This window comes from Mustela erminea, chromosome 1 (genome assembly GCF_009829155.1).
Source record: "Mustela erminea isolate mMusErm1 chromosome 1, mMusErm1.Pri, whole genome shotgun sequence".
NCBI classification, from domain to species: Eukaryota; Metazoa; Chordata; class Mammalia; order Carnivora; family Mustelidae; genus Mustela; species Mustela erminea.
Genome location: NC_045614.1, coordinates 62,185,107 through 62,329,285, shown reverse-complemented (window position 1 = coordinate 62,329,285; position 144,179 = coordinate 62,185,107). Strand labels below are relative to the sequence as shown.

Genomic DNA, 144,179 nt, shown 5'->3' with positions numbered 1-144,179 from the left:
CTCGGGAATGCAACCTTTAGCCAGTCAACATGGAGTTACCTGGTCAGCGCTAGTGAGGAATTTGCCAAGTAGAGCCTTTCTGTTCCCCTTAGGAAATTGATCTTGCCCGAAGCAGTGCATTCTTTGCTAATAATTTCCATTTCCGGTGCCCCTTCTTGCCTTTAAAAACCTTTCTGGTGGAGGAAGTGGGGTGGTGGCAGGATAGGGTAGTGGAGATCCTTTCCATTTGTGAGATGGGATGCCGCTGTACTCATGAACTGTTGAATAAAGCCAATTAGATCTTTAAAATGATTCAGTTGAACTTTTGTCCTTTAAAATCAGTCTTGGGGTCTGACCCCTGAGCCATGGAATCTGCTGCCAACCCCAGCGACTGTTGAACTGAGCTGAACTGTGGGACACCCAGCTAGTGTTGGAGGCTTGCCTTTTGGACATGAGGGGGCCCCCCAACACACCCATGCCCAGTTGTTGGAATCGGAAGCTCAGGACACTCTTAGTATATTAAAGGAAGAGAAGAATTTTCCAGAAAGCAACATATTTTGAGAAGATTTCTTCTGCCCCAGACAACAAAGAATTATTTGGTGATGCAGACCCATTTTACTTCCTTTTACCCAAACTTCTCTACCTGTGCTTCAGCCTAGGGACTTTCCTGTCCCTAGTAAAGACGCCCCTGAAAGTCTTCTCCCCAGTAAGTTACAACTGCCCCCTGTGTCTTATAGGTATATGTCTTGTGTTCATTTCCCTTAGAAGTTCTTTCCGTGCTTCTTGACAAAAGCGTGTCCATGCCTATTCTGGCACACCTCACAGTGCTAGGTACACAGTGCATCAAGAAGGAAACCTGTGCTGCTGGGACTTCCTCCCAGGAAGGACCCATGACTTACCTGGGACCTGGCACCAGCTTGGCACCATGCTTGTCTAGAGAGGCACCAAGCTAACACTTAAAAGGAATTGTTCTTTTTAATCCATCAACTATTTGCCATGAATGCATTTATCTCATTCTCTTGAATACAAATTATGGTCTTAGCCTGCTGTAGCAACAATCCCTTATCTGTAAAAGGGCTTTAAGCTTACATTTCACTTTTGCATACCGAAACCTGATAATGTCTGGTGGGGCAAATGGTCCTCATTTTATGTTATGTGGGGAAACTGGGCTGAGAGTGGTTGAGAAGCTTTAGGAGCAGCACCCAGCCATGCAGTATGAAGACAAGGAGGAGAACTCAAAGTCTCCTGCTCCAAGGCTCTTGGCAACACAGATAGCCCTGATGTGACTCTTGCCTCCTTTGATTACTACTCCTGGGGCAAGCCAACTCTTTTCAGGCAGTAACTGTCCCCTGGAATCATAGCAGTGGTCAGATGAGTGGAAGGGAGAGAATCATTGCCAAGCTCTTGGTTCCTCTGCTTTCCCTGCTCCTCTGAGCTCCTGTCATCCATCTCTGTGCCTGTGGTGTGCCCTGGACACAGGTTGTGTGGGCAAGGGGGAGCCTGGGGCAAGGGTGCTCTGTGGAGTCTGTCCTCCTTGTCAGAACTCCAGGCACCAGGAAAGGCGAGCAGCTTGGTTTCCATGGCAACCTGCCCACCCGGTCCCTGCAGCTGCAGCCCCTCTCCAGCCCTTGAGGCGAGGGCTGTGGGTGGCCCAGGCAAGCCCTGTGCCCACATCAGCCCCCACTGGGTTCAGGCCCCAGGCAGGCTGTTCATTCTGAGCTGGAGCTTTGCCTGACATGGTTCCCATGGGGACGGCTCTGGGCACATGCTGCCTGTGGTCAGATCCCCAGATCAAAACTGCCTTGCAGTTCAAGCAGCTCCTGCTCAGGGCCTTCGGAAGAAAGACCGAGTTTCAGGTACCCTTGTCCCCCAAACAGGTAGGTAGACTTAAGAAGATGGCACAATGGGGCTTTCTCTGCCATGCATGGGGCATTCCCCCATGCCAGGACCTAGGGGCACCAAGGTGGCAGTGGCATAGTCCCCACCCTTAAGAAGGAAGGACAATGGCCCATGGGGCTGGTGGGTACAATGCATTTTGGCCCGGCAACAGTGGAACTAGGAACAAAGAGACAGGAGGCACTGATCAGCTCTGGGGAAGTTTCAGAGGAGAAGCAGTAGGCATTCCAAGCACAGAAAGAATATGCTCCGTGGGGTAACAAAGTTTGTGTGCTGTAGAAAGAGGGGAAGGTGGAGGTGGGGCTGGAGGAATGTGCAGGCCTCCCCTGTGGAAGGCTGCAGAGGTTGGGTTGAGTCCTGTGGTAAAAGAGGAGTCATTCCACACAGGAAAGCAGCGTGTCTGGTCTCTCGCATCTGGGTCTCTGGGTTTCTTGATGCGAAAATACCAGAAGGATAGGAAGGGTGGGGAAAGATGCAATAGGATGGTTTAGAACAGTGGTGCTCAGACCTCAGTGTGCATTAGCGTCACCTGGAGAGCTTGTTAAAACAGATTCCCGACCCACGCAGTGATCCTGTCTCCAGACATCAGAGAGGGGGCTGGGTGAGGGTCCCCATTCCTAAAAAGTACAGCAGATGCTGATGCTGCAGATCCTGACTCTACTGTGAGGAACACAGGTGTGGTGGCCTCTATGGGGTCCTGCTAACTCTGCCCTCTCAGCTTCCTAAAACTCTGCACTGAACTTCCCCAGCAGCTTCTCTCTCCCTAAGGATGGCCACTGCTGCCTCAGGCAGGGGAGAAGGGGCCCCTGTTGCTTCAGAAGTCATGATTGAGAGTGGCTGCTATTGAGTAGATGCTTTTGATGCCAACTTACAGATAGTAAGCCTGGAGTTCAGAGAGGTGATCCCAGAGTTTACATAGCCTGCAAGTGTTGGAGCCAATATTAAATCCTGGAGCTTAGCTGAGACCTGAGGGCATAAGGCATAGACACTACAGGGACTCATCTGAAACCTACCATGACCTAGAATGCCCACTGCACTCAGGAAGGATATAAAAAGACATTTGTTCGAGAGGCCTGGGGCTCTGTAGGTATGAGATTCATTGAACCACTTCCCACCCCAAACTCTTGAGACAGGAAGGTCACCAGAATGAAAAAGGAACTCTACACAGTGGTCAAGGGGTCATCTGGAAAGAGATGGAGTGATACCATGGCTTTTCCTCCTTGTGGTTCCAACTTACCAAGACACAAATAGATCAGGTATAATAAACATCATGGAACAGTGCATGAACAGGCAGCACTAGGGAAGAAAGACATTCTTACAGAAAACAGAATGGGGCTTGCAGAGTTATATGACTTTGAATACTAAAAGAGATGTGATTTTTATTTTCTACCTCAAGCTCCTTGTTAGAATAGGACTGAATGAGGGTGGTGCAGGAGAGCGGCACTATTACTCACATTATCTTTGAAATAGATTCACATTTGTTTAAATGACAATTGTTTTAGAGTCATAATTGATATGCATTTTCATAACTTCAAAGTGAGAGAAAAAAAAATGTTGGAAGAAAAGTTGCCTAAATCAGCAGTGGCAGAGAGACCCGAAGGTGCCGTGGTGAGCCGATAGCATCTCATTGGACAGAGTGCCATTCAAAGGGAAATGCATTGCCTGGTGTGGGTTCAGGAGAAGTTGGCCAAAGAGATATTTAGAAGAAGAGAAAACAGATAAGTTTGGATCTCAACTATCTTAGCCCTTGACTGGAGGAAAAATTCAGAAATGGGCTGGAAGGAGCAGGGTGCACTCTAAGAGCTATGCCATGCCCAGGAGAATCAGGAGCTTGGAATACAACCTCATCTAAATGGACAAAGGAAATATGGAATGGCTGTTAATGGAGATCTCAATCCAAGACGAAATAGGAGTCTAAGGAGCATTTCAATATGATATATATTTAATTGAAATGAACTACATATCTTAAATCAAAATGATGTTAGCAATTCCACGCAGAACAGGAATTGCTCTGTGACCTTTATTTTCTCCCTCTTGAATGCTTATTTTGGGCGAGAACGCTTAGCTCAAGTATTGGCTGAATGAAGGATTGATTAAATGAATGAATGAAGTTGAAATCGTCGGAGGTTCTTGAAAATGAACAATAATAATGCAGTTAATTTCCTGTGCTTTCCAAGTTTTCTACGGTGAAAAGATACTAGCTTGATCATTAGAATAAGGTCAGAATTGGGGATGGGAGGCTGGTCAAGAGCCTTTTCTCTCAGGTAAGAGATTCCTGAGGGGGAGGGGTCTGCCCTCCCAGGCCCTTCTCTCCCATGAACCAACACGGGGTGAAAGATGAACGCAGACACTGGGCAGCAAGACTGGGGCAGTGAAACAGCTGGGCCTGAATCTCTGTGTGTCAGGAGTTGTGTGCAGAATTGGCATTTCAGGGGAGGACACTCAGATGGCCCATCCCTCAGTAAGCCCACAGTTTGGGCTGTGGAGGTTCATGCACTGGGCACATGTAATTCTAAAACAATCTGTGCTTGGGGCCACTAAAGAGGGTAGTGCCGTCTGAGGCTGAAGAAGGACGCCTAGCAGGTGGGTAGAGACTTTGTGTACTCAGAAGCTACTATTAATGCAAAAGAGAAGTGTGCGTCCTGGCCCATGACTTCTTTCTCTGGTCAGAAAAGACTAGAACATGGTAAACCATTTTAGGTCTCCCAAGGCACTCCCAAGGCACTTCCTGGCACTCAGAGCAGAAACTTCATCTGAGCATTTCACTGGAGGTGGGTCAGGGTGGGCTGGAGCCTACCTGGAAGGGGCAGGGCTCCTCCAGACAGAGAGGGTGGACAGGCAGGATGGGCGCAGAGCAGAGGGAGACCCAACAGTGTTCAAGCAGAGCGTGGCCAAGTGGCAGTGGCAGGAGAATCCCATCCAGAAGCCCCTGTCAACCTTAGGAATTGCTTTGGGTGATCCTAAATGCATAGTCCAGAGCCCCATTTCTAGAGATATTTTCTTTTCCTTTCTTTTTCCTTTTTTGTCCCTTTCTGGGATCATCTGGAAGTGATCCCAGAAATTTCTCCCTTTCTCTTTCTTTTCTTTTCTTTGTAGGTTTGGAGTAGATTCCAAGAATCTGCATTTTCCCCAAGTACTCTGGATGATTCTGGAGCAGGATGTGGATATTATATCTCGGGTAGTGTATTAGTATGGGCTGTCATAAAATACCATAGACCAGGTGGCTTAAACAACAACAGAAATGTATTTTCTTGTAGTTCTGGAGGCTGGTAGGTCCCAGATTACGTCAGGCAGGGTTGAGCTGCTGGTGAGACCTCTCTTCCTGGCTTGTCCTCTGCCACCTTGTCACAGTGTCTTCACACGGCCTTTCCGCTCTACACCTTTCCGCTCTGGTGCCCTTTGCTCTTCTTATAAAGATCCAGTCCTATCAGGTGAGGGCCCCATCCTTATGACCTCATTTAACTTTAATTATCTTCTTAATTACCTTCTATCTCTAAACACAGTCACATGGGAAGTCAGAGTTTCAGACTATGAATCGGGGGGTGGGGTAGGGCACGATTTGGTCCATAGCAGATGCCACTCCATAGAATAGTGGGGCCTGACTACCTGGTAGAGGGCGGTGGAGGACACTCAGTGACAGGGGCTAAGACTCTGGCGAAGGATCTTGTGCAAGCGAGAGACTGATGCCAAGGCTTCCTGTCTCAGATCACCGGAGAAACTGTGTGCAGCAAGCAGGGTTCTTAGTGCGCCACAATGCTTGGGACAAGTAATGCTACATTAATTTAGTTTTCTAGAATTTTCTAGGATTAAATGCCTTGTGAGTTCCCATCCATCCAGGAAATGAGAACCCCATCTCAGTCATCCCTGGGGCTCTTCCTCTCTCTCTACATCCTCCTAGGGCAGAGTGAAGTTCTCCAGGTCTCCTTACAATGTCTGAAACACCTGGGGAATGTGCTCCAGCCTTGGTGACACACCTGTCACAGCAGCCATGCTTATCATCTAAACCTGTATGGTCTCTCAGAGGTGGTAGGTGGTTGCTTGGTGCCCTGCCTGTTGGGACATCTTTTGCCAGGGCTGAGGCACCCAGGGCTTGGAATGCAGCTTCCCTGTGGTATCATGGCTAGTTTGCTCTGGTTCTGCCATCTTTCCTGGACACCAGCACTACTCCTAGCTCAAAACTTCTTCCTACGGGGCGCCTGGGTGGCTCAATGGGTTAAAACCTCTGCTTCCGGCTCAGGTCATGGTCTTGGGGTCCTGAGGTAAAGCCCTGCATCAGGCTCTCTCTGCTCAGCAGGGAGCCTGCTTTCCCCCCTCTGTCTCTGCCTGCTACTCTGCCTACTTGTGACCTCTCCCTTTCTCTGTCAAATAAATAAATAAAATATTAAAAAAAAACAAAAACAAAAAAAACCTTCTCTCTAGCCAAAGTGAATTAAAAGGCCCAAAGTGTTGAGTTTCTGGCAGGCAAGAAAATCCTCTTCCTAGTTCCAAGCAATGCCCACTTCATCCCTAGACCCAGGCAGTGGGTGTACCGCCCTATGCCTTCCTGCTGTGGGAGAGGCCCAGCAGGCCTGAGATGGAGCAAAGCAGATCCTCCTTTTGGGATCAGGCGGGGAAGAACAGGGGAAAGCTGATATCTTGGTACCCTGCAGTGTTTAATGGCCCATCCCTAGCAGATTCCTTGGAGAGTTCAGGGTGTCTGGAATCTGGAGCACAATATGCAGATCAACCAGGCCTGGAAGACAGGGAAGATCAGGGGGTACATCTCCTGTCTGAAAAGTAATGTGACCAAAAGAGATCCACAAGAATGTCTCTCCAAGAGTGAGCACATCATAGAACCTCAGTGCCCAGAAAGGACTGAGAGCTCACCTCATCAGTCTCCTCATTTTGCAAATGAGGAACAGAGATCCAAAGAAGGGAAGGGACCTGCCTAAGTTCCAGGGAAGGAGCAGATCCCTGAGACCACCTTCACTCTGGCCCGGCTCTTCTTCTCATCTGCTGTGGGCCTGATTCCCCTGCTCCAGCTTAGTCTTACAATTTACATAGTTCTGCTAACCATAACATTGCCAGGGACTTCATCAGAAAACACGTCGTACTTCTAGAAATCCTAGGGACACATGCATTCATGCCCGTGCAGGCGCACATATAACACGCACTCACATACACATACACTCCATGCTCCAAGGTAGTCCCCGTTAGCACAAGAACACTTGTTTTTCCAGAACATGGGCAAAACACCCAGCTCAGAGCTCTGGCAGGCAGCTAGGGGAGAGAGCTTTCACATTTGCTCCCCACGCTAATGAAGTGCGGAGCTTGCAGCCAGATTTCACCCAGCTCAGAATGGGAAGGGGTGTCTGTAAAAGGACATCCACCAGACCACAGAGTGGGGGGAGAAGATCCAGAGACTCCCTTTGAGGAGTGCAGAACCCACTATGTTTGGCTGAGAGTCCATGAGCCATCAGGGAAGTGGGGAGCCCCTTACTGCCTTTGAGATCCTGATCTGGGCATGCTGCCACGGTGGCAGGGTGGGAAGGGGGCCTGGGTGCATCTCCACATTCCTTAATCAGCACTGACCCTCTGCAGCAAGCTGTTCTGACTACAAAGGAAGGTGAGAGCAAGGGAGAACCACACTAACACTATAGCAATGCCGTGCGCTGACCCTTGCTGGTGCTTATTAAAGGCCTCATACAGATCATCTCAGTTCAGTCCCAGAATGCGTGTGGACAAGGTGGGGTAGCAGCAGATGAAGAGAGGGGCTAGATGAGTGCCTTTGGGAAGGCTGGATTTCCAGGGCTTGCTGCGGGATCAAGTGGAGCACAAGGGAGAGGGAGGATCCAAAGCCCCTCTGATAAAATATGCTAAGTGAGTTCTGGGTCTTCCCCCTGAACTTGGCCCTGAACTCTTCAGCCACTACCTGGCAGTGACCCCTGGTAGAGAAAGCAAGTGCGTCCATGTCCTTCCAGTCACAGCTCTGCAGCAAGCGTGGAAAGGGAGCAAGCAAAGGGCACTGTTCTCAGGACCCCCACCCGTCCAATTCTGGCCCCTTCTCCTGATATCCACTGGCTTCTTTCTGACCAGCTGCTGCCAGGAGAGGCCGCCTGTGGGAGGCGGGAGACAGAAGGAGGCAGCTCTCAGAGAAGAGGGGAAGAAAGGCTCACCCCATCCGGTTGTTTCTCTGGAGGATAGCTCGTGTTAGTCAGACAGACCTAGGAGACTCAGACGTCAGAGGCAGCCGCTGCCTTCGCTGCCTTGCAGAGCATAAACTCCCTTAGTGGTGTCAGTGTCCGTTTGTCATAATCACTTAGGCAGCTCCCCCTCTTTGTGCTCCCCCAGAACTCTGTTCCAGCACCAGGACCCTACTCCAGTTCTCCATGGCCAGCCCGCAGGGAAGCAGCCGGTCGGGCTGGCAGGCAGACCCTTCAGACAGAGAGGAGTAGAGAAGGAGATCCGAGTGGGTCCACACTCCGCAGAGGGAGGATGGACACAGACCAACCTCCTCACCTACAAGACAGTAGCCTGAGAGCCTAGAGGTTTCATCTTTCCCATTTTAATGCCACTCACTCAACCTGGCTGAGTTAGGGGCAAATTTTTCCAAGTCACAAAGAGAGAGTTCAGGCAGGATAACTAAGGTGGCCACTTCCTTGAAGATCTCTGCACTGTCGGGGCAGTGGAGAAACCCATTTAGAACTCACCCTTCAGAGTCCCAAGGGACCGCTGGCTACAGAATTCTGGGAGTCTGGAGGCTTGGGGGACCAGGTGCCAGGATACAGGCTCCCCCAGGGGGTCACGTCTTGGGCAGCATCTGAATGATTTCTTAACAATCCAAGACGTACAACAATTCTCTTCAAGGCATTAGATTGGGAATTCCTTGAGGGAAACGGGACTACCCTTTTGTCACCTTTGTACCCCCATTCTGACTCTTTAAAATCTAACAAATATACATGCAATAAATATAATATGTAGTAATAATAATAAAAATTGAGCCGTGCCCATCTAAGGAACACAAATATCTCATTAAGTAGGTGTGGTCATTATCAGCCCCAATTTTTAGATGATTGCAGCCTCAAAGAGATTGTAGAATGGATCCGAGCTCACACGAGCTATTTGGCCCGTGGATATGAGACCCAAGTGGCCTCCATGGTCTGTCATGTTTGGGGCCCAGAGAAAACAGAGTCCTTGCAATGAGGATGGCGTAGGGTTGGGGTAAGACTGCACTCGTAGACCCAGTGGCACCCTCTCTATCTCCCACCACCTACATTTAACCATTTGTGGTCATTTTATTTTTTATTTTTTAAAAATATTTTATTTATTCATTTGGCAGAGAGAGATCACAAGTAGGCAGAGCAGCAGGCTGAGTGAGAGGGGGAAGCAGGCTCCCTGCTAAGCAGGGAGCCTAATGCGGGGCTCAATCTCAGGACCCTGAGATCATGACCTGAGCTGAAGGCAGAGGCTTAACCCACTGAGCCATCCAGGTGCCCTTAAGTTTTTGTTTTAATTCCAGTTTCGTTAGCAGTGCTCATCATAATAAGTGCGCTCCTTAGACCCCATCACAGACTTCCCTTGTCCCCCAGGTTCCCTTCTCCGCTGACCATCAGTTTGTTCTCTATAATTAAGAGTATGTTTCTTGATTTGTCTCTATTTTTTTTTCCTTTGCTTGTTGGTTTTGTTTCTTAAATTCCACATATGAGTGAGATCATATGGCATTTGTCCCATTCTGACTGGCATTTTGCTTAGCGCTATGCTCTCCATCTCCATCCATGTCGTTGCAAATGGCAAGGTTTCATTATTTTTTATGGCTGAGTAATACTCTGCTGTATGTATTTTCTTTATCCATTCATTTTCTTTATCCATTCATCTATCAATGGACACTTGAGCCGCTTCCATATCTTGCTATTGTAAATAATGCTGCTCTAAACAGAGGGATGTGTGTACCTCTTTGAATTAGGGTTCTTGTATTCTTTGGGTAACTACCTAGTAGTGCAATTGCTGGATCATAAAGTTCTATTTTTAACTTCTTGAGGAAACTCCCTACTATTTTCCACAGTGGTTACACCAGTTTGCTTTCCCACCAACAGTACATGAGGGTTCCTTTTTTCTCCACATTCTTGATAACACTTGTTGTTTCTTGTGGTTTTGACTTTAGCCATTCTGACAGGTGTGAGGTGGTATCTCATTATAGTTTGGATTTGTGTTTCCCTGATTATGAGTGATGTTGAGCATCCTTTAATGTACCTGTAGACCATCTGGATTTTTTTTTTTTTTTGAGAAGTGTCTGTTCATGTCTTCTGACCATTTTGTTTTTTAAAAGATTTTATTTATTTTATTTGACAGAGAGAGAGATCACAAGTAGGCAGAGAGGCAGCCAGAGACAGAGGGGGAAGCAGGCTCCCCGCCGAGCAGAGGACCCGATGCGGGGCTCGATCCCAGGACACTGAGATCATGACCTTAGCTGAAGGCAGTGGCTTAATCCACTGAGCCACCCAGGCGCCCCCTGACCATTTTTTAATTGCAGTATTTGCTTTTTGGGCAAACTTTTATAAGCTCTTTGTATATTTTAGATATCAACCCCTTGTCAGATATGTCATTTGCAATTATCTTCTCCCATTCTGTAGGTTGCCTTTTAGTTTTGTTGGTTATTTCCTTCACTGCAGGAGCTTTTTATTTTGATGTAGCCCCAATAGTTTATTTTTGCTTTTGTTTCCCTTGCCTCAGGATCTGGTCATTTTAAATCCAATTTAAACTCCATTATTTTGTTCTGGGAATGGAATACATAGGAAATGTTGTATTACCCTTCAAGGCTGATGACAGAACCATTGTATCAGTTAGAAAATTCCCACAATTGCTTGAAGCAGAGATTCACTAAAGAGTGGCTTGAAGAATGTGTGGATCTTTTTCTCTATTGTAATGTGATGGGCAGAAGTAGGTGATTCTGAGCCAGCACAGCAGATGCATGAGTCCACTGGGCCTCACATTTTTTGCATCTTTCTGCTCTACCATCCTTAGGGTTCCATTCTTTAGCATGCCTCAAGGTCACAAGATGGCTATTAGAGCCACACCATCACATCTGTATTCCAGGCAGGAAGAAGGAGGAAGTGGAAGAGGATAAAAAAATTACATATCAACTGAGTTAACCCCCCCCCGCCCTTAAAGGAGGTTTTCTAAAAGCTTCATCCAATATTGGTCACTTATACCTCAGTGACCAGAACTTAGTGCAAGTCCACTCTTAGCTTAAGTGTGGGTTGGAACTGGATTTGTTTTAAGGTGGGCAGTTTGGTGCCACTAATGAGATCTGATTTCTTTGACTAAGAAAAGGAGAGAGTGGACATTGGGTGAGCCCCTTACACCATTGGCTATAACTTTGCCTTGGCCTGATTCAGGTCACAATGGTCAAGGACAGCCATCAGAAGCATTTTTATAGAGATTAAACTTTAAGTGACTTGACCATCAGAAACATTGAGATGAGCGTGGCTAGTTCTAAACTCTTTCTAGCAGCATCCTCAATAGCATAGGCTGTCTGTGGCTTGGCCTCAGGTAGGAAAGTACCTATGTATGGGGGAAGAATATGTTTGGGGGGCACCTGGGTGGCTCAGTTAGTTAAGCATCTGCCTTCGGCTAAGGTCATGATCCTGGAGTACCAAAATTGAGCCCTGCATCAGGCTCCCAGCTCATCAGAGTCTGCTTCTCCCTCTGCTCCTCCTACACCCTCATGTTCTCTCCCCCGCCCCAAGTAAATATATAAAAATCTTTTAAAAAAGAAAAAAAATGCGTTTGGTTTGGCTATGTCCTGTCTGCTATGAGTCTCAGGGGAGCACCTCATAGCAGCACCTCATAGAATATGGTACTGCCATTGTCCAGGACTGCACTACTAAATGGGGTCTAAGAACCAACAGCATTGGCACCACCAAGAGCTTGCCAGAAATGAAAATTCTCAGCCCCATGCCAGGCCTAATGGCCAGAATCTGCATTTTAACAAGGTTCCAGGTGATCCAGGTACATATTTAAGCTTAAGAAGCACTTCTCTGAAGAGCTGTTTGTCTCCTAAGGGAGGCCAGGTGACCAGAGACAAGTCAGCTCGCCCAGGACACTTCCTCAAGCCTAGTTAACTATCTTGAGAGAGTCACTCTCCCCACTTCCTCAAGTCTAGTTAACTATCTTGAGAGAGCTCAGTCCTCCTGCCTGTTTTAACAGCAGCACACGTCAGACCTTTGCTCTGTGAGGCGTGGTCTTGTACAAAGAACATCACCTTCGCTATTAAGAATGCAGAATCTCTGGTCCACCCCAAAGTGGGTCATCCGCATTTTGGGCTGAGCACAGATTAACACCCTCTGAAAGCTCAGTGACCAGCAGATCACAGGGTCAGGGAGTGTAGAGAGCCCCACCACTGGTACTGTAGATAGATGCCTAGGCTAGGTCAGGAGCAGGATCAGCTGGGGGTTCCTCATCTGGCACTTCTCCTCTGGAGCTAGATGGGTACCTGGAGATTGTGGCAGGAGCTACAGGTAGGGCTCTGGAGATGGCTCTGAACCATGACTCCCTCTTCCCTTTCTCTCCTCCAGGGTAGGTGGGCACAGCAGAGGGGCATGGGTGTGCAGTGTGTACACCACTGAGTCAATGTCACTGGCTTTCAGCAGCAGAAGGAAGTGGAGCCTACCTTGCCAGTCTTCTTGCCACTCAACACTTGGTTATTAAAAAGACTCCTTTAGGGCTGTTTGGTGTTTGGGACTAAATAAAGCTGTGCTCCCACTCCAATTGAGCTTATAATGGAGTCTAATTTTATAAAGAAGCCGATTAATGGCTTTGTAAATATAAAAGAAAGGATCCCTGCTTTTTTTCTTGACCAGAAGGCCCCAGAAGTTAGTCCTATAAAAATGTCAAATCTTGCTTTAAAGAATGGCAGGACTTCTCCGAGGAGAATAACAGGAAATGACTCACAGAGGGCACCCCGAGGCAGCTCCACTCTACAAAGGGGCCCCCTGCGCAGTAATGTGAGGCTGCTGGCAGCTGCAGGAAGAAGGTGCCCTGCCCGCCCACGGGTGTGTGTGTGTGTGTGTGTGTGTGTGTGTGTCCATGCCCATGCTGTCTTCTGTAGGCTGTGTCTGTCTGTGGTGCCTGGGAACTGCTGGCATGCTGGTCCACAGAGACAGAGCAGCATGTGAGGCTGACAGCCCCCACACACAGCATTTGGTGGTTCAAGAAAACTCACCTAGAAATAATGCTGTAATAACCACATCAAGCTGCCAGCCCACACTCTTACCTGTAGTAGACTCTCTTTGGCTGTCACCTTGATCCTATTTGATGAGCAGGTGGAGACAGGGAGATGACTCTCCTGGTTTCTTGTGGACTAACTCAGACCTGAATCTTCTCTTCTGTCATCTACCCCTCCCTCATTATTCTTTCTCACCCTTGTCCTATTCCTGCCTCAACCCCCAGGCTTGCCTTGTCCAACGTCCTCAGTGAGGACCACAGCTCCACCCCAAATTTCTGGGTCTCAGGTGGTGGATGGAAAGGAAGATATTCAGATGGAACATGCTGGTACAACCACAGCATTGTTAAGATATTGAATTTGGGGGTCCCTGGGTGGCTCAGTGGGTTAAAGCCTCTGCCTTTGGCTCAGGTCATGATCCCAGGTCCTGGGATCGAGCCCTGCATTGGGCTCTCTGCACAGTGGGGAGCCTGCTTCCCCCCTCTCTCTCTGCCTGCCTCTCTGCCTACTTGTGATCTCTGCCTGTCAAATAAATAAATAAATAAAATCTAAAACAAAAAATTTAAAAAAAAGATACTGAATTTTTTCCATGCCAGTTGTTAAGTGGCTACTGGCTTGAGCCTCTCTATTATCCAGAAAGCAGAATCCACCTCAGATGGTTCAGGAAACATATTAGAGCAACCATTTATGGAGGTATGGATGCTTTTGTATTAGTTATCTACTGCTGTGTAACAAATTACCCCAACATTTTGCAGCTTAAGCCAATGAACATTCATGATCTCACAGAGTCTCTGAAGGATGAGAACCTGGGAGTGGCTTAGCTGGGAGGTTCTGGCTCACGGTGTCCCATGAGAGGGCAGTCAAGCTGTTTGCAAGGCCTACGTCATGTCAACACTTGCCTGGGGCTGCAGGGCCCATGGCTAGGCTCCCTCATGGGACTGTCTGTCGCCAAGCCATAGTTCCTTGCTGGCTATTAGTTAGACCATGTGGGCCTCTCCATGGAGTTCCTCATGACCTGGTGGCCTACCACCCCCCGAATGAGTGACTGAAAGAGTGCAAGTCAGAGGGTACCCAAGACAGAAGGCTATAGTCCTTCATGGTCTATTCCGCAAAGAGGCATAACATTACTTCTGCTTATCCCATTGCCCATACAGCACACACATAGCACAGGGTGGGTGGGGGGTACCCAAGGCAATGAGTCCCAGAAGGGAAAGGTCCCTGGGGCCATCCTGGAGGCTGGGTCTGCAGGCATTAAGGATGTTGAAGCACTCAGAGCCCCTCAATGGCAGGAAGCTTTTCTACCCTCAGACCCAAAGGGGTAAAGGGGAGCTAGACCTGTGGAAGAGCCAGCAGGACACAGCCACTGCTGGCAACATAGCCTGGAGCAAGCAGGAAGCAGGGGAAATAGCCTGACTTCTTCCTCTCCCTTCTCTTCGATCTCCTTCAGGTACCTTTGATGAAGTGAACCCAGCTGGAAATCAGGTGGCAAGTGAGTCCAACTGATGCATCCTGAAAGGACAAAAGAAGGATGGCAGAGAGTGATCTAAGGTTAGCATGTGGATAAATGAATTCTAATCATCACCCCCCAAGTGTTTTCTGGCCACCCCCTCTGCCCCAGCCTCTTCCCTGTGACCCCCAACCCCAGTTATGTCCTGTGATCCAAGGGTAATCAAGGGTTATGCTGGTCATACCTCTAATGCCTACACTCACTGCCTGTACACTGGCCATTCTCAAGGACCCTCTAGGACTTCATGACATCCATTCTGTCTGGTCAGTGCCCAAGTCTTACTGGTGTAAATATTTTGAATACTGCCTCTGATTAGAAAAAACAGCAAAGGAAATAACTGGAACCAAAGCAGAGAATGATGGCCCAAGGAGAGTTCAATAAGGGAGTTCTGGCTAGAGGAGGGGGAGCCTCCGGTTCATAACTGTCCCACATTTCTGAAGCAGCTTCAACCCAGAGCAGAATCAGGCTGTCGAATCCCATGGGGAAGGGCTCCCCCGGCTCAAAGGAGCTGCTTTAAACACATGGAGTGAATCTCTCAGAACCACCAGGGCATTTTACCCATTGTGGGGCCCCAGAGATGTGATGGGAGAGCAGAAAAAGCTTCTGCTTCTGGACAGAGCCTCCTCCACACTATGTCCGAGCTGTTCCCTGCAGAGTGATGGCATGTGTAGAGTGTAAGGATAGGAATCTTCTAAGGCATCTTGAAGTTAGGCAGAGAGGTTTTCTGAGGTGGAGCCCAGAGCTTCTTTGGAAGGGAACAAGAAGGGGAGGGTATTCCAGTGCAGAGGATGAAGGGGAAGAGGATTTGGGGGTCAGGAACCACCAGGATTACGCAAAGGCCAGCTGAGGGATGGCAGGGCACACACAGGAAGTAATGAGTGGGTAGATGAGAGGTAAATTCCTCATCATGGTCTGCACAGGAAGAACCAGGCCCTGGGGCCTGCCTGAGAGTAGCCCGTGCCTGAAACCAGCTGTGGCACACCTGGGGCCAGCTGATGAGATGTCTGGTATGGCACAGGGAGTTGAATGCCATAGAGGAAAGGTGGCCAGGTCACTGTAACCTGGGCTGTGCTTCGCATACATCTCTGCATGTTAGTTGTAATGTGTTTATCCTCGAAAAGAACAGAAACCCATCCAGAATTTCTCCCCCTTTCCCAACACTTCTGTTTTGTGGCATTTCTGCCCCTCACCATTCCCTTCCCGATCTCTAACCAGATGTGTCTTCCCGTTCTTCTCTGCTTACCCAGCGATGGGGGACTGTGAGAATGACCAGGTGACCACACGCCTCAGAGAGCATCCAAGGCAGCCCTTCATTTTTACTCACATCCAAGTTAGGCCCACAAAGTTACTTGCTCAAGTTTACGTAGCGATTCGGCGGCAAAGCAGAGGTTGGCACCCTGCTGTATTGTGAGGAAGGGCAGGGAGGTTTTCTCAGCATCGTGTAGAGGGAGCGGGAAAGCAGCTGCAGGCCCCAGTGGCTCTGAGAAAAGGCTGCCGTGGGGCTCATCAGAGCATTCTTAAGTGTAATTGACTTTTAGGCATTAAATTTTTACCGGAATGATCTCACAAGGTCTTTAGGGAGAAGGAAAGTGCCTGGCATTTCCTGCCTCTTGGGGCAGCGTCTGGGGTGCAAAAAAGCTCATGCCCAGGGCTGCAGTATGGAGCCATCCCCTGGGAGGGAGAAAAGGGGTGAGGACCCAGGAGAGAATGCAGACCAGGATACAGAGTTCAGTGGCCAACTGGTTCTCATTAACTCCAGGGGCAGAAGGGACGATGGAGCTAACTGTCCACCCAACAGCCCTCCAGCAGTCGTGCCTGTGCAATGGGTGCCTACTGCAAGGGTAGGGGAGAAGAAACAGGTAACTCGGTTTCTGCTCGTGGGGAGAATCCCTCCCTCCCCAACCATGCTCACCCACCATTTCTTCCCTAAACCTGTCCCACCATCAGTCATGGACCTTGGGTTGGATCACTACCAATCTCAGCATAATGACCTTTTCTGATCTACACACAGTAATGACCAGTTGGTCAAGATGATGTCCGGAAGTTTTTTGAGCTTTGTCATTCCTTAACGAGGGGTTATCCCTGCTCTTATCCCAAGAGCTTCTTTCCAGGTATTGAGACAGCCGCTCCTTCCCCCCAGTCAGGGTGTCACTTCTGATGGGCGGGTGCCAAGGCTTAGAAGCCACCGCTGGAAGAGCAGCAGCCACTCCCTTCAGGCTTTAGTGCTAAAATAAAGATCCAGAGGTGTATGGAGATTTATTTCCACTTAGATTCAAAAAACTCAAGAGCTGTGGTTTTTTTTTTTTTAAACAGACTTATTGACATATCATTGACATACCAGGAATTGCATTTTTAGAGTGTACAATTTGATAAATTTGATATGTATTATTCACTTATAAAACCATCACCACAATCAAGATAGTGAACATATCTATGATCCCCCAAAAGTTTCCTCATGCGCCTTTATCCACCCTTTTACCAACTTCCTTCCCCCAGTCCCAGGTCGCTACTGATTTACTTTCTGTCACCACTGTTCAGTTTCCATTTCTTAGAGTTTTATATAAATGGACACATACAGTGCATATCTGCTTTTATCCCATTTCTTTTGCCTAGAATAATCCTTGCAGCATCATTCATGTCCTCACATGTATAAATAGTTCACTCCTTTGTATCGAGTAGTACAGCCTTGGATGGATGTACCATAATTTATTTATCCATTCACCTGTGAATGGACATTTGACTTTCCCCATTCCTTTCTCTTTTCATTTTTCTAATAAATGTGAGGTGGTATCTCACTGAGATTTTAATTTGCATTTGCCTATTGACTAATGACGCTGAATATCTTTTCAGGTTCTTCCTTATCCATCCTTCAAAATCACTCACACATTTTTCTTTTAGATTGCTTTTCTTCTTCTTATTGAGTTGCAAGAATCCTTTGCATATTCTAGGTGCAAGTCATTTGTCTGGTGTATGGTTTTCAGGGAACTTCTCCCAGTCTGTGGCTTGCCTTTTCATTTTCTTTTTTTAAAAATAAGTTTCTTCATAACATTTTTTTTGCCTTTTTATTTTCCTAACAGTGTCTTTTAAGAACAAATGTGTTTAAGTCTGAAGTCCAGAAATATTATATCCAGCAAAACTGTTCTTCAGAAATGAAGGAGAGATAAAGGCATAAACAAAAGTTAGAGGAGTTCATCCCTAGACCTGCCGTAAGAAATGCTAAATGGAGTTCTCAGGTTGAAATAGAGGAATGCTTAGGGCCAACAGGAAAACATTTGAAAGTATAAAATTCACTGGTAAAGATACATATATAGTCAAATTCAGAACAGCCTAACACTAACAGTGGTGCATATATCACTTTTATTTCTAGTATAAAAGTTAAAAGTCTGCAGCAGCTTTCTGTCTAAAGGTCCTGTTCCTATGCTTTAATAAAATCACCTTTTTTACACCAAAAAAAAAGTTAAAACTCAGTAGTATTAAAAATAATGTAGCTATACTGGGGCGCCTGGGTGCCTCAGTGGGTTAAAGCCTCTGCCTTTGGCTCACGTCATGATCCCAGGGTCCTGGGATCCAGCCCCATGTCGGGCTCTCTGCTCGGTGGGGAGCCTGCTTCCTCCTCTCTCTCTGCCTGCCTCTCCGCCTACCTGTGATCTCTGTCAAAAAAAAAAAAAAATCTTTAAAAAGTAATGTAGCTATACTATTGGGTATTTACCCCAAAGATAACAAATGTAGTGATCTGAAGGGGCACCTGCACCCCAATGTTTACAGCAGCAATGTTCACAATAGTCAAACGATGGAAAGAGCCCAGATGACCACTGACAGATGAACAGATAAAGAAGATGTGAGATATATATATATATTAGTCAGCCTTCAAAAAAAAAAAAAAGAAAGAAAGAAAGAAAGAAAAAGAAATCTTGCCATTTGTGATGCCATGGCTGAAAATAGAGGGTATTATGTTAAGCAAAATAAGTCAATCAGGGAAAGACAATTATCATATGATCTCACTGACATGTAGAATTTGAGAAATAAAACAGAGGTTCTTAGGAGAAGAGAGGAAAAAATAAAACGAGATGAAACCAGAGAGGGAGGGATGCCTGGGAGGCTCAATCAGTTAAACATCTGCCTTTAGCTCAGGTTAGGATCCCAGGGTCCTGGGATTGAGTCCCTCATCAGGCTCCTTGCTCAGGAGGAGCCTGCTTCTCCCTCTGCCTGCACACCCCCTGCTTGTGTTCTCTCTCTTTCTCTGACAAATAAATAAATTAAAGAAAAAATAAAAAGAAAGAAAGAAACCAGAGAGGGAGACAAACCATAAGAGGCTCTTAATCATAGGAAACAAACGGAGGGCTGCTGGAGGGGATAGGGTGGAGGATGGGGTAACTGGGTGATGGGCATTGGGGAGGGCACGTGATGTAATGAGGACGGGGTATTATATAAGATGATGAATCACAGACCTGTGCCCTTGAAACAAATAATACATTATATGTTAATTAATTGAATTAAAATTTTTAAAATGTTTAAAAAATGTATAAAATGTTTAAAAAAACAAAAACAAACAATATATTGGATGTATACTCAGATACAGTGAGTCAGAGATTAGTGTGGTATTTGTCATTTATTTTATTATAATGAACAATTTAATAAGCATCTTTTTAAAAATGTGAATAGGATATCATTTGGAATGGTAATGGAATACCATGTAGCCATGAAAAAGAAGGAAATCTTGCCATTTGTGACAACATGGAAGAAACTGGGGGGCATTATGCTAACTGAAATAAGCCAGACACAGAAAGACAAATATCTCATGACCTCACATATATGAAATCTAAAATAAGTCCAACTCATAATTATCCTTAGGTCACAAATAACTACTACCCCACATAAACTAAGCTTCAGAGTTGATATTAATAGAAATTATTCCAAAATTATCCTTAGAATATGTGCAACTCATAGAACCAGGAAGTAGAAAGGTGGTTGGTTACCAGGAGCGGGGCACGTGGGGGAGTGAGGGAAACAGATGGTATATAAAGGGATAAGATGAATAAGTTCTAGGAATTGAATGTACAGCAAGGTGACTATAGCTAATAATACTGTATTATATACTACAAATTTGCTAAGAAAGTAGATCTTATATTTTTCTCAGCATGCCAAAAAAAAGGAGGGGGGATGAAGGTATTGGATGTGCAAATTACCTTGATTGTGTTAATCATTTCATCATGTATACATAGATCAAATCATCGTGTTGTACACCTTAAATATATACAATTTTTATACCTCAGTAAAGCTGGGGGGGAAACAGAGTACGCATCCTCATTGTGATTTGGATCCAGAAGAGATTTTTAATATAGAAAGGGCTTAGAGGAGGTGAAGGCCCATGAAGTAGCAACCGCTCAGCAGACACAGTGGTCTCGTCGGACCGTACGCTCCTTCTGGGTGGTTTAGGGTGGGGGACTGACAGAGACTATGGCAGACTAAATCTGCAGGGCCCCCTTACGTCTCATGTCACCTCTCATGTCACCACTATTACATTAGCACACTTGAAGCCTGCCTTAATAGCTGTACCTATATTGTCCGAAAAGAGGGGAGATTCTGCTCCTGCCCTCTGCTAGAAGGGACCCGTGTTCTACTCTCTTTCTACCAGCTGTGAGAGGACTTTGCCTGGAGAAGGGAGAGAATGATAAAAGGATGGAAACTAGGTCAAAATAGTAGGGAACTGAATACACTGGCAGAACTGAGGATGCAGAATTTGCAGAGGGATGCCCCATCTGCATCTCCCCATGTAGTGGATGTTTCCACAGTGGAAGAACTTCGGAAACATGCAGCATCTCCAGAGGAGAGGAGATGGATGGTGAGACGGTCACAGAACGTCACCAGGGGAACTAGGTGTCCTCTTTCAACGGCAGTCACACTAGCCTCTGGTGTCTGGCCAGTGGGGTGTCGTGGTTGATAGCTTGAGCTCTGTGTCCAGACTGCTTGGGTTTGAACTAGCCTCTCACTTCCTCTACATGCCTCGTTCTCAACAGAGCAATGAAGATTAAAAATAGTTTATGTCTAATAAAGCTGTCGTGCAGATTAAGGGGGGTAGTCCTGCTCAAGTGGCAGCCGAGTCCAGAGTAAGTGCTCAATAAATGTTAGCACCTGTTTTCTCACTGCCTTTATGATTACTCCTTGTGCAGCAATGGACAGGATTGCCCAAAGAATGACCCTGGAGCTTCTCTCTGGGTTGCCAGGCAACAAGCTATCTGGGACCGGTGGCTCCCCCTCCTTGAGCAGGAGGAGATGTACAGGATTTCAACTTTCCCAAGGGCACTGAGCACTAGTAGCTGACATTCCAATTCAGCTCCCCAGAACAGCTGGCTCCTACGCCTGGGTTGTTTATAAGGCAAATTCTCATGCTTGCTCAATAAAAAGGCAGAAGATCCGCTCTCTAGTGGGATCCTTCCCTAGAACACAACTACACCGTGTCCTGGCTCCTTGCTGCTTCTTGGTGGAAGGGACGAAAAGGTGGGACCATGTCACTTATCTTGCTGGCTGTGAGTTTCTCATGAAGTCTGCTCCATGCCCAAACTACATGTCACGGTGTGTACCTTCACCTACCCCCCACACCCTTCCCTGAACTGTCTCTTCTCCTCATCTTTACTCTCTGAAAGCATGCCCCCAGGAGGAGTCCTCACCTTCTAGATCTGGGTATGCTACACTCCCCCATAATTTCATCTGTTCCTGCTGTTTCAAATGTCATCCCTGTACTGAGGACTCCTGTTCATGTCGTATCCTCAAGTTCTTGGCTGGATACTGTCACTTGGACCTGGCATCTTAAACCTTCAAAGTGTTCCAAACTGAATTTTAAAATTTTCCTCTGCTATAACCATGGAAACAAATAAACTCTTGCCCTCCTATACTCATTAACTTGGTAACTTGTACTGCTATCTACCTTGTCATCCCGACAAAAATCCCAAGGCTTCCTCAGACCCTTCTGCCATGGCACAAACATCCTAGGGTCACACTTCATTGTCCCTGCCTCTCTCCTCACTCAGTGCCTCTTACCCTCTAGGACCAGTATTCTGCTCTCTTTCCAGCGCATTGCACCCTGCATATTCTGTCTGATTAACTTTTCTCCCCCTTTCAAATACCTTCGATGCCTCCCTATTACCTAAATATATAACTTCTCACTCTGGCATTTAAGGCTCTCCATAAAACAGCCCATTTCTAAGATTCTGTTGGGACTGCTCCACTAACTGTACTTTTAAGTCCCAGTTTGGAGAGCGGGTACCTCTTTACACTTTCTCCACTCTCTCCTTATACTCTTTACACTCTGCCATCCCCTCTACTTCAAACCTCTCAAACAACCCCTCTCCCAGTCACAATCCTGCACATCTACCTCTCTCATCTCAGGTATCCCACTTTCTTCCATGAAGCCTTCCCAGGAGCCTGCCTAAGTGATACTCAGAGCAGAGGGGTATCCCCAGTTTACTGTACTTGTTATATTGCATTGTGTTATCATCACACGAATGCTTATCTAATACTCTTCCCAATCAGCATATATGCTCTTAGGCTAAGGGCCATAGATTGTAAGGGGTTTATACAGCATGGGACTGCACCAGCCCTCAGGAACATGTCTGTTGATTGAATTAAGCAGTGGCTGATTTGCCTGGAAATAAGACTCTGAAGATAAGACATCTGGTTTCTTGTGCCTGTAGCGCTGTTTGTCCTGGACATTCAGTGTGGCCCCAGGAGGATGGAGTTCAGACTATCATCTCTGAGTCTTGCGGGGACCTGGGTCCTCGCACATTGAGAGCTTTCTCAGGGGAGGGAGATTTCTCACACCCATCCATGATTTAGGTAATTCACCACTTCCCGCCTTGACTTTCCTCCCTTAGCCCTCTGACTCTTTGAGGACCAGGCTCACACACAGATGCTGTACAGTACTCAGAAAAGAGCATGTTGAGCATTTGCTGCCATCTAGTGAAGGAAGTGTGGCTCAGTTTCTTGCTAAAGCTAAGAGGATCCTGTGCTCTCCCTGAGAGCTGGCTTTGGGAGCCCAGTCTCAGCAAAAAAGCAAAAAGGGACCATCTGGGGATGCACAGGTGTGTATGGGAGAGACAAAGCTTCTGCACAGAACAAGACCGTATCCTTCCAGAGCCTCCCCTGCCTCCAGCTGGAAGGTATCCCTATTGGAATGATGGCCAGCCGCTTTGCTTAGAAAACTTGGTAGGCATCTGTAAAACATCCAGTGTTCATAATCAGAGGCATCTTTTAGGGAACTCATCAGTCTAACAAAATGCCTCAGGTGGAACTGGTCATGACTTTGGAACTGGTCATTTTTACAACGCCCTTGCAGCCCTGCTGGAGAGCCCCGATGGCCCTGTCTCAAAGGTTTCTTGGCTCTGGGACCACCCATTCCTCTTCCCCAGCATGGCACAAAGGCTCAGGTTCTACCAGGTGAGTGACCGCATGTTCACTGGGTTACTGTGAGGTACAACTAAGATTATTCATGACAAATGCTCAGCCAGTGCCCAAGGCACAGCAACCACTAAGTAAAAATTAGGTATTGAATATGATTAGATAATGACAGTATTGTTATTTTGCCAATGCTCCGGAGCATAAGGCTGCCTACAAAACTCATAAAAATTCAAATCCTGGACTGGACATGAATACACACTGAAAATAACCACCGGTTCAGTGCACCAGAGCACCCAGTGCTGGGCAAAAAGGAGCAGGTCAAAGGCTCCGAGGCTCAGAGCTCAGACGTTGGGCTCCTGATGGCATGCAGCCCCTCCAGCCTATCCGCGGGACTGGTTCGCACAGAGTTTTCCTCCACACTACAATTATCATGATGTAGGTTCTCCACCCCCAGTGCAGCCTCTTGCCAGGCCTGATGTCTTCTTTGGTCTCTGGGAATCTCCAGTTTTTAGGGAAGTCCTAGGTCTTTTGATAGGCCTGGGTTGTTCTCTGGACTGCATTTCACGCAGACATTCAGCCAGAATTGAAAGGGTCATCAAGCTAAGGTCGCTGGCTAACCAGTACATTCTCTGGCTCTCCAACCACAAGGTCCAGGTGTAGCTAAGAAGGTGCTCTCTCAGTCCAAGGTGGCCACCACAGATCTTTTAAGTGAGGCTTTCTTACTGGTTCCAGCCCATGGTGGGCTGGAACCAGCTAGGGCCAGCTCACAAGAACTAACTGGGCATCTCTTCCCAACTTCACATTCAGGAATATCATGGTGGTAGCCTGAACTCAGTCCTGATGGAAGTATTCACCATAGAAATCGATGCATGTTACAAATCGTGGCACTTTTTTTTTTTTTTTTTTTCTGGAGAGCCAGTTGTTACACACTTATCCCCATATGATGGGCTCCCATCTTAATTCCAAAGCAAAGCATCACTTTTGAATGGCTACTTATGCAGCCACCAAAGAAGATTTTTTGAAAGAAAGGTACTGTCTGAATGAAATACATCTGAATGAATGAACCATCTGAATGAAAATATAAACTGAAAGTCTCATTTATTTATTTTTTTCCAAATGTATATAATGGAGATTTTAGCTGGTGAAAGGGTGATAAATGACAAGCCAAGATCATGCCTTTTGTTTGAAATACACCCAAAATACTAATGTTGGTAAAAATATCTGTAAGAAGCTATTTATTTATTAGCAAGTTTTGAATTTTTACTCAGCATGCAAGAGAGTTACATGTGATAAGCCACATATGTGCATTGGGGAAAACATTGAGCAAAGGTATTAAACAATGTACCTAGAAACAATATGGAAAAACACTATTTAAATTTTTAACAAGTTTTTTTGTTTCTTATTCTTTTTTTTTTTTTTTTTAATGTAACTTAAACTGTGTTTCAATCCTAACATTGTTGTGTCCTCTACAGCCCTTCTGGTGTCTTTCTCCTTGCGAAAACAGTACCAGTGATTCATAGTGAGGCAGCCTTATTTTCTAACCCTGTAAGATCTGTTTGAAATAAACACTTGAAATACCATTTCTTTTAGGCAGAAAAAAATGGGATGGTCAGTTTGGGGAATCGACTGCTTATTCACACACTGAGCTGTGGACCTCTGGAGCTCAGACGCCAGAGGCCAGGTGATGAGGCTGTGAGGTAGGAGTGGAAGTAGGGGCTTAGTCATAGTGGACCTTGCCCTCAGCCCCAGAGGCGGACAGGTCTCCATTGCAGAGTGTGTGGAGTTGTGAACAGGGCCTGTCTCCCAAGGCACTCATGGACATCCTCAGCCTGTATTTTCGAAAGGCCTTTTGAATAATAGCAGCACATCTTTCCTCTTCCTTCCTCTTGGTGGTGGTGACTATGGGTTCATATAACTTCTTGGAAGGGTTGGCTTCCATGAACTTCTCCTCCATCATCACTTTCATGCTGTCCAGGCCATCGGAGTCACCAAGTACCCTAGTGGTGAATGCGAAGAGTATATCCAGGCAGTGGAGACGATCTCCACTCACCATGGGCAAGTCCATCATGAGAAACTGAAATTTATTGGGCTTTGCCACCCGTAAAGGCTCAGGAAGGGCATCAGCAAAGTCAGAAAGGGCAGAATATTTGATGAACTGTGTTGCTTCTGGGTCAAACTTTTCCCAGACTTCATAGAATATCTCAAAGTCATCTTCACCCAAAGGGTCCTCACTTTCTTCAGTGGCTATGTTGAAGTTCTCTAAAATCACAGCAATGTACATGTTGACAACAATGAGAAAGGAGATGATGATGTAACTAACAAAGTAGGTGATGGCTATGGCATGGAAGTAACGGTTGTCTAAGCTGGGGTTTCCTGAATCCTTTGATTGCAGCATGGGCTTCAGGAGAGCATCCCAGCCTGCTGAGGTGGTGATCTGGAAGAGACACAGTATGCTGCCAACAAAAGTTTTAAAGTTGAATATGTCATCAATTCCATGTTCCTCCTTCACTCTGCAAAAATAGCTCATGCCAAAAATGGCATAAATAAACATAACCAGAAAAAGTAGAAGGCCAATGTTGAACAGAGAAGGAAGAGACATCATCAGAGCGAAAAGGAGAGTCCTAATTCCTCGTGCGGCGCGAACAAGTCTCAGGATCCGACCAATCCGAGCCAAGCGGACAATCCTGAAGAGTGTTGGAGGGAAAGGAATGTGCTGCTGGTCCTCCAAGGCAGAAATCATTGCACCTTAGGAGAAGGAGATAGAGCAATTAATTTCCAGTAGGCACCCTGCTTTCAGATCCAGCCTGTCTCTCCTGTCTTGAACTCTTACTGGGATCAATTTTTAATCAGTACTTTGTAATTTATATGCTGCACAAATTAAGAAATTTCTTTAACAATATCAGGGCAAATGTCTATCTGTGCCTTAACTTAGAAAATAATTTCCAAGCACCATACAACTTTAGATGGGACTTCAGATAAAATAAGATGTCTATCATATTGGAGACACCCAAGGAAAGGAAAGAAAATGCCATTTATGAAAGGCTATTTTGTGACCTATCTCATACACTTGAAGTGTGTTATCTGTGTTGGGTGTTGAAAGTCACTGATGGGATAACAAATGTAATAGTTTTCCATATTTACTGGATACAAAGAATGGAAAGCAGATAAACTAACTATATAGTCCTTCAGGTTAATGGAAGGAGAAACTTCTGACACTGATTGATGGTTGGCTTGAGCCTGAGCTGTCAGTGGAAATCGTGGAATGTCTAACCCCAAAACTCCTTAAAAAGGGAGGTTTTTATTTGTATAGGGGAATTTGAACACAGCTTGCTATAGACAAGGACAGGGCAGGGCTGGAGGGAGATGGTGTTTTGGGGATGCTCAACTCTATGTGGAAGCTGCCGCAGAGCTCTCATATTTGTCAATATGCTCATCCTGAGAAAGGAATCCTGAGGTCCACTCAGAAGGCTTAAGGGACTAAGTTGGAGATACTTTCCTTATTGTTGTAGACACCTCCAAAAATAGGATCTCGAGCAGAGGTTTCTGCAAACAGCTAAATATTTGGCCTAAAATGTCATCCTGTTCTCTCATTGCCTATTCTGTAAGCAAATGATAAAAGATTTGAAACAATTCACATTTTGTCCCAAATATTATAGAATGGCTGGAATATGTTTGTCTTGTGTAGACATGGCCTTGCTCTTCCTCTGGGTGGGGGTGGGGGGGTCCTCAAAGGCATTACGGGAGATGGGCAGCCAGAATTGTTGGCTATCACCTAACGACTAAGAGAACTAATTCACAACTGTGCCCATGAAGTCAAATTCACATGTTAATTGGGCAGCCAACAGTAGTGAGGTGTGGAATTTATTCAGTTCCAACTTAACAACACTTGGAGGAGGTCCACCCTTTAAGGCTACCTCCTTCACTAGTATTTCTTTGACTAATGGAACCCACAGTAATCTATTTGTTATCTGAGCTCAGTTTTTCTGTGTACCATGGGATTTGGTGTGCAGTTAATTTCTCTTTTTCTGACTCTTTAAGTACTTAAAACATAAACTCAATACTTTAATACTTAATAGTTAAACTACATTGTTAACTCCTAGAGAAGGATTCACTTTGACTCACACTCATTTTGTATTTCTCTAAAAAGCTTAGTAAAGAGCTTGGGAAAGTGTAGAGGCTTCGTGTTGGGTGGCAGATCTACTGGCAAAGGCATATAAAATGCTGCCTACATTAGTGAGTAGGACTTGGCTCAAGGTTTGGATTTTCCTCATCCACTGGAGCAAAATACTATACAGTGCTCTGCTGTGTAACTGCAATTGCCTAGCAGTTGTTCAAAGGACAGAAACAAGAAATATTTCCACAACCTGCATGATGGCTGGCACTGCCTGGAAGGAGTTCAGTAAGTGGTAGAATAAATGAGTTGCTCTCTGCATATTGGAGGAAGGGGTTCTTCAAGTTCTCAGAGGGCTGTGCCAGAGTCACTCTGCCATCATTTTCTGAGCTTAATACTGCTGTCAGTTTCACCACGACTTGAAATTATAATTGACTGATAAAGTTTAACAATCTGTTTCACTGGAGGTGTGTGGAAGGATCTATTGCTAAACTTTATCTACATCAAATTCATGGCTTAGGAACCAGAACAGACTATGAGCTGTACCATTTTCTTGTTCTTGGAAACATCTGCATTGCTGCTGTAGTGATAGGAACAAAATATTTTGATCTCACATATCTGTTTAACACATCCTTTCTGAAATAGTACAAAAGCTTCCACTTGTGAAATCAGTTTTCATTGTCTCCATTGCTTTTTTTTTTTTCTTCCATTGCTTTTTGAACTATAAGAATGGCCCCTGAGTGGTTGCACACAATTATTTAAAAAAAAAAAAAAACACAAAAAACTGCAAAACCCAAGGTGTGAACTCTCATGGCTTAGCCATGAAGAATTTAATTTCAAAGTTGGAGTATGTGAGTGTGTGTGTTATAAAAACGTAAATGGAAACAATCCTTTTTTTCTCTATTCTTCTTCCACAAATCTTATAGTTAATCCTGCCTATGTTAAGAAAAATATAGTGATTACGGAGTAAGACTGGTTGGTGAATGGGGTCCAAGCAGTTGAGACAAGCATAGTTCATGCTGTGGTTTAAGTTAACATGGGATACAGAATAAAAAGCAAGCACTGCTTGTCCTCATGACACACTCTTGAAGCACAGTCTAGGCTGGGCCATGGAGGTCCTGCATAAGAGGTGAGAGAATGCCTAGCAGTGTCACAGGGGTGCAATAACTGTGATCTGATAGCCGCATGGATTCTGAACTAAGGAAAACCATGGGAACTAAGCATCAAATCCTTAAGACTAAAGACATTCATGAGAGCTTATAGTTGCACAGGAAAGGTAGAACTCTGACTCAGTTATGGATATCCCAGATATCCCCATAGACACTTTAAGGTCATCTTAATTTTGTCCATTGAATAAATGGATCCACACAGTTATTTAACTCTCTGTTTCAGTTATGTAAACAGTCAAAGGAATGAAAATTGCTCTGTATCTCCTAGCAACTTCCCAGTAGAGAATGGCAGCAGTACACCTGTCTTTTTTTTTTTTTTTTTTCCTGAAACCACATTAAACCTAATTTGTTGCTTTGTGGATAGTTTGGACATACTTCCAAATGCTAAGATTTACTTCTAGCTCTCAGATTAAAGCCCCTCAGGCTTCTGATATTACTTACTAACAATAGAAAGAACCACGATCACACAATCAAATAAATTCCAGCCAATGGTGAAGTAGTATTGCCTCAAAGCAAAGATTTTGACGAGACACTCAATTGTAAAGATGACCACAAAGGCCAGGTTGAGACGTTCAAGGATGACTTTCGTGGCCATGGACTGGTCATCTGATTCAGCCATCATGCAAAGCATGTTGAGCAAAATGAGGATGATGATGATGATGTCAAAGACCTGGCTTGTGACTACATCAAACACGAGACCCTGGCATTTATTCTGAGAGGGAAAAGAAAACAAGAATCTTAGATCATTTTGCATTGTCAGAATGAAATCACATACATAAAAAAGGCACATACAACAGAATTTGTCCTCTCTTACAATTGAAGCAGTTTCTTGAAAAATGCATACCCTTTTTAAACAACAAGAAATTCTTGTATTTACATTTTCATTTAAATTCAGTTACGTAAGTGTTTTGAAGTTGTAGGCTTATAGCTTTAATTCCATTTTAAAAGAAAAAAATGTTTGGTAATGACATAACTTTGATATGATGGATGATGTTTTGCTGAAATAAAACAACTCGAGTTGGATTTAATAATAAAAAGATGAACTTCGGTTTCTATATTTCATCTGTTTCTTTATTTGAGCTTCAATAATATTAATGCTGAGAATTCCTACTCATGTAATTATGTTGGACAAAATGGAATTAACATCCCCAAGCCTCCATTTGTTAATTCAGAATAATGAGGCCTAAGTATACTTAACCAAAACTCTGTATTCAAGCAGTTCTTAAATGCCAATTTTCTAAATCCTGTTCACTTGAAAATAATGCTAGATAAATGGGACTGTGATGTAATGATTACTAAAAACAGAAAAATTGATTATTTCATGTTATTATTGATGGTGAACTTACATATTGGTTGGTACATAGATAGTCATACTGCTCACAAAGTAAGTATATGCTAATTGCTCTGGTACAGGCCCTAGCTCAAGTTCGCATGCCTAATCTACCATGTACAGTGAAATGACTCAGCCGTCTCACTGTATTTTCTATAATTTAACAGCTATGAAGCACTACTTCACTTACTTAGTGGAAAATTATTCTTAAACACAAACTCAGACACTAATATTGTATGGCATTCTTGACTATTAATTGATTGTTTTACAATATACGTATACATTAAGGTATTTTATATTATATTATCCTCTAATCAAAATAATCATATACAGTAGTCTATTTAGAAAATGCCTAAACTCCTGAGAATCACTTTTAGAATGCCAGCTATCTGTAACGGTAATTGGGAGAAAGATGATGTTGGTTTGTGGTGATAATAGTGGAGAGAGATGTAAACATTTAGATTTAAAAGCTAATATGGAAGTAGATGCGGAAGTCAGAGACTGAGTGGAGGTGACTATGGGAAAATGATGGCCTGAGGCTACAGTTTCTGGCTAGTAGAGCCTTTTAAGAGAACAGAGAATGAGGCATTTCAGAGGAACACGATTAAGATCTGCCCTGAGAACACTGAGTTCGAGAGGCCAGTGGGGAATCCGAGGGCCTTGGGCAGGTAAAGGTAAAGGTGCAGAGCTGGAATGCAGATGTGGAGTTCAATGGCACCAATACCGACATGAATTAAAACCATGAGAAAGGACGGTATCAGTAAGTGAGAGCAAAAGCAATGAGAGAGGGCAGGGACAGCACTGGAGGGCTACTACATTGAAGTTCGTGTTTTTCAAATTTTGTTCCACAATCATTAAAACTTTTATCGAGGAATCTGGAGAAGAAACTTGCAAGTCAATTGCATTTGCTGTGTGAGAATGCATCTAGGAAGTCAGAAAGGACCTGAAGAAAAGATACTTTTAAGGGTGCTTTCCAGGAAATCACAGTGAGTGGCAAGAATAACAGTGAGGGAGAGTAAGCCTAGGCCTGATAGTTTAATATTTAGAAAAACAGAGGAGATCAAGAATACAAGTTCCCTAAACTGACAGATATCAAAAAAACATTGGGTATCACTTTAGAATGTACAGTGAGCAATGAATCTTGGAACACTACATCAAAAACTAGTGATATACTGCATGGTGACTAACATAACATAATATAAAAAATAACATTACGTAACAAATAGCAGGGAGGACATGGGGAGTTAGAGAGGAGAAGGGAGTTGGGGGAAATTGGAAGGGGAGCTGAACCATGAGAGACTATGGACTCTGAAAAACAATCTGAGGGTTTTGAAGAAGTGGGGGGGTGGGAGGTTGGGGGAACCAGGTAGTGGGTATTAGAGAGGGCACGGATTGCATGGAGCACTGGGTGTGGTGCAAAATAATGAATACTGTTATGCTGAAAATAAATAAAAGAAAAAAAATTACATAATAAAAATGTAAATAAATGAAAATGTAAATGTAAAATATAAATGTAAAAATGTAAAAAAAAAAAAAGAGAATGTACAGTGAATTCTACCCAGTATCATTTTTAAATCAGTAATGAAGCCCCCCCTGTGGATGGTTCAGAAAGAATCAGAAATGGTTCCAGATCCCTTCCTCTACTGTTAAAAATAAAATACATCACTGCTCAGGTTAGAACAGCTAGATTCCCTCTGTCCCCATGTAACTGCTATTCATTTTTTCCAAAGGTCAAAAATCATATTTAGATTTTAGAGATTTAAAAACGTCTGTGGGGAGCTAAAGTTGTGAGTTAAGGGCTAACAGCTGATTTAAAAGTCTTAAACTGAGGGACATCTGGAATATGTGTTTATCTCATGCAACACTGCTCCCTGGAATATAGAAGTTAAGGTAAATGTGATGCATTAACTGGGGAGATGATACCTGCTTGTTGGAATTCCTCCTTGTGAAGCCCTGACTAGTAAGCTGTAGCTACACAGGGAGGGCTACAGCATGACACCTATTCCCGGATGAACCACATAATGAACATGCCGGAAGACATAGTTAAAGCATGGAGTTGGAGGCTTGCTTCGAGTAATGTAGTCTTTGCCCACATGAAGCTCATCCCTTGCAGCTTAGCATGCTCAGGGCGGGGGAGAGACCTAGAAGCTGCAGCTATGTCATTGCAACTTCTCTTTGGCTATGTGCTGCCTTGCTTGGTTCATATTATGAAATAAATGGGTAAATATGTGGGAGCCTATTGTGTCTCATGATTCTCTTAGTTAATTTCAAATCTAGGACCAACTGGTATTGAGTCAGTGGTTGCACAGCATGCACATGTAAATAAAAATTCTTTGTCTTTTTTGTTGGCTCAAATTCAAATAAGAGCTCTCCAAATATAGTTGCATAATTAACCTCTTGGTAAAAAATTCTTCATTGTTTAAATTCTAAACACTTTGTCCTAACATTCCCAGATATTTTTACTGCAACACAAATATTCAGTCCTAGTGGGATGGACTCTGTGTGTACCCTAAAACATACTCTTTCATTCAACTAATAATTACTGAGAATACACTGTAGGCTCTTTTCTGAGTTTTGGGAATAGCAGTAGATTAAACATACCTTTGATAATTTGGGGTCTCATGTTCAAATGAAAAATCTCTAAATCCTATACATGCTTTGGATATCAAGCTCCTCTTCCATACTGCTATCCCGAACTTCCCCACTGACCCTTCCTGCCTTGAAAACCTTCAAAATTACCTGTTAGAGTTACCAACTATGCCTAGTGTATTACTTTATAATCTGATGTGATCAAGTTCTAGCTCTTCAATTAGACCACAACACGAAGCAGCTTTGGAGCACTTGATAAGCAAGATTCATTGAGAGTAAGGGTCAGCCAACTATATCCTGTAGGCCAGATCTGGCCCACTACTGGTTTTTTGTATAATTTGTGAGTTCAGAATGGGTTTTACATTTTTTAATGTCTGGGAAAAAACTCAAAAGGAAAATAAAATTTTGACATGTGAAAATTAAAGAAATCCAAGTTTAGTGACTATAAATCAAGTTGCACTAGAACACAACCATGCACATTTGTTCTGTACTATCTATGGCTGCTTGTGTTACATGGCAGAGCTGAACAGTGGCAGCAGAGACCATGTGGCCTGCAAAGCCTGCAATGTTTACTATCTGACCCTTTTTTTGGGTCAACTCCTGATATAGAACTTTTATCATAAATACTGGTGAAGTGGAAGCCAGTATGCATGACTTAAGACTTCACACCAGAAAAGTTGGTAAAAGATATTATAAATACATTTTAAATTGGTCAATATTTTGTCAAAACTATAATGAGATATTACCTCACACCTGTCAGAATGGCTAAAATCAACAACCTAAGAAACAGCGGGTGTGGGTGAGGATGTGGAGAAAAAGGACCACTCATGTACTGTTGGTGGGAATGCAAACTGGTGGAAAACAGTATGGAGTTTCCTCAAAAACTCAAAAATAGAACTACCTTAAGATCCAACAGTCACACTACTGGGTATTTACCCAAATAATACAAAAATACTAATCCAGAGGGATATATTCACTGCGATATATACATCAACATTATCTACAATAGCCAAGTTATGGAAAAGGCCCAAGTGTCCATCAACTGATGAATGGGTACAGAAGCTGTGGTAGTTATAAGATGGAATATTATTTAACCATAAAAAGAATGATATTTTGCCATTTGCAATGATGTGGATGGAGCTAGAGAGAATAATGTTAAGTGAAATAAGTCAGAGAAAGGCAATTGGCATATGATTTCACTCATATAGGGAATTTAAGAAACAAAACAAATGAACAAAGGGGGTGGAGAGAGAGGCAAACCAAGAGATAGACCTTAACTATAGAGAACTGATGGTTACCAGAAGGGAGGTGGTTGGGGGAGGATTGAGGAGTGCACCTGTCATGATGAGTACGGGGTTATGTATGGAAGTGCTGAATGAATTACTACATTATACACCTGAAACTAATATTCTACTGTATGTTAACTATATTGTAGGACTTTAAAAATAAGAAAAAAATTTAGTTAAAACAAACTAGTAAGTTTACATCATTACAATGAGTATATACTAAGCACCTATTGTATGCTCACCAGAAAGCAAATGAAAGGTGTTGCTCAAGTTCTTGCTATTGAATTCAAATGTCTAATTTTCCTAAGGACTTGAGCCAGACATCAGAGTGTCTGGGTCTTTGTTGATTTCTTAGATAGTGTCTATAAATTTAAAGAATAAAGAACAGCACTGCAAACATCTGAGCTCAAGACCACTTAATGGATCTATGTATTTAGAATGAATCAATTGCTCTCACCAGAGGTCTTGGAATGGGCTTTTGAGGTTTTTTGGATCCTAATTTTTTCATTGCATTATAGTATTTCTTCTGTTCTTCTGTCATAAAAATGTCTTCGCCTCCTAAGTATATGGAGAAGATGAGAGCTAATTATTATTAAAAGTTTTTTTGGAAACAAGATCTGAACTTTCAGAAGTAGTTTCAAAGTTATATTACATTCTATCAACAACTCCTAAAATTCCAATTGGAAGCAAAGAGACTGGACTCTCTATAGGAGGGCTGAAATAAGATTTAAATTAAAGAAAAGAGAAAAAATGTAACTTTTATCAGCTATATATTAGTTTTTAGAATATGAACAAAGATTACACACTCTTTGCAAACACCCACTATACCTTTAAAAAACTATATTTTAGGTTGCATAAATCAAATCACAATGCAAGAAAAATAGATATTAGTAACAAAAATTTAAACAAAAATCTGACCAAATGGCAATTAAAATTCTCCTAAATAAATGAATTAAAGCCTATATCTTTTAATAAAATTTCATAAAATTTTCCAGACCCACTCTTATGGGAAAAAAAAAAAACAAAACCTAGAGAGCTTTAAATGTTTTCATTATTGAACAAGAACAAAGATATATGAACAAGAATTTTCATTTCTGAAAATTTTAGGAGGAAGTAAAATATCTAGAAATGCTGGGTAAATTAGAACAGAATTCTTTTAAAATGTACAGCTAAACTTGCACAAAAGTAAGGAAGATCCCGAGGGTCTGAAAATCAACAGTGATCAAAGAGTAGTAAATTATCCTGAAGCCACTGTTGGCCTAAGAGCATTTGCTAATCTCTGTGAAAACTAGAATCTTGGGCCTTAATAACTACAACGGAGTCATGAGGAAAAGTCTGTGGGCTTATGCCAAGGTCCCACATGAATCTGAGACTCCTTCTTAAGTGCTGTCAATGAAAGGGTGAAGAAGAAAACAGAATCGGTCAATAGGCAGTGGAAGACAGGAAGGAAACTGTCTTAGTCTGGCCTATGGGTAAAAACCCAGTCTTTCCTGACAATCTGTGAACCCAGGCCTGCCTTGATAACAGTGTGGGGTTTGAATTTTCACCACTACCATTTAGACCAAAAATATTCAGCCCTAGGACAGACAGTCTTTTCAACAATGGTGCTGGGAAACTGGATATCCACATGCAAAAGAATAAAGTTAAATTCTTACTTAACATCATACACAAAAAAAAATAGCTCAAAATACATGAAAGACATAAAGGTAAGCTCTAAAACAATAAAACTCAGAAGAAAACATAGAGCAAAAATTCACAACACTAGATCTGGCAATGATCTCTTTCATATAACACCAAAGGCATAGATAACAAAAGAAAAAATAGATAAATTGGACTTCATGAAAATTTTTAAATTATGTGCATCAAAAGATACTATCAATGAAGTAAAAAGGCAATCCACAGAATGGGGAAACATATCTATATATCATATATCTGATAAGCGATTAATCAGAATATATGGAAAACTCTTAAAATTTAACAACAACAAAAAACCCAAACAGCCAGTGTCAGAGAAATTACTACCTGTTCTCTTCTGGAATGTTTATGGTTTCAGGTTTCACACTTAGGTCTTAAATCCATTTTTAGTTTATTTTTGTATATGGTGTTAGAAAATGGTTCAGTTTCATTCTTTTACATGCAGTTATCTAGTTTTCCCAGAACCATTTATTGAAGACACTGTTCTTTACCCATTACATATTCTCACCTCCTTTGTCATAGATTAATTCACTATATGAGTTTGTTTCTGGCCTCTCTATTCTGTTCCATTGACTTATGTGTCTATTCTCGTGCCAGTACCATACTGTTTTGATTATTACAGGCTTGAAGCGTATCTTAAAATCTGGAACTATGATTCCTCCAGCTTTGTTCTTCTTTTCTTAAGATTGCTTTGATTATTCAGGGTCTTTTGTGGTTCCATACAAATTTTAGTGTTATTTATTCTAGCTTGGTGAAAAATGTTGCTGGTATTTTTGTAGGGATTGCATTGACTCTATAGATTGCTTTGGGTAGTATGGACATTTAAACAATTTTAAGCCTTCTAATCTACAAGCATAGAATATCTTTCCATTTGTTTGTGTCATCTTCAATTTCTTTCATTGGTGTTTTTGTTTTCAGGGTATAGGTCTTCCACCTCTTTGGCTAAATTTATTCCTAGGTATTTTATTCTTTTAAGTGCAATTGTAAACGGAATTGTTTGAGTAGTTTCTGCTACTTCATTGTTAGTGTACAGAAATGCTACCAATTTCTGCATATTAATTTTGTGTCCTACAGCTTTACTGAACTCCTTTATTACTTCTAGTAGTATTTGGTGGAGTCTTTAGGATTCTGTGTGTATAGTATCATGTCATCTGCAAATAATGATGGTGTAAATTCTTCTTTAACAAAATGGATGACTCTTTTATTTTTCTTGTCTGATTGTTGTGGCTAGGACTTCCAGTACTGTGTTGAATAAAAGTGCCAAGAGTGAACATCCTTCTCTTGTCCCTGATCTTGGAGGAAAGGCTCTCAGTTTTTTCCTAGATGAATGTATGAGTATGATATTAGCTATGGATTTTTCATATATGGCCTTTATTATGTTGAGGTATATTCCCTTTAAACTCACTTTGGTAAGAGTTTTATCATGAATGAGTATGGGATTTTGTCAACATTTCTCCAGATATGTCTCCTGAGGTAAGAGAAACAAAAGCAAAAATAAGTTATCAGGACTACATCAAAATAAAAACTTTTTGCATAGCGAAGGAAATGATCAACAAAACAAAAGGCAACTTACTAAATGGGAGAAGATATTTGCGAATGATATATCCAGTAAGAGGTAAATATCCAAAATATATAATGTATACAATTCAACAATCTAATTAAAAAATGGGCAGAGGACCTGAAGATACAGATACATGAAAAGGTGTTCAACATCACTAATCATCAGGGAAATACAAATCAAAACTGTAATGAGATGTCACCTCACACCTGCCAGAATGGCTAAAATCAAAACCACAAAAAACAACAAGTGTTGGCAAGAACATGGAGAATGCACTATTAGTAGGAATGCAAAATGATTCAGTCACTGTGGAAAACAATATGGAAGTTCTTCATACGATCCAATAATTCTTTTACTGGGCATTTACCCAAAGAAAATGAAAACACTAATCTGAAAAGATAAGTGCGCCCCTTTATTTATAGTTAGCCTTACTTATCATAGCTACAACATGAAAGAAGTGTCCACTGATGGATGATTGGGCAAGGAATATGTGGTATACATGTGTGTGCACATGTGCAGGCACATGCATGTGCACACATGTACACACATATACTCACAGAAGAATATTATACAACCATAAAAAGGATGAATTAATTTCATTTGAGACATGGATGGACCTAGAGGGTATTATGTTAAATGAAATAAGTCAGACTGAAAAAGACACATACCATATTTCACTCATATGTGGATCTAAAAACAAATAAATAAACAGACAAAAAGCAGAACCAGACCTACAAATACAGAGAACAACAGACAGTTGCCAGAGGGGAAGGAGGTGGGGGATGGGTAAAAGGGATGAAGCGGTGAGGGAGGTATAGTCTTCCAGTCATGGAATGAATAAGTCATGGGAACAAAAGGCACAGTATAGGGGTGCCTGGGTGGCTCAGAGGGTTAAAGCCTCTGCCTTCGACTCAGGTCATGACCCCAGGGTCCTGGGATTGAGCCCTACATTGAGCTCTCTGCTCCACAGGGAGCCTGCTTCCTCCTCTCTCTCTTTCTCTCTCTGCCTGCCTCTCTGCCTACTTGAGATCTCTGTCTGTCAAATAAATAAATAAAATCTCTTTAAAAAGTATAAGGAATATCATCAGTGATAGTGTAATAGTGTTGCACGGTGACAGATGGTAAATACACTTGCGATGAACATACCATAACATATAAACTTGTCAAATCACTATGCGTACATCTGAAATTAATATTATGTGTCAGTTATAGTCTAAATAAATAAATAAACAAACAAATAAATAAAACAATCTGATTCAAAAAATTGACAAAGGACTTGAGTAGACATCTCTCTAAAAAAGATAAACTGATAGCCAACAAGCACATGAAAAAACACTCAACATCACTAGTCATTAGGGAAATACAAATAAAAACCAAAATGAGATACCACCTCACATCCATTAGGATGGCTACTATCAGAAAAAGAGAAGACAAGCATTAATGAGCATGAAGAGAATCAGAATTACACTGTTGATGGGAATGTAAAATGGTAGCTTCTATGGAAAACAGTACAGTAGTTCCTCAAAAATTTGAAAAATAGTATTACCATATGATCCAGCAATTATACTTCTAGATGTATATCTGAAAGAATTGAAATCAGGGTTTCAAACAGATATTTGCATGCTCATGTTCACAAGAGCTTTAGTCACAATAGCTAAAATGTGGAAGCAAACCAAGTGTCCATCAACAGATGAATGTATGAGCAAAATGTGGTAAGGAAGGAAATTTAAAAATATGCTACAACATGGGTGAAACTTGAGGACATTATGCTAAGTGAAATAACTCGATCACAAAAAAACAAATACTATATGATTCCACTTATAGGAGGTCCTTAGAACAGTCAAATTCATAGCAACAGAAGTAGAATGGTGGCTGCCAAGTGGGAAGGAAAATGGGGAATTATTGTCTAATAAGTATAGGGTTTCAGTTTTACAAGATGAAAAGAATTATGGGGATTGATAGTGGTGATCATTGGATAACATTATGAATGTATTTACTATCATTGAAATGTATACAAAAAATGGTTAAGGTGGCAAATTTCATGTTATATATATTGTACCACAGTAAAATTAATTTTGTGATTTAAAAAAAAATGCATCCTTAGAAGTTAACCAGGTCATTTCAGGATGCCTGGCAGATGCAAGTGTCTTCAGTAATTACTTTCCTCATGGTAGTACATATTAATATTATTATTCTGATACTGTCCTATGTGTGTGTTGGGGGATAAAAAAAAGGAGTAATTATGAAAAATTTTAATTCTATTATTTCTTGTGCCCATGAGAATTAATTTTCTCAGTGTGGAAAAGAGGAGATACAGATCATTATTAGAGAAGAAGTTAAGTGAAAATCTTGTAGATCTTAACTTGAATGACCAGTATTCATATTTTCATATACATTTCTTTGAAGTCATAAATTTGAAGTAGCTCTGTCCACTGAAAAAGCATTGAAGCAAAGACAATGAGCATTTCAGGGTGTGATCTTGGAATACCACCTCCCCCAAAAGCAGAACCCCTTAGAGAAACAGCTGATTCTTGATCTGGCACAAAAGTGGTATGATTTAACTTGGAGTATCTTGTCATTCCAGAGAGCAAGGAATTTGTCAAATGGGAGGACCTGATTTTAATCCTGACTTAAAAAGAATATCAATTGATCAAAGAATGAATAAATGTATAAATATTTTAAGAAAATGAAAGACTCAAGGAAATTTGAATGTTGACCTGGTATTTGACAAATCTAGAGAATTCGTGTTAAACTTTTTAGGTGTGGTAATGGAATTGTGGTTACCTTTAAAAAGAGATATGTTTTGAAATATCTGTGGGTAAAACAGTGTAATGTCATTTGTTCTCTTAAAAAAAATCTGGTGGCAGGATTGGATAAGGGCATAGGTGCCATGAAGATGCTCTTAAGTCAATAAACGTGTTGGGTGATGGGTCTTGTAGGTTCATTTTAGTATACTCTTGTGCATGATGGAGATTTTCTGTAATAAAAAGTAAAGCAAAACAAAACCAAGTGCCACAGCCTGATCAAAACAGTGATTTCAAACGTAAATTTCCATCGAAAATCAGAAGGCCTGACATCCAAATTGCAGGGACTGATTGCAATCAAGCTGCATATTACAGAGGTGACTCTACAGAGCACACTTCCAAATGACAGCAGCAATGTAGTTACAGAAGGACAATGAGGGACTCGCCCAGCAGATACTAAGGAGGCTGATCAGTATCAGGATACATTTTGGATAGATTGCAAGAGTTTAAGAAAAATTTAAAAGAGCCATAAGAACAATTAGGAAAACCAAAGGTGAATATTTAGTTACCCCATTTTAGGATTCTGAGATTTAGTTCTTACATGTAAGAGAAGAAGCCAAAAAGGACAAGATTGGGAATCTGACTCCATTAAAAACCCTAATGTCTATAAATTAAAATGTTATTATAGAAATATAAGAAGTCACAAATTAGACTTAATATTTGAAAACATAAGAAAAAGATGACAATCTCAACTTTAAAAAAAGAGACAAGGGGAGAAATACTTACAGCTATCAATCTGTGAAAAAAGTGTATAACCTCACAAATGACCAAATAAATGAATTTAAAACAATGAGATAACACTTTTACCATCAAGCTGGAGAGGATCATTAAAATTATAAAACTAAGAATGTTGAGAACAGAGCAAACAGGCATATTTACATCTTGCAAAAGGAGAGTACCTAGCACAGCATTTCTGAAAGGTTATTTGACAATATTTATCTTTAATGCCTCAAATTCTAGAAACCTATCCTAAGGAAATAACCACAGATACAGAGAGAATTTCAAGCATGTTCATGATTGTTTTAGAAGAGCAAGAAATTTGGAAATGATCTAAATGTCCAAAAAGAAGGGAATGATTTAGATAAATTATTATTTATCCAAAATATAGGATGCAATTTAGCCCTAAAAATTCTTATAACAAAGATGACTTCATCACACGGACTCATAACTAATGGGGAAGGGCAAAAACTACAAAATTAAAAGTATCATGTAATTTCAATCATGTACAAGGAATACATACATATTTAGTGAGAAAGTAACTGTAAGAGAGTATGTCAATATGATGAAGCTTAATCTAAAATTGTTACCATTTTGTGGTCACCTTACGGGTGATTAAAATCTTTTTTAATCTTTTGTTGTTTCCACATTTACTATAAATCCCCTATGAAATACAGAATCAGAAAAAAATAAGTATGCTTTTACAATGAATGAAGAAAAAAAACTCCCTAAAAAAAGCCCACTGCTTTCTTAAACATCTTCTTTCCAAGTTCAATAAATCTGTTGAGACTTACATGCTGGAAGCCAGGACACAAGTTTGCTGGAAGAAGACAATTTTTCTTTTTATCCTGGATAACAAGGTATACTTGAAAGGTTACTAAAATATGACTCTAGTGTCATAAATACTAATCCTGGTACTGGTCTTTCTGTTGGGTTTAACAATGCCCTCCATTTAAAAGGGTAGAATGGAAAGTAAAAACAATGATTTAATAAAACCCAGCTGTTCTCAGTCTCTTTCCAGGCATATCTTCTAGAATCTTCTCCAGGTGACTTTGTTCCCATGTAGATGATAAGGTTATTTTGCACAATAATCTAGGTTAGAACTGTGTTCCATCCATTAAAACTGTGTTCCCTTTGGAAAAGAGAGGTAAAAATACCTAATCAGGGAACCCCCATACTTATCTTTTTCTGCTGTTGGTTGAAGTTGTCAATAATAACACCAATAAAAAGATTCAGAGTAAAGAATGAACCAAAGATGATAAAAGCCACGAAGAAAAGATAGTTTTCTGGTTTCTCCTCAAACCCTGGCTGTAGATCTTCCTGTTAGGGATTTTTTAAACAAGAAAAGAAAACAATTACTGGAGAAAAGTATAATCCATCTTAACTGCCTTATCTGGAAGACCAAAGTGTTTCTCAGCAGTAGCATTAACTACTCAGGGTCCTGAACAGCCATGGCTCCTCCAGGGAAACCCTCTTTCAGTTTCCCCTAGAGGAGCTTGACTGGTACCATGCAATAGGGAGGACATGTGACATGAGGGTTAGACTTTTTCTTCTACTCAATGGAGAATCATAAAAGGGTTGTAAGAGAGGGGAACAGCGTGAATGCATGTCTCTTTTGAGAGACTGTCTAGGATGTCTATATGGACACATAACTGGAGGGAGCCAGACTGGAGATGAGGCCACTGGAGAAGGGGCACAGTCCCATCAGGCACAGGTGACTGACTTCCAACTCCTGATGAATGATAACGTCCTTCCTATTAGAGCTCACTGTTGTATTTGGTCTACGCTTGTGTCCTGTCACTCTTGAATTCCTAGGGCCTAGTATACTTTGTGACATGCAGATTCTCAATACACATTGAATGAATGTTTGGGTGGATGGATGGATGGATGGATGGATGGATGGATGGATGGATGGATGAGTGAATGAATAGTCAAACTGTATAACAGACACAAAAATGGACTGCAACCAAGTTCCCCCAACTCAAAGTATAACCAAAAGCATCCAAAATTCTTTTCATCCAAGTTCTTCACATTATCATTGGATTTTTGCAGGTGGGGCATAGAGAACAGGACAATTTCTCTTTTCTTTCTACAGATCACATTCAAAGATAAAGCTATGAGTGTTGACGGCTCTGTCACCTGTTGAATATTTTTATGATATTTGTTGTTCAACAACCACCATACGGACTAATGCAATGAAGGTTATATTTGAAAATATTTTTGTCTTTTGCCTTGAAGAGTACATGACCTTAGTCCCAATTGGCTTGAGATGTCCATTTGTTTGCATTAGGGAAGGCATTAGCACAGAAACAACACAACGGAAAGAATCACTATCAGCCTCTGACATTTAAAACAAGATTACATAGCAGGCTAAAAGTCCTGCAAAGAGAGGTTCAGATAGGAAGAGGAAAGGATAAAAGATCACCCCACTTGTACCTAGGGAGTTGTCAGAAAAAAAGAAAAGAGAGAGAGAGAGACAGACAGACAGAGAACATCAGAGCCACGAGATGTGTATCTTGATTCACCCTATTTGGGTTTGGAGAATGGACTTGGGACCCAGTAAATTGAAGGGAACATGGGGGTACAAAGAGGGTATTCTTGCTCAAATTCTGGATTTTTCTAAAAGGAAGCTGCACTGGGAAGGCCTGGGAAATACTGCACAGGAAGGATGACATAAGAGGCTAAAGACAGAGAGAGCCTCTCAAATTTTTCAGTTTTCATGAGAGTTGTACATGAAGTCAATAGCCATAGGCCTGCCATGATAGGCTTTCGGCAAGAGATGGGAGTAGACTGCTGGCCAGGGGACTATGTAGAGGACATGGCAGCAAGTCAGTGCTTGAGGCCAGGAGGAATTGAGTGGGGAGAAAGGCCCATGGTTTCACCAATATTTGAGACCAGGAAGAATCTCTATGACTACACAGACAAGGGCAACATCATGCTAGAAGTCAGTACATACACACCAGCTATACTGTCCCACGACCAGCAACAGGAGGGGCATCCCTCCACACACCTCTATCCACCTACCATTCATTCAGGACACATGTAAGCCACACACTTCTTCCTGAATACATCTGCATAAGATTTCCTCCCCATCTCCACCTCAAGGCACGTTGATGCCTAAGTTAAACTAAGGTGAAAGTCATATATTCAAAAGACAACAACAGAAAAAACACATAATATTTAAAATGCTGTCTTTGTTATAAAATGTCTCTAATACTACAATTATAACATTTCTTGGCATGCATGGGTGGCTCAGTCAGTTAAGCATCTGATTCTTGAGCTCAGCTCTCAGTTCTTAATCTCAGGGTCATTAGTTCAAGCCCCATGTTGGGCTGCACACTGGGCATGGAGCTTACATTAAAAAAAATAACCCACTTCTCATACTACCTCCACTGCCACTATAAGCTCACATACCTACTATGTGCCAGGCATCAACTCTGCAGACTCTCAAACAGAACAGCATCATGCGTGTGATTACAGGAAAAAAATAAACAATGCTGATTCCATTCTTGATTCAACCATTTGCTTACTCCATGGTTTTGGGCAACACTCTTCCTTTCCAATTCTCAATTTTCCCAACTGGGACACAGAAATGGACCAGATGGTTGAGTATTCTTCCAACTTTCAGAATCCATGATTACTTCTTACTTAACTAGAATTTTGTTGTTGGCGACCACCAGAAACCCATTTAGTCTCTCAGCCTGGAGCCATTGGAAGGTATCTCTTATCAGACCCTAGCCTAGCTGTAAGGTTTTCACATGGTTCAGGACTAGTACTGTTTGAAATTTGGTTTCTGCCTGATACCCATTTAGAAAAGAAGTAAGAGAGAAAAATCAAGGCATTCTGTGATTCTGTTGTTTTTGGCTGCATCTCCTCCATAAGATGTTACTCCTTGGTTACTATGGAGAAACAGGACTGGACTTTGGAGCAAGATAGGATGTAATACTCATGGAAGGATGAAAAGGAACCTCTTTTATCCCTGTTTCATAGTCACTGTCCCAAGGAAAACAGAGCAAAGAACATTGGCTGATGGAAATATGATGTGGGAAGTTCTATACTGTCTATGCAGTCATGATATCCCTGATTTGACCCTAGCACTCTAGAACACAGTAGAACAAAATCTCACCCCTCTGGAATCAACAGCTGCATACATAATATCCATCCAGCCCTTAAATGTTGCCTGTAACAAAAGCAAATAAACATGAACATAATTACAGACTTGCTATCAACAGAGAAGTGCCCTATAACAGCAAGCAAGGCCCGGGACCGAATGTCCAGGACAGAATGTCCAGATAAAAGAACTGTAGGAGGGAATTAAAAAACAGGTGTCTTGGGGTTTTTTTCTTCTTCCTTTGCACAAGATGAAAGGCTTTTCTTAAAAGGAAACTTCTGCCTTAAAAATTTCTAAAGAGGCTGCGTAACAACTGCCAGAAAGAGCATGGCTGAGGCTCTTCTGATACCACATGTTTTCAATGTCTGTTGAAGACCTAGCAACTGTGGTTTGACCAGGGGATTGACTTCCAAAAGAGAACTACTTCTAATGGTATGGCTTTGCATCTGAGGCTCCAGTTCTCTCTGGCTGGAACTCTGGATGGTAGTACCATATAGGACAGGGTAAGATGGAAAGGGGCATTGTACAGAGGTTAAGGTTGCTTGGAGGTAAAGCTGGAGATGCTTAATGGGGAACAATTCCAAAGGGCACTGGTTTCCACATGGGGAACTGGGATTTGATTCTACTATCTCAATGGAGTCACTGTGTTTTTATTAAACTGAGAAATGATTTATGCTTCTTTTAAGGTTTCTGTCCTCACAGTGAAAAACACACAAACAGCACTTACCACTTGCAGCAGGGCAAGGTAAGCCATTCCCACATTGTCAAAGTTGACTGGAAGGGTGACCCAAGATAAATTTCCATTTTCACACTGAGTTTTGCTTTCAATAGTGCTGTAATTTATAACTGAGTTTATATCTGTTGTATTAACGCATCTTCCAAAATTTCCAGAAAAGAAGTTTACTCCCAGGATACAAAATATCAGCCAGAAAATGAGGCAGACAAGCAAAACATTCAGAATGGCGGGTATGGCACCTATGAGAGCATTGACTACCACCTTAAAAAAACAAAACAGAAGAAATACATAACAGATGCATGGGATTCATCAAGCTCTAGATCTCAGGGTGGGCCTGACATGTGGGGACTGGATCTCTTGGAGCTCTGTCTTTACTTTCTACCTCCAACCCACCCCAACCCTGCTTCCTATGGTAAGCCTTGCTCTTAGCTCCTTACATAATGGGTCCCTTCTGTTGTCACCAAGGATCACTTGAGAAGTGTACTTTGATGACAGTATTACCGATATAGGACACCTACCCTGGGACTGAAAAGGAAACCAGAGCCCATCTTGGCTACCACAGAATGGATGTTATATCTTAAATTTTTCTCCATCTCTCAAATTCTAAGCAGTGGACTGGATAGGAAGGAGCCCAGGAAATGCTTGGCAGTTTAAGGGAAGCTCAGCCCAAGAAGAGCAGTTGGTTTTCCACCTCTCCCTGACAGCTGACCTTCCTCCCATCTGCCTGAAGAAGGTACCTTCATTCCTTCGAACTGGGACAATGCTCGCAGGGGCCTCAGGGCTCTTAGGGTCCGGAAAGACTTCAAGCTCGTTAAGTCACTGAGACTGGTCACAGAGACCTGGTGGGAAGAGAAGCCACAGGTAGTGCACCTGACTTGGTTTCCAGGGAAGCCAGTGGGGGACTGGCATTCCTCATTCTAAGAGCCAGACACACGGTGCCTTCAGTGGATTATCCAGAAACAGAAAGCAGCAAGCCCTTGCAGGAAGTGGGATGGCAAGAGAAGATGCTATTTTTCTCCTTGTTTGTCAAACCTATAGCCCATACAAGTAAGGACAATGCATTTACTTTATTTGTTTAATGAAAGACAAATAAAAGCTGAGAAATTGTTGTGAGTTAAAGGAAACCAAAGGGACATGACAATGATACGTCACTTGAGTCCTGAATTGGATCCTGGATTGGAGGGAGGAGAGGGGAGGCCACTGTGGATGGATGGAAAGGATTAACCATAAAGGACCTTGTTGAAACAACTGATGAAATTTGAAAATGGAGATGGGTTTTGCTATTGAGTCATGTTAAATATCCTAACTTTGATAGCTGTGCTGTGACTGTGTAAGACAATATCCTTTTTCTTAGGAAACACACACTGGATTGTTTAGGGGTAAAGGGGTATGGTGACTGCAACCTAATCTCAAGCAATTTAGAATGAAAAATGGAGAGAAAATTACAAGCAGATGTTAATAACTAAAATGTTAATAACTAATGAAATGAACCTGGAGAAAGAGTACATGGGTTATTTCCTGCAACTTTTCTGTAAGTTTGAAATGATATAATAAAAAGTTACAACAAAATAATAAACTATTTGCTAATAGTCCCCCTCACTCAGATGCCCCTTTTTGGAGGAATTAAATTTTCTCGGGGCGCCTGGGTGGCTCAGTGGGTTAAGCCGCTGCCTTCGGCTCAGGTCATGATCCCAGAGTCCTGGGATCGAGTCCCGCATCGGGCTCTCTGCTCAGCAGGGAGCCTGCTTCCCTCTCTCTCTCTCTTTGCCTGCCTCTCTGTCTACTTGTAATCTCTGTCTGTCAAAAAAAAAAAAAAAAAAAATTTTCTCTCCCAGCATATTTCTTCCCAGTGGGTCAGGACTAAGGACTGGAAAGCTCTACAAATACACTAAACTGAAACTTAAACATAATGAGCTTAAGTTGAAGACCACTATTTGCAGATTCTAGTCATTCTTACTGATTATGCAGAGCCTGCAGAGGTTCAACTTGAAAGAAGCGTTGTTCAGCAGGACAGGAAGTGAATTATCATATGACTGACTACGCTGATATCAGAGTTCACTATTATCTAAAATCATACCCTTGCCAATCTCATCATAGTGGTAAAATACTAGCAAATTGAGAGAAATTAAGTGAGTTAATATGGCAGAATAATAAAAATTTTAAATGTATAATTAATTTTTAAAAATCACCATCAATTCAAAATGCTTTTGTTTTTTTTATTTTTATTTTTTTTTAAGATTTTATTTATTTATTTGTCAGAGAGAGATTACAAGTAGGCAGAGAGGCAGGCAGAGAGAGAGAGGAGGAAGCAGGCTCCCTGCTGAGCAGAGAGCCCGATGCGGGACTCGATCCCAGGACCCTCAGTGGGTTAAGCCGCTGCCTTCTGCTCAAAATGCTTTTGTTTATAAAGGTTTTCCAGGGGTGCCTGGGTGGCTCAGTTAAGCAGCTGTCTTTGGCTCAAGTCATGATCTCTGGGTCCTGGGATCGAGCCCCACATCGGGCTCTCTGCTCAGCAGGGAGCCTGCTTCTTTCTCTCCTTCTTCCTGCCTCTCTGCCTGCTTGTGCTCTCTCTGTCAAATAAATAAATAAATAAATAAATAGATAAATAAATAAATGATTTTTTTACAAAGGTTTTCTAAAATAGGCTTTTTGTTTGTAATAGCATTATCTGTTGGGAGTTATTTCAGCAGCTTTCCCACAAATATATCCTTCTACCTAGTTCCTAGCCAGAGGGAAAATGATGGCACAGTTTAGCAGTTCTTCTGGCTTTACCAAATAACTCTTATCACAGGTGGGGAAAAAGGGTCCCTAGAGGGACACTGTATACCTTTTTGCCTGATAAAATTATCCTCAGTCTCTATTCCATCAAATTGGGAAACACTGATGAGACATGCAGACATAAAAGTACCCACATTTTTTTCCACTTTATAGTACTCTTAAGGTGGGAAGTCTTCTGCTGATTTTATCTTTTTTCTATCTAACTTTCATTTATTACTCTGTACTGTTTTGACATTCACCATTTTGATATATTCTTGTGGTTTGTTCCTTTTAACTTTAAAAAATTACGGCATAGAAATATTCATATTTTATGGATCCATTCCCCCTTGGTGAGTATCTAGGTTATTTCCAATTTTTTACTATTATGAACAACAGACTGGACAGATGTGTGCACTTTCCCTGCATACATACACAAGAATTTTCCATAGATGTATAACTAGAAGTGGTATTTCTGGATAATAAATTGTGCTCATTTGTAATTTTACTTAATGTGCAAAATTTTCCCTAAAATAACTGTTACCAAAGTTGTTAGCAGTGATTAGAGATTCCATTTTCTTATGTCTTTCTCAATATTAGAAATTATCTAACTTTAAAATTTTTGTTAGTCTGGGGCACCTGGGTGGCTCAGTGGGTTGGAGCCTTCGGCTCGGGTCATGATCCCAGAGTCCTGGCATCGAGCCCCGAATTGGGCTCTCTGCTCAGCGGGGAGCCTGCTTCCCTTCCTCTCTCTCTGCTTGCCTCTCTGCCTGCTTGTGATCTCTCTTTGTCAAATAAATAAATAAAACCTTTAAAAAAATTTTTTTTTGTCAGTCTGATGACAAAGCCTCTCATTTTAATATTCACTTCTATGCTAACTGGTGATAGATCTAGTTTGTATTTCTTCATATATTTATTAGTAACTTCTGTTTCCTTGCCTGTTTGCCTCCTTTTTCCCATTCTTTTTTGTTAAGATTTTGTTTATTTATTTGAAAGAGAAAGAATGAGAGAGACAACATGAGATGGGGGGAGGGTCAGAGGGAGAAACAGACTCTCTGCTGAGCACGGAGCTGGATGAGGGACTTGATTCTGGGACTCCAGGATCATGACCTGAGCTGAAGGCCGTCGCTTAATCAACTGAGCCTAAGTTGTCTTTTTCTTATTGATCTGTAGAGAGTTTTTATAGACTATAGATAATCATTTTCTGTTATGCATGTGGCAAGTACTATCTCCAAGTTCTAGCCTGTCTTTATAATTATAATTCTATTGAATAAAAAAAACTGAAGGTTTTACAATTTGAAATAGTTGAATTTAGATACATTTTTTTGTGGCTGTATTTCTATTTTTATACTTTAAAACTATAAAGATCATTTTATATAATGTTGATTAACAAGCAACATAAAAGGATTATTCACAAGGTGCCTGGGTGGCTCAGTCCGTTGAGCATCTGGCTCTTGACTCTGGCTCAAGTCCTGATCTCAGGATTCTAAGATTAAGACCCATGGCAGGCTCTGTGCTGAATATGGAGTTTGCTTAGGATTCTCTTTCTCCCTTGGTCCCTCCCTGACCCCTCCACTCACATACTTTCTCTAAGATTTTTTTTTAATTTTTAAAAATCTGCACAATAATGTTCTGAATTAAGTAGCATGATATATCATTTGCCGTGTTACAGACAAAGAAAGCTGAAGCTCAGAGGATTAGCAATTTGTTTCAGGTGTAACTGGGATTCACACCTTGGTCTATATGATACTAATGTTAATAATAGTAACAGTGGACCATACTTATCAAGTGCTTTCTCTGGGATTTATAAAAATAAATAATTACAAGATTGTTTCTTTTCTTGTTCTACTCATTTTTGTTCCATTCAGTTTATTACCAAGATTATATTTGTCTCATCAAATAAAGTGTGCAAGTTTCCTCTTTTTTAATTCTTTGTAACAATTTAAATAAGGTTGGAATTAACTGTTTATCTTAGTTCAGGAGGCTATAACAGAATATCAAAGCCTGGGTTGCTTATAAATAACAGAAATTAATTTCTCACAGTCTAGAGGCTGGATATTCCAAGATCAAGGTGCCAGCAGATTCAGTGTCTGGTGAAAGATCACATCCTGACTCATAGATAATTTTCTTCTCCCTGTGTCCTCACATGGCAGAAGGGGTGAGGAAGCTCTGTGGGGTCTCTTTTATAACATCACTAGCCCCAATCATGAGGGCTCTGCCCTCATAACCTAATCATCTCCCAAAGGTACCACCTCCAAATACAAACACATTGGTGGTTAGGTTTCAACATATGAATTTTAAGGAGATGCAAACATTCAGTATATAGCACTATTCCTTGAAAGTTTGGTAAAACCTGCCTGAAAAATCATCTGGGCCTGGTGTCCTTTTTTGACAGTGTGGGGTTGAACTACTGTTTTGATATTTTAAATGGCTATTGTTAGATTCGTGTTTCCCATTTGTATCTGGTCTAATTTGGGTAATTTGTAGCCTATACTTTCATTTTTATTAAGGTGAAGACTTATCAAAAGGAGGAAGTATTTTGCCTAAGGTACACAGAAAGAGAGCAGACAAGATAATTTTAGGATCAGTTTCCTGAGTTTAGGTTAGTAGACCACGGTTTCTTAGAATGTAAATACCAATCATCTGTCCACTATCTTATGGGTTCTTCCCTATACTATAAGATAACCCTGGAAACTGATAGGGTTTATAGACATGTGGTTATTTTTATTCTTTTTTATTATTTCTGTTGGAGCTCCCATAGCATTGATGCCTTTCTAAAATGCCCAAACCACCTACCTACTTATTTCCACCAACAACATTAACAACATTAGGGTTCTCTAGTTGCTATGTTGACCACACGGCTTATGCTTATGCATCTGTCGTGTCTACTTCTTTAAATAGCAGGGACAAAGTCTAACTAATTAGCACATGTTAGAAAGAATAGAGGTTAAAATCAAGGGCTTCAGAGAGAGGCTTACTAGGTCTGAGTTTCATCTCCACTACTTCTAGCTGGCCAATTTTTGACACGTTTCTTAACCTCTCTGTTACTTAGTTTCTCCCTGTGTATAAGAGAAAAAGTAGTAGCATCTACCGCATGGAGTGGTTGTGATAACAAAGAAAGAATGCTTATGAAGCATACGGCAGAATACCTGGCATAGAGAAAGCACTGAATAAATGTGGTGTACTGTTATCAACCTTAACATCACACAGACCAAGGTATGAATTCCAGTTTCGTCTGAAACAAGTTGCTGACCATCTGAGCTTCAAGTTTCCTTATCTGTAATATGGTAGGTAATGTACAACTCTGGTGGGAACATCGTTGTGCAGATTAAATGAAAGAATGTATGTGAATAATCCTCTGTTGCTTGACAATTAAGAGGGAGGCCAGCCTAGTCTGTTGGCCGCTGACCTGCTTTGAGAAGTCTCAAGAGAAAATAGAAAGTTGGAAGGAGAAGGTTGGGACATTCAGAATTATTCTAGGTACACATCAGACATAAGCAGTGTTTATGGAGAGAAGTGGATGAGTGCCATCACGGAAAGTATTGGGGTAGTGGGAATATGAAGTGCAGTATGAGGAATGGGACTTAGGACGAGCAGGACAGCTGACAGATAAATGACAACTACTTACAAATACGGTGAAGAAAAGTATTTGGAGAGGCACCCAAACAAGGCACACAGGAAAAGCATATTCCCCTCCCTTCCCCCAACCCCTGCCTTGGTGGAAAACAGAGATGGTAAACTTACAATCACAATGACGAAATCAAGCCAGCACCAGACACTGGTGAAATACTTCCTAAATCCAAAGGCCACCCATTTTAGACCCATCTCCAGGATAAAAATGTATGTGAAAATATGGTCAGTACAATTAAGTAGTTCTTTGATATTGGGTCTTTTCTCAAGGTCAACATCTTCAAATACCTGAAATGATAAAGCATAGCCATAGGCCAGGTTGAATAATTGCTTAGAACGACTGGCTGACCTTACTTTTTAAAATTTTCTTCCTTATCTGAATAAACTAGCATCTCTTTTGGTGACAAGGTTTTGCTCAAAAGGTATTAAGAAGGAAATTTCCTTCTTATAATATTAAATTAAACATTCGTTGAGTGTAATCATGAAAGTGAGACATTCTAGCTTCTGGAGAGACCGTTTTTCATGTTACATCCAAACATCCACCTCACCTTAAGTGTGTACGTGATTCTAGGGGTCTATATAACTAGGGTAGAAACTGTCCTTTTGGCCTCTACAGAGTTACTGAAAATGGGAAAAAGTAGAAGAAGAAGAAAGAAGAAGAGAAGAAGGAGGAGGAAGAGGAGGAGGAGGAAGAAGAGGAGGAGGAAGAGGAGGAGGAGGAGGAGGAGGGGGAGGGGGAGGGGAGGGGGAGGAGAAGAAGATGATGATGATAAGGGTCCCTGGTACTGAACCTGTCAAGACATTTGGGCAAAAACTGAAGGCAAGAACGAAATTGGTCCTATTGTTGGATATTTAGGTAATCTCATAGCCTCATGGCCCTGGAGGAAAAAAATGCAAAAGAATAAAACAGTCTGAATTCCAGCTCCTAAGTGAACCTTTGATTGGAGAAGGCTCTCTACCTCTTCCTGTCCCCTGCCAGCTCCTTGTCACTGTTAAAGTTTCATTTCAGTTAATATTTTCTTTGGAAACTTTCCTTCTTCCACCAAGACAATTAGGGGCCTGCTTTGCATGGCCCCATGTCATCCACTGCTTTTCTGAGTGTATCACTATGGCCCTTGTCCATAATTGTTTGGACCCCATCTGTCATCCCTACTAGACTCCACGCTCCTGGAAGTCAGGGACTTGGTCTGTGTGCCTGCTTGAAGAGAGGCAAATCTGAATGGTATTAGAATCTCATTTCCCTTCTCATTTTGGAAGCTGAGCAACAACCTGGCTCAGCAGATCTCACTTTGTTCAATTGAAGAGTAGATCAATATCAGCCACTAAACTTGGGAGACTCCCACATTATAATGAGACTATTTCCTTGTCCAGAAAGTTCCCATTTTTACCCAGTTGCTCAGATTTTGTTTCCCTAACTCTAATGAGTCCCAAAGCACTTAGGTTCTGATTCAGCAGGTCTGGGGTGGACCCAAGACTGCATTTCTAACAAGCTTGCAAGTAATATTGAGACTGCTGATCAATATACCACATACAGTGGCAAGGGATTAGATGTTTCTTGTTTCCATTTGTCTACAACTATGTAAAGTGAAATAGGACCTGAGTCCTTCTCCTAGAACCCTCTGCATTGTGTGCTCTGTCTTCCTCTGCCCAACCTACACTTGCCTCATCAGATCACAGATGACAACTAGGAGGATGGTAGCATGTGCCCCTGACCTTCTGACAACACTATTTTTCCCCACTGACTAGCACAGGGCTTGGTAGACACCAATGATCATTTGTGGAATAAATGAAAGAACGCTATTACTTGAATAAGAGTAAACATCCAGTGAAAATGCAAGTACCCGAAGGCTACATGGAATCCTAGACCAAGGATAAGCAATAAAAATTAACTAAGAGAGTTCTCTGGCATGGTTTAGAGATTTACTTTTTTTATTTTTTATGTTTTGTGTGAGAAGTAATTTACCTGCAGTAAGTAGATAAATGGAGATGTGTGCTGATCATAGGATCTAGCGGCTCACGGTATATACTCCTCTCCGTTCACCCAGAGATCACACGAGTGTAAAGCACGAACCAGGAAGGCAACGGTAAAGAAGCAAGACATTTCCTTGTCCCTTCTAATTGTTAGTGACTTACTGTGAAATGCTCTGTGATTCTAAATCAGTAAGGGAGAATCTAAGACTCCACTTACTTACACAACAAACAGAGACTTTAGTTCTACATTATGGCCATTTTAAGGGAAAATACAAGATAGAAGGGGAGAGAGGGAAAAAAAGAGAAACATGTAGGTGATAAGAAAGAAGAAGCTGTCGGTCAAATAAGAGAGGCAAGAAGGACCAAAAAGTGAGGAGAGAGAGTAGGAAGGAGTTTATGACTATATGCTATGGAGGCATGGATTTAGAGTTATTTCCAAAACTCACTGGGACCACTACACCTTGATCTGGAAGGATCTGCTATGTGAATAAAGCAGTATCCGTTTGTCTCCTCTCAAGGGACCATGACTGATAGAAAATACCAAGACAGAATATTAAATCAAAATCTGGTCCCTGTAGCCTTCTCCTCCTAATGTTCTACCTTTAGGAAAGCAGCATTATGGTTTTCCAGAAAAGAGAGGTAGGAACAATGCTATCTAGAGAAAGAGACATATAGGATACAGTGAAAATCTCTAGAAATTCTCCAAGAATGAGGGATAAGCATAAAGTTCAGGGAGAGACTCCAGTAGCCACTTTAAAGTGTTGATTTGAATCATGTTTCCCCATAAGTAAAGTGTCTTTGGCTTGGGACTTCCTAGTTGGGAGCAGGACTCCAGAAGTTGTGCAAAATCCTACCCTTAAGGGAAACCAGCAGCAAAGATCCCCCTTCTGCCTGGTCTCCCCATATTCACAGCCTTATATCAGAATGTAACCTAGCCACCCAATGCCCAATGTCCTCACAAGACTGTGTTAATTTACCAGTGCCCCACTGCTCAGCAGAATCACAAAGATAATAAAGCTCTCAAACCAGCTGTGTTTCACTATTTGGTAGCAAGTTTTCCTCAGGTTCCACCAAATGACCCAGGGGGACTTTCTCTTGTCCACGGCACAGCATGGGAAGCAGTGACCCAGGCCTGCAAGGAATGAACAGTAGCATTATTCTTAGGGTCTGTAATGAGCTGAATTAATAACCCTAACTCTTCACTCTTCCCTTTATGCATGCCCCTTACTTCTGCAATTATTCCCTCTGAAGAGGTGGAGTCATTTTCCAACCCCTTGAATCTGGGCTCAGCCATGTGGCTTGATTTGGCCAATAGAACAGAGTGGGAATCACACCTACCAGTTCTGAGCTTTGGTCTTGAGAGGCCTTGCATGTTTGTACTTGCTCTCTGGCACCATCTCCATAATGAAAGGAATATTTGGGCCAGCCACTGGTTTCAGAAGAAGGAGAAAGGACATGTGGTACAGAGACAATGGGCTCAGTTAAGCCCAGGCCAGACTGGCCAACTCCCAATCATTACCACTCATATGAATAAAGACCTCCAAAATCAGCAGAAATAATGAGGCTAGATGAGTGGAGTATTGTATATGCATGTTTATTATTGTATGCCACTGAGGCTTCCTGGCTGTTTTTCATGCAGCAATTTCTTTTGGCAACAGTAAACAGTGTCCTAAGGACTGAGGGGAATGAAGTAAAGATGGGCACAGGCTCCGTGAACCACCCAAACCACACAATCTGATCAACTGTCAAGGTGTTTACACATAGCTAAGCATTTAACCTCAACACACACCAGCCTTCAGCTGAATTACATCATCCTCTCCCCTCATCACCATCCTCCAAGTTCCATGGAGGTTAATTTCACGGTGATTACAACATTACACTCCTTTCCTCATCATCTTCCTAAGCTACTGTGAGGTGTCCTCAGTCAGCCTCTGCCCTCCTCCATTATTCAGAACATCAATAGGTTAATCTCCCTAAAAGGCTTTTTTTCTGTCTTTTATGCCATTCCTCCTTCTTCTAGAAACTAGCCTTTCTTTTTTTTTTTAATTTTTTAAAATTTATTTTCAGCATAACAGTATTCATTGTTTTTTTTTTAATTTTTTCAATTTATTTATTTTCAGAAAAACAGTATTCATTGTTTTTGCACCACACCCAGGGCTCTATGCAATCCGTGCCCTCTCCAATACCCACCACCTGGTTCCCCCAACCTCCCACCCCTCACCCCTTCAAAACCCTAAGATTGTTTTTCAGAGTCCATAGTCTTTCATGGTTCACCTCCCCTTCTAATATCCCTCAACTCCCTTCTCCTCTCCATCTCCCCTTGTCCTCCATGCTATTTGTTATGCTCCACAAATAAGTGAAACCATATGATAATTGACTCTCTCTGCTTGACTTATTTCACTCAGCAGAATCTCTTCCAGTCCCGTCCATGTTGCTACAAATGTTGGGTATTCATCCTTTCTGATGGAGGCATAATACTCCATAGTGTATATGGACCACATCTTCCTTATCCATTCGTCCGTTGAAGGGCATCTTGGTTCTCTCCATAGTTTGGCGACCGTGGCCATTGCTGCTATAAACATTGGGGTACAGATGGCCCTTCTTTTCACGACATCTGTATCTTTGGGGTAAATACCCAGGAGTGCAATTGCAGGGTCATAGGGAAGCTCTATTTTTAATTTCTTGAGGAATCTCCACACTGTTCTCCAAAGAGGCTGCACCAACTTGCATTCCCACCAACAGTGTAAGAGGGTTCCCCTTTCTCCACGTCCCCTCCAACACATGTTGTTTCCTGTCTTGGTAATTTTGGCCATTCTGACTGGTGTAAGGTGGTATTTCAATGTGGTTTTAATTTGAATCTCCCTGATGGCTAGTGATGATGAACATTTTTTCATGTGTCTGATAGCCATTTGTATGTCTTCATTGGAGAAGTGTCTGTTCATATCTTCTGCCCATTTTTTTTTATATGATTGTTTTGTGTGTGTTGAGTTTGAGGAGTTCTTTATAGATCCTGGATATCAACCTTTTGTCTGTACTGTCATTTGCAAATATCTTCTCCCATTCCGTGGGTTGCCTCTTTGTTTTGTTGACTGTTTCCTTTGCTGTGCAGAAGCTTTTGATTTTGATGAAGTCCCAAAAGTTCATTTTCGCTTTTCTTTCCTTTGCCTTTGGAGACATATCTTGAAAGAAGTTGCTGTGGCTGATATCGAAGAGATTACTGCCTATATTCTCCTCTAGGATTCTGATGGATTCCTGTCTCACGTTGAGGTCTTTTATCCATTTTGAGTTTATTTTTGTGTACGGTGTAAGAGAATGGTCAAGTTTCATTCTTCTACATATAGCTGTCCAGTTTTCCCAGCACCATTTATTAAAGAGACTGTTTTTTTTCCACTGTATATTTTTTCCTGTTTTGTCGAAGATTATTTGACCATAGAGTTGAGGGTCCATATCTGGGCTCTCTACTCTGTTTCTTCTCCAACTTCACTGTTGACATCCTGTATACACCTCAAGCAACAGTCCAAATATAAGGCAGGATAACTAACAGTAATCTATATCTAGGCTGACCTCTGACCCCATGTGCATTTTGGGGGCTGTCAAACAACCTGGAATTAGTTTGAAGCTCATTCTTGGTGTCTGTTCTAAGACCAGTCTAGTGTCAAACTTATGAAAAAAATTTTAATTTTAGATTCATTCATTCATTTAAGTCTCTACTTATCTATCTATCTACATTTGTTGAGCCCATAATCTGGGCAATAGGAAAGTTTCCTAGAGCTTCTACCCTCATTGTTAGGCTGTGTTAGTTGAGCTGACCTAAATCAAGAATTTCCTAAAATCTCCATTGCTTGGATCTGATAATGGCCCCAAAAATCTATGGATGCCCTCTCTTCACTTCTGTTTCCAGTAGAAGTAGAAATAATACATCTAACAAAATCCCAGAGCTTCAAAGAACAGAAACTCATCCAAATATTCTGTGAACTGGATGCAGTAATACTGACACTTACCCTTGGGAAAACATCTCTCTGGTTCTTTTTTGGGAATAATTTTATGTATCTGCCCAAAGGGATCCTGTGGATCAATGGTGCTACATTCTGAGAGCACACTGGTAGTATCACACTTCTGCACATCAGAACAAAGGAAAAGGGGAATTATTTACCAAGACTGACTTTCACAATGGTAGCACCAATACCTTAGTGTATAACTTTTTAGGAATGAAGCTAGCTAGACAAAGGATTCTAGGTATAGGTATAGCTAGAAAGTGCCCCTCTCTTCGGGTGCTTTTTAAAATGCTCTGACTAGCTCTGGCTTTAGGAGAGAATTCTCTAACTGCTCTCCCCTAGCTGAAAAAAGGTGAGGTATATAAAGACACAGTATCTCAACCTGTTCCTCCCTACAAATCATCTCTCTGATACTATCTAACTCCAAACAGGGAGGCTGTGTGATGAGGTAAAGGCTATTTTACTGAGACTAATTTTTAGCTCTTTCAGATCCTGGAATAATAGGTCTAGACTTGTGATTCTCATTGATTTTGCCCTCAAGTAGACATACTAACAATATCTAAAGACACTTTCAATTTCACAACTATTGACATCTAGTGGGTAGATGCTATGAATGCTACTAAACCTCCTACAACAGACAGAACTGCCTAGCACAAGGAGGAATTATCATGCCCCAGATGTACTGGTGGAGAGGTTATGAAACCTTGGCCTTTGCTTAAGATCTAATTCTGGCAGTTTGTTCTGCATTAATCCTGATATTTTATTCTTGATAGCCACAGTGGCTATGTTGGAGAATGTATATGGACAAGCTACGTGTTCTTTCTGGAACACTCTGGGAAAATTACCTTTTTGGGATCCTGTTCTGACAAACATATATCATCTTCAGAGAACACATCAATTTCCACACTTTGAGCTCCTGGGCTGATGGACCTCTTGGTCACCTGATGGAGTTCAAAGGCCTGACACCAAAAAGCCCAGAGTAGAATTAATAGTTTTCCTGGAAATCTCACTTAAGATAAAACAAGTTCAGGGGTGCCGGGGTGGCTCAGTGGGTTAAGACCTCTGCCTTCAGCTCAGGTCATGATCCCGGGGTCCTGGGATCGAGCCCCATGTCAGATTCTCTGATTTGCAGGGAGCCTGCTTCCCCCTCTATCTCTGCTTGCCTCTCTGCCTACTTGTGATCTCTGTCTGTCAAATAAGTAAATAAAATCTTTAAAAAAAAAAGATAAAACAAGTTTAAGTTGTGACATTATTACTTTTGTTTCTGTTTACTTTTTAAAACTGCTCCTGGAGAAAGTCAACATAAAATAATTCTGGGGAAACTACTATAGGAAACAGGTAATAAAACTTACTCAAAAGTCATATAATCAAACAATATGGTTTTGGTAAAAAAAAATTCACCAAATAATGCAGAGGTGAAATTTACTGTATCCTTTCACTTCAACAGCTAAATAATAAATTATTTAATAAGTCATATAGTTAGTTATCCCTGAAAATATAATGCCAGAATATGGTAAAAATAAAATCCATAATGATTTGATACACTGATATATAAACAGATGAGTAAAAATGTTAAAAGAATAATATGGAAAATAATTTTTTTATTCTTTGGGTTATGGAGGTTTGGCTTAGTGAAATAGAAAAGGGCATAAAGAGAAAAATGAAAATGTATTACTATGTAAAAATAAAAAATAAATTTTGTCTGGGGACTTGCAGGTATATCCAAGAAAGATGTGCAAAGTCATGCCTTAGGTGAAGGTTTCATCTTAAAATCTATTGTGAGTGTTCCTGCAACTCTGACAGTGTAAGATCATAATTTAAAACACTTCTCTCATTTGAACACATGCTTTGATATATTACACAAACACACACAAAAACAAGTGAATATAGCTATTGACCAGACACAGAACAGAAATATAAAGCAGTGACAATCTAAAGCATGTAGCAGGTAATGATGACTAGACGTGCCCCATGTGAGGAAGAGAATCACAGCTATATTCAAGGCTTGAAACTATGGACTGGGCTGAAGTTCTTGCACTTAAGAGAGAAAGCCAAAACAAGTCGTGGCCAGTGCTTGGAATTAAAATTATACACAGCTGCATGTCTATGGAGGCAGGAGGAAGTACAGCCTCAGAAATAGGCCTGGGTAAAGGAACCCACTGGATCTGAAATACACCTCGTATCATGAATAGACAAGAATCCTAAATTGTCAACAAAAGACTTGGCTCTGTAGTGGCTGCCTTAGGAAGGTCTATTAAAGACATCATAGAACCTAGACTGCAGAGGGAGTAACAGATCCTCTCACTAAAGAGAAATTTAAACTAACATTCCAAAATGTAGGAAGAGCTAAACAAAATCAGTAGCCCTAAAAATTAACTACTAGAAGGTGACTTTACTTGAGAAAAAAATTAAATTAATATAATAATCTGAGAGTGTCATTAAAATGAGTGAATTTAGGAATTAATGAAAAAGATATATATAGTTTACTTCCTCCATGGCAGTATAAGGAGCTCCAAGGACATGATCTCCAGGGAAATAGGCATAAGTGATGAAAAATATTTCTAAAAAGTCATTTAAAGTCTCTGGAAATTGTCCTAAGGCATATAGCAAGTGAAGAAACATGTATCCAAAAAAATCTTCAGAATTCAGTAATAGTAGCAGGAGTCCATGGAAACTGAAACATGAGCTTCCTTCTCTCTCCCTATTCTCCAGTTCAGTTTGATGGAAGCTCTACTCAAGGCAGCTGCGACCAAGAAGATGAGGCATCCTCTATCCTCAGCCCCCTATCAAGAAATATGTATCTTAGTAGGAGGTATAGATCACCAGCTTTTCTCATCTTCTCCAACTCTGAGTTGAAAAGGCTACATTACTCTTGAATATGGCCAAGAAATTGGACTCTTCTTCCATCCAGCCTCTACTCATAAGACAGAGACTCTATTCCAGATTCAACAGCTTGAAAATACTGGAATCCTGGTTACCCTCACCCCAGCTAGTTTTTAGGAAAGAGGTTCCATGCAGAAAGAAGGAAGCGGAGAAGATGAGTGGCTACTGCCCCTCCAAGGACTTGGATTATTAGCTAAGAGATTTTCTCTACAGTAGGAGGCATTCCATAAGAAACAAGAACCCTGAAGTTCTCCTGAAAAAGAATTGACTTTATACTGGAATAATGTGGGGGTTCAAGCCTAAGGGTATTCTTGAAAACAATGGAGACTTTGATGGTAAACAAATAAGAAGAGACTAGTAGCTCTTCTTCATTAAAAGCGACAAATTAAAACACAGGTCAGCAAGTTCACTACAGAAAAACAGGGAAAGAGACAGCTAAAATAAATCTCCCTGGGGTCAGAACAAATCTCAGACTGGCCTTAAAATTGTCCCTCCCTGAAATTAATTAGATCAGACTGTAGAGGAATTAATGCCTGTGGTATTGTCAAAAACAATAGAGCAATTAGCCAGCAATTAGTTCACCCCAAATCTGGGTGTGATACCAAATAAGGCAGACAGATTAATAGGAGACCATGGAAAGAGATAGTCAAAGAGGGCCCTGCTAAAATAACTATCACCCTGCAGTGACTGTCTGCAAACCCAAGGGTGTGCCCTCTGAGAAGCAACACCAAAGACTTCACATTTGTACTCACAAATGTGGTGAGGGTAGGTGGGGGAAAGAAGGAACAGACTACACTAGAATACTCTAGCCAAGTCACCAAACAAGCCCCAGAGAGGAGAAAAGAGAATCGGTTCCAGATCTGCTACAATATATTACTTAAAATGTCCAATTTTAAACAAAAATGATAAAATATGGGGAAAACCTAGGGAAGTGTGACCTACACATAGGAAGAAAGCAGGCAACATAAGCTTCCTGTGAGAGAATCTGGATGCCAGAGTTAATAAACAAAGAATGCAAAGCAGTCATAATAAGTATGTTAAAAGTTTAAAAAATATTTAATAAATAAAGGATGCTAGATAACAATGTATAATCAAATACAGAGTATCAATGAAGAGACAGAGATTATTTAAAAAACAAATAAAAGTTCTGGAGTTGAGATGTGTGATAACTGAAATGGAAAATCCACTAAGTGGAGCAGCAGTAAATCTCAACTGGCAGAAGAATGAATCAGTGAACTTGAAGAGGGATCAGGAAAGATTATGCAATCCAAAGAGCACAGGAAAGAAGGAAGAATGTAAACTTAAAGGAAGCTCAAAGGAATGTAAAATACCATGAAGCATACCAATACTCATTACCCTGAGATTACAAACCATGTGCTCTATGGGCTGAGCCATAGAGGCACCCCAACAACTAACTTATTATTAGAAACAGTGGAGACTAGAAAGCAATGGAATGAGATACCATGAGTGCTAAAATTAAAAAACAAATGTGAACCAAGATTTTATTATCCTGCAAAACTATCTTTCAAAAATGAAGGTAAAATAAAATAGTACATAAACAAAAATGGAAAATTCTTTGCTAGCTGACCCACTTTACAAAAAATACTGAAGAAGATCATTTAGGCTAAAAATAAATGATCCTAAATGGTAATAAAAATCCACACAAAAGAGCAAAGAACACAAGTCCATAATTATAAAAGATGAGAAAAATTCATATTTATTTTCCTTTCTTCTCTATAGCTGACTTCAAATGAAGTTGTCTAAAACAGTTTAAAATTGATGCCTTGTTGGACATGTAACATAAAAATATAAAATATATGTGGTAATAACAGCACCAAAGAAGTGAATGGGAGTGAAGTTCTAGTAAGTAAATGACACTTGAAGTTACCTCAAATTCACAGAAACAAATGGAGACAGCTGGAAATGATAAATAAGAAAATTAATAAAATGAACTCTATAAATATAATCTTACTTTCTTTTCTCAGCTTCATTAGTAAGCATATAAAGATATGAAGCAATGATAAAAACACATTGCTGGGATTTTAACATATGTGGATGCAATATGTATAATAAAGAATACTACGAAAATGTGGTAGAGGGAATAGAACTATACGTAAGTGATGTTTGTTTCTATATTTCACTAGAATTAAGTTAACTTAACAGACATCAATTCTGATAAGTTAGATGGTTGTGGCATCCCCTAGAGCAATCAATAAGAAAATGACTAAAAATATATTGTGAAAAACTATTAAAGGAATTAAGATGTTAAATTAGAAAATATTCATATAGGGGCACCTGAGTGGCTCAGTAGGTTAAAGCCTCTGCCTTCTGCTCAGGTCATGATCTCAAGGTCCTGGGATCGAGCCCTGCATCAGGCTCTATGCTCAGCAGGGAGCCTGCTTCCCCCCCCCCCGCCCTCTCTGCCTGCCTCTATGCCCACTTGTGATCTCTGTCTGTCTAATAAATAAATAAAATCTTTAAAAAAAAGAAAAATATTCAAATAATGCAAAGTAAGGCAATGAAGAGGAATAAAAACATAAAACACATAAAAACAAAAAGTAAAATACTAGAAATAGATAAACTAGATCAATAATAATATTAAAAGTAAACAGTTAAACAATCTAACAAAAAGGCAGAAACTGTCAAACTGGATAAAAAAAACAAGATCCAATTAGGTACTGTTTTAGGAAACACATTTAAGATTCAAAGATACAAACAGTTTGAAAGTAAAAGAATGGAAGAAGCTACCATACAAGCAGAAACCATAAGAAAGCTGGAATGATTATATTAATGTCAGAAAAAAATAGACTTTGTGTTTTCTTTTTTGTTTTTTTGTTTTGTTTTGTTTTGTTTTTTAGAGAGAAAGAGAGCACACAAGTGCAGGACTCTTAAGCAGGCTTCATGCCTTGGGCAGATCTTGAGACAGGGCTCAATCTCACGACCCAGAGATCACGACCTGAGCCAAAATCAAGAGTTGGATGCTTAAACTACTGAGCCACCCAGGTGTCCAGACAAAATAGATTTTGAAACAAAAAAAATTTACTAGAAATAAAGATGGACATTTCACAATGACAAAAACATCAATATATCAGAAAGAACATTTATAAACATATATGCATCTAACATAAGAACCACGAAATATATGAAACAAAAACTGGCAGAATTAAAGGGAGAAATAGACAATTCAACAATAATAGTTGGAGGCTTCAATCACGCACTTTCAAAAATGAATCTAACAACTAAGTAGAAGATACAAATAGAAGGCTTGAGTAACATTATCTATCAATTATACCTAAAAGACACCGGCAGAACTCTCAACTCCAAACAGCAGAATATACATATGTGAATTGAAACTGTACAGAGTGTGTTGTCTGATCATAATGAAATAAAATTAGAAGTACAAAAAGTCATTTGAAGAACTCACAAATAGGTGGAAATTAAACAAAACATTCTTAAATGTCAAATAAGTCAAGAATAAATCACATATAAAAGAATAAATCACGAGGGGCGCCTGGGTGGCTCAGTGGGTTAAGCTGCTGCCTTAAGCTCAGGTCATGATCTCAGGGTCCTGGGATCGAGTCCCGCATCAGGCTCTCTGCTCAGCAGGGAGCCTGCTTCCCTCTCTCTCTCTGCCTGCCTCTCCATCTACTTGTGATTTCTCTCTGTCAAATAAATACATAAAATCTTTAAAAAAGAAGAAGAAGAAGAAGAAATCACAAAAGAAATTAGAAAAGACTTTAAGATAAATGGAAATAAAAATATAATATGCCAAAATTTGTTGGATACATGTAGATAAAGTAGTGCTTAGAGGGAAATTTATAGCTATAAATACCTATAATTTTAAAAGTTTCAAATCAATAACCTAAACTTCCATGTTAAGGCATTAGGAGAGGAAGGGAAAATGAAATTCAAAACAAGCAGAAATAAGGATACAGTAAGTATATGAACAGAGATTAGTAAAATAATAGGATCAACAAAATCAATATCTGATTATTTTAAAAGGACATCAAAATTACAAAATACAAAAATACAACTTGTTGTATACCTTAAACTTATACAATGTTATATACCAATTATATCATAAAGCTAAGGGTAAAGAGAATAGAAATAGAAACTTTAACAGGACTGACCAAGAGAAAATGAAAGATCAAATTACTAAAATCAGAAAAGAGGGGACATTGCTATCAACCTCGCAGAAATCAAAAGAATTCCAAAGAAATACTACAAGTAACTGTATGTCAACAAATTAGACAGCTTCAGTAAAACTGACCTATTCCTAGAAATTCAAAAACTGCCAAAACAGACACAAGAAGAAAGAGCAAAATCTGAATAGTCCTGTAATCTTTATAATAAGTAAACAGATGGAGTTTGTAATTTTAAAACTTCCCATAAAAATTTCCAGCTTCTGGTCTGACATGTAAGAAGCCTGGAGGTCTCTACTCCATCCCAACATGTACAAAGCTAAACAAATTGGAAAACCAATTAACACTTCTTAGAGTCATAAGAGCAGTGAGGTCCAGGGCAAACTGCTTCCCCCCAAATTGGAGAGGAAGACAGGCTAATACTGAGAACTACAGTTTAGCAAAGCAGAAACCCAGGAGCAAAAAGCTCCATGGGAACAAATTCCAGAGTAAGGAAACCTGAACTATAATCGACAAACTCCTGGAGGCTCAGTGTGGACAAGTCTAACAGATAAAAGGGCCCCCCCAAGGGTACCCCCCAGGCTAGGGGAACCGACTCAACGGTGGCCCCCACAGTTTTTTGAGTTTTACTTCTTGGAGCTCTACCAGGTTCTCACAGTGAGTATGGTAGGAAAATCCTCAGTTTCTTCCAGCTGGGGGAGAATAAAAGGAATCATTTTGAAACATGCACATGCATTCTGTTCTTCACAAGGCCTTCCCTCAAGAGAAACTAATTAACCAGAGCCTAACCTGTTAGGGTTTTATCAGGACCTGACTGACCTGTGGTGGGGGAGATACCCAATTTTGGCCAGGTCTAGATTTCTATCTGGAGGGAGGTAGATCTCCAAGTCCAGCTCACACTAGCCACACTGACAAGCACTGTTCACAGTCCGGAAGCTAAAAGCCTGAGACATACTCATAGGAACCACAGAGCTACTTCATTCTCCTCACGCTTCACCAACACATTAATAAAGACCTATTTAGAGCATTTCCATCTACCCAGTATATCATGTCTGACTCTAAAGAAAAAAAATCAGAAAACATACTAAAATGCAAAAATATAGTTTGAAGAGACTGAGCAAGCACCAGAACCACATTCAATACGGTAAAGTTGTTGAAAATGTCAAGCCAGGAATTTAAAATAACTACGATTAAAATATTCATGGCTCTAATGGATAAAGTAGACATCATGCAAGAACACACAGGCAATGCATGTAGAGAGATAGAAATTCTAAACAATGACAAAAAATGCTAGAAATCTAACACATTGTAACAGAAAGGAAGAGTGACATTGATGGACTTATTAGTAGACAGGAAAGAATCTCTGCTTGAGGCTCTCTCAATAGAAACCTCCAAAACTGAAAACCAGAGAAAAAAGTATGGAAAAGGGGCGCCTGGGTAGCTCAGTCCGGTTAAGCGTCTGCCTTCAGTTCAAGTCACGATCCCAGGCTCCTGGGATTGAGCCCTGCATCGGGTTCCCTGCTCAGCGGGAAGCCTGCTTCTCCCTCTTCTACTTCCCCTGCTTGTGTTCCCTCTCTCACTGTGTCTCTCTCTGTCAAACTTATTTTTTAAAGAAAAAAAGTATGGAATAAAAAAAAAAAAAACAATAGAATACCCAAGACCTATGGGGCAACTACACAGATGAAACATACATGCAATAGGAATACCAGAAGGATAGAAGGATAGACCCTGAGGACATTGTGGTCAAGTGAAACAAATCAGAGGAAAACAAATACAGTGTGATATCACTTACATGTGAAATCTGAAAAAGCCAAATTTGCAGAGACAGAAACTAGAATGGAAGTTAACAGGGGCTGGGGGTTGGGGCAAGTAGGGAGATATTGGTCAAAAAGTACAAACTTTCAGTAAGAAGATGAATAAGTTCATAGGATATAATGTATAGCATCATGATTATAGTTAATAATATTGTGTTATATGGTTGAAAGTTGCAAGAGAGTAAAACTTAAATATTCTTACCACAATAAAGAAATAATTATGTGACATGCTGGAGGTGTTAGCAAATGCTATGGTGGCAATCATACTGTAATATATAAATATATCAAATCAACTTGTTGTATACCTTAAACTTACACAATGTTATATACCAATTATATCATAAAGCTAATGATAAAGAGAATAGAAATAGAAAAGAAGGATCTCTAGACTCATTTAATGAGGCCCATATTAACCTTATACCAAAATAAGGCAGACAATTAAAAGGGAAAAACCTAGGGAATGCAAAATCTTTAATGAAATATTAGCAAGTTGGATCCAAATATATATAAAAGGATAATATGCCACAACTAAATAAGGTTAATCCAAGGAATGCATAAATGATTCAACATTCAAAATAAATGATATGACTATCCCAATCAATTTGGGAGATGCATTTCAGAAAAATCAATATATATTCATAATTTAGAAGAGAAATAAAAACTCCTAGCAAACTGGGAATAAAGGGAACTTCCTCAACTAAGTTCTTAATGGTGAAAGGCTTTATGTTTCTCCCTAAGATCAGGAGCAAAGCAAGGAGTACACTCTCATGATTCCTATTCAACATTTTATGAAAGGTCCTAACCAATGTAATAAGGCAAGAAAAAAAAACCATACAAATAAAAAAAAACTGATTTTATTTACAGATGAAATAATTACATGTGTAGAAAATTCTAAGGAATCTACAAAAAAGCTATTATAATTAATAAGTCAGTTTACCAACATTGCAGGATACAAAGTCAAAATACATTCATTTCAATGTACTAATAATGAACACTTGGAAACTGAAAATTTAAAAATTACTTATACAATATCATAAAAACATTAACTTCTTAGGGATAAATATAACCAAATATGTCAAGACTCATACACTGAAAACTAGAAAACATGCCTAAGAAAAATTAAAGAAGACCTAAATAGGTAGGAAAAAGATGTGTTCATGAATCAGAAGTCTTGATGTTGTGAAGATACCAATAATTTACAAAATAGTTAGTGCAACACCAAACAGAATCCTAACAATCTTTTTTTATGGAAAGGTAACACACTGAATTCTAAAATGCATAAGGAAATGTAAAGGCCCTACAATTGCTAAAACAAATTTGATAAAGAACCAAATCTTACAATGTGCTTTCAAAACTATTATAAAGCTACAGAAATCAAGACAGGGCAGTATTGTTATAAAACAGATGGCTAGATTAATGAAACATATTAAGAATCCAGAAGAAGTTCTGAGAGAGGTAGATAAACAGATAGATAGACAAACCGATAGAGATTAATATAGATATAGCCAATTTGGTTCTGACAAAGATACCAAGTGATTCAGTGGCATAAGAACAATCTTTTCAGTATATAATACTAGAATCATTTAGCTATATATACAGGGAAAAAATGATACAGCTCATTGAATTAAACTGATATGGATCACAGACTTGATCCTGAGAGGTGAACCTATTAAATTCTCAAAGGAATAATATTGATAAATTATACTTCACCAAAATTAAAAATTTCTGCTCATTAAGATAGCATGAAGAAAGTAAAAGACAAGCCACAGTTAGAAAATATGTGTGGTGCACATACCAAAGGACTTGTATCAAAATATGTAATAAACTCTTACACCTCAATCATAAGAAATCCCTCAGCAAAAATGGGCAATAGACACTTTACCAAGGAAGATATATTAGGCAACATCATTATTTTTCAGTGAAATAAAACTTGAAACCACGGAGCATCTGGGTGGCTCAGTGGGTTAAGCCTCTGCCTTTGGCTCAGGTCATAATCTCAGAGTCCTGGGATCAAGACCTTCACCAGGCTCTCTGCTCAGCAGGGAGCCTGCTTCCCTCTCTCTCTCTGCCTGTCTACTTGCAACCTCTCTCTCTGTGTCAAATAAATAAATTCTTTAAAAAAAAAAAAAACAAACAAACCTGAAACCACAAGGCACCACCACAAACCCATTATTATGCCTCCATCAGAAAGGATGAATACCCAACTTTTGTAGCAACATGGACGGGACTGGAAGAGATTATGCTGAGTGAAATAAGTCAAGCAGAGAGAGTCAATTATCATATGGTTTCACTTATTTGTGGAGCACAACAAATAGCATGGAGGACAAGGGGTGTTAGAGAGGAGAAGGGAGTTGGGGTAAATTGGAAGGGGAGGTGAACCATGAGAGACTATGGACTCTGAAAAACAATCTGAGGGGTTTGAAGTGGTGGGGGGGTGAAAGGTTGGGGTACCAGGTGGTGGGTATTATAGAGGGCACGGATTGCATGGAGCACTGGGTGTGGTGAAAAAATAATGAATACTGTTATGCTGAAAATAAATTAATTAATTTTAAAAAAGTAAAAAAAGAAAGAATGGAAAAAAAACAAAAGAATGATTAAAATTATTGCCAGGCTATGCAATATGTTTCAACCATTGTGGAAAATTCAGGACTATACAGACAGCTGTGCTGCATCCAGAATGAAGTCTGTAGTTATTTATTGGGGTATCTATCATACCTCAACTCCCTGACAGCCCTCATCTGCCACCATTCCTCAACCACTGGTCCCTTCAGAGGCTGAGCTTGTTCCCACCACTGTCTCCTTTTCTATGCTGCTCAGTTCATTTTCCTCACCTTTCAGTTAATCTAAACTTCATACCTCTTGTAGGGTTCAAACAAAGTCACTTGGTTCCCTTGCCCCGGCCCACTCTGACCTGGCTCCCCTCTGAACTTCTCTGCCATCTCCCATCTCCATATGTGCAAAACCATGATTAGAACCAGCATTAGGTTCTAAGTGAGGGAGTACTAAAGGGCAGCCTCCACCTTTTACACCCTTCCTATCCCTGCATGGTGCTCAGAACAGGGCAGGCAACCAGTGTCTCATGGCAGCTCTAGTTTTGTATGACCTTCACATCTATATATGAACCTTCATACCTGTTGTCCAGCCTCAAGTTGTGTGACACGCTGTGCATTATTTTCACCAGGAGACTCAAAACCATCGTCTTCCTCTGCAAGTGGGGCCAACCAAATCCGATCATACTCCTCCCTCCTCTCTGGGCTCTTTTTCATCTCTGTGACCAGTGGAATGATGTCTTTGCCTTTGGCAGCAGGGCCCCCTGTCACCTCTTTTTGCCTTGGCAAGTTTTGACTCCTGCACCACTTGTGACAAAAATACTGAAGACTGTGTATTACAAAGCAAAAAGCCCGGCGGAACCGAGCCAGGGCTATCTGGACTTTGGTTTTTTTGGACTCTCCATCCAAGTTTCCATCTCTCTCCTCATTACTGAAGGAATTGAGCAGCAAGGCAATGAAGAGGTTGAGTACCTGGGATGGGGAGGGGGGGACACACAAGGTGAATGGGAATTATAGCAAAGGGAAAGATATAGTAGGTTTCTAGAACAACTTTTCCACCAAGACCCAAAACTAAGTCAAATGAGATGCTATGTCCTCTGTCTCTTGAGAAAGTTCACCTATAAAATGAATAAAAGGAGACAAAATTGAGGAAGACAGGAAGATAAGATGAAAGAAAATCTGAAGTGAAAGGGCGCCAACAGCCAAAACCAGTTTGTCCACATACAAGCAACACATGTTGTAAATTCTGGCTAGGGTAAAGCATAACTATGTGATCACTGGTAAAATAAAAAGTATATATTCCTTGAGGAACAGTCAAATAGTGAGCTTGGCTTTGCTGGAATGGGCTACGGGTCTGATGCCTAATACTGTCATGGGGTCCAACCCTGCTGGCACAGCTTGAGAGATGATGTGCTTTGTGCAGGATCCTTAGGTCCTGTTCCCCAAACCACTACAAAGTATTGGAGCTGAACTGGAGGGGTTTGGATCAAATCTGCAACTCTTCTGTTGAAGCAAGGATCACTTTAAATTCAGATCATCTCATCAGCTACCTACTTGGACTTTTTTGCCTACATTTACACACCCTCCAAATTCATCATCTTTACCTCCACAAATTCCTTTGTTTGTGGCTGTCACTGACTCAAAAATATACAACCTTCGGGGAGAAGCGTCTTATGAGTGTGAATGGATCTAGTCTCCCACAGCTTCACCACAAGAATTCCAGCTGCAGACCTTGGCTCAAGCTTTTATGTTTGCCAAGTGCTCCTTGCCTCTTTAGCTCCCTTCTCAAGTACTCTATCTTCCACGTATCCTTTGTTAACACTTTCTTCCCACTTCCATTGGTCATATTCTGATATTCTTTTTTTTTTTTTAAAGATTTTATTTATTTATCAGAGAGAGAGAGGGGGAGAGAGTGAGCACAGGCAGACAGAATGGCAGGCAGAGGCAGAGGGAGAAGCAGGCTCCCTGCCGAGCAAGGAGCCCGATGTGGGACTCGATCCCAGGGCGCTGGGATCATGACCTGAGCCAAAGGCAGTTGCTTAACCAACTGAGCCACCCAGGTGTCCCGGTCATATTCTGATATTCTGCTCTTCTGATCTTTTGTACCACTTACTGTCTATCTAACATTGCTGGTCAGTCACATAAGATAAAGCCATCGTGTGCATGTGGATGGTTCAGTATATCTGCATGAGAGCCCCAACTTGATTCTGAAGACCTTGTGCTCAGGTATCCTGTGTGTCTTCTGTCGTTGCATGCCCTTACTGGGTACCCAATTAGCTAATAAGATCTGTTTCCAGCTGCAAGTGACAGACTCAAGCAACTTACACAAGAAGAAAACGTAAGTTAAGAAGTTTGAAAATAAAACAGAAGGACCAATTATGATACAAAGTTCGGTCTCTTCCCCTTTTCCCTCTACCTTCCTCAGCTGGCTTTATCTTAGGGTAGTTCTTCTCATGCTTGCATTAGGTTTGCAGTTCTACCAGGAATCATGGTCCTAAAAAGGTCCGGAGAAAGTAAAAGGACCATTTTTTTTTTTAGCTCATCCCTTTTTTTTTTTTTTTTAAGAACAAGCAAACTTTCTCACTAGATATCCCTTTACAATTTATTGATCAAATTAAGTCACAAACTCCTACCTCAGCTATTCATTCACAAAGAGAATACAATTATCTTAGAATAATCACCTGGAATAAAACAGATATTGGGGTATCATTCAATATGAGAAGTATGTGAAAAGAAAGTTTTGTTTCATGCTTTTTATAATTTCCTTGAGTCAAATTCAAATGCAGATTTTAATATTATAAAACATTGAATGTGCAATATCATATTTAGAATAATAATTACCAGTAAAGTATTGCAAAAGAAGCTAATACATTTGTGTAATCCATATGTTAAAAAAAAAAATCTAAGACACTCACCACAAGTTTTCCTATCACCATGATCAACAGAAAGACGACAACGCACAGTGTTTGATTTGTTGCTTGCATACATTCCCACATGTTTTCAATCCATTCACCACAGAGGATGCGGAATACCACCAAAAAGGAATGGTAGAAATCCCCCATGTGCCAGCGTCGTAAACATGGGACTGTAGGTCCACAGGATGTTTTATTGCTCTTTACAGAACTGAATTTAGAGCCAAAAACCTGCATGCCAACCACTGAGAAAATAAAGACCACAATAGCCAGGACCACGGTGAGGTTTCCCAGGGCTCCAACGGAATGGCCAATTATCTTTATCAGTGTGTTTAAAGTTGGCCAGGATTTGGCTAACTTGAAGACCCTCAGCTGTAAAAAAAAAAAAAAAAAAAAAAAAAGACAATAAGCAAAAGAAGAAGAAAAGCCAGTTAAAGACAAATTCCATCTGCTCAGCTATATAGCAAATGACATGCTCCCAAACCATAGCATTTATGACTTTCAAAAATCTTTTCAAAGTCAAAACCATCCTAAACATAGTCATCCACTCCTTGGCCCATGATAATACCTAGACAGGGCTAGAAATGAGGCAAAGTAGAGTGTGACAGACACCGTGAGAGGCAAAACTTTTTGTTTTGAAAATGGAAACATTTTGTTCTAATTTTTGTTAAATGATAAAGACTTTGGAGTCATGAAGATAGAATTAAGCATACATGTTTATTGCATGAAGTTAATGTTTTGGAATCCTGTATAATATATCAAGGGTCAAAAACTGTAGCCCAAGGGCCAAATCCAGCTCACTGCCTATTTTTGTGTGGCCTAACAAACTGAAGGTTTTGGGGGGATGGGGGTAGGGTGAACCTGGTGGTGAAAGAGGGCGTGTATTGCATGGAGAACTGGGTGTGGTGAGTAAACAATGAATTTTGAAACACTGAAAAAAATAAAATTAAATTAAATTTTTAAAAAGGTTGGAAAATAATCAAAAGAAGGGTATTTCATCACATATGAAAATAGTATTACGTTCAAATTTTTGCATCTGTAAATAAAGTTCTGTTGCAACACAGCCACACCCATTCATTCTCAAATGTCTATGGCTATTTCTGTGCTACAACAGCAGAGTTGAGTGATTTCAACAGAGACCATACAGCTTGTAAGACTGAAAATATTTACCATCTGACCTTTTACAGAAAAAAATTGCTAACTCCTGTATCATATAAGTCAGGTCACAAATTTGAATCTAAACTTCTAACAATGATAGGAGGAATACAGTACTTTATATCCAAGAGAGAAAAAGCAGTCAGCTACTCAAAACACACACACTTTTTTCAGAAGTTTTTTCCCACAGAATTTTACAGACCTATGGGAGACAACACAACAACCAGTTTCAAAGCTTATTTCTTATTTTAACTTCCAACATAAACCAGTGTGGTTTCACTCCCAAGTACAACCCTGTTAAGTATCAACTATTTGGGGGAAATACTGCAGGTCAGTAAGACTGAAGACCCAGGAGAAGGAACAGCACTGTGTCCTCAGAAGGGAACTTGGGGCGCCTAAGGGAGAAATCATGCTTCTGTAATACAGAGACAATACTGTACAGTTTCTCCCCTCAGAGCATGGCTGTAATAAGCCTAAACAATTGTAAAGCAAATATAATGTTGCTCACCTAAGTGCCAGTGAAACTCTAGGAGAGCAAGTTAATCATTTCTGACCTTGAGCAGTGTGAGCGCCTAACATATCCCAAGTATAAAATGTATGCCTACGTAACTGAAAAAAATGCCTTACTCTGTAGGCTTATCCCTGCCAAAAGAAAAAGTAAATCTCTGAAAGAGGATCAAGGGTCTCCTTTTATGGCTTCCCGATTCCCCTATCAGGTGTGGTTTCCCTGTAGTTTTCTATCTATGCCTCTCACGGTGTCTGTCACACACTCTACTTTGCCTCATTTCTGGCCCTCTCTTGTCTCATGTCTAAAGGGTAAACTTCATGAAGATAGTACTTTCCTCAGCTTGGAGTGCTCCTTAGGTCAGCTCCTCTCAAGTGCATCTGCAAAGGTCACCAGAATACATCCATGGTCAGCAGATGGAGTACAAAGACCACAGGACAGGAATGACACTGGAAGCAGTCAGGAGGAAACTACTGAGACAGCATCTGCCAGCAGCGCCCAGCCCCCTCCTGGACTCTATAGTCTATTCCCCCTTGGTAAGCCCAGATATGAGGGTGCCTGGCGCAGAGCTCAGGGGTGAATGGTGGGAAAGAGATCATGGGAGGGGGCTATGCTGAGCAAGAAGCCGAATCTTGATTACCAGAACACACCATGTTGCGTCAGGTTATCTAAGGAGTCATCGTGGGATGGAGGAGGCAGGGGTTCAGCTGGGAGGAGACGTCCTGGGACTCCCCAGGAGTATGCAAACCTGGGTGGGAGGAGGAGCTCAGTTCTGATTCTCTGGTTAAGGTAGGATGAGTTCATGTTTAATGCAAAATAGCCACTGAACTTAGTCAAGACTTTTGTCAATTCTGGCAGCTAACAGAGTCAGTAAAACGAAATAGTAAGTGCCTTACCACTCTTAAGGGACGGAGAAACAGCAGATTTTTTTTTTTCCCTAAAACTATACTGTTCATCACATCTGCAAAACTCAGAAGAGCAACAATGCTGTCAAAAATGTTCCAGCCCCGGCGAAAGTAGTTGTAGGGGTCAAGCGCAATAATTTTTAGGCACATTTCTGCCATGAAAACGCCAGCGAAAACCTACGGTGACATATGGAAGAATGAGAAAAGGAAACTATCTCTCCTTGAAGGTACACTTCTCAGAATGGTCCAAGGGAACTGCAGAGATTACAAAAAAACAAAACGCATTTTTATTTACTTTGCTCCTCTCACCCCTCCCCACCACAGTGCCCATTACTATATTACCAAGCTCACAGACATCAGGGTGGAGAATGAGATATTATTTCCCAAGGCACAATTGGATTTTGATAGAAGGCAGGGTGATAGAAAGTGTCAAGCAATTCCCCCTCTAAGTTCCTTTAAAATGTCAATACAACCTCCCAAATGAGGGGAGGGGCAGGATACATAACAGCTCTAAAAACTGATGATAAATATCCTCTATAAAGCAGAATCACTCAATCTCAACACTGATCAGAAAAAAAAAAAAAAATTAAAAGGGGCCCCAGAGCAAAGAACTGAAAAACACTGCTAGGAACAGGAAAACATCATTAAGCAACTCAATATATAGGCTTATCCTATATGATGAATATCTTGGGATAAATATCTTGGTTATGACTGAAAGGAGGGTCAGTGAGTTGGGATATAATCCTAAATCCTATTATTCACCCACAGAATGCAGGATCCATTATTCCAAAACAAAATACCAAAGCATTAAAAGGAAGGGCAAGAGTTAAGAAAGTGCTAAACTATGTGATTTCCATGGGTACAAATAAGTGTTTTTGTTTTTGTCTTTGAAAATTCGATAAATACAGGCTTAAAAACATTGCACAATGTTCAATTAGTGGTAGCTAAATTCAAAACTAAATCTATCATCTACATCTTTGCAGAAGATAAAACAAAGCATTTCTTCATAGCAAATAGCACATTCTAACATAGACACAACTAAATAGATATGAGAAAACAATAGTATGAAAATAATAAGGTAATATTAAAAAGGTTGTCAATAATAAGGCTGTCCTCCACAGTGCTGGAAAAGAAAAATAACTCAGAAATGATTTTTAAGTCTCCATAATGAAAAAAAATCTCCTTATTAAAAGTAACACATGATCTGTTTTTATAAATAATTTGCTGACTTACTATTTATTTTAAAAATTCCTAAAATAAAGTGACACAGTTAAAAAAGGATAGGCAAAGACAAATCCAAGATAGACAAAGAGAAAAGAAGTCAAGGTGGCAAAGAAAACCCTAAGCTCGTATCTATCTTTTTTTTCTCTTTAAATATCGCAATGGCTTCTGCTCAGAGCCACAACCAGTGCCTAAAATCATGCAGTGTTATTATAGTTAATTGTGCTGGACTGATCCCTGTCCCTTTTTGAGCTCCTCATCTCTCTCCTGTCCCCTTCAAGCTTTAGGGGTCTAGCCCTACAGTGTACTCCTCTGATTTAAGCAATACCAAAGCTTAGAGAGTCCATTTCCAAGTCCAGTCCCACAGAACTGCACAGGCCAGTTGAACCCTGGTCCACCTGTCAGAGGAGGAAGGGATGTGTTCTTGGGAACTCAAGGCTCCAAAACCTCCCTTCACCACTGCATACTGCTATGGGGGTACAGAAGATGAGGTGGCTACCACCTTTGCATTGTGTGTTAAGTCTTTTTTTTTTTTTAAGACTTTACTTATTTATTTAAGAGAGAGAGTGAGAGATAGAATGAGATGGAGGAGGGGGAGAGAGGGAGGAAGAAGCACAATGTGGGGCTCGATCCCAGGACGCTGGGATCATGACCTGAGCTGAACACAGCCACTTAACCAACTGAGCTACCCAGGCTCCCCAACATATTGTGTTAGTTTAGGGAATGGGGCACATGGAATGGAAGCACAGGCCACAAAGCCAGTTCTGCCTGTTTCTCATCAGTTTTCAGGGCCTGAAGCACAGCTGCTACCTGTGAACTCAGACATCAACAATATCTCTGTGCCTCCTTCTGTACCATTTCTGGAGAGAGTGAAGAAGAATGTCACTTAATTATCCAGCTTCTGACTGCAAAATGCAGCTTCATCTCAACACCCAGAATACCTAGTCAGTGGGAAATCTGAAAGGGTGGCTGTGTCACTTTCACAGCTGGATCAGCAAATGAAGGGATGGACAGACCACTTTTGCAAACTAGGAAGCCCTGCCTAGGGGCAAGATTCTGGGTACTTTGGGTATTCTCTGGAACTTAGCTAATAAATCCATCTACCAGGAAGTGCTGAAACATGGGTCTGCTGGGTCTGCTGACTCTGCTGAGGCAGGAACCTGCAGGCACAGCTTTCTGTCTCCAAGTGAAATAACACTGTCAACACATTTCTGGGATACATCATCTGGAGAGAGCTGAATACCCTGGCCTTTAGCCCAGAAAACACCAGCCTGTTCAAAGGTACCATGTGTGTTAGGTTTGTCGTGCAGCATGAAATCTAATCTGACCCACACACACCTACAGAGCACTTCTTCTCAAGGGCAGTTTGGGGAAAGAAACTTAAATGCACACTTTCTGTACGGAGAACCACTCTAGCCATGCACTGTGGTCCCTGAGAGGAACACATAACTGAGGGTAACCTCAACCTGATGCACAGAAGCAGCTCTGTGGACCAGCTTCTGATTCAATAGGTACAGTGGGTTCTGATCAGTGTAAAATAATTAAAAAATACATGCCTACATATTGACTAGAAATCCTCTGCAATGCTAAAAATGGTCATCTTTGCTAATAGGACCATAGGAAATAAGTTTCTTCTTTGTATTTCCCTTATCTGTACTTTCCTTTTTTAGAAATTTAAAAAAGCATGTATTGCTTCTTAAGTTGGAAAAATAAAATAAAACTTCAAGAATAAATGGTTAGATGTCTGGTAAGATTAACTCATTAGCTAATTAAGGTAGAACATTCAGTGGATAATTATTTGTTATTTCTGATATTTCGGATTAATTAATCCTCAGGGGGAAAAAGAGAATGCCTTCTCCACAAACAATAAATTGAATAGTTCATGGGGGGTTCTGCTCTCCTATCTTAGTTTTCCTAGTTTAACTGGGACTAGATGCATCCAATGAGAAACATGTTGAAGCAGGCTGAAGTCTAGAGGCTCCCCTACTACCCCATAAGCTCTGTACAACTCCTGGGAAAGTATGCCTCCCACAGCTGCCAGGCCCTGACCCGCCTTTCTAGGGGGAATAACACCTAGTATTGGCAGTCACATTATTTTGTGACAAACGGTGTCATCCATATCACCGGGGACCAGGGGACACATTACCAAGGTCTCTGGATATGGTTAACATTTTCTTGATTATCCCAAATGGCTGAACTTTTAACATGTCTGCTGGCTTCTGGGTTCCCACAGGATGACTAAAGAGATGCTAAGGCATACCAGAGGGTCAACACAGGCCCCATGGTAAATTACTGAACTGGGTAAAAACAAAATCCTAATAGTCATCTTTTCCCTTTACTCTACTTAAGGGGACCAAAGACCTAGGCTAGGTTCGGCCACTCACGACAGGTTTAGACTTTGAAAGAATTATAACTCACAGTTTGAAATATTTTTATCTTTTAAAAAGCCTAAAGTTACCAAATTCCCTATATGCAACATAGAAGAAAAACTCTTGTCCATTTTGTAATGATCCATGGCCAAGAAGATAGTGTTGATGATGATACAGATGGTGATGGCCAGCTCAGTAAAAGGATCAGTCATCACGGTTCTCAAGGCCTTCTTAATGCACAGCCACTGGGGGCTACAGTTCCACACAAGGTATCTGGATGCCAGGTTTTCCCCACATGGGAGGCAAGGCTCCTGTGATTTTTCTTGTTCTGGAGAAGAATGAAAGAGCAATTGAGTAGTTAGCTCTGAATCCATCTGGCTGCTGTTGGCCTGAGTGCATTTCTTCTCCCCACGTCCTTAGGGTCTCCTATGAACCTGATCAACCAAGAAGAATGCTGATGGGTGTAGCAGGAAAGGTTTCCCAAACACAACTTCCATGTGGTATAGCCATGTACATTTAGTTTTCATACTTGTATTGAGCATCTGGGAGCTGTGCTGCACTGCTAGAGATAGAGATATGGAAGCCAACACTGGATGTGAACCCATGATAGAGAGAAATAGAAAATCAAGTTATGTTCATTCAAGGCAAACCAGGGTGAGAGCTGTAACAGAGGTACACAGAGCTACCAGGGCTCAAGGGAAGGAGAAGTATTAAAGAAAAAGTACTCTCCAGCTAGTTGAGTTCAGCCATCAGGCCACTGGACCCCTGATTTCCCTGGCACCATTTCAGGGACCCATGCAAGCCAAATGAGGTGATACGACAGGCTCAAAAGTGCTAAGGATCAATCGGACCCCATCCTTGTAAGGACTTGAGTCCTGCCTTTGATCACCAAACTCTTAGTTGGATCCTGGCTACCTGCCGTGATTGAGGTCCATCAGATGGTTCCAGCCTATCTACATGGTCTTCCACTGTCCATGCCAGATTCCTAACACTAACTTCGAATATAACCGTATCCCACTGGTAACTTCTGTGTCTTCTCTTCTTTGGTCACTATCATTGTCATTGCAACCTCCTGTGACTCCCTGGCCTGATTGGGAGGTCCTGTCTGTACTCTTGGTCCCAAGTCCCATCCCAAGCCTAGCCAGTTCCCACCACTACCCAAGGGCCAACTCAGGGTGGGCCCACTTCTTCTGAGTCACTTAGCTTGCATGCTCAAATTAGACAGAAGAAGTGACTCATCAGGAAGTTCACTGGGCTTCAGAGAGCTCCTGGGGGAGGAGAGGAGAATGGAGAGACGTCATGGAAGTTCAGCTCTCCCTGCGGCTGAGAGACAGAGCTTACCCTGCATGGTGATGGTGAGGATGCTGACAGCGCTCAGGGCCCTCTGTCTTTGGAAGGGGTCCCCGTGCTCATCGAAGTAATCCACTGACAGATTCTGGGATAGTCGTTTGGTTTGCTCTAGGATGTGTGGCTGTAAGAGAAGGCAGGCATGGTGGACCTTCAAAGCAAAGGAACTGCCTCTCCTCAAAACCTCACAAGCTACTTTGTTTCAATGGCACATGCCTCAAAGACACTTCATATCTCATAGAGGTCCACTCGCTTCCACTTCATGGCACGCTAAAGGTTCAGTTTTTGTATTTCATATTTAGTAGATAAGTGCAATATAGTTTGAACATTCATATTTCTTATGCATGCACATTTCAAGGGTCCCAGTGACAGAAAATTTTCTTTCTCTGTGATTTATTCATTGTCAACAAAGAGCAAACAAAATTTTACAAAAACTAATGAATAACAGTTGAGAGCACAGAATCAATAAAAAGCTGAATTTAGAAACAATGTTTTTGAGTGGCATAAGTGGGGGATACATTCAGAAGGGTGGATTGGGGTCAGATAGTGAAGTGCCTTGAATGGCTGCCTAAGTTGATTTTGAAACAGTCAGTAACTAAAAAGAACAGCCAAAATAAATACAACAAAATCTATATACTAAATGTCAAGCACTCTTTCAGGCTGTGCCCAGGAGCTTGATTCTGACCTTACCTCCAATTCTGAAGTCTCTGGAGGTGAAAAGACACACATCTTCAGAAACCTAGAAACTATCCATAATGATTTATTTCCCCAAAGTCCTGACCAACCAGGGCCCCAGAGCAAACTATCCCTTGCGATAAGCTATTTTAAAGGCAACCTATAGTCTTTCTATAGCTATTTCTCTTTCGGTTTAAGACTTCTTATTAGCTGTCTGGTCTTGGTCTATTGTTTTGTGAAATGAGGAAAACCCCTCAAAACACTAAAAAAAAATTTACAGTCTCTTCAATATGCTATGTCCTGACATTAAAGAAGTCTCTAAACCAAGAGATCGGTCCCTGTCACTCCATGAGAGAGCTGCTCACAGGAGTGAATGAGTTCTGATCACCTACTTCAGCAAAGACTCATAGACCCGCTTTCCTGACCCACCCTCAGGTGTGCACAGGCCCCTTCTGACCACTTCACCTCCTCCTTCCACCTCAGGAAAGTGGCTCTAGCCGTTATTCCATGGTCTGTATCTTCAACATTTTCCTCCCCTCACAAGTCTCTCTTCACAATTAAAACATGTTTGAACGTGCCCTACTTCACTGATTTAAAAAGGGAATGGGGAGCAAAATAAGTCAATCAGAGAAAGAAAATTATCATGTGATCTCCCAGATATCAGGAATTTGAGAGGCAACATGTGGGGTTTCGGGGGTAGGAAAGGAATAAATGAAACAAGATTAGATCGGGAGGGAGACAAACCGTAAGAGACCCTTAACCTCACAAAACAAACTGAGGGTTTTGGGGGAGAGGGGTGTAAGGAGAGGATGGTTGGGTTATGGACATTGGGTAAGGTATGTGCTATGGTGAGTGCTGTGAAGTATAAACCTGGTGATTCATACACCTGGGGCTAATAATATATTATATGTTAATTTAAAAATTTTTAAAAATAAAATTTTAAAAAAGAAGGGGTGCTTTTTTCCTACCCCATATCCCCCCATAGCTTCCTTTCTGCATATCCTATGGCCGACTCAACATCCCTGCTAGGATGCCCCACAGGCATTTCAAACTTGCCATGCCCAAAACTGAACTTGCCTTCTTCTGCACTCCCAGCACATGTTCCTTTCCTGTCTCAGTAAACTACCCTCTATCAAGTTGTCTACCCAAGCCATTAACCGGACAGCTCCCCGCTCCCCGTACATCTATTTGACTGCTGAATCTTATTTTCTGGAGATCACTGCACCCTGTCATTCTCTCTTCATCCTCCTGCCCTAACGACAGTTTAAGCCCCTATCGCCACTTGGATTACTGCCACAGCTTCTTAACTGGCTGCATCCAATTCTGTTCTAGTCCCATCCCATCTCTTCAATGCATTTGGGATTTTAAAACTATCAATCTGGTTGTCACTCTTTTGCTTAAAACCTTTCAGTACTGCTTAGTCCTTGCTCTCCAGGTAAAGGGTGAACCCCTGAGCTGGCTTCATGGCCTTTTGTGATGATCCCATCTTACTACTACAGTTTCTCACCACCCACCCTCTAGCTTCATCACATACACACAAGTGCATGTGCACATACACTCCCAAGTGTCCCATTGGATCATGTTCTCCAGCTCTCCTCTGCCTCCAGGCCTTTGTATGTGCTGTTCCCTCTACCTTTGGTGCTCCATTCAGTTTTTACCAAAGGATGAAACATTAATTCACCCTCTCAGCACAGACACTGCTTCCAATCCATGCTTCTCCCACTTCCACCAATTCTGGGTTGGTTGTTGGAAGCAGATGCTGCTGTTGGCTGAATCTTTGTCCCTGGGTCTTACCTGAGGCTTTCTCTGGCAACCTGACCACCCTTTGACCTAATGCATGCCAAGTCAAAAATCCGCAAAAATGATTATCTCCAGAACCCAGCAGTCTGGAAATAATGATCGACCAATGTTGGCATATAAATGCTCTAGTGTCCTCACTCCATGGAGATTAAACATCAACTACTTTCAGTGGTAACTGGCTTGATAATGAACCTTAACTGGCCACCTTTCTCTTCCATGTATCCTTTCTTCCCTCTCCTCTTGGTGCTTCCTGAGATCACTTCCCAAATAATCTACTTGCACTCTAGCATCTCAGAACTTCCTTTGGAGGGAACCTCCACTACAACACTGCTCCTTCTCTGTTCTCCCATAGCAATCATTATGTCAGTCATCACACTGAACAGTAACTGCCTCCTTGTTAGTGTGTCTTCTGTTGTCTGTTTCATACATCTCATGTATCCCCAGTACTTACCCCAATGCCAAGCAGAGAGTAAACACTGTCAAAACTTCGAATGATGCTTGTAAATAAATGGGTAGTTGAATAGACACATAGACGTGAGAAAGTATGCACAAATGGATGAGAGGATAAATGAGTAAATGAATGAAGGAATCCTTTCAATTAGACTGCCAACTTGACCTGTTCCCCTAACAGTGCTATAGTATCATTAATTCCTGGGCTAAGACTTGCCTTTTTTGTGGAATCTTCCTCAGAATCTGATCCTGGAGGCTGGTCTTTCCCAGAGTCTCTCAAAAAAAAGGACTTTCTTTTACTTTTACCAAAAAGCTTTCTCTTCTTTGGGGAAAAAGATGACGCTTCAAGGGAATTAAGTGAACTTCTGTCAATTCCCATGGCAACCAGAGCCTTAGAAAGTGAACAAAAGCAATTAATAAATAGATCATCGTGAGTGTTCTCTCCTCTCTTCTGGAAGCATCATACCATTTAGACTGCTTATCACCTACGTGGAATATGCTAGCTTTGTTATTTTTTAGCAGGGGCACATACCCTGTTTGTTTATCCACAGAAAATGCAATCTCAGAGGCAAGGTTAACTCTTCCATAGCTCTATCACTAACCCTTAGCACAGAGTCTAGGATGTGCTAGGCACTCAATAAATGCTTGTGCCTGACAAAGCAGGTATTAAACTTGATGGACTCCCCACTGACAAATCTCTGTGCAGGATGAGAAAGAGTATAAAACATGTTCCTGAAATCTTAGAATTGGGAAAATGATACCAAGGAAACAATGAAAATGGGCTATAAATATGACAGGAATTTCAAGAAGAGAGAGGTGATCACAGCTGCTGTCTTTAGAGCACCATTACTGCTTTCCCAAGCCCTCCCAGGCAAAGACCTGGAGCACAAACATCTCCAGATTCCCATTAGTAATCCTGCGGCAAAGACTTAGTTTATACTTATGCACATTTTATCTTCTAGCCAGCAGTCTGGGGTCTGTCCTAGAAGGCCCAGGTTTCAGAAAACCTAGGGTTCCCGATTCTTAAGAGCTCTGTGCCTGGACATTGTAATGAGAGACAGCAGCACAGCCTGTCTTCACAGGTCTTAAATTCTCAGAAAAGCACCAGTAGAGAAAGCTCTGAGACCAGGTCTCACAGCCTCTGCAGTCCACACCCCCACAAGCAGACCTCACTGTCTGACACTGCGTGCCCCTACCTCCTTCTCCTCCTTCAGCAGCCGCTGGGCTTCCTGGAACATCTTCTCCTTGGCCTCTGTCTCAGCAGCTACATTTCTGTTCTGTTCCTCATAAGCCATAGTGACAACAGCCAGAGTTAAGTTAATCAGGTAGAAAGAGCCCAGAAAGATGACCACCACAAAGAAGAAGACTGAGTAGAGCCCTGAGGTACGCAAGGTCTGGAAAAGACAGAGCACATACTTGCTTCTCCAGCCTTTCTCTATAGAGGGGTGACTGTCACCTCAAGGGGACATGATACAGTAGCAACAGATCCTCCCCCCAGCAGTGCTCGGGTCAGCTGTCCACAGTATCGTCTATAGCCTCCCATAACCCAGGGACTTCTGACGCCCATCAATGAGCAGATGTCATCCCTACATTCCCATGTAAGGTGTGGTACTTTGTTAGGACTTTCTCAAGGGTAGTTGCATTTTAGAATTTAAAAGGCAGAAGAAGGAATGCTTTAAACTGATCATGGAGGACAAGGGGAGTTAGAGAGGAGAAGGGAGTTGGGGGAAATTGGAAGGGGAGGTGAACCATGAGAGACTATGGACTCTGAAAAACAATCTGCGGGGTTTGAAGCGGCGGGGGGGTGGGAGGTTGGGGAAACCAGGTGGTGGGTATTGGAGAGGGCACGGATTGCATGGAGCACTGGGTGTGGTGCAAAAACAATGAATACTGTTATGCTGAAAATAATTTTTTTAAAAAATTAATTATTATTAAAAAAAAAAAAACTGAAGGAAGCACTGGTAGTAGAACTATGGGTAGAAGGGAATCCAGAGAGGGCTAACATTTCTAGGAGGAGGAGATGGTTATTGATGTTCCTTTTCCTTTTTAAAAAAAAAATTTTTTTTTTAAAGATTTTATTTATTTGACAGACAGAGATCACAAGCAGGCAGAGAGGCAGGCAGAGAGAGAGAGGAGGAGGCAGGCTCCCCGCTGAGCAGAGAGCCCGGTTCGGGGCTCGATCCCAGGACCTTGGGATCACGACCCAAGCTGAAGGCAGAGGCTTTAACCCACTGAGCCACCCAGGCGCCCAGTTTTTGATGTTTCTAACAGAATATCTAAGGTAGAATTTAACAGTACAACTATTGAGGATGAGGAACAGATGACAGAGAAGGAGGGTAGATGGTAAGTTATGAATAAATGACAGAAAGATAGATGAGCTATGGAGGAGGGGAGGAGGAAGGGAGGAGGGCAGGGGAGGAGAACAAGAGAGAGAGAATAATTAAATAACCTGTTGATAAAGCTTCTCCCAGGAATCTTGGGTCATAAGCCGAAACATGCCAAGGAAAGACCAGCCAAAGTTGTCAAAATTGGTGTAATTATAGTCAGGATTCCTTTTGGTGTGTGTGCATTTAAAATTTTCAGAACAGGCACTAGATGGAAACAAGGGAACAGAGGAAGAATTACATTCCCTGCAGGCTGGCTTCCCTCCTACCCCCACTCATCCTAGCCAAGACACAGGCTTTTCTGAGGGCCGAGAGGTCATATGGAAAAGCCCTGGGTGCTGAGTATCTGTAGAGGGACCATGCCCTGCCTGCCAAGCCTTCACTCACTTTCCAGATGGATCAATTAGTAAGCTCATATTCTTAGTTTTTCATTAAAAATTAAGTGCAGTGATACAGTGAATAATTAGTGGTAATGACAGGCAAGAGAAGCATATATGTACCAGTATACATCTTTTATAATACATACATGGGAGTGTGCTTTGAGTACTCTCTTGTGCCTTGCTTTTTTCATGGAACAATATAGCTTGGAGGTCCTTCCACACGAGCATACAAGGAAATATTTCTTTTCATGTCTTACAGTTCTATGATTTATTTAATTGCTCAGCTAATGATGAAGATGTAAGGTTTCAGTTGTTAACAGTCTTTTGTTTTCATAAACATATGGGTCTTACTTTATCGCTTGCCCATAAGTCTTCACCCACATCGCCAAAGCACACATCATTAAACGCATTTCTCAGATAATAAAAGGGTAGGTACTTTCCTCATTTTTGATAAATATACTATTTTGATCAAAGTAATACATGCATGTGGTTTAAAAATCATGTGGCACCAATGAAAACCATTCCATCATTCTTTAACCATCATTTACTTACTGCAAAGTCAACAACTTGTAACTCTCTTATGTCCATATCTTTAAAGATAACATTTATTCTGATATATACCAACTTTAGTCCTTGGTGATTAAGTTCCTGCTAAGATGAGGGTTAGCTCCTCAACCTCCCATCCCACTTCATCACTACTTATATTCCTCCTCCCAAGGAAATACTGTGGCCTGAGTCTATGTTTTCTGGGGTTGGATACTTTTTTTCCTTTGTTTTTGTGTGTTGCTTTTTCCAAGTTTTACTATCTCATTTTTCTGGAACAAATCTCAAATGGCTTCTTAAGAAGATGGGGTGATCTTTGCATATATGAGTATATCTTTATTCTACCTTCAGAGCTGATTGATTGATTGGCTAGAAGTAGAAATCTGGTTTGAAAATATTTTTTCCTTAGAAATATGAAGGAACTGTGCAGTTATTATCCTGTGATGCTATTGAGAATTCTGATGCCATTTTGATTTTTGTTCCTTTGTGGGTGACCTTTTTCTCTTTGGTTTTAGAATCTTTTCCCTGAAAGGCCACAATCAGGTACTTGGCAGGGGCTTTCTTCACTCATTATGTTGGGCACTTTATGGGATGGTGAGGGACTTGCATCCTCAAGCTCAGGAAAATTCTCCGTATTGCTAATTTTCTCCCTTTTGTTTTTTTCTGTGCCCTATTTCAGGAATTTCTATTTAGTCAAAAGTTGGAACTTCTGGTTTGATATTTATTCTCATAATTTTCTGTCTCTTTTGTTGCTACTTTCTGGACTATTTCCTCTACTTGATCTTTTAATTCTAGTACTGATTTTTTGTAATCATGTTACCAAAAAAAAAAAAAAAATCAGTCTTGCTTAGTGACTTAGTGAAAAGGAACAGTTGTTCCTTTTTCATAATGAGCTATTTTTATTTTTATGTATACAATATGTCTCTTAAGTTTACTGAAGACCCTATTTAAAGTTTTAAAAGTCCTTTTGAGTTCTCTCTCTGAACTGTTATTTTGTCCACAGCTTTTAGAGCCCGAATGTTCAGATTCTTCTGAAATTCTTGCATCGCAATCTTAATCTCCAGTGTGATGCTGTTGGGAGGTGGGGTGGGTGGTGATTAGGGCGGGAGGGTGGAGCCCTCATGATAGGAGTCACACCCTCATAAAAGAGACCCCACAGAGCTCACTTTCTGCCATTTGAGGACACAACAGAGAAGACTACCACCTACAGCCCAGAAGAGGACCCTCATTAGAACCCAACCAAACTGGTGCCCTGATCTTGGACATCCAACCTCAGGAACTGTGAAGAAAGAAATTTCTGTTGTTTATAAGTCACCCTGTCTACAGTATTTTGTATTAGCTGCCTAAACTATGACAACATTCATTTTCCCTATTTCTTTATCTCAGTCCCCTTTATGCCAAAGACTTCCTTCAGCTATCTGGTGAGCCTGGGCTATTCAGTAGCATTTAATCAGAGGTCCTGACAAGTTGATTGGGAATTTGCTTAGTGGGCAACATAGCCCTCAGTGAGTGGTAGGCTTTGCATTAGGGTGATTCAGAAGGAAGACATCCATTGTGTCCTCTTTCCCACCAGACCTCAGGGAAACCCTTGAAATCCCAGTGCCCTTATCTTTAAGGAACCTACTGGGGCTGAACCTAACATACTTAATTTATCTTACTTCCTGGTCACCATTCAAAGTATTAGCTTATTTTGCCCAATATCCCCTTGTCTGGATATCCTTCCTATCAACATACACATGTGATTAAAGCTCTCCTCCAGCATTTCCATCTTGGCAAAGACATCACCAGTAACTCACCCCAGAAGCAACAGAAACATCTCGAACAGTTTTCTCCCCTCAAAACACCCCACCACCCTCCCATACATGCACTTGTGCACAGTATACATCTAACCCCCTTCTTCAATTCACAATATTGTTCTTACTGTCTCCTAAATGTGTTTGGAATTCATCCATCCATTTCTCATCATCTCCACTGCACTGTTTTGTGATTTTCATCTGTATCAACCTAGTCTCCTAAGTGGCTGTCTCATCCACTCTATGCATCCATTCTCCATGTAGCAGCCACAGTGACTTTTATAAACAACTATAATCTGCTCAGGTCTTGTTTCCTTTGTGATCAATGTCAAAATATTTGGCACTGATGGGCTACCAGGTCTTGCAGAGTTAGTTCTTGTAAACTTCCTCTCTGCCTAACAAGCTGCTGGGCTTCTTACTCCCTCTGATCTCATGGCCTCATGCCCAGAGTCTTCCCCCTTTCTATTCTAGGGACTGAAATTGTTCATTCTATCTCCTCACCTACCAGAACTCCCTACTTATGCTTTAGATCCACACTGTGGTCACCAGTCACCACACTGTGGCTCTTAGGGAAGGAGGCAGAGAGTAAAGGCTGAAAACCAGGCCTAGGCCCTAGACAGACAGAGAGCTGCCTATGAAGGTGACCTATGACCTTAGACCTGTCATCTCCTTGAAAACCACCATGTTATGATCAATGCAGAAGGTCATTTTCTAGGAGTTCATCTTCTATACAACTTCTGAGCTTTGGGACTACACATAGATTAGAGAGCTATGATTATTACACAAGCTTAGAGAGATGAGGACACAATAAGGACCAGTTGAAAGCCAAGGCTGCCGTGTCTATGTGTCCAAGTGGCCCACCCCACCTTGGATTTTGCCTACAGTAACCGTACCTGCCCTGTATGGAGTCAAGGAAGCACTGTATATAACAGCTGTTGGTCTCCTCATTAAATGAAAGCACCGTGGAGGCAGTGTGTCTGCCGAGGATCATTTTAGAGAATTCAGTAGTCCTTGTATTACACTAAACCCTATGATGTCTTGTGAGTTTGACCAAATATAAACCTATGACTATCCCAGGTAGCATTAGAAGACACTTCCCTCATTTTACAGACAGGGTTATACCCTCTGTTCAATTTCTCTCAGTACCTATATGTCTCTCTTAAAACATTCATCACACTTTCAAGGAGTAAAACACACTTTCTCTCCTTCCTGTGAGATGCCAGATTCAAGAGAGAAGTGATCTCTAGTTCATATTTGCATTCTTTGGGCCTAGCACAGGGTTTGACATGCTCTCAGCCTTTGATACATATTTGTTATTGAGGAACAAATTTTTAGCCTATTTTATCAGAGTGACTTGCATATTATCTTGATTTGAAATGTACTCATTAAATCACTCTGAAATGAATTTCTCGCCACAGAGAGCACTGATACTCTGGAAGAAAAAAGAGTGTCCCTAAAGGGCCAGAGAGCTATGAACCTCTGGGGTGAACGTGTATGAACACACATATACAACTGTATATGAAATTAGAGGCAGTGGTGATCAACAAATGATCACATTTTCAGTAGATTTCTTCAGTTATAAATTCAACATGACTTGGGGAGAAAGCTGCTCTAAACACTTGGAAATAATTATTAAAATATTAATTATAATTAAGTATATCATTTTATTATTAATTTTTAAATTAATTTATTGATTTTTAAATTGATTGATTTTATTATTAACACTTATAATAATGAATTATTAATAACTTAATAATGCATGTGTAAACTTGCCTAAATACTGTTTGCCTAATCAGTACTGTTTGCCTACTGCCATCACTGCTCCAAAAGTCATTAGATGAAGACTGTCTGCCACATTACCCCAAAAAAGGTCCACCACTTTTTTGCTGTACTTGGGATAAAAATGGAGATATGAACTTCTTACCTGTTACCCATCCAGGTACCACACATTCTGAATTCAGAGGAAGTTTTCTTTTCAAAACAATTTTCTGAGAAGGAAAGAATCATAAATTCAGATAAAAAAAAAAACCTGAAGGGAAAAAGAATAGCAAATATGCCAGATTTGGTTGAAACAAATGGTTTGGAATCCTCAGAAATGATCAAAGTGGATGGCCAGAGAGGAACCAGAGCTTAAGCCCTGAGCAAGGAGCAAGAGAAAAGGAGGGTAAGGAGGAAGGTAGAAGGAGGAGGAGGAGGAAGCAGTGACACCACCATGCCCCTGAGGCCTCTCAGTGCATAAAACTGAACCCGAGATCATGCCCGGGGGAAGTTGGACACAGACTCAGCCCATGAGAAGTGCATAAACCAAGACAATCATGGAGAGAGAGAGGTTAGCCACATGAGATCCAGGACACATGAAATTGACCTCAGTATGGAGAGGATGCAGCAGAAAAAAGTGATATTATTGGAGAAAATACCCAAGGAGGAGGGCTGGGAAGTTGCTGGACAAATCCAGGCACTCTGAAGACTTCTGCAAAACATGACAAAGAATTGCGCAGATCCACAGGGGAAGGGATAGGAGCTGATATCACTTATGTGGCTGTGGCTGCAGGCTTTGCCTTCTCCATGGAAACCCAAAGAACAAAGCAGTTCTCTAAGAAACACATGTGCCCACATGAGAACTCTGGATGGATGAAGTCATCCTTGCTCCTAAGAGACTCTGTAATGCAGATCTATAGACAGTATGAGCGATGACAATAAAAGTAAACCGTGCACAGACCAAGGTGTGAAAGGTGGAATATTTACCATCAAGGTTACTGATATTCTCACAGTCCTTATGGATACATCTCTGGTTCAGACTTCCCTTGAAGAGCTGCTGACCTACCAGGGCGAAGATGCTGAGGCAAAAGAGAGTCAGAATCATCACATCAACAAGCTTCTTCACAGAGCGCAGCAAGGCCCCAACAATGACCTTCAGACCTGGGGAGGAGAAAGACCAGTGTGGGGACAAGTGCCCACTCACACACACAGCAGACACACGGGAGGGGCAGGGAGGGAACAGCGAGGGCCTCAAACGTCACCCAGCTGCAGGCTAGAATCAGAAACTGGCCTAGCTGAGGATTCTGATGCCATGGGTTCTGGTTCCAACTCTGCCTGAGAAGCTGCATGGCACTGAGTAGTCCACCAGTCTAGCTCAGCCTTTCCATCCTGCCTGGTGTCTGCCACAGGGTTGCTCTGAAGAGTTAGTGAGAAGACTCTGAGTAGAAACATATCATACAGACAACTTGATTACACTTGTGCAGACACCTCACAGCTGGGGATTCCATGTAGCACCAAGACCAAAAGGAGGCTCCCCTAGAGGAGACAGACCTGTATTTAACATTCAGTAGTCACTACCTACTACAAGGTATGCAAGGTGCCATAAGACAGTGCTAAATTGGGGGGCAGGGAGCTAGAAGGAGGATCTTTGTCTGGAACAAGAAAATGAGAATATTCTGGGGGGGAAAAACTCATATTATTATTTAAAATAGTTTTATTTTATTTTATTTTTTTTTTTAATTTTATTCATTTATTTGACAGAGAGAGATCACAAGTAGGCAGAGAGGCAGACAGAGAGAGAGGGGGAAGCAGGCTCCCTACTGAGCAGAGAGCCCGATGCGGGGCTCGATCCCAGGACCCTGAGATCATGACCTGAGCCGAAGGCAGAGGCTTTAACCCACTGAGCCACCCAGGTGCCCTAAAATAGTTTTATTTTTTTATTATTATTATTTTTTTTTAACATTTTTTTTAATCAACATTTTATTTTAGGTTTAGTGTTTTTTTTTTCTTTTATTTTTTTTTTTTAATTTCCAGCATAACAGTATTCATTATTTTTGCACCACACCCCGTGCTCCATGCAATCCGTGCCCTCTATAATACCCACCACCTGGTACCCCAACCTCCCATCCCCCGTCCCTTCAAAACCCTCAGATTGTTTTTCAGAGTCCATAGTCTCTCATGGTTCACCTCCCCTTCCAATTTCCCCCAACTCCCTTCTCCACTCTAAGTCCCCATGTCCTCCATGCTATTTGTTATGCTCCACAAATAAGTGAAACCATATGATAATTGACTCTCTCTGCTTGACTTATTTCACTCAGCATAATCTCTTCCAGTCCCGTCCATGTTGCTACAAAAGTTGGGTATTCATCCTTTCTGATGGAGGCATAATACTCTATCCCCAGGGGTACAGGTCTGTGAATCACCAGGTTTACACACTTCACAGCACTCACCAAAGCACATACCCTCCCCAATGTCCATAATCCCACCCCCTTCTCCCAAACCCCCTCCCCCCAGCAACCCTCAGTTTGTTTTGTGAGATTAAAAGTCACTTATGGTTTGTCTCCCTCCCAATCCCATCTTGTTTCATTTATTCTTCTCCTACCCACTTAAGCCCCCATGTTGCATCACCACTTCCTCATATCAGGGAGATCATATGATAGTTGTCTTTCTCTGCTTGACTTATTTCGCTAAGCATGATACGCTCTAGTTCCATCCATGTTGTCGCAAATGGAAAGATTTCATTTCTTTTGATGGCTGCATAGTATTCCATTGTGTATATATACCACATCTTCTTGATCCATTCATCTGTTGATGGACATCTAGGTTCTTTCCATAGTTTGGCTATTGTGGACATTGCTGCTATAAACATTCGGGTGCATGTGCCCCTTTGGATCACTACGTTTGTATCCTTAGGGTAAATACCCAATAGTGCAATTGCTGGGTCATAGGGCAGTTCTATTTTCAACATTTTGAGGAACCTCCATGCTGTTTTCCAGAGTGGCTGCACCAGCTTGCATTCCCACCAACAGTGTAGGAGGGTTCCCCTTTCTCTGCATCCTCGCCAGCATCTGTCATTTCCTGACTTGTTTATTTTAGCCATTCTGACTGGTGTGAGGTGATATCTCATTGTGGTTTTGATTTGTATTTCCCTGATGCCGAGTGATATGGAGCACTTTTTCATGTGTCTGTTGGCCATCTGGATGTCTTCTTTGCAGAAATGTCTGTTCATGTCCTCTGCCCATTTCTTGATTGGATTATTTGTTCTTTGGGTGTTGAGTTTGCTAAGTTCTTTATAGATTCTGGACACTAGTCCTTTATCTGATATGTCATTTGCAAATATCTTCTCCCATTCTGTCAGTTGTCTTTTGATTTTGTTAACTGTTTCCTTTGCTGTGCAAAAGCTTTTGATCTTGATGAAATCCCAATAGTTCATTTTTGCCCTTGCTTCCCTTGCCTTTTGCGTTGTTCCTAGGAAGATGTTGCTGCGGTTGAGGTCAAAGAGGTTGCTGCCTGTGTTCTCCTCAAGGATTTTGATGGATTCCTTTCGCACATTGAGGTCCTTCATCCATTTTGAGGCTATTTTTGTGTGTGGTGTAAGGAAATGGTCCAATTTCATTTTTCTGCATGTGGCTGTCCAATTTTCCCAGCACCATTTATTGAAGAGGCTGTCTTTTTGCCATTGGACATTCTTTCCTGCTTTGTCGAAGATTAGTTGACCATAGAGTTGAGGGTCTATTTCTGGGCTCTCTATTCTGTTCCATTGATCTATGTGTCTGTTTTTGTGCCAGTACCATGCTGTCTTGATGACGACAGCTTTGTAATAGAGCTTGAAGTCCGGAATTGTGATGCCACCAACGTTGGCTTTCTTTTTCAATATCCCTTTGGCTATTCGAGGTCTTTTCTGGTTCCATATAAATTTTAGGATTATTTGTTCCATTTCTTTGAAAAAGATGGATGGTACTTTGATAGGAATTGCATTAAATGTGTAGATTGCTTTAGGTAGCATAGACATTTTCACAATATTTATTCTTCCAATCCAGGAGCATGGAACATTTTTCCATTTCTTTGTGTCTTCCTCAATTTCTTTCATGAGTACTTTATAGTTTTCTGAGTATAGATTCTGTGTCTCTTTGGTTAGGTTTATTCCTAGGTATCTTATGGTTTTGGGTGCAATTGTAAATGGGATTGACTCCTTAATTTCTCTTTCTTCTGTCTTGCTGTTGGTGTAGAGAAATGCAACTGATTTCTGTGCATTGATTTTATATCCTGACACTTTACTGAATTCCTGTATAAGTTCTAGCAGTTTTGGAGTGGAGTCTTTTGGGTTTTCCACATATAGTATCATATCATCTGCGAAGAGTGATAATTTGACTTCTTCTTTGCCGATTTGGATGCCTTTAATTTCCTTTTGTTGTCTGATTGATGAGGCTAGGACCTCTAGTACTATGTTGAATAGCAGTGGTGATAATGGACATCCCTGCCGTGTTCCTGACCTTAGCGGAAAAGCTTTCAGTTTTTCTCCATTGAGAATGATATTTGCGGTGGGTTTTTCATAGATGGCTTTGATGATATTGAGGTATGTGCCCTCTATCCCTACACTTTGAAGAGTTTTGATCAGGAAGGGATGCTGTACTTTGTCAAATGCTTTTTCAGCATCTATTGAGAGTATCATATGGTTCTTGTTCTTTCTTTTATTGATGTGTTGTATCACATTGACTGATTTGCGGATGTTGAACCAACCTTGCAGCCCTGGAATAAATCCCCCTTGATCGTGGTGAATAATCCTTTTAATGTACTGTTGAATCCTATTGGCTAGTATTTTGGTGAGAATTTTTGCATCTGTGTTCATCAAGGATATTGGTCTATAGCTCTCTTTTTTGATGGGATCCTTGTCTGGTTTTGGGATCAAGGTGATGCTGGCCTCATAAAATGAGTTTGGAAGTTTTCCTTCCATTTCTATTTTTTGGAACAGTTTCAGGAGAATAGGAATTAGTTCTTCTTTAAATGTTTGGTAGAATTCCCCCGGGAAGCCGTCTGGCCCTGGGCTTTTGTTTGTTTGGAGATTTTTAATGACTGTTTCAATCTCCTTACTGGTTATGGGTCTGTTCAGGCTTTCTATTTCTTCCTGGTTCAGTTGTGGTAGTTTATATGTTTCTAGGAATGCATCCATTTCTTCCAGATTGTCAAATTTATTGGCGTAGAGTTGCTCATAGTATGTTCTTATAATAGTTTGTATTTCTTTGGTGTTAGTTGTGATCTCTCCTCTTTCATTCATGATTTTATTTATTTGGGTCCTTTCTCTTTTCTTTTTGATAAGTCGGGCCAGGGGTTTATCAATTTTATTAATTCTTTCAAAGAACCAGCTCCTAGTTTCGTTGATTTGTTCTATTGTTTTTTTGGTTTCTATTTCATTGATTTCTGCTCTGATCTTTATGATTTCTCTTCTCCTGCTGGGCTTAGGGTTTCTTTCTTGTTCTTTCTCCAGCTCCTTTAGGTGTAGGGTTAGGTTGTGTACCTGAGACCTTTCTTGTTTCTTGAGAAAGGCTTGTACCGCTATATATTTTCCTCTCAGGACTGCCTTTGTTGTGTCCCACAGATTTTGAACCGTTGTATTTTCATTATCATTTGTTTCCATGATTTTTTTCAATTCTTCTTTAATTTCCCGGTTGACCCATTCATTCTTTAGAAGGATGCTGTTTAGTCTCCATGTATTTGGGTTCTTTCCAAACTTCCTTTTGTGGTTGAGTTCTAGCTTTAGAGCATTGTGGTCTGAAAATATGCAGGGAATGATCCCAATCTTTTGATACCGGTTGAGTCCTGATTTAGGACCGAGGATGTGATCTATTCTGGAGAATGTTCCATGTGCACTAGAGAAGAATGTGTATTCTGTTGCTTTGGGATGAAATATTCTGAATATATCTGTGATGTCCATCTGGTCCAGTGTGTCGTTTAAGGCCTTTATTTCCTTGCTGATCTTTTGCTTGGATGATCTGTCCATTTCAGTGAGGGGAGTGTTAAAGTCCCCTACTATTATTGTATTATTGTGGATGTGTTTCTTTGATTTTGTTATTAATTGGTTTATATAGTTGGCTGCTCCCACGTTGGGGGCATAGATATTTAAAATTGTTAAATCTTCTTGTTGGACAGACCCTTTGAGTATGATATAGTGTCCTTCCTCATCTCTTATTATAGTCTTTGGCTTAAAATCTAATTGATCTGATATAAGGATTGCCACTCCTGCTTTCTTCTGATGTCCATTAGCATGGTAAATTCTTTTCCACCCCCTCACTTTAAATCTGGAGGTGTCTTCGGGCTTAAAATGAGTTTCTTGGAGGCAACATATAGATGGGTTTTGTTTTTTTATCCATTCTGATACCCTGTGTCTTTTGACAGGGGCATTTAGCCCATTAACATTCAGGGTAACTATTGAAAGATATGAATTTAGTGCCATTGTATTGCCTGTAAGTTGACTGTTACTGTATATGGTCTCTGTTCCTTTCTGATCTACCACTTGTAGGCTCTCTCTTTGCTTAGAGGACCCCTTTCAATATTTCCTGTAGAGCTGGTTTGGTATTTGCAAATTCTTTCAGTTTTTGTTTGTCCTGGAAGCTTTTAATCTCTCCTTCTATTTTCAATGATAGCCTAGCTGGATATAGTATTCTTGGCTGCATGTTTTTCTCGTTTAGTGCTCTGAAAATATCATGCCAGCTCTTTCTGGCCTGCCATGTCCCTGTGGATAAGTCAGCTGCCAATCTAATATTTTTACCATTGTATGTTACAGACTTCTTTTCCCGGGCTGCTTTCAGGATTTTCTCTTTGTCACTGAGACTTGTAAATTTTACTATTAGGTGACGGGGTGTGGGCCTATTCCTATTGATTTTGAGGGGCGTTCTCTGAACCTCCTGAATTTTGATGCTCGTTCCCTTTGCCATATTGGGGAAATTCTCCCCAATAATTCTCTCCAGTATACCTTCTGCTCCCCTCTCTCTTTCTTCTTCTTCTGGAATCCCAATTATTCTAATGTTGTTTCGTCTTATGGTGTCACTTATCTCTCGAATTCTCCCCTCGTGGTCCAGTAGCTGTTTGTCCCTCTTTTGCTCAGCTTCTTTATTCTCTGTCATTTGGTCTTCTATATCACTAATTCTTTCTTCTGCCTCATTTATCCTAGCAGTGAGAGCCTCCATTTTTGATTGCACTTCATTAATAGCTTTTTTTATTTCAACTTGGTTAGATTTTAGTTCTTTTATTTCTCCAGAAAGGGCTTTTATATCTCTCGAGAGGGTTTCTCTAATATCTTCCATGCCTTTTTCGAGCCCGGCTAGAACCTTGAGAATTGTCATTCTGAACTCTAGATCTGACATATTACCAATGTCTGTATTGATTAGGTCCCTAGCCTTCGGTACTGCCTCTTGTTCTTTTTTTTGTGTTGAATTTTTCCGTCTTGTCATTTTGTCCAGTTAAGAGTATATGAAGGGGCAAGTAAAATACTAAAAGGGTGGCAACAACCCCAGGAAAAAATGCTTTAACCAAATTAGAAGAGATCCAAAATCGTGAGGGGGGTTAAAGGGGATAAAAAGAGGTTCAAAAAGGAAGAAAGAAAAAAAAAAGAAAAAAGAAAAAAAAAAAAGAAAAGAAAAGAATTTAAAAAAAAAAGGAAAACACCTAAGAAAAATGTAAAAAAGAAAAAATATATATATTAGATAAACTAGTAAAAAATCGTTAAAAAAGAAAAAGGTAACAGTTTAAAAAAAAAAAAAATTTACCCGAAGGCGAGAAAAAAAAAAAAATGAAAATGAAAAAAAAATTAAATTAACTGCAAGACTAAAAAAAAATCACAGGGAAAAAGCCATGAGTTCCGTGCTTGGCTTTCTCCTCCTCTGGAATTCTGCTGCTCTCCTTGGTATTGAAACCGCACTCCTTGGTAGGTGAACTTGGTCTCGGCTGGATTTCTTGTTGATCTTCTGGGGGAGGGGCCTGTTGTAGTGATTCTCAAGTGTCTTTGCCCCAGGCGGAATTACACCGCCCTTACCCGGGGCCGGGGTGAGTAATCCGCTGGGGTTTGCTTTCAGGAGCTTTTGTTCCCTGAGCGCTTTCCGTAGAGTTCCGGAGGACGGGAATACAAATGGCGGCCTCCTGGTCTCCGGCCTGGAGGAGCCGAGAGCCCAGGGCCGCACTCCTCAGTGCGCCCTCAGAGAACAGCGCCCAGTTACTCCCGTCTGCCTGACCTCCGGCCGCGCTCCGAGCTCTCCGAGCCTGCGACCAGTTCAAGGTCACACCGAGCTGTGAGCTTACTGTCGGCTCTGTCTCTGCAGCCGGCTTTCCCGTTCCAATACCCGCAAGCTCCGTGACACTCAGACACCCCCGATCCTTCTGTGACCCTGCGGGACCTGAGGCCACGCTGACTCCGCGTGGGCTTCGCCCCGGTTTAGCCTCTGGAGCGATGTCCCTCAGCGGAACAGACTTTTAAAAGTCCTGATTTTGTGCGCCGTTGCTCCGCCGCTTGCCGGGAGCCGGCCCCTCCCCCCGGGGTCTATCTTCCCGTCGCTTTGGATTCACTTCTCCGCCGGTCCTACCTTTCAGAAAGTGGTTGTTTTTCTGTTTCCAGAATTGCTGTTCTTCTCTTCGATCTGCCGATGGATTTTCAGGTGTTTGCAATCCTTAGATAAGCTATCTAGCTGATCTCCGGCTAGCTGAAGCAGTCTCAGCCTGCTACTTCTCCGCCATCTTGACTCCTCCTTATTTTTTAATTCAAGAAATATTTACTAAGCACCTATTGTGTCCATGGCACACTGCTAAGCTACCAAGTTACAACATAAGAAAGACATAACCTTGTGGTACAATGGTAAATGTTTAAAATCAGCTTTCTGGGGGTGCCGGGGTGGTGCAGTCAGTAAGCATCCGACTCTTGATTTCTGCTCAGGTTATGATCTCAGGGTCATGAGATCAAGCCCTATGTCAGGCTCTGCACTCAGCACGGAGTCTGCTTGGGATTCTCTCTCTCTAACCCGCTGCTCCTTCTGCCCCCCCAACAGCGCTCTCTCTCTCTTTCTCTCTCTCTCTCTTTCTCTCTCTCTCTCTAAAATAAATAAGTCCTTTAAAGAAAAAAAAATGCTTTCTTTGTGGGGGAGGAGCGTGTGTGCAGGGAAAGTCCCATCTATAGCATTTACAGACTTCTTTGCTGAATTTTGTAGTGCAGATCCCTTTTCTTCCTCCACAGAGTCCTCTCAGCATGCTGGCTTCAAGCTAAACTACACAACATCACTGGATGCAGAGCTGAAAAGGAACATGCACAACCTGCTGCTGAGGCACCAAAACAAGTCAGCCCCAGTACACCACTGAGTCAGGGGCTCTGCTCTCAGAGTAGCTGGAGAGTTAAACAACCAGACAAAACTTACAATCTGTGAGATGACACAAAGTGGCAACATTTCAACTAATCGGTATAAACCATGACTGGTAGACTTAAGAACAGAAAGGGACACCAAATGGAAGGCCAAACCTGCAGCAAATGAGCCTTCCATGAAGTGCGATGCCACACAAGGAGAAGGCTTCTGGACAAGCTGGAACATTCAATCTGGTTCATATTCACAGCCCATTCTTAGCTTCATCTTGATTCACAGAACACCTTCCTTACATGGCTTCCAGGATCTACATTTCCCTCTTACTTTCTGGTGGCTCCTGCTCATCCCCTTTGCTGGTTTCTTCCCTTCTCCCCTCACCTTTAAGGTGGTAGTGACCTTGGCCCTCTTCTGTTTTTCATCTAGGCTCACTCTCTTGGTGATCTCATCAGATTTCATGGCTCCAAGTATCCTCTATAAGCTCATTATTTCCAAAATGGTATCTCCAGCCCAAGCTGCTGTCTGGAACTCCAGACCTGTAGACCTCATTACCTACTTGATACTTCTATTTGATGTTTCACAGCCATCTCAAACAGAACACATCCAAAGCTAACTTCTCATGCAACCTCCAGACCTGCTCCTCTCACAGAGGAGCTGTATATCTGTATATCAGCTGTATATCTCACATGGGTTTTTTTTTTTTTAGTCCTATGTCTGAAGCTCAACACTCACAAACAGAAGGAAAATACAGGAAAAGGTTCCTTCTCTGACTTTTGGGGGAAAACAAGCTTATTTTTAGTCTCCTGTAAAACTAGTTTCCTGATAAGACTCTGAAATGAAGATTTAATTATTTTTTAAAGAGATGTATATCTTCTGTCTTCCACAGTCAGGTTATCTGACTTCTTAGGAAATGCAGGTTACATTTTCTGTGTCAGTCTGCAATGACTCCATTCTTCTAGTCACTCAGACCAAAAACCTTGACTCATCCTTGACTCTTTTCTTTTGCTCACACCACACATACAGTCATCCCATCAGGAAATCCTATTGTTTCTACTTTGAAATTCATAGAGTCAGACCACTATCTACCAACTCCTCTACCACCAACTGATCTAAGAGCACAACCATCTCTTTAACAGTGGTCTCTTGTGTCATTTTGGGTTCTTCTCTGAGAAGCAGATACTCTGGGACCAGAAGTGCAAGAGATCTGTTGGGTGACATGTCTGCAAAGAAAAAGGGAAAGCAAGTACAGCTGGCAGGGAAAACATCAGAGTATGACATGAGCTGACACCTGGGAAAGGAGAGTGGTAAGGAAGTAGGACTGGACAAGAAAAGCCTCTGACTAGAGTGCCACTGGGAGAGAGTCTTAAACAGGTTCGCTCCCAAGGAGCCCCTGAGCTTAAGGTCCTTCAGGACTTTATCCTTAAGGAATGGGCCTTCACTAGTCCCCCTGACATGCAGGGAAAGTGTGATCTTGGCATGAACATGAATGCAGTTGTGAATCCAGAGATGTGGCAGCTGGGATCATCACTCAGCTATGCTCCCTACAGCAGGAGATGTGAATGGCACATTTCCATGATGATCCCAAGCCTCCTATCTCATCTTTCTGCTTCTACCTTCACTCCCCCACATTCTATTCTCCATACAACAGCCAGAGTAGTCCATCTAAAACCTGTCAGATTAATGGATAAAGAAGATGTGTACACACACACACACACACACACACACACACACACACACACACAGAGGAATATTACTTAGCCATAAAAAAGAATGAGATATAGCCATTTGCAACAACAACAATGAATAGACCTAGAGGGTATTAATGCTTAGTGAAATAAGTCAGACAGAGAAAGACAAATACTGTATGATTTCACTTACAAGTGGAACCTCAAAAACAAAACACATGAACAAACAAAACAAAATGGAAACTCATAAATACAGAGAACAAACTGGTGGTTCCCCAGGGGTTGGGAGGAGGGGGATGAGCAAAAGGGTGAAAGGGAGTGGGAGGCACAAGTTTCCGGTTTTGGAAGAAATAAGTCATGGGGACAAAAGATACAGCATAGGGAATACAGTCAATGGTATTGTAATAGCATCATATGGTGACATATGGGAGCTACAGCTGTAGCGAGCACAGCATAATTTATAGAATTGTTGAATCACTATGTTGTACACCTGAAATTAATGTAACATTGTGTGTCACCTATACTTCCATAAAAACAAATCAAAACAAAAACCCCTGCCAGATCATGTGACCTCTCCGCTTGAAGTCCTCACGTGGCTCCCATTTATCTCAGAGCACAGCCCAAATCCTCCTAGTGGTTATGTGCCTCCCCTCCCCTATGTGGTCCTTCCTCTACCACCTGGCCCCTCACTCTATCCTTTCTATTCCTCAGTCTCTGCACTACTGGCTGTTGCTGGCGCACAGAACACTGCTTATGAAAATCTCTCACTGACTCCAAATCCACTCTCATCTCCCCCCGCCCAGTGACCCCTATTTTGACTACTCTATTGAAAACTGCATCCTGCATCCCTGAATCCCTGTGACTTCCTGTAGCCCTCATATTGTTTACTTTTCCTTTTTATTTTTCCATGGCACATTTCACTTCCTAAACAGGATAGCTAATTACCTCTTAATTACAGTTATTGCTTGGTGTCTCTCTCCCCACCCCAACTCAGAATGTAAACTCCATGAACACAGAGACCTCTGTCTGTTTGCTCACTTTATGTTATACCTCAAGCAGCTAGCACAGTGTCTAGACATATGCTCAAATACACATTTGTTAAGTGATCAAATAAATGAGTAAAGCAGAATTTGTTTGGTTTTGGTTTATATGACATCTTGAAAAATTTTAAATATAAAAGAACATTCCTCCTGCTAAGAGGCAGTATTGAAAAATCAGAGTGATTTACCTGAAACCACTGAAATTGCCTTCAAAGCTCTGAACACTCGGAAGGTACGCAGGGATGACAGACCGAAGCTGTTTTTCCTGGATTCTGGTATGTATGTTGCAAACCTGTAAGACAAAGTACAGGAGAAGTCTGGGCCTACTCTTGGTCGTACAGCCATGCTGTATATCTCCACAAAGGCCACAAATAAACATGGTGGAATTGGGGGCCTCACCTTCCCAACCTCACCTTCATCACGGGGTCTGGTAATACCATTCTCTATTGCTGTGGACCACAGATTGCAGGCTGTGCTAAATGTTATATTTGGAGAGAGTTGAGGATTCCTTAAAATACTATGCAGTTGTGGATACATCCATTGATAACAAAAATCAATCAAAATACTTAGACTACCAAGTTCCAGGTCCAGTGCACTTCCCTGAGGTCTCACTATGTGGCCAAGCCAAGAAGAAACCCAGGCAGTCTGACTCCAGAGCCCTCACCACTGCACTACACCACTTTTCAAGAGCCAGCAGTGCCCAATCATTGAATTTCAAGGGTAAAACTCTGATATTAATAGTATCTACTCCAAAGGGCTTTTGTGAATATTAAATAGGAAAACATATGCAAAGTGCTTAAAACAATGGCTGGCACAAACTAAGTAATGTTAGGTTTATTATTATTGTGCTGGCAAGGGGCCATTGCTCTTCTTGTTCTTTATTTTGCTGACTCTGTTTCACCACTCAGATGCCAAACTGATGTCCTTTCCTTCAGGAGGAACTTCAACTCTCACCTCATGTCATATACAATATACATAATAGTTAACTTAAAATGGACCATGGACTAAAATGTAAGAGCTAAATCTATAAAACTTCTAGGAGAAAATGGAAATTAAAAAAAAAAAAAAAGAACTCCTTGAGAGCTTGCAGTAGCCAAAGATTTTTAAGACTCTGTAGTTCCTCCTACACGTTCTAACAGCCAAATATATGCCCAATTCCTGTCCTAGCACTCACCCTACCAGATTGTGACGGTTGTTAATTTTCTCTCTTCCCATCTGGACTGTGAGCTTCAGGAGGGTGAGAACCATGTCTGTTTGTTTTGTTTTATTTTCATTATCACAACCCCTGTATCTTGCACAGAACTTGGCCCATAATAGGCCAGTGTTTGGGAAGTGAATGGTTGAAAGAATGAGAGCATGAATGTGGCCTAGAAATGGATTCACACTGGAGGCCTCTGGCCAATCGTCTACAGGGTGCTGTTCAGGGCCAATCAACACTGCACTCAGAGCTCTTGGCCTTATTAGGACACAGTTACTCACATGGACCCACACTTTCTGGTGGAAGCCCAGGAGCTTCTTTCCCACCCCGAGTTTCCTCAATAAACAACTTTGATATTCTTACGCTGTTACAATGACAACGGAGTCCAGCCAGTTCCATGGATCTCGAAGAAAAGAAAACTCATCCAGAATTAAACCTCTTGCTAATATTTTTATCAAAGCTTCAAAAATATAAATCCCAGTGAAAACATACCTATAAAGCAAAGCATTCAGAACAAGAAGGAACATGGTAAGTGGTGTGAACAGCAGAGAGCCCATTTGTCTTATCTAGCCTTTATGCAGTTTTTCCATTTCAATGTGACATTCAACATTCTGATTATCAGCAAACCACAGTTCAGTGTAGTAGGTTCCTTAAGGAAGTTCTAGTGGTTAGAATTTCTGAGAAACAGGCCCACAGATAAAATTGTAAAAGTGCTATTCAATGCCTAGCTCTACAGCCATATTCTTGAGAGTCGTTTTAGCCAATCTGGGACCTTAGGAATGGGTGTTGTCACTGTTATTTTTTTTTTTAAGATTTTATTTATTTATTTGAGAGAGAGACAGTGAGAGAGAACATGAGCGAGGAGAAGGTCAGAGAGAGAAGCAGACTCCCCGTGGAGCCGGGAGACCGATGCGGGACTCGATCCCGGGACTCCGGGATCATGACCTGAGCCGAAGGTAGTCGTGCAACCAACTGAGCCACCCAGGCGTCCCTGTCACTGTTATTTTGTCACTACTACTCTAGAGTTGTCACTGTGATGTACTGAAGGGGGTGACGGTAAAGGAACCATAAGTGACAAGGCTGAAAACGGGATCTTTCCATATCCTATATTCATAGGTCTGAAGACTTAATACTATTAAGATGTTTGTACTACTCAGTCATCTACAGATTCAGTGCAATCCCTATCAAAATCACAATGACATTCTTTGCAGAAATAAAAACATCCATCCTGAAATTCATGTGAAATTTCAAGGGACCCTGAATAGCCAAAACAATCTTGAAAAAGAAAAAGTTGGAGATCTCATACTTTCTTATATCAAAACTTATCACCAAGCAAAAGTAATATAAACAGTGTGTAGCTGGTATAAAGACAGACATATAGACCACTGGAATAGAACAGAAAGCCCAGAAATAAGCCCTAGCATATATAGTTAAATGATTTTCAAAAAAGATGCCAAGACTGTTCGGCAGGAAAAGGACAGTCTTTTCAACAAATGGTACTGGGAAAGCTCAACATCAACATGCAAAAAAATAAAGTTGGACCCCTACCTTACAGCATGTACAAAAATTAATTCAAAATGGATTAAATATCTAAGGGCAAGAGCAGAAACTATACAACTTCTAGAAGAAAATACTTGCAAATCATATATCTGATGAGAGGTTAATACCCAGATATACAACTTAATAGCAACAAAGAATTACACCATATACAAAAATAAACTTAAAATGGATTTAAAGACTTAAACGTAAGAACCAAAAGCATGAAACTCCTAGATGAAAACTTGGGCAGTAAGCTCTCTGACATTGGTCTTAGCAATATTTGTTTGGTTCTGTCTCTCCAGATAAGGACAACAAAAGTAAAAGTAAACAAATGGAGCTACATCAAAGTGAAAAGCTTTTGCACAGCAAAGGAAATCATCAACAAAATGAAAAAGGCAACCTATGAAGCAAATGCTATATCCCAAAGCCCCCACCGGATAACATCTAAAATATATTTTAAAAACTCCTACAACTTCAATATCAAGCAAACAATCTTATTAAAAATGAGCAGAAGACCTGAATAGACATTTTCCTAGAGAAGATATACAGATGGTCAACAGGCACACGAAGAGACACTTAAGGTCACTAATAAGGAAGAAAATGCAAATCAAGACCACAGTGAGCTATCATCTCACACTTATCACAATGAACATTATCAAAAAGATAAGAAGCAAGTGTTGGCAAGGATGAGAGAAAAGGGAGTCCTTGTGCACGGTAGATAGGAATGTAAATTGGTTCAGCCACAAAGGAAAACAGTGTAGGGGTTCATTTAAAAATTAAAAATAGAAGTACTATATGATCCAGCAATTCCACTTCTGGGTATTTAACCAAACAAAACCAAAACACTAATTTGAAAAGACATACATACTGCTACGTTCAATGCAGCATTATTTACAACTGCTAACATATGGAAGCAATCTAAATGCCCATCACCAGATAAACAGATAAAGATGTAGTATATATACACAAGAGAATAGTACTCCACCTTAAAAAAAGAATGAAATCTTGCTATTCTTGGCAACTAAGATAGACCAGAGAGTATTATGCTAAGTAAAATTAGACAGAGAAAAACAAATACTGTATGATTTCACTTATATGTGGAATCTAAAAGGCAAAACAAACAAAACAAAATAGATGCCTAGAAACAGAGAACAAACTGATGGTTCCCAGAGGGGAGGAGAATGGGAGATGGGGGATGGATGAAATAGATGAAGGGAATTAAGAGGTGCAATCCTTAAGTTATAAAATAAAAAAGACATGGGAATGTAATGTACAGCATAGGGAATACAATCAATAATATCATAAAAATTTTGTATGGAACTAGACTTATTCAGCCTTAAAAAGGAAGGAACTCCTGACACATGCTACAATGTAGATAAACCTTGAAGTCATTCTGCTAAGGGAAATGAACCAGTCACAAAAAGATAAATACTTTATGATTCCACTTAAACGAGGCACCTAGCAGTCAAATACATTGCCAGGGACTGGAGGGGAGTTAGTGTTTAATAAGCACAGAGTTTCAGTTCTGCAAAATAGAAAGACTTCTGGAGATCGATGGTGGTAACTGGTTGCACAATTCTGTGAATATACTTAATATCACTGAAAAATGGCTAAGATGGTAAATTTTATGTAATATATATTTTACAGCAATTAAAAAGAAAAACCCATTTCTATTCTCTTCCCTGAGTCCTTCATCACGTTCTATCCTCTAATTTATTTCCCTTCTTCCCCTTTCTCCCTCAAAAACAAATAAAATAAGCAAATAAGAAACAACAACAAAACCCCACAATATTCCATCTCTCTTGTTATAAATGCAAGCTGTCAAAAATGCTGGTTCTGCAGAAAAAAATATACAGTGGAAAAAAGACAGTATCTTCAATAAATGGAGCTGGGAAAACTGGACAGCTATGTAGAAGAATGAAACTCGACCATTCTCTTACACCGTACACAAAAATAAACTCAAAATGGATAAAAGACCTCAACGTGAGACAGGAATCCATCAGAATCCTAGAGGAGAATATAGGCAGTAACCTCTTCAATATCAGCCACAGCAACTTCTTTCAAGATATGTCTCCAAAGGCAAAGGAAAAACTGAAAATGAACTTTGGGGACTTCACCAAAATCAAAAGCTTCTGCACAGCAAAGGAAACAGTCAACAAAACAAAGAGGCAACCCACGGAATGGGAGAAGATATTTGCAAGTGACAGTACAGACAAAAGGTTGATATCCAGGATCTATAAAGAACTCCTCAAACTCAACACACACAAAACAGACAATCATATAAAAAAAATGGGCAGAAGATATGAACAGACACTTCTCCAATGAAGACATACAAATGGCTATCAGACACATGAAAGAATGTTCATCATCACTAGCCATCAGGGAGATTCAAATTAAAACGACATTGAGATCTCACCTTACACCAGTCAGAATGGCCAAAATTACCAAGACAGGAAACAACACGTGTTGGAGGGGATGTGGAGAAAGGGGAACCCTCTTACACTGTTGGTGGGAATGCAAGGTGGTGCAGCCTCTTTGGAGAACAGATTCCTCAAGAAATTAAAAATAGAGCTTCCCTATGACCCTGTAATTGCACTCCTGGGTATTTACCCCAAAGATACAGACGTAGTGAAAAGAAGGGCCATCTGTACCCCAATGTTTATAGCAATGGCCACAGTCGCCAAACTGTAGAAAGAACCAAGATGCCCTTCAATGGACAAATGGATAAGGAAGATGTGGTCCATATACACTATGGAGTATTATGCCTCCATCAGAAAGGATGAATACCCAACTTTTGTAGCAACATGGACGGGACTGGAAGAGATTATGCTGAGTGAAATAAGTCAAGCAGAGAGAGTCAATTATCATATGGTTACACTTATTTGTGGAGCATAACAAATAGCATGGAGGACAAGGGGAGATGGAGAGGAGAAGGGAGTTGAGAGATATTGGAAGGGGAGGTGAACCATGAGAGACTATGGACTCTGAAAAACAATCTGAGGGTTTTGAAGGGGTGGGGGGTGGGAGGTTGGGGGAACCAGGTGGTGGGTACTGGAGAGGGCACGGATTGCATAGAGCACTGGGTGTGGTGCAAAAACAATGAATACTGTTACACTGAAAATAAATTTTTTTTTAAAAAGTGAGAAAAAAATTAAAAAAATTTTTTAAAAATGCAGATGTAGTGAAAAGAAGGGCCATCTGTACCCCAATGTTTATAGCAGCAATGGCCACGGTTGCCAAACTATGGGAAGAACCACGATGCCCTTCAACGGACGAATGGATAAGGAAGATGTGGTCCATATACACTATGGAGTATTATGCCTCCATCAGAAAGGATAAATACCCAACTTTTGTAGCAACATGGACGGGACTGGAAGAGATTATGCTGAGTGAAATAAGTCAAGCAGAGAGAGTCAATTATCATATGGTTTCAATTATTTGTGGAGCATAACAAATAGCATTGAGGACATGGGGAGTTAGAGAGGAGAAGGGAGTTGGGGGAAATTGGAAGGGGAGGTGAACCATGAGAGACTATGGACTCTGAAAAACAATCTGAGGGGTTTGAAGTGGCAGGGGGGTGGGAGGTCAGGGTACCAGGTGGTGGGTATTATAGAGGGCACGGATTGCATGGAGCACTGGGTGTGGTGCAAAAATAATCAATACTGTTATGCTGAAAATAAATAAATGAAAAAAATAAAAAATAAAGAATAAATTAAAATATATATATAATATATTTTTAAGGTATTGTATTTATATATAAAATATGAATATAAATATAACATAAATATATAATATAAATATACTTATAAATTTATATATAAATTATATATTATTATATATAGTGTATATTACATATTTATTATAATTATAAAGTTACATAAATTATATAAAAATATATTTATATATAAACATATAAAAATTAATATATAATTTTAAAATATTTTAAAATATATATATAATATATATTTAACTAGAAATTTATTTGTGGGGACAGTTTACTTAGGCCTTCTTAATTCTAGGTTATGACAATGAGTTATGTTTTGTTTCACAAACAGCATGACCTGCTTTGTAGAAAAGAAAAAGATAAATATATATTAAAGTAATTGATTTTTTGAAGAAAAAAAAATGCTGGTTCTGCGCGAGCGCGTGCACACACACACACACACACACACACACACAGGTTTCCCTTTAGGGACAGAAACAATTCAAACAATCTAAACAATCTATCATTTCACAGTAAAAGAAATGGATCTTTTCTGATAGAATACCCAGCCACTGTCAGTCCACAAGGCTAAAGAACTGAGGTCTTGGGAACTTGAAAAATCCAAATCTAAGAGGAGAAATGGTTGTGAGTGGCTCTCTGCTTCAGTTTTGTTTGTTTGTTTTTTTAAGCTGATCACCTTTTAGGTGACAAATGAACGCAGAAGATTAAATCATATCTGCCCTGAAATACCATTCAAATTTACAAAATGAAGGGTATTTTTTGGAAAAAGGCTGTAATTGCAGATTTGTGGGATTTTGCAAGTCTCCTTCTAGATCTCACACCATTGAGGAAACAGCCTCTGACTGCCATTTCTGCCTTCCACCTCCCATCCCCTCCCATTCTCTCTTTTCCAGCAGAAGCCTGGCCAATAGAGGGACAGGCAGACCAACATGACATATGATAGGGAGTAAAGCCATGCCCACCACCAGGAACAGGGCTTGGGAACTCCGTGATAGGGAAATCCCAAACCACCAGGCAAATAAGGCCCTCTGGAGTGTGTCACTGTCAGTTCAATCATGGTTAGGGTATCCAGTCAGGGCCATGAGTGGTGTCCAGATAGGTTAACACCATGACCTATCCTAGGGCACTTTGGCATTCATTCTCTGAGAACTATCAGCTTGGAATCAATTTCCCATTTAAAAGTTTTCTAACCAAAGGACACTGACAAAACTAAGGTAACTCTCCCCCTCATGGGCCTAACAACTCAGTTACATGACTTCTTTTATAAAACCATTATCAACAGCCTTCTCCCACTCCTACTTTCATGAATCCATTGCTAGTCCCTATGCCACCAGGGGACAGCAGCAGCTTCCCTTCAGCCTAGATGTTCGTATGTTTTAGTAGTGAAAATGGTCTTTGAGCAGATTAGCATCCAATTGGGCCACTGCTTTCCATCAACAGAAAAAGAAGACTCTGTATCTCACCAGAAATGCTAGCAGGGCAGACCACTTCTATGGAAGCATTCCCCATTCCTGGATCTGCCTCCTCCACAGATCTCACTTGGTTGACTACGAAGGTTTCCAGAAACACTGCAGTAAACAAGGAGCAGCAGCCCCTGCACTACCAGTTAGCTCCTCACATGGAATAGCCAACTCTCTAGAGGTGAGACCATTTCCCCAGCAATATTGTCAGGATGGTTTCTATTCTCAGGGGTGTCCATGCCCCTTGCTCCAAGGCACAGCCCTGAACTCACTGGCCTTAACTAAATCCCAAGTTTACTTAGCAACAGAGAAGAAGCAATCACTAAAAAGTAATGCAAAGGAAAAGCTAAAACAAAACAAAAAAACAGCAGAGAATTAAAATGAAATATTACATGTACCTGATTAACAACAACAACAAAAAAAGGTAGGAATGAAAGAACAAGAGAAGCACAAAGGAACAAAAAACAAATGAGATCAACAGAAAACTGATAGAAAAACAGCAGACCTGAATTCAAGCATATTCATAATTATATTAAATGCAAATGAAATAAATGTTCCATCAAAAGCAGAGATTGAAAAATATACTGCATAATAAACAAGAACCAACTATTAGCACAAAAGATACACTATAACTACAAAGACACTAAAATACAAAAATACAGTACACTATTAATACAAAAAAGGGTTGAGAGTAAAAGGATGAAAAAAGACATGCCACGCAAACAATGAGCATAAGAAAGCTGGAGTAGCTATAGTAATCTCAGACAAAACAAATACTTAAAGGAATGCTACTAGAGATAAAGAAAGACATTTCATAATGATAAAAGAATGCACATATTAGGAAGATATAATAACCATAAATCTGTATGTGCCTAATAATAGTGTTGCAAAAAAAACACAAGGCAAAACTTACCAAAAAGAAAAGGATAATAGACAAATTCACAATCATAGATGGAGATTTGAAACCTCTCCTCAGTAATTCATAGAAGTACTAATAGAAATGGTAAAAAGATAAAATCTAAATGACACTATCAACCACCCTAACCTAACTGACCATCTTCAGAATATCATATCATACAACTGTAGAATCCACATTCTTTCAAATCCATGTGAAAAATTTCCCAGGGTAGAACCATAAAATAAATTTCTCCTAATTTCAAAAGGTTGAAATCTTACAGAGTATATTCTCTACAACCGAATTAAATTGGAAGTTGTCAATGATAAGACAACTAGAAAAATATAAAATATTTGGAAATTTAAAAAAAAACACACACTTCTGAATAACGTATGGGACAAAGAAGAAATCACAAGAAGAAGAAGGGAATATGTTTAAGCAATGAATAAAATAAAAACACAGGGTATCAATATCTTTGGGATGAAGCTTTAGCAGTACCTGGGTGGAAATTTATAGCTTTATACAATTGTACAAGGAAAGAAGAAAGATCTCAAACCAACCAAGTTTCTACTTTAAGAAGCTAGAAATGGAAAAGCAAATTAAACTCAAAAGCAATTAAATTCAAAGTAAACTGAAGGATGAAATTAATAAAGACTTTGAAACCTTCATATGTTGCTGGCAGAAATACAAAACAGTGCAGCCACCTTGGAAAAGTTTGGCAGTTTATTATTACTCATTTACTCACCATATAACACACAGCAATTTTACTCCTAGGTATTTATCCAGGGGAAATGCAAACATACAGCCACAAAAAGACTTTTATACAGAAATATTCATAGCAAGTTTGTTCATAATAACCAAAAATAGAAACAACCCACATGTCCATCAACAGGTGAATGGGAAAACAAATTGTGGTATACCCATACAAAGGAATACAACTCGACAACAAAGAGGGGGAAAGCTAGTGATATAAACAAGAGCACGGATGCACCTCAAAACATGCTAAGTGGAAGAAGCCAGACATGAAAGTATGATATCATAGATACCATATGAGTCCATTATATGAAATTCTAGAAAGGCAAGGCTAGCCTAGAGTGACAGAAAGCAGATCAAGCCTAGCGTTAGGAGTTGGGGTTAGGGGACTTACTGCCAAGAAGCATGAGGAAACTTTTAGGGTGTCTGGAATGTACTGTAATGTTGATTGTGGTGGTTTCTATCACATAATTAAATATGTGATCAAAATAAGAGATCTCTTGTTATTCTGTCAATTTCTTATTTAATATATTCCTGAAAAACTAAAGCAGTAAATATGTTAAATTAGAAAAATCAAGACAACATATAAGAGAATATTTATTAAAATACAGTACTCTCTGAGTTGAAAAATTAACTTATATGACTGAATAGCCAACTAAAAATTACAAAAAGTAAATATTTTAGTTATGCAAAAACTCACCAAAATGCACCTGGGTAAAAGCAAAAATGATACATGGTCAAAGATGGGAATACCCAATTCACAAACTAAAACAAAAGAGTCCAACCCAACCAGAAATTAAGGAAATGTAAATATTTTCAACTCTATAAATTAATAACTTTTTCAAATTTTTTGGAAACTATTTTGCCACCATATATTTTTCAAGCATTAAAATGTAACTTTTAATCCAGCAAGCCCATTTCTAACACTCTGTCTTAAGAAAATAGTAATTTTTTAAAAAGTAGCTATATGCAAAAATGCTGCTTGTTCCAGTATTTATAGTAGTAAAATGCTAGAAGTTAATTATGGTTTATTCACCTGGTAAAATATTATATAACCATAAAAGTAGATTCCTATAAAGACTATGTAAACCCAAGGAAAACCACTTAAAAGCTAGACATAAAATTTGTATGTGTGCTGTTTATTATTTTAAAATGTCTTTAAAAAACAAAATAAAACTATGTATACCAAACTAAAATGGGCTCTGCCAGCATTTGTGCTGGGGAAGTGGGATTATGGGTGAGTTTGTCTTTATATATCTGAACTCTGATGTAATCACAAGTCTTTTAGGTGAATTTTTTTAAAACCTTAGGACAGACAAGCGCAGGACAAACACTTACTCAGCACTGTCGGCATTACTGCTTTCCTTACTGTAGGCGGTGGCCATGAACACACAGTTGATGATGACGGTGCAGATGATGAACATGCTGAACAATGTGACTGCTGTTCGTTAAGGCAGGTACACTACAGGGTGGCACATGTCATCATTCACAGTGAAGGCTGTGGGCATACCTCCAGGTCTCCTTTCCACAGGTGCACCTGTCTGCTTACTGTGAGTGTTGGCAAAGAACAACTTATAGCTGTCCCTTCCCCTGAAGAACTGTCCTCAGCCAAATGGCAGCCTCCTCACCTGGAGGGCTATAGCTCCCTTCCTCATGTCTGACGGCCTGAGACATAGAAAAAGCTGGCCCCTTGCTTCCAGGGGAGCAGCTCTGTGATTTATTTAGTGCTCCAGAGCTCCTGGCAGGCTCAAGCTGATGTGGGATCAGCTGAGACCCCATCCTCACTAGCCTCCACTTTCTGCTCCATCCTGTTTCCCTCTTTCCTTCTCCAGAGAGCACTCCGCAACTGAATCACTTAAATAAAAATCTCCATCTCGGGCTCTGCTTCTAGAGAATCCAACCTGAATAGTTACCCCTTCCCATGCCCCAGTACTTCATTATGTCTAGCACTCTTGTCTCCCAGTCTAAAAGTGTTTGGTGTCCCCACTACCTGCTGCCCACATTAGCAATGCTGTCTTTACTCTTTAACACTGAGGATGGAATCTCAAAGTCTTAAGAGTTCAGGGATTCATTTAAATGGGTGAGGTGGGCAGATGCGGGGTCACAGAGAGGGGCTGAGATGGGGTGAAGCAGAGCTTGCACAACTCCTCTGAAAGAGGCAGTGCTTCCTCACAACACTGATTTTTGCCAGGTAGGAAGGAAGGCCTAGTCTTCATAGAGGTTCCATCTTCAAAAGATGCTGCAAATCTGGACTTTTAGCATTATGGGGTGTCTCCAGAAAGTTTTAAACACTGTGTAGGTCCAGCACAACACACTGAGCAGCTAAATACAGAGCAAAGGCTAATAGTTTGCAACCTTTGTTTGGGTCTCAACTTAGATGTTCCTTTCTCCAGAAAGTCATCCTGGATGCCTCCAAAGCACTACTACTCCTCCCAAACTGCCCATCTCACTAACAAAATTGCCTGCCTTTAAGACCCATCTCCTTCTGAGGTCATAGGATCCTAGTGCAGGGCCAAGTCTTGTTCACACATAGCAGAAGCAGAGGCCCTGCCACACAGCAGTAGGACCTCAGCCAGAATTTGTTTCAAGAACAAGCTACTTCCACTCAACAAGCATGTGAACAATCTGGGGCTCTTGCACTTTTAACATGACCTGGACTTAGTAAAAGATGCAATGAAAAGATATGAATGGACCGAGATTTTGATGGCTAAACTTCGGATTGGATTGAAAGGCCCAAAAATGAACAAGGCACGCTTGGCACTGAAGCGGTAGATTGTTCTCTTTTTGTTCAACACCATAAATGTCTGCAAAAACAAAAAAACACAACAAGAATTACATGCAGTGACAAAACAATATTTATCATGATTTCATTTAGAGAAAATTTAGTGGAACCACAGATTGAGGTGTGGCTTGGCTCATTATGACCCTGACAGTTTCTGATGGCAGTGCTGTTATTCTGAAGCCCGAGGTACTTTCTGACCAGTCTACACTGGGACTCTGGACACCAACAGATGCACCATGTGGCCTAGGTCTCACTCAGAATCCCAAGATAAGTACTGGGCTGTGGATGGTTTACCTAGTGTAATACTCAGGAGGCTCCAGAAATGGAACATATACACCCTGCAGAAAAACATGGGCAGAGGCTAGTAACCAGGACAAGCAAAATCCTTCATTTCATACTCCATGGTATGTATCTATGGAGATAAGAACTAGAAGGAACTTGGAGAGATGGAAGTAGTATTGAACATTCATATTCAGCAGATTATTTTAAATTATTTTGATTATAAATGAAAACTTCATAACAAACCTTAGAATAGTCAAGGACATAGAGAGCCCATATTGTTGTACCTGAGCTGTTCTATATGAGATAGTCTGTAAGTCAATTCTAACCTTGAGGATCATCAAAAAAAGTCATCAAGGTTCCCAGACTTGCTCTCCCATTCTCCTTACAGACATTCAGGCAAATCCACCTATGGTTCCCAACTGGTGGGAAAGGCCCTACAGAAGGCATCTGGAAATGCATGTGGGTGTTTTTGATTGTCTGTCACAATTACTGGAGGCCCTACTGACCTTTATTGGGTAGGTCCATGGATGCCAAACCCAGGACAGATCTGCTAAATGGTATGCTGTCCCATCCAAAATGCCCACTGGGATCCACTGAAGAATACCATAATTGCACCCATTTCTTCCTACCATGTCTTCCTGGGCTTTGGGAATGAAGCAGCCTCTGGACAACAATCCATCACTCAGAGGCTCCTAACGTCAACTCCCAGACCTCTTCTTTCCATTAAGCCATAATCTGGCTGTCTCCTTATATGTCCCTAAAGTTATTAGTTACAAAAGTCTTCACAGAATGAGGATTGTCCCTGTTTCCCCATATCTCTGCTCCTTTAAGATTTGCAAAAGTACTACTTGACATGTAATCCAGTATGTTCTTATGCAGAAAAGATAAGCCTTGTCACCCAGGCTCAATATAGCAGGGTGGATGCTGCCTTGGCTGAGGTACCAGAACTTCAGTCACTGCCAACCATCAACCATCCTTCGTTGAGTTGCTGGAACTTACTTGTCTGCTGGCCATCTGGCTGCAGAAAAAAATGGAGTAGGATATTTTCTGTTGCCTCTACAACAAAAGGAAATAGGCCACAGAGTTCTCTGAAAGTTATGAGCTCAGGAGCCCAAGACCCACTTTAGGGATTCTGGGCCCTTCCTTTGAATAGAAAGATAATTTCAGGGCAGAAAGCAAGCCTCTCCCTGAGGTGGGTCACCCCAGATTAATAGGTGGCATGATATGGCTCTGTCTCTGTGTCCCTTGATATTTATTAATGCCATCTCTGACTGTTTTAAATATTTCAACTAATGGTGTATTTAACTATATTTGTCAGGGTTTTAATTATTAAAATGATAGGTACCAGCTCCTTCTGTCTGCTTACTGACCCCACCCCTGTCTCTGTAGCTCTTCAAAATGGAAATTTCTAAAGATAGGAAGTAGCGTTAGACTACAGAAGGAGCCCTTGGGTTTGAGTCACAACTCCATCCCTTACTGGTTGTTTGGCCCGGCCTAATCCACTGCCCCCTCTAGTCGTTATCTCCCTCATCTGCGAGGTGGAGTGCTAACTTTCACGTATATCTCACATGACTTCTGAGAGTACCAGCCAGCCATATGGAGTCATGGGTGTGCAAAGTTCTAAAGAAGTATCATGTCTTCTGATTTAAAGCAGGAGCCCAAGCTGAGAAGAGATGATTCTAGAACAGAATCTATCCTCTCAGGACTGTCTACAGCACACCAAGCTGCTGCCTGCTCCAGTCTTGAGGCAGAAGACCTCCAACAGTTAACCCATACTTAACAACTCTGCCTCCAAGAAGACTCTGGAGTTCTGGGGCATAGAAGGAGAAATACTGGACTGTTTCTGTTCCCTCATCTCTCATCCCCCTTCTTGATTTTCCAACTCACACCCCACTTTCCTCTATATACACAGTTCCCATTTGGCCTAGTAACCCTAGGTCTGTCCCAATATAAGGACATACCAGGCAACATTTCTCTGGAGAGAAAAATTTCTTATGGTTGCCAGGAGAAAATGGTTTCAGTGTCTCATATTTCTAGGACTTCTCCCCAAATTTCCTTCCTCTCTGAACTCAGTCTGGTGAGGTAGATTTTCCATTCTCTGCTGGGTCACACAGTGAGATGATAATGGTAAGGTCTTCTGAGCTTTTCTTGAAAGGAGAGGACTGTTCTCACTACCCCAGTCTTTCAAACAGCCATCAGAACAACCCAGAGCTCACATTTTCTCACTCAGGAGTCCCTTTAATGAACTTTTACTAGAATTTCCCTATAAGAACTACATTCAGGTAAGTTAAACAGCAAGCCTATCACATATTGACATGGATTTACATAAAATTCTCCATATGCCCACATGCACCCGAAAGTTTATAGCAGTCATGTCCACAATAGCCAAGCTACAGAAAAAACCTAGATGTCCATCAACAGATGAATGGATAAAGAAGATGTGGTATATATATACAATGGAATACTATGCAACCATCAAAAGAAATGAAGTCTTGCCATTTGTGACGATGTGGATGGAACTAGAGGGTATTATGCTTAGCGAAATAAGTCAATCAGAGAAAGACAATTATCATATGCTCTCCCTGATAATGAGGAAGTTGAGAGGCAATGTGGGGAGTTTAGGGGGTAGGAAAAGAATAAATGAAACAAGATGGGATCAGGAGGGAGACAAACCATAAGGAACTCTTAATCTCACAAAACAAACTGAGGGTTGCTCGGGGGAGAGGGGTAGGGAGAGGGTGGTGGGGTTATGGATATTGGGGAAGGAATGTGCTATGGTGAGTGCTGTGAAGTGTTAAACCTGGCGATTCACAGACCCGTAACCCTGGGGCTAATAATACATTATATGTTAATAAAGAGAACTTACAATAAAAAAAAAGTCAGCATCATCATCAAAATTCATTTGCTAAATACCTAAAATTTGTGATGTTTTGTTGATGATTTATAAATAAGAATATATGGAAGAGATTCCAGTCTCCTAAGACTTTATAAATTAGCATAAATGTATTGACTTAAAATAAGATGTAAGACAATAAAGATAATAAAATAAGACAATAAAATAAAATAAAATAAATAAAATGAAATAAAATAAAATACAATAAAAAAGATATAAGATAACAAGAGAGCAGGCATATTTATGGCAGTAGCACTTTGCTCATTTACTGTTGTCAATAAAATGCAGGTAATTGTGAAAAAAAATTCTCCATATGCCCAGTTGACTGCCATATTCTTGGACTTCATTTATTCTATTATGTGTCGTGTTGTCTGTGGCTCAGGCCTTGAAAAATCTCATTAAGTAGCCTAAAAAGCCTATAGTTGAGAAGTTTGATGAGGAAAACTCTTACTGCTGAAATGGACATTTTTGGACAGTGATATTCATCTTTCATATAGGCATAATGCTTTACAGTTTATAAAGTACTTCCATATCATACCCATGTTATAGGAAGCAGACATGATCCCCATTTTACAGATCAGAAAAATAAGGCTTAGTGAAGTGGTTTATCTGAAGTCAAAAAGCCAATCACTTAAATGGCCTACACCCAATTTTTCTGTTAGTCCAGTCCTCTTTCTGACACCATTTTTTCCCTTTGTTTTCCTTTTAAGCTTCCTGCTGCTTCTAGTCTTCCTCCTCTTTGCCAAGATATACAATACAGAAAGAAAATGAGAACTGAAAAAGGTTTTCAGCAGTACAAAGGCATCAACAAGTGGTGATAGCAAAGGAGAAAGACAGACATCCCTGTAAGCTCCAAGATCAGTGTATGGAGAGTCTTGTAACTGTCATTATAACTGCATGGTTAGAACACCCCAGACCCCCAGTCAACTACCTTATGATTTCTGTAGAATGGGTCCAAGTCTTCCAGAGGCCTTGCTATCAGCTCACGGGGAATGTCACCATAGAGTTTGGGCAACTTCCTGGAAACCTTTAGGTCAAGCTGAGGCCGAGGCTGGGGTTCTAAGGTTGTCTGGTCTTTGCACTTCTTTTTCTCCTTTTGGATGGCGATCCTCTTCTCAATTGCAGCCAGGGTGTCAGAAGTGAAGGGACGGAAATTCCGCTCATCTGGAAAGATCACTGGGTAGCACCTGTCATCCATCTTCATCCTCAAGAGAGAGATAAGTGGTAGGTCCTTAGAGAGCTCTGGAAGGTAGAAACCACACAGCCTGTCCTGGAATTCCACTTTCTAAGGATGTTTTCAATGGGCAGCTATAAGAATTAAGTGAAGTGAGGGGACTTGGGAGTTCACTGGCTGTGGAGCAGGTCAGAAGAGGTGACCACCATTGTCGATATAGCAGGGATTTGGGGCACAGGGAAGACCAAAACAGGCCATCATTCCCGGAGGACCTGGATGTAAGTGGCAAGTTAAGTTCAGGAACAATGGGCAGAAGAAGCCCAGTCTCTAAAACTGAGACCCAAGCACTGAGCAAGACAGTAATACCGAACCTGCCAAACTACTAAAGTTGGACCTGCAGATGGTGGCTCAGTGGCCGCAGTGTGAACAAGAGCAGAAAGGATAGGGAATTAAGTGGGACATAGATATGAGTTGCAAAATCAAAACTATAAGTGCACGTGTCTTCTCACTGGTCAGCAAAGGTCTTAAAATGTGGTGGAATGGAAACAAAAAGGCTATGAACACAGGCACAAACATTTACACTAACACTTATGATTCTAAGCCAACTCTCTTACTTCTGAAACCCTGATCTGGCAGAAATGAGACCCCAAGAAAGCAGCAAGGATTTGCCAAAACTAACAGGGTCATTCTGCCATGGGATAATAGCTGTATTGGCCCCTATCCCTGAAAGTCCTTCTATAAAGACTTCCTCTACAACCTGAAGTTTAAAAGTAGGCTCTGAGAAAATGTAGTAGTGCTCAGGTTAAATGCCTTCACTGCCCATGCCAAGCACACTATTCCTTTCTTTTTTTTTTTTTTAAAGATTTTATTTATTTATCAGAGAGAGAGGGGGAGAGAGCAAGCACAGGCAGACAGAATGGCAGGCAGAGGCAGAGGGAGAAGCAGGCTCCCCGCTGAGCAAGGAGCCGGACGCGGGACTCGATACCAGGACGCTGGGATCATGACCTGAGCCGAAGGCAGCTGCTCAACCAACTGAGCCACCCAGGCGTCCTGCACACTATTCCTTTCTTATATACCTGAATGTCAATCTAATATTGATTTCCAAGGCACTCCAGAGAATTACAGTGGGTAATCCAACATAGTATTGGTTTGTTCATTCAGCAACCATATGCTCAGTGTCTGTTCTAAGAACATGGCTAGGCACTAATGGAGAAGAAACAACAGCCCCTCCTCCTGGTCCTACAAATTATGCTGCCCGGGTGTAGTAGTGGTGAAGACAGATAAGAGATAGGAAATTACAATAGAGTAAGACAGATGTTAATATAGGGAGAGGTAGAGGGTGCTATGTTTGTGCATGGGTTAGGTGTCTAACCGATCCCGGGGAATCAGGGATGATATGCCAAAGCTTTAATGTCCCAGTTGAGATCTAAAGGTGATGTAAGACACAGACAAGAAAAAAGAAGGACATTAGAATGTCGTAGGAGAAACAAACAGCATGTACAGGGACCCATGGGTGAAAAAGAACATGGTGCCTGTCAACAGGTTCTGTCTGCCTGGGATGGAGATTTTGTGGGATGGAATTGTCAGATAAGGTCCCAGTCAGCATTAAGAGAGCATGTGGGGCTGTATAATACTTAGTAAATATCATGGGTTTCACCCCGAGGGTAATGGAGAGTTGCTAAAGAGTGTGTGGTGGTCGTCGTTGTTACAGAGGAGTAACACTATCAGGTTTTTAAAAAAAATATCTCTCTTACTGATGAGAATGGATAGGACTTAGTACCGGCGGCTAAAGGAGGTGAGGAGCTGGAACTGAAGAGAATGTTCCAACAATCACAACCACTAAGGATGACGGAATGGAGTGGGTGGATCTGAAAGTCACTTAAGAAATACCCTTGATCAGTGATTTATGGGGAGGGAGAGATTTGAGGGACAGGAAGGAGCTGAGGTTCCTGCCTTGGGCAGCTGGGTCAGCACAGTGCCACCCATTCAGACAGAGAGTACTATGGAAGGAAGAAGCTTTGGGGAAAAAAGGGAATTTAAAACAGATGGAATTGAAGCTGTTTGTGGAACCTGCAAGTGGAGAGAATGAGGAGGCATTTGAACACAGAGCAATCATAGCTTACACACATTAGCCTTTGAAAAAAGCATGTAAGAAAAAAAAATCAAATTCTCTTGAAAATTCCTCAGGAAGGCACCAAACTGAAGAAGCATCCCACCTATGTGGTCAACAAGGTGAATATGGACAATTTTTCTTCTGGTGCCAGACTAGTCACCTTTTCTTCAGTTAACCCACAGATTGGTTGAATTGTGTTTAAGGGCCATGATAAAGGCAATGTATATGTCTTTAAACATACTAAGGGTAATTTGAAGCCCACAGTGTGGGTATATATCATATATCAACTGAAATGACATAGGGAATCTAGATTCACTGTATTCTGTTCTATTCATTCAAGGTCAATGATGGATGTTCCTGGATGTTCCTGGATGATGGAATTGACCACACTACTTAGATTACTCTCTCTTTCTTCCCACCCCTCCATTCCCCCTCCCTTCCATTCCACTCCCCTTTCTCTCATAAACATATATGATTGAATTGGTATAAATGAAGTGGAAATATAAAGAGATTCTACTGTATTTTGGTTCTAGTGCTCACGAAAGACATTTGAGTCAGGGATGAATTCCTCTGCAGTCAACAGCATATGAACGTTAGGTGATCCTAGAAAATAGATGAGCCTAGAAAGACCCTGGATGGCAAAAACTAGACCTTATGCTAAGTGATAGCAAGGAATGTAGTGCAGCGTTTCTTAAAGAAGAGACTGGACACTCTGACTCCGTTACTCTGAAGCTGGGAATATTTTACTCAATTTCTAGTAGAAAAGAGGCTTGATGGAAATAAGTAACACAAAATAAAATTGAGACCCCTACAAAGCGTGCACATTAAAATTTGTTATAGATGCTGAAATAACTAAAGAACTACATGTTAAAGTTGACACTGAAAACTATAAAAATTGACCCGGAAATAAGAGGACTTTATAATAAATAAATAAATAAATAAATAATATCAACTTAAGTAAATCTGATGAAATAAAATCACGTGCAGTAAAATTTTCTTAATAACTGAAAAAACTGATGAAAGAATCAAATATCTTTAATAAACGCAGACTCCAAAATGGACTATAGAAATATAGGCTGTGCATGCAAAATTAAATTAATAAAATTTAATATGGTGTAACTGATAAAATTTAGAATGATTCAAGTCTTCATTGTGAAACTTATACCTCAAATACTTGATTCTGAAAATTTTTCTTACAGAAAATAGATTGCATTGCATGGAAAATTGGTTGAAGAATCAAATTGGCTGAATACAATTCTTTTCCAAGCTTCAGTAATAATCAAGTATGATGGCAAATTTTTCAGACACTGAATGATTCTTTACAAAAAAATCATTTGAGTATATGCTCCCAAACAATGAAAAGAGAATCCAAAAAACGGAGGATGCTTGAAATCCAAAACATGGGGCACCTAACCCAAGCACGCAATAAAAAAATTCCAGGGTGACTGGAAAAATCAATTGATCCAACTAGAATTAGAAATCAGAGAGCCCTGTGCCATTTGAGATATCACCTTACACCAGTTAGAATGGCCAAAATTAGCAAGACAGGAAACAACATGTGTTGGAGGGGATGTGGAAAAGGGGGAACCCTCTTCCACTGTTGGTGGGAATGCAAGTTGGTGCAGCCTCTTTGGAGAACAGTGTGGAGATTCCTCAAGAAATTAAAAATAGAACTTCCCTATGACCCTGAAATTGCTCTCCTGGGTATTTACCCCAAAGATACAGATGTCATGAAAAGAAGGGCCATCTGTACCCCAATGTTTATAGCAGCAATGGCCACGGTGGCCAAACTGTGGAAGGAACCAAGATGCACTTCAACGGACGAATGGATAAGGAAGATGTGGTCCATATACACTATGGAGTATTATGCCTCCATCAGAAAGGATGAATACCCAACTTTTGTAGCAACATGGACGGGACTGGAAGAGATTATGCTGAGTGAAATAGTCAAGCAGAGAGAGTCAATTATCATATGGTTTCACTTATTTGTGGAGCATAGCAAATAGCATGGAGGACATGGGGAGTTAGGAGAAGGGAGTTGGGGGAAATTGGAAGGGGAGGTGAACCATGAGAGACTATGGACTCTGAAAAACAATCTGAGGGGTTTTAAGTGGTGGGGGGGAGGTAGGGGGAACCAGGTGGTGGGTATTAGGGAGGGCACAGATTGCATGGAGCACTGGGTGTGGTACAAAAACAATGAATACTGTAATGCTGAAAATAAATAAAAAATAAATTTTAAAAAAATAATAAAAAAAAGAAAAAGAAAAAAAAAAAACCACCATCCCAGCCCTCAAGGTTCTTACAACGTGGGGATTTAGGGGAGTCAAGGATAGAGGATGAAACCACACAGTGAGTGTGGCTGCACTAGGGAGAAATTTAGATGCTGTGGGAACCCAGAGGAAGAAGTGGTTAATGAAGAATCAGAAATCATTGAGCTGGGAGGACAATGGGAGATGTGCGCATGTGTGAAAACACTGAGGGCAGCAAGGGTTTTTGTTTCTTATTTATGACTCTACCATTCATTATAAAATTTGTATAACTTCACTGTGCTACACATCAGCAGTTTGCCCACCAGACCTTTCCCTATCCTCCTCTCTGCTCAGAGCCTGTGCAACTGATTCACATGGGCCCCTTAGTGGGATCCCTGGACTCTGGCTTCTGGCTAGCTTTGGCTGATGGGAGGCACCAGCAAGAGACCCAGAGAATAGAGGAGGGTGAAGTCCGGTTTTTCCTCCCCACCCTTCCGCCCAATGGCGGTCATGCACCACAGCTCCTTCCATGTGACCCATCCACAGGGCTCTCCCTGGTTCTGTAAAACCTCCCTTCCTGGGCCCCTTCAAATGTAGGTCTAATGATACCCTGTTCTCACCATACCTGAAAACTGCACCCTCATTGGTTCCTCTTCCTGAACTCTGCCTCCATTTAAAAAATATCCCTTTAATAAAATAGCCTCAAAATGCCCAGTTTGAATGTGCCATCTGTTTCCTGCCAGGGCCCTGGCTGATGGAATCATCCATTAAATAAAATTTAGAAAACAAGAAAAGGAAATGATCACCCACAAACAAAAGCCACCTAGCATATGCACGTTTTTCAACATTTTGGTATATTTCTTTCTGGCAATCTTTATGTCCATATATTTAGTAGCTGACATTGTCATGCATATGCAATTTGCCTTGATAAACTTTTCAATTAATGTGGTATTACAAACATTTTTACAGTGATAGCAATCATTTAATGGCTTCTATCCTGTTTCAGGTAAAATTTTAAGTGTGTTAACGTTACATTATCTCATTTAATCCTCAGAACAATCTCATGGAGAAAAAGAACAATGTCATGAGATAAATATTATCTGTTGGGGGTTTCTGAAAGGGAATAGTCATCTAGAATGAAGGGGAACTATTTGTGTCCTTCTTTTAATAGGCAGGGGTTTTAACCTTAGGTCTTCTTAGACTACTGTTTCTCTCCAATTTTCTCTGTCAGTAAGAAGCCAAACTGGACAACCTGATCCTCACCCTTTACCCTAACCAGCAGGGGAAGTCACTGGGGAAGCCACCAGAGGTTTGCAACTACACGACCAAAACATTTCGATGTGGCTTTGGTATACACAATCTGAAACTCTGCACTGAGATTAATAAGAGCTCTAAACTATGGGCTAAGCACTGGGTCAAATGCTTTAAGTAGATTATCTCTCATAATCTCTCTTAACTTCCCAGGAGATCTACAAGGTAGATGTTGGTATATCATCCACATTCTACAGAAGAGAACAGGAGACCTCAGAGAAATTGAGATACTTGCCTATGATCACATAAGGACATGCTAGAGAAACTCAGTCCCAAGTAATCACCACCATATAATCCACCTACCTGCCTACTTCTTCCTACTCCAAGCTAAGACACCTCAAGGAGGTGAGAGAAGGGAGTCAGGAGAAGAAAGCCACACAGCTTCCAGCTGGGCTGGGCAGGGTCTATGACACCCTCACTGTGTGATGTGCTTCCCAGGACATCAGCCTCACTGGCACCTCTGAATTCACCTGTCACTCCCACATGCATTCCACCGCCCCACCATGACACCCTCCCATACACCCAACCCAGACAGCCCAATGGTAATGTACCCTACAAGATGGCCCTTTGTCCATTTGGGGTGGTTGTCTAAACAACAAGATCTTAACTTTGGTGACACAGAAGCAGGTCCATCAATGCGGCTCACAAAAAATAACATCCCATAAGAAAATCAGAAAACAAATGAACATGAACAGACTTCGACACAACTGATCTCAATCCAAAATCAATCCCAGATTGATTAGCTCTTCAGAAAAAAAAATTTTAAGTATACATTAATTTCTGATTAAATTAATTGGGCACAGAGAACTCAGAAACTATTTGGAAGATGTGCATGATAGTCTCAGGATATAAGACTTGAACATATCTTCTCTAGAAAAACCCAATTCCTGACACAAAGGCCAGTGTTGTAAGCACTTACTAGGCCGGCAGCTGTCTCCTGTCCCCGTGGCCTCAGGCCTTCTCAGAGCACTTGAAAGGAGGAGAAACACCTCCATGGACCCGGTAACCTGAGCCATGTATCTTGTACCTGGTTCCTGACTCTGATTTGAGCAGGAAATGATTACAAAAGGCCTGTACCCCATCCTGATGGAAAAAACACAGCAAGTTCCACAGTGACAAGTCTAGCCTTGAAAGCACAGAAGAATAGGGCTGCCCCAGCCCAGAGGACTTACCTGCCTTGGTTAGGTGGCTCCAGACAGCAGCCCTAGTGGTACCTCTCAAAGCTCTCCACGCAAGTCTCTCAGAGTCTGAGCTCCTGCTCCTGGCAGTTGGAGGCCTTCTGGGAGGGGCGGCTCGGAAGCTGGGTGGAGAGCGTGAGGAAGGCAAATGGGAACACGGCCAAAGTGATTTTAAAGAATCGTGTAGGAAACCCTGTAACCGGAGAAGTGACTGAGATGGTACTTACATTTATACTTTGGAAGCATCTGCCTTTAATCAGCGCTTAATCTAACTCTGCAGAAAGCATCATTAATAAAGAAACAGGTTGTTTCTTTTCTTTGACCTCATCCAAGTGGGTGAGAGAACTGCGAAGAGTCCATCTGAAAAGCCATGCTGGGCTTCTCCAAGCAGCGTAGCCTGCAGGCCATCTAAACCAGGCGCTCTGGGGTTTTGCCCCCCAGGACTTACTAAGGCCCACAATGTGAAATTGTTCATAAGGTACCCAGTCAGCTGCTCCTTCTTTCTTTTTTCTTTGCCACCAACACTTGGGGTCCCCACTTATGAAAACACATGCTTGCCTATGTGGTTGTCATAAAGGACACCAAGAAAATCCCTTGGCCTCTAAAGCAACTCCAGAAATGTATCTGTCCTCAAACCCCAAACTCCCCCGAGTTAGCTTTTTGTTTTACTAATTCTCAAGGACAACTTGGATCTCTTTGTAAAGTGTCACACCATAAGCTATTTTCAGCCACTGTCACCTTCCAAAGGCTAGCTGACGGCCAACAGGGATAAACAATTCAAGATGGGTGTTTACATGGGGGCAGGAGGTAGGAAGTAGGTGTTTAAAGGAATGTTGGAGTAGAATTACAGGCAGATTTGGGTCCTGCCAGAAGTGGCACTGAACACTAGTCAAAAGAACTGGGCATAAATCCCAGCTCTACCAGTAAAGCTGCATGGTATTGGATAAAGCACTGAATTTCTCTGAGTCTTAATTTTCTTTATATAAAATGGGATAATTCTTTCAAACCTCCTTAGTCTTAAGAAGCAAATGTGATGATAGCTATACTGCAAACACTGGATATAAGTATCTTCCTTTTTAAGAGGGAAAAGGCCTGGTTGTTTTTATCCCCCAACTGACTCAACACCTAGATCCCACACAGAAAAACTGAAATCACAGACATGGGATTAGTACCAGGCTTGGCACAATGTATATGCCCTCACTTTTTAAAGCAGTGATGATCAGAAATTCTAACCCTCTCTGATTTCAGAGTGATTCTCAGAATAACAGAAGGCCAAAGAATAGGAGAAGCACTTAGAGTTAATAAATAAGCATTTTTATATGGATAAAAACGTGTGGCAAGAGGTAAAGGAGGCCTCTAAATCCATTATCTTAAAAGGTCCTGGCCTTTTTAAATATAAACTCTTTGCAAATATTATTTTCCTAAGCTATTAAGTCATTTTCTGACTTCCCACTCTGAAGTTTCAGAGAACATCCTAGCTTCATCTTCAAGGTGAATGCAAATGATTCCAAATATAAGGGCTTCTAAAGAGTAACATACAAACAGGCCAGCCGAACAGTGTGGGGTTTGCATTCAGGACTTTCCCCAGACTCACTCCTTCCCTGGATAACTTGGGGAAGGCAAATATGCATTTGAAAGCTGGAGCAGATAAGCAAAATAAGTCAATCAGAGAAAGACAAGTACTGTAAGATCTCACTGATAGGAGGAATTTGAGAAGCCCGGCTTGGGTGGTGGAGGAAGAGAGGGAGAAACGAAACAATATGGGACCAGGGAGCCATAAGAGACTCTTAATCTCAGGAATCAAACTGAGGTTGCTGGAAGGGAGGGGAATGGGAGGGATAAGGTGGCTGGGTGATGGACACTGGGGAGGGTATGCACTATGGTGAGTGCTATGAATTGTGTAAGACTGATGATTCACAGACCTGTACCCCTGAAGCAAATAATACATTATTTGTTAATTTAAAAAAAGAAAAAAGAAAGCTGGAGCAGAATCCCTGTGTTGAGTCCTCATAGTAAGAAGATGCTAATATCAGCACAGGGTCAGGATGCCCCACATTTGCTTTCTTGGACCCATTCAGCATTGTCACCTCTCTTGGCCACCATAAATGGCCAAGTCAGAATCATCAGCTTTAACTGCAGCCATCCATCCATCTGTTTATTTAGCAAAGATGACATTGAACCTCCACTATTCTGAATATCTGAAAATACGAAAACAAGACCTGAGTCCTTAAGGAGCATGCCGTCTGCTGCATGAGAAAGAAAAATGTACAAAGAACTATAAGCAAGAAAGACAACATCAAGAAGCTGCAAGCAAGATGCAAAAAGAGGTCTCCACAGAAGGAATCAGGGAGCAACTCATTTTGGGAAAGCTTCCAAGAAGAGGTAGGATTTGAGCTGAGACAATGATTGAGAACTCAATATGCAGAGAAAGTAGGGATGGACTTTCCAGGAAAAGCCGGAACAAGGACACACAGGCCTGGAAGGACAGGACATGTGTAGAGAATCTCAAGTGGTTCTATGAGGATGGAGAGGTGACAAGGAGAGGGACACTAGGGAAAAGGAAATTTTGCATGGCCTTGCATACCATTTGAAAACCACTGAGTTTGAACTTGAACTTGTATTGAGTCACAGGCCTGGCACTGGCAAAATTTTAAGCTTCTGATAACATATAACCACCAAATCTTCTGTTTCCCTGATGTGCACCCCATTGGTATCTCACTGACAATAAGACATCCATGCAAGTAAACAATGTTCATGGATAATGCTGAGGGTAGTGACATGCACCACAGCAGGTGTGGCAGTGAAAGCGGATGGAACATTTGTGGGAAAATTTGGGGGGAGCAAACTAACCAAGGGGAACTAATTGGCTGTGACTGATTTAGCTGAAGTCAGAGGTGATCTGAGGAAATGTAGCAGTGGTACCGAAAACAGCTGCTCTACTCCGAAACCTAAAAGCTGGTTCTTGTATATTCTGCCTTCACCTAATGCCACAGGGTCAGCCAAAGGCTTGCACATACATGTAGAGACTGGACAAAGGTTTCAATGTCCAGCTCCTGAGGTCTCTTGCAACACAAGAGTGAAGACTGCTTCATCTTCTAACTTCCACAGTTCATTTCTGGCTCCTGCATTTAGTATTTAGTTCACTGTGCTTCTACTTTCTGATATGTATGCTGATATGATGTGTATTTCTGGTATGTGGTATTAAGGAGTCTTTTAGTTGCAAGTAACAAAATCCTAAGCACAGTATGCAGTATAAGCAGAAAAGAGACTTTATTGACAAGGATCACAGGTGTCACATAGAATCCAAGGAAGAAATGCTGTGAACCCTCATGGATAGAACCAAAAACTGAAGACCTATAGGAAACTCAGAAAGCTCCATCTCTCTTCATCTCCTGTTTCTACTGCTATTCCTCAGCCTCTAACGCTCCACTTTTCTACTATACACTAGCTTTCTGTGGTCTTAGTGGACCTATGTGTTTAAATGCAAAGCCCTTTTATTCTGGGACACAAAAATCCCTGAGGAAGACCTGAATCATCCCACTTGACTCCAGCACCTGACTCTGAACCATCAACAGAGGTCAGGGAGCTGGAGGTCAGGCAGCTCTCACTGCCAAGCTGAGAATGGATCCAGGAGAAGCAGCTCCTAAAGAACCCCCAAATGGGAACAGCACCAACATCACAATGTTTTAAGAATTAAATGAGGCAATTTGTATGAACTTCTCTTTGTACACTCTTAAATATTAAACAAAGATACAACTTTATGGATCTTTGGAAACCAAAAAGACCCGGACACCAATCCTACGTTGTTGTGCCACCTAAAAGCCATGAGCTCTCTTTTTAAAATGTCTCTAAATCTTGGTTTCTTCTTCCAGAAATGGCACTGATAACACCTACTGTCCACAGCATTCATGAGGTTTAAATGATCAGGGGATTACACCACTTTGTGAACTGTAAAGCACAAGCTAAAATAAATGTAGGTGGTTGTGGTAAGAGTCAGTGTTCACACACGTGGCTGACTGCTAACTACAGTGCCCTTACCACCCCACCCCCACAGACACAAGTACCCACGTTCCAAATTCTTGATATCCACCACAGCCCCTCCCGTATTTAAGCTACAGTGGATTGCTAGCTTGTCTGCATAGGAGGGAGAGGGGACTAGGTGGAGGAAGGAAGGGAGGGAGGCAGAGAACTAGGCAGGCAGACAGGCATGCCGCCAGCCTGAGGCTGGGATAGGTGGCCAAGTCTATATGCAAGCCCAGTGAAGGGACTGGCTGGAAGTCAAAAAGGATATAATTAACTTAAGAATCACAATAAACTTGTAGCCACACTTAATAGGCTTCAAATATTTTCTCAATTTACCCTGGCTTCATTCTTCTCTGTTTGCCCTTGGTGAGGAGGAAGGGAAGGGAAAAAGGCAAGGAAAAAAAATCTTAAAGGGACAGCACTCCCCACACGTAAACAAGAGGAACAGGTCTAGGCTCTGAGCACTCAGGGGCCTGCCTGACATTAGACCTCTGTGCATTCACTCCTCAGAGAACACAGAGAGGAAGGGAGTTGAGCTGTAGGAACAGGAAGAAATACATCTGACCTATGAAGCTGCCTTGCCTGACCACCCATTCCAGCCCCACTCCTCAACTCTCCTCTCCAGTAGCCCTTAATACCCTAGAGGCTGAAAGGTGGTCTTGGGGCTGCAGCTGAGTGTGCTTTGAAGAATTCGGAAAGGTTTGCCTCATGATGCCCTAGTTGTTTTGTCATTTCAGCTTTTTCTGTGCTTTTTCCTGACTGAGCAGAAAATGTATGTTGGTATTTCTGGAGCAAATGTAAAGCCATCTGGAAATGAATTCACAATGTGTATGGAAGAGAAACAAGGTTTTCTGAGGTTCAAGTTCAGAAACAGAGGGACTGCGTGTCACAGGAGGCATCGGAAGGATCCTCCTCTTCAGCTGCATCACACAGAAACCAAACATGACGATACTCAGCTCTCTTCGAAATCCGGGGCACAGTAGCTCCTCTGGCTACCTCCATAAAAGGTGGCCTTACCAAAACCTTTGGAATACTTGAGCCTGTGGCCATCAGTGGCTATCGGAAGAATGTATCCTTTTATCTGTGGCACAGATGTTAGCTGTCTGCCCCTCGGCTGTCTCCTGGACCCACTCCTGCTGTCCCTCGCTTTTGGCCTGGGGAAATCTCTCTTGGCCTTCCCCAGCCCCACTGGGCCCTCAATTCTTTTCATTCACTTTAATTTCCTACCGCTTTCCTCTCAAGAATGAGGCATATTTCTTTCCATGACTTGAGTTTAACAGTTTGAATGATATTCCCTACTTTTTTAAAATGCATGCTCTTGGGTCTCATCTGCCATCTCAAGCAATTTATCTGAGTATTCCCTTCAAATAAATAGTATGTTCTCTGCAAAAGAAATTTTAGTAAGAAGCATGTCTCCACCTCATTGGACTGCCATAATTTGGAACTAAAAGTAATACTGTCTTACTTTGTTTGCTGTCAATTTTACATTTAATTTTAGAAATTAAAATGGATACCAGAAATCTCAATTAATTTTTTGATGACTTATTTTTAAGGCAGCTTAGTCTTAAAAGACACCATGAAGTGAGTGTATATATACAGGTTCCTAGATGCCCGGAGAGTCAGACCATTGGGGTCCCTCTGCAGCTTTTCCCCCTCTGCTCCTCTCTACTCTTGAATTATCTATGCCCTGAACAGTCCAACTTGTCATCATCTCAGCCCCTTAGGGCCAGTGAGATCACTCCCCCATAACACCCAGCATGAATTTTCTTCTTAGACAGGGTCAGGTCAGTCGGCAGTAGGCGCACCCTGATGATGGGACCTTCAGTGAACTCCCAGAGCCCTGGTACCTTGCTCAAGAGAAAAGCCCGTATGGGTCTCCTTCAGGTCCTCTGAAGGCCTAGGCTTCCTTACCTCTACACCCTTAGACACATCTTCTACTGTCAGGGAGCCCAACAGACCTCAACAGAAGACAAAGCTGCTACCAGGGTCCCTGTGGGGTTCGAGGGTCTCACAGTCTCAGTGACTCAAAGCTACAGCCCTGTTACCCCAAATTTCTTATTACCACCCCAGGCCCAAATCCAGAGCACGAGTGTCTGATGAGGGTCCCTGGGAGGCCAGGTATGAATTCATACTCACTCATACATAGAGTGAGAGAGAGAGAAAGAAAAAGAGAGAGGAAACCCAGCAGAAAAGAGACGTGAAAGTAAATAAGACCCAGAAAACATAAAGTTTCCCTGGGGCCACTATCTGACTTCTTCTGTAAGCTTGGGCTCCCCATACCCTAAACACCATGAGGCTAAGAAAGGGAGGCTCACAGACCTGGTGATCCCAAAGAGGAGACAAAGCAAAAGCAGGCAGACAAATGGCCACCCTGGGTGGTGCTGGCCTACTCTCAAGTTATCTGTAGGCTCATGCCCAAATCCACACCATGCTCCTGCTAGGACCCTTCACGGATTGGCCTATCCCTTATGTCCTTCCTGAATCCACACCAACATTTAGAACTCAGCTGAAGCCCTCTCCTCTAGGGAGCTTTTCTCACAGCAAGGTCTTACTTTGGTGACATCGACTGTCCCCCACTTCCTCCTCTGCCCATTTCATGTTCGATGAGCCTCATCACCCCATTTAGGTTGCAGGCTGGTCCAGGGCAAAGACTGTGTCCTCTTCCCTTGCATCAAGCAGCACCCAGCCTGGAGTTCATGGTCATAAATTAACATTCAAGTTCCCTATTAAATGGAATGAAGGAAGCTAGATGAGAGACGGCTCAGCTGCTTCCAGAAAGACACTTGTGCTTCAGAGCTCGAGGAAAGCAGGGGGAGGGCGGGAGAGAGGGAGAGAGAGGGAGGGAAAGGCTCACTAAAAGCTTATGAAATACACAGAAGAGCTGAGCACCAGAACAAAGACTCATTTAAAAGGGCAAAGGAAACACTAGATGGCTGTTAATGGTGAACTGAATATGATAAATTATTGCTTAAATCACTTGGTTTCACTCCTTGTTGTTATGCACAGTTAATTGGAGAGAACAAAGCACTGTGCCTGGCTGAACAGGATGGGAGGTGGCAGCAGTCTCAGGCTTGTAGCCTCTCCAGGACCACAAACCCATCATACAGGGATGACAAGCATGGGGCCAACCTCAATCCCTAGCCCCCTGCAGTGGCCCTGTCCCATTATCCACAATCTGCTCCCCTACAGGCTGTAGCTGTCTACAGCCAATGGTCCTAAAGGAGAGAGAGTCAGAGAGATGGTATGAGAGTCAGGAGGTCACCTTATGATCCCTTAGTATCTAAACACCAAACTTGCCCCCATAGAACCCCACTCAGATATCTCTCACCCTAAAGAAAGCCAGGTAGCCTCAATAACAGATTTAATCTCTGTTCAAAAACTTGGATTTTGACAGTTTTTTTCCTTATGCTTCTGTTCTATTCAGTATACATATATAACCTAAGTTCCTACTAAATTATAAAGGACTTAGTGGGGGAGAGGGTTAAGGAGACCCAGAAAAGAGTAAGACACAGCTTCTTCCTTTACTCAGTTGAAAGAACCGACATTGAACTTGTGGGCTGCACAGAAAAAAAAAATAAAAAATCTTTCTAACACTTAGTTTAGTTTAAGACAAATCATCTGTTAGAGTCTGGGATTTTATTAATAATCCTGTGGCCAAAGGGCGAAGAAGCAGGGAAAGCGAGCCTGGTAACATCAGCAAAGAAAGAAATTTAGAAACATTAGAACTGTTAAAGACTGGAATTTCACACATAATGTTTACACGACAATTAATTAGCAAGGCTTGGAGAGTTATAGTTACTTGATATGGAAGACAACATTCAAATGTTGAAGTCTACATGTCTACAAGATAGTTTAACAAATACTACCAAGAGACATTTTTATGGTTACAGAAAAAGAAGGTTATAAGATATAACACCAAGTATAAGTTTGAAGTATAAGTTTGAAGACCATATCCTTTTTCCTAAGCACAAATTTAAATTTATATTTAATCTTAGGTTTAAAGACTATTCTCAACCTACAGTTTTATCACAAGGAAAAGTTTTTAATTGCTATACTCCTTTCATTATGTTTTTGTGTAAATAAATGTTATCTCAGGAGAAAAAACTTGTTCACAAGACTGTTAATTAGAGGCTTACAGGCTCTTCTTAGAGTCAGGAGTCAGTATAGGGAAAAAATCACTTTTTATATATATAAAATCACTTTTATATATATATGTACATATATACATATATATAAAATATATATATATACATATATATAAAATCACTTTATATATATGTACATATATACATATATATATAAAATCACTTTTTTCCCTATACATATATATATGTATATATACATATATATATATTTACATACACTACACACACATACATCTCAAAATTCAAATGCTAACAAAGAACAGAATACGGGATAATGGCTTTTGTATTAGAAAATGTGAGCTTAAAGACCTTGGAGCAACATTTCCAACAGTATAGAGAGTTAGATACCTTGAAAATTTTGTGCAGTTGAAACAACTAATATACCAGATAAAACGGTAAGAGATGAAAAATTAGGAGCACCTTGGTGTCTCAGTCAGTTAAGCAACAAACTCTTGAGCACAGCTTGAGTCATGATCTCAGGGTCATGAGACTGAGCCCCACATCAGGCTCCACACTGAGCACAGAGCCTGCTTAAGATTCTGTCTTCCTGATTCTCCCCCACTCTCACTCTCTCTCTTAAAAAAATAAAATAAGGGGAAAACAAATAAAATAAGTGACGCCTGGGTGGCTCAGTCAGTTAAGTGGCTGCCTTCGGCTCAGGTCATATTCCCAGGGTCCTGTGATCAAATCCCACATTGGGCCTCTTGCCTAGCAGGAAGCCTCCTTCTTCCTCCGCCCTTCCTCTGCCTGCCACTCCCCGCTGCCTGAGCGCATACACATGCACGCTCACTCTCTGACAAAGTCTTTTAATGAATAAACAAATAAATAAAATATGGAAAATTAAAATGTTTAAAAAGCTCTAAGGACTCTACAGATAGACAAAACAGAGACCCTTGAATGGAAAAGTATTGGAACCACCTTTTCTCTAAAGGATCTCTGACAAGCCTTAGGGACCTTATGTTTCCAATACAGGTCTTCACGGGGTGTGGGTCAGGCCAGAAAGCCTAGGGCCCATCTAAAGTGGGATATCTAAGAGTAGTCCACTGTGTGAGGTGGGAGCATCAAAGGGTTTATGTCCATAATGCAAGGTGAACAAGAAATAAAATCTGCCTATAGAAGGAGACTGGCAGAAGTGAACACAAATCCTTTCTGAACAAGTTGCACTGTGATCCAGGACCGTAAAAAATTCCCACAATAATGTTTTAATAGCAGGGATGCCTGGGTGGCTCAGTTGGTTAAGCAGCTGCCTTCGGCTCAGGTCATGATCCCAGCATCTTGGGATCGAGTCCTGCATCGGGCTCCTTGCTCGGCAGGGAGCCTGCTTCTCCCTCTGCCTCTGCCCTCCATTCTGGCTTCCTGTGCGCGCTCTCTCTCTCTCTGACAAATAAATAAACAAAATTTTTAAAAAATAAATAAATAAAAATTAAAAAAAAAAAAAAACTTAGCAGTCCACAATCAAAATCACAAAACACACAAGGAAGTAAGTCATCATGAGTGAGAACGAGTCAAAGTAATAGACAACATAAAAATTTTAGTTTCTAGAATTATCTTACAGAAAAGTTAGGTATTAATAAAGAAGCTTAAAAATATGAGGGAACAAGAGACTATAAACGATGATCTTTGCAAATTTTAAAATGAATCAAAAAGAATATCTAAAAGATAAAATATTTAGTAACTACAATTAGAAACACAATACAGAAATAAAGCAGCAGATTAGACATATACGAAGAGAAAAAATTTAAAACTAGAAGATAAATATAAGGAAATTAGACCAAAGTGCAGCCCAGGATACAAAATTAGTAAGACAAGTTAGGCGACATGGAAGATAGATTAAGCCTAATTAACATAAGTTCAAATTGAAGTTTCATAAGGAAATAATAGAATTAAGAAAAGGACATTCAGGGGCGCCTGGGTGGCTCAGTGGGTTGGTGCCTCTGCCTTTGGCTCCGATCATGATCTCAGGGTCCTGGGATCAAGGCCCGCATTGGGCTCTCTGCTCAGCAGGGGGCCTGCTTTCCCCTCTCTCTCTGCCTCCTTGTGATTTGTCTGTCAAGTAAATAAATAAAATCTTTAAAACAAAAAATAAAAAAAGAAGAAAGAAAAGAACATTCAAAGTATATGATAATAATGGAGAAATTCCCAGAATTGTTAGAAAAGATTAATCTTCAAGTCCAAGAATCTCAATAAATCCAAAGAAAGGAAAAAAATTTTAATAAAAAAATTCAGAATACCAAAAGTGACTACATTCTAAAAGCTTCTATGGAGAAAAGACAAATCATGTACCAATGCATGGTAATTTAATTGATGGCTGACACTTTTTTTTTTAACTTTTAATTTTTTAAAATTTCTTTTTAGTGTACCAGAATTCATTGTTTATGCACCACACACAGTGCTCCATGCAATACATGCCCTCCATAATACCCACCACCAGACTCACCCAACTTCCCACCCTCCGCCCCTTCAAAACCCTCAGATTGATTTTCAGAGTCCATAGTCTCTCATGATTCATCTCCCCCTCCAATTTCCCTCAACTCCCTTTTCATCTTCATCTCCCCATGTCCTCTGTGTTATTTCTTATGCTCCACAAATAAGTGAAACCATATGATAATTGACTCTCTCTGCTTGACTTATTTCACTCAGCATAATCCCTTCCAGTCCCATCCATGTTGATACAAAAGTTGGGTATTCATCCTTTCTGATGGATGGCTGACACTTTAACAGCAAAAGATAATCCAGAAAGGAACAGAATAAAATGTCCAATGGGACAAGAGAGGGGGAAAAAGGTAAACCTAAAATTCCAAGTTAACAAATATATCTTTAAGAACAAGAATGAAATATAGACAATTAAGACAATAACTAAGAAAAGTATCAACAAAAGATCCTCACTAAAAATATACCTCAAGCTGAAGAAAAATTTTCCCAGATGGAAAGTCTGAGACACATAAAAGGATGCCGAGTAAAAGTATGTTAATGTGGGCCCCAGCCATCTTGTGGGAAGAGCTCAGGCAGGTGCTCCTGGCTCAGCACTGCCACCTGCAATCTGTGGAGGAATGGGCCACGGAGCTACCATCATGCTTCGGCACTTACAAGAAAGCTTCAGCTGTGTGGTGACCAACTGATTCGACTGGTAATCTGACAATGACTCGGACCCCTATGAGGTATTGAAGCAGCAGAGAACAAGAAAAAATAAACCAGTGGAAATGGTTTTGGGGGCCCTGGGGCCAAGAGGGCAGCTCAAGCCACAGTCCAGACCAACTCCACTGCAGAAGGCAAACAGCTGCCTAAAGAGTCCCAGAAAGACCATAAGAACCCACTGCCTGCCGCCCCCCCAACGTTAGTGTGGCTGACAAGAAAGAGGAAATGTAACTGCCCATGGTGTTTAAGAAAGAAAGAATAAGAGGTGTTCAAAGAAGACCTAATCAACAGCTGCAGCATGAAGGGAAAATAATTAACAGGAGACCAGAAAGGTGACCACCTTGTGATGACGATTTAAAAAGCCACTTGAAGAAAAGGATGAAGGAGGAGACTTTTCAGTGGGTGGACAGATTACTGACTGGCTTATCCAAGTCTGTAGGGTCTTGGAAGAGGTTGAGGAGACTCTGGACATGGAATGGGCCAAGGAAATAGATTTCATTCTGGTGACAAACATGAATTTGAAAGGCATCATGGAAGTGACATTATAGTGTCCTGAAGCACGAGGACAAATGTGGAGGTAGCAGATCTCACAACTGGAGAACTGTCAAGATGAATTAACAGAGTCCCCAAAATACAATTCAAACAAGTATGTTATAATTGCAGTAACTTGGATCAATCAAGTGTGACTGAGAAAACACCAGAAGGTGAAGAATATCCAGTTGCAGACACTGACGATATGGAGAATGATGTTGAAGAAATAAGGGAAGAGGGTCCAAAAGAAATTACTTTGGAAGAGAGGAAAGCTATTCAGAATAAGAACTGGGCAAAAGTAGAATTTAATATCTGAAAACTAAATGAAGATACGGAAGGGCAGTGGAAGAAGGGATTTGTTCTTGGACTATCATTTGATTGGGTTATGGACCATCATTTCCGGAAGCCAGCTAATGACACAATATCTCAGCTGCAGGTAAGTTTTGGAGACTTTGGCCACTCAGGACATGGTGGCAGGAGAGGATAATATGGCCTTGGGCATGGTGGACATCAAAATGCCGAACCATGGCAACAGACGTGACAACTCAAGTGCTTCTACTCCTGGCATAGTTGATCCTGAGGCATTCCCAGTTCTGCCTTAACTGGATGCCGTAAGACAATCTTGGTTCTTCTGTGGACCCTCCCATCTGAGGTTTTGCATGCTTAAGGATCCCAAACAACTTAAGATTTAAAAAAGAAAAAAAAAAAAAAGACTGTCATTCATACCATTCACACCTAAAGACTGAATTTTATGTGCTTTGAAAATGAACCTTCTCTGGGCGCCTGGGTGGCTCAGTGGTTGAGCCACTGCCTTCGGCTCAGGTCATGATCTCGGGGTCCTGGGATCGAGTCCCGCATCGGGCTCTCTGCTCGGCGGGGAGCCTGCTTCCTCCTCTCTCTCTCTGCCTGCCTCTCTGCCTACTTGTGATTTCTCTCTGTCAAATAAATAAATAAATAAAAATTTAAAAAAAAAAAAAAGAAAATGAACCTTCTCTCACTACACAGAAGTAACAATATGGTAGTCAGTTTGCATTTAGACATGTATTGGTAGCAGCGATGTTTTCATAATTTTCAGAGATTACGCATTCTTCATGAATACTTTTGTATTGCTGCTTGGAAATACGCATTTCCAAACTTGAGATACATGTGTGAACAGTGTATACCAATTTAAAGCTTTTGTTTCACTTGTTACATAAGGATTTAGATGTTCTCCCAATTACAAACTAGTTTTAAATATTGGACATAATATCAATTTTAATACCCGCTTTGCATTTTCATACATGGTCAGTTGGGTCATGTAAACTTTGATTTGTCCATTTTTATGCTGTGTGAAATACTACTTTAGTATTTTAACTTAGTTTTAATATTTTCATTGCTGGGGAAAATTATATTTCACTTCTCATAATAGCTTTTATATGTGTTAAATCTTTATATACAGAAATATCAGTACTTGGACAAATACAAAGCACATTGGTTTATTAACCCTTGCTCCTGCATAGTTCATTAAGTTCAAAATTATAATTGATTCACAGCTTCAACTATATTTACTTTAAAAAATGTGTGACTTTCCATTTTAAAAACCAAACTAGATACTTTGTTGGTGATAGTTTAAGCTACTTATTATTGATACACATCTTACCAAGTGAATTTTTCCCCTCCAAAGGGTGGATGGACCAAGATAATTTGGCTACTGCATAATATTTAAATTGCTCTGTAAAATAAGTGGCCACTCAGCATGATTTGTGTGTGTAGAAGGTCCCAAATCAAAACTGTTCTTCCATGATCAACAGCCCTTTAGCCCTTCCTTTTTCTAAAGAAACCAAAGGGCACTGGTTTGTATGGTAAGATGGGGGAGTATATTAATTTTGGGGGATTTGGAAAGCAGCAGGTTTGCTTTACAAGGTTGGAACAGCAGCACCGTCCATGAAACGTAAGGCAAAAATCTTATTGTTTCTGAATTTCCTATATTACTATTAATTTTGGTTTTAAGTTGATAGATGCCTGTTCCATGGAAAGTGGTGAGTATCTTTTACATCTTCCTCCATTAGAAAATTAGGCTAATGGATTCCTTGAATGGGAGCATCACCACTTACTAAAACACACAGGGAGAGAATTATCAACAAACAGATTTTCCAGGATCTTTTTTTTTTTTGGTAAACAAGAAAGGAATTTCATGTACAGTTTTAAAGATCTTTTGTCACTCAGTATTTTCTACCTGTGCACAGTAATATCCAGTTTTAAAAATACTGATGCTCTCAAATCATATAACATCTGCTATTTAGCTGAATCATTCTCCCATGCATTTCTAAAACAGAAATTGCATAGTACAGGAGTTATTCATTTGGATTAGATTTATTAATCTAGGTACCTGCTAGTGTGACATCTTAGGAGGGAGGTAATTGGTTTTTAGTGATGGGTAAACTTTTGTCCTGGTGTTTTGGAACATACGATGCTAAGCACGTTCCACACTGGTGTAAATGTCTACTCTAATTTAACACTTACAAACATAAAAAATAAGTTACTATGTGGGTAAAACTAAACAAACACTGACTTAAAAGTTAGTAACAATAACAGTAACAATAATAATGCTCAATTTGTGGTGTGACAGGTAGGCTAGAGAGTAAAATACTAGATATCAGGGAGAAGGATTAAAGCATTCTTAGATCCTCAGATTGTCTAATTAAGTAGTATTAAAATGTTGATTAAATTTAAACTAGTGTAGGCATGTTAAAATAACTTGCTAAGAAGTAGACACAGAGTGTATAACTTGCAAACAAGTTGAGAAGAAAATCTTAGAAAGAAAAAGATAAAAAGGCAAGGATGGAGATTGTTGGACACTACGCCTAAGTGAAATAAGCCAATCACAAAAGGATTCCACATACACAAGGTACCTAGAGAAGTGAATTGATAGAGACAGAAAGTGGAATGGTGGTTGCCAGGGGCTAGGTGGAGGGGAAAGTAGGGGGTTGTTGTTTAATGGATATAGAGTTTCAGTTCTGCAAGCTAAAAGAGTTCTGGATATTGGTCTCATGATGATGTGAATATACTTAACACTTGAACTGTACACTTAAAGTAACTGATGGTAAAATTTCACGTTATGTGTATTTTATCACAACTTTTTTACAAAACAAAAAAGAAGAGAGACTGTTTTAACAAATTAGAAAAGAGCAAGTTAAAAAGGAAAACAATAAAATAGTAGGAATATATCTTAGTATATCAGTAATCACTATAAAGGTTAATAGAGCTCTCCAGTTTTAAATAATGTTGTCATATGAGATTTAAAATTAAAAATCCAGTTGTAGGTTTGTTATGAGACACAGTTAAAACATAAGGAAACAAATAATGAAAGTTAAAGAACAAAAATACACATACTATCACAAATCTGTATGAGTTTCCGTATGTATGAGAATTGTTTCTCAGTTTTTACACAATCAAAGCATTGGCCACTCACACATCACGTGAGACATTTTTGCATACAGGGGGTATTCCTGAGGGCCTGGGGAGATGGTGGCAAGGCCTGTACATTACAGAAACACAAACTGTTTCAAATCAAAGATTGGACACTCCTGATCTGAACAGTTCTTTGGTCACCCCTCAAAGCCTCAGGCCTCATGTGACCTCACTGGCTTAATCCTTCTCCCTCCCACACCCCTCTTTTTGGCAACCAGGGTCTCCAATTCTCCCTGCTCTTCATTCCGAGCAACTCAGCTTTCTCTAGTCCCTCTGTCCAAACTCAGAGGAAACTTCCCCCTCAGAAGGAAGCGGTTTATGATTAAATGTAGAACTAGAAGTATCTGAGGGAAATAATTTAATATCCAATACTGCTCAGAGTGTGGATCCTTTGAGAGCAGAGATTCCTAACCAAGGCTAAGAAGCAAATCTCTGAAAACTTCCCACAGACCCTCTTAATCAGATGTCTTATGGTGGATTTGGATCCACATGCATTTCCACTTAAAAAAAGAGAACATGGAATTTTGATTGGAATGGCATTAGAAGTATAGATTGCTCTAGGCAGTATCGACATTTTAACAATGTTTATTCTTCTGATCCAAGAGCATGGAATGGTCTTCCATCTTTTTGTGTCTTCTTCAATTTCTTTCATGAGTGTTCTGTAGTTCCTCAAATACAGATCATTTACCTCTTTGGTTAGGTTTATTCCCAGGTATTTTATGGTTCTTGGTGCTATAGTAAATGGAATCGATTCTCTAATTTCCCTTTCTGTATTTTCATTGTTAGTGTATAAGAAAGCCCCTGATTTCTGTACATTGACTTTGTATCCTGCCACGTTGCTGAAATGCTGTATGAGTTCTAGTAGTTTGATTCCAATCAAAATTCCACTGGTATTCTTCAAAGAGCTGGAGCAAATAATCCAAAAATTTGTATGGAACCAGAAGAGACCCCGAATTGCTAAAGAAATGTTGAAAAACAAAAATAAAACTGGGGGCATCACACTACCTGATTTCAAGCTTTACTACAAAGCTGTGATCACCAAGACAGCATGGCACTGGCATAAAAACGGACACATAGACCAGTGGAACAGAGTAGAGAGCCCAGATATGGACCCTCAACTCTATGGGCAAATAATCTTCGACAAAGCAGGAAAAAATATACAGTGGAAAAAGGACAGTTTCTTCAATAAATGGTGTTGGGAAAACTGGACAGCTATATGTAGAAGAATGAAACTCGACCATTCTCTTACACCGTACATAAAAATAAACTCAAAATGGATAAAAGACCTCAATGTGAGACAGGAATCCATCAGAATCCTAGAGGAGAACATAGGTAGTAATCTCTTCGATATCAGCCACAGCAACTTCTTTCAAGATATGTCTCCAAAGGCAAAGGAAACAAAAGCAAAAATAAACTTTTGGGACTTCATCAAAATCAAAAGCTTCTGCACAGCAAAGGAAACAGTCAACAAAACAAAGAGGCAACCCACAGAATGGGAGAAGATATTTGCAAATGACAGTACAGACAAAAGGTTGATATCCAGGATCTATAATGAACTCCTCAAACTCAACACACACAAAACAAACAATCATATAAAAAAATGGGCAGAAGATATGAACAGACACTTCTCCAATGAAGACATACAAATGGCTATCAGAACATGAAAAAATGTTCATCATCACTAGCCATCAGGGAGATTCAAATTAAAACCACATTGAGATATCACCTTACACCAGTCAGAATGGCCAAAATTAACAAGACAGGAAGCAACATGTGTTGGAGGGGATGTGGAGAAAGGGGAACCCTCTTACACTGTTGGTGGGAATGCAAGTTGGTGCAGCCTCTTTGGAGAACAGTGTGGAGATTCCTCAAGAAATTAAAAATAGAGCTTCCCTATGACCCTGCAATTGCACTCCTGGGTATTAACCCCAAAGATACAGATGTCGTGAAAAGAAGGGCCATCTGTACCCTAATGTTTATAGCAGCAATGGCCACGGTTGCCAAACTGTGGAAAGAACCAAGATGCCCTTCAATGGACGAATGGATAAGAAAGATGTGGTCCATATACACTATGGAGTATTATGCCTCCATCAGAAAGGATGAATACCCAACATTTGTAGCAACATGGACGGGACTGGAAGAGATTCTGCTGAGTGAAATAAGTCAAGCAGAGAGAGTCAATTATCATATGGTTACACTTATTTGTGGAGTATAACAAATAGCATGGAGGACAAGAGGAGATGGAGAGGAGAAGGGAGTTGAGAGAAATTGGAAGGGGAGGTGAACCATGAGAGACTATGGACTCTAAAAAACAATCTGAGGGGTTTGAATTGACTGGTGGGTGGGAGGTTGGGGTACCAGGTGGTGGGTATTATAGAAGGCACGGATTGCATGGAGCATTGGGTGTGGTGAAAAAATAATGAATACTGCTCTGCCGAGAATAAATAAAAAATAAATTAAAAAAATAAAAAATAAAAGAGAACATGAATAAAATTATTATTGATGAGTACATAGTGATTACTCAAAACAAAAAAAAAACAAGTGGGTTTCTGCTTCACTGGGAATTTCTCCAGGCTAGTCCAGCTCTCATTGTTTGTCTGACATGTTGCCACGGTTTCTTCCCTGGCCAGCCTGCCTCCGTTCCTCCTCCCCTCCATCTGCCCTACACGTGCCAGAGCTGTTCAGAGGCTTGGAGGACTCCCTGGTAGCCATTGAATAAGAGTTACACAACCTTGAACAAGTCACTTAAACTCTCTGTGCCTCAGTTTCTTCATCTGTAAGTTATAGAAAATGATAACTCACATGACGCATGAGGTTGATATGAAAATGAATAGTGTTTGTAAAGCATTTCAAACATTGCCTGACACATCATAAGCACTCAACACATGTCAGTCATTACACTGTTTATGTTATTTTTTTATTCTGTCTTGTTTTGGTCACTGCACTGTCCACACTGCAGATAAAGCTGCACACTATAGCCTTACCCTTACCTGCCTTTCTAGACTCATTTCCCACTGTGACTCAAATTGGATCATCTCCGTCTCCCCCCACTAAATATGCCTATGAGTTCCCAATTCTGTACTTTGGCTTACTCTGTAATTTCCACTTAGATGCATGGTTTTTCTCTACAGATTGGTTAATAGGCAGATGGGTCATTTTTTTAACTCAAGTGTTACCTTCTCTCCTCTTCTTTTCTCTTCTCTTCTCTTCCTCTTCCTGCTACTATTCTGTATCAAATCTGTACCATTTCCAGCCAGGAACATTTGAATAATCAAACCATCCTCAGCTTCTCCCCACCATTATCACCATCCTTGATGCTTCCAAAAATTATCTTCTCCTTAGAAGAACATTCTCTGATTACCTGTGATGTGCCAAGCACTGCCAGAACCTTCTACAATATTTCATTACTCATTGCAAGCACCCACATAACATAGGTATTACCATCCCTATTTTACAGACAAGAAAACTGATACTCATTGCCAGGGTCACTGAGCTACTGGTGGAAGGACCAGCATTTCAAACCAGGTCCGTTTCTTCCAGTATCTATACTCATTTCACAAGAATTGTCTCTGAGCCATGTTTGTAATTTTTGCCAGTTCTGTTTACTGCCTGTATAACTATAAACTTACTATTTTTTTTAAAGATTTTATTTATTTGTCAGAGAGAGAGAGGGAGAGAGAGTGAGCACAGGCAGACAGAATGGCAGGCAGAGACAGAGGGAGAAGCAGGCTTCCTGCTGAGCAAGGAGCCCGATGCGGGACTCGATCCCAGGACGCTGGGATATTTTTATTTAAATCAAGTCAATTTTTAATCTTAAATATGTTCTTCTAAAAAATCTGAATGTTACCACTACCCATTAAAAACTAATAACACTTGCCATAAATAGAAAGTAATCCTGAACAATAATATCATGAAGGTAACATTAGGTCTGGCCTGTGCTTCCAGCATTGGATCCCTTCATTCTTTCCCTATCCTTTCCACTTGGCCACAACAGTTTCCTTTCTGTCCTTATTGTTTACCATGCCTCCTGAAGCCACAGGGCATTTGCACATGCTGTTCTCCTGCTCAGAACGTTCTTTCCTACCCTCGTAGCTTACTTAAACACTTTCTAGCCTTTCAAATACAAGTGTAAGATATTTCCCTGGGAAAACCTTTACAAACCTCCCTGAGTGGACCAAATCCACCCCCTCTGAAGTCTCAGAGCACTGCAGGTCTCTCCTCAGCATTTCTCCTAGCCATACTTTTCCATTTGCTTATGGGATCCATT

The 144,179-nt window shown here is 41.0% G+C and overlaps 1 protein-coding gene and 1 pseudogene across 5 annotated transcripts; one reads left to right on the top strand and one right to left on the bottom strand.

Moving 5' to 3' along the window:
- Positions 1–24,381: 24,381 nt before the first annotated feature.
- Positions 24,382–136,344, bottom strand: SCN11A (sodium voltage-gated channel alpha subunit 11). 5 transcript variants are annotated; one of them, XM_032350823.1, is made up of 28 exons: positions 136,272–136,344; positions 124,623–124,821; positions 117,535–117,808; positions 113,332–113,450; positions 111,985–112,080; positions 102,639–102,767; positions 101,266–101,369; positions 90,005–90,178; positions 89,184–89,247; positions 84,609–84,750; positions 83,356–83,553; positions 82,377–82,550; positions 79,229–79,358; positions 77,977–78,215; positions 74,289–74,474; positions 71,736–72,104; positions 69,403–69,792; positions 58,278–58,391; positions 57,439–57,553; positions 54,415–54,569; positions 51,581–51,754; positions 45,820–45,921; positions 45,074–45,343; positions 44,362–44,415; positions 41,418–41,555; positions 33,919–34,023; positions 28,698–28,968; positions 24,382–25,721 (listed from the first exon to the last, which is right to left on the bottom strand). In XM_032350823.1, exons 3-28 carry the CDS (start codon positions 117,805–117,807, stop codon positions 24,694–24,696), a joined length of 5,313 nt encoding a protein of 1,770 aa, XP_032206714.1. In that variant the 5' UTR covers position 117,808; positions 124,623–124,821; positions 136,272–136,344; the 3' UTR covers positions 24,382–24,693. The 5 variants fall into 5 exon arrangements, with proteins under 5 accessions (XP_032206714.1, XP_032206898.1, XP_032206990.1 ...); XM_032351007.1 differs by lacking the exon at positions 136,272–136,344 and adding an exon at positions 124,856–125,304 and having other exon boundaries at positions 124,623–124,750; XM_032351099.1 differs by lacking the exon at positions 58,278–58,391.
- LOC116595367 lies at positions 135,868–137,222 on the top strand (annotated as a pseudogene).
- The last annotated feature ends 6,957 nt before the right edge of the window (positions 137,223–144,179 follow it).

Excerpts from the sequence above, each read along its gene's own strand:
- SCN11A (XM_032350823.1), bottom strand. The coding sequence starts at position 117,807 with ATGAAGATGGATGACAGGTGCTACCCAGTGATCTTTCCAGATGAGCGG. Across the intron at positions 90,179-101,265 it reads GGCAATTTCAGTGGTTTCAG|GTCTGAAGGTCATTGTTGGG; the intron begins GTAAATCACTCT and ends TCTCCTCCCCAG. Across the intron at positions 58,392-69,402 it reads AACTTGAGGCTGGACAACAG|GCCTTTGAACTCCATCAGGT; the intron begins GTATGAAGGTTC and ends TTTTGGTGTCAG.